A 116,017-nucleotide genomic window follows, 5' to 3' on the forward strand; every position below is an offset into this window, starting at 1 on the left:
TTCTACGGAGTCTCTGTAGGTGGAGGTTAGGAACAGGAAGGGGGTCAATAACTTTACTGGGTGTTTTTTATAGGCCGCCTAATAGTAAAAGGGATATTGAGGAGCAGATAGGGAAACAGATCCTGGAAAGGTGTAATGATTATAGAGTTGTTGTGATGGGAGATTTTGTTATCAATTGGCATCTCCTTAGAGCAAAGGGTTTACATGGAGTGGAGTTTGTTAGGTGTATTCAGGAAGTTTCTTGATGCAATATGTAGATAAGCCTACAAGAGGAGAGGCTGTACTTGATTTGGTATTGGGAAATTAATCTAGTCAGGTGTCAGATTTCTCAGTGGGAGAGCATTTTGGAGATAGTGATCATAATTCTATCTCCTTTACAATAGCATTGTAGAGAGATAGCAACAGACAAGTTAGAAAAGCATTTAATTGGAATAAGGGGAATTATGAGGCTATCAGACAGGAAATTGGAAGCTTAAATTTGAAACAGATGTTCTCAGGGAAAAGTACAGAAGAAATGTGGCAAATGTTCAAAGGATATTTATATGGAGTTCTGCATAGGTATGTTCCAATGAGACAGGAAAGTTATGTTAGGGTACAGGAACTGTGGTGTACAAAGGCTGTAATAAATCTAGTCAAGAAGAAAAGCTTACAAAAGGCTTAGAGAGCTAGGTAATGTTAGAAATCTAGAAGATTATAAGGCTAATAGGAAGGAGATTAAGAAGAAAATTAGGAGAGCCAGAAGTGGCCATGAGAAGGCCATAGGAGGTAAGATCAAGGAAAACCCCAGCGCATTCTACAAGTACATGAAGAGCAAGAGGATAAAACGTGAAAGAATAGGACCAATCAAGTGTGACAGTGGGAAAGTGTGTATGAAACCGGAGGAAGTAGCAGAGGTACTTAATGAATACTTTACTTCAGTATTCACTATGGAAAAGGATCTTGGTGATTGCAGTGATGACTTGCAGCAGACTAAAAAGCTTGAGCATGTAGATATTAAGAAAGAGGATGTGCTGGAGCTTTTGGAAAGCATCAAGTTGGATAAGTCACTGGGACCAGACGAAATGTACCCCAGGCTACTGTGGAAGGTGAGGGAGGAGATTGCTGAGCCTCTGGCAATGATCTTTGCATCATCAGTGGGGAGGGAAGAGGTTCCGGAGGATTGGAGGGTTGTGGATGTTGTTCCTTTATTCAAGAAAGGAAGTAGAGATAGCCCAGGAAATTATAGACCAGTGAGTCTTACTTCAGTGGTTGGTAAGTTGATGGAGAAGTTCCTGAGAGGCAGGATTTATGAACATTTGGAGAGGTATAATATGATTATGAATAGTCAGCATGGCTTTGTCAAGTGCAGGTCATGCCTTACAAGCCTGATTGAATTTTTTGAGGATGTGACTAAACACATTGATGAAGGTAGAGTAGTAGATGTAATTTATATGGATTTCAGCAAGGCATTTGATAAGGTACCCCATGCAAGGCTTGAGAAAGAAAGGATGCATAGGATCCAAGGGGACCTTGTTTTCTGGATTCAGAATGGCTTGACCATGGAAGGCAGAGTGGTTGTAGATGGGTCATATTCTGCATGGAGGCCAGTGACCAGTGGTGTGCCTCAGAGATCTGTTCTGGGACCCTAACTCTTCATGATTTTTATGAATGACCTGGATGAGGAAGTGGAGAGATGGGTTAGAAAGTTTGCCGATGACACAAAGGTTGGAGGTGTTGTGGATAGTGTGGAGGACTGTCAGAGGTTACAGCGGGACATTGATAGGATGCAAAACTGGGCTGAGAAGTGGCAGATGGAGTTCAACCCAAATAAATTTGAAGTGGTTCATTTTGGTAGGTCAAATATGATGCAGAATATAGTATTAATGGTAACACTCTTGGCAGTGTGGAGGATCAGAGGGATCTTGGGGTCTGAGTCCATAGGACATTCAATGCAGCTGTGCAGGTTGACTCTGTGGTTAAGAAGGCGTACGGTGCATCGGCCTTCATCAATTGTGGGATTGAATTTAGGAGCCGAGAGGTAATGTTGCAGCTATATAGGACCCTGGTCAGACCCCACTTGGAGTACTGTGCTCAGTTCTGGTCGCCTCACTACAGGAAGGATGTGGAAGCCATAGAAAGGGTGCAGAGGAGATTCACAAGGATGTTGCCTGGATTGGGGAGCATGCCTTATGAGAATAGGTTGAGTGAACTCGGCCTTTTCTCCTTGGAGCAACAGAGGACGAGGGGTGACCTGGTAGAGGTGTAGAAGATGATGAGAGGTATTGATCGTGTGGATAGTCAGAGGCTTTTTCCCAGGACTGAAATGGTTGCCACAAGAGATTTAAGGTGCTGGGGAATAGGTACAGAGGAGATGTCGGGGTAAGTTTTTTACTCAGAGAGTGGTGAGTGCGTGGAATGGGATGCTGGCAATGGTGGTGGAGGCAGATATGATAGGATCTTTTAAGAGATTTTTGGATAGGTACATGGAGCTTAGAAAAATAGAGGGCTATGGGTAAGCCTAGTAATTTGTAGGTAGGGACATGTTCGGCTCAACTTTGTGGGCCGAAGGGTCTGTATTGTGCTGTAGGCTTTCTATATTTCTGTTACTTGCCGAAACTATTTCTCCATAAGACCTCTCTACTTAAATTGGCCAAACTATGCACACTGACATATGCCTTTGTCAATAATTCTGCCATTTTATTCAGTTACTGCAACCATACAAAACTTGGTAATTCAACAAATTTTCTAACTCACCCATTTTCTGTATTTTCACCTACCTGGATCTCTTTCGCAATGCTAACACAGGACATTTTCAAATATATACAGAGTTGGTTCAGTTAGGAGTTTATGTTGTAGCTGAATTTGTTTGGCACAGCATTGTGGGCTGATAGGCTGAGCTCTGCTTTATTGTTGGGATAACGGAGACATGGCTGCAAGGGGATCAGGCCTGGGAATTGAGTGTACCAGGGTATACGTGCTATCGTAGAGACAGAAATATGGGAAGAGGGGGTGGGGTGGCCCTGTTGGTGAGGAATGAGATTCAGTCCTTAGCAAGGGGTGACTTAGGAACAGGGGAAGTAGAGTCTGTGTGGATTGAGCCGAGGAACAGTAAGGGTAAAAAGACCCTAATGGGTGTTGTGTACAGGCCCCCAAACAGTAGCGTGGATATTGGGTACAAGTTGATTAGGGAGTTAACATTGGCATGTGCTAAAGGTAATGCAGTCGTTCTGGGAGATTTCAACATGCAGGTGAACTGGGAGAATCAGGTAGGTGCTGGACCCCAGGATAGGGAGTTTGTGGAGTGTCTAAGGGACGTATTTTTGGAACAGCTTGTGCTTGAGCCAACCAGGAACGAGGCTATTTTGGACTTGGTGATGTGTAATGAACAGGAATTGATAAGTGATCCTGAAGTAAAGGAGCCATTAGGAAGTAGTGATCATAACATGATAAGTTTTTATCTACAATTTGAGAGGGATAAGGGCAGATCAGAGGTGTCAGTGTTGCAATTAAATAAAGGAGACTACGGAGCCATGAGGGAAGAGCTGGCCAAAGTTAAATGGGCGGATGCCCTGGCAGGAAAGACAGTGGATCAGCAGTGGCAGATATTCTTGGGGATAATACAAAGGATGCAAAAGCAGTTCATTCCAATGAGAAGGAAGGATTCAAAGAGGGGGAAGGGGCCACAGTGGTTGACAAAGGAAGTCAGAGATTGTATAGCATTAAAGAAAAAGAAGTATGACAGGGCTAAGATGAGTGGGAATACAGATGATTGGGAAAGTTTTAAGGAACAGCAGATCTTAACTAAAAAAGCAATATGGAGAGAAAAAATCAGGTATGAGCTCAGTCTAGCCAGGAATATAAAAGGGGATAGCAAAAGCTTTTTTAGCTATGTGAAGAGAAAGAAGATAGTTAAGAACAATGTTGGCCCCTTGAAGAATGAATTGGGAGAAATTGTTATGGGAAACAGGGAAATGGCAACAGAATTTAATGCGTACTTTAGATCTGTCTTCACCAGGGAGGACACAAGCAATCTCCCAGATGTATGGATGGGCCAGGGTCATAAGATATCAGAGGAATTGAAACAGATTGACATTAGGAAAGAAACTGTGATGAGTAGACTGATAGGACTGAAGGCTAATAAATCCCCGGGTCCAGATGGTCTGCATCCGAGGGTTCTAAAAGAGGTGGCTCAGGAAATTGCGGATGCATTGGTAATCACTTTCCAATGTTCCTTAGATTCAGGATCAGTTCCTGAAGACTGGAGAGTGGCTAATGTTATCCCACTTTTCAAGAAGGGAGGGAAGGAGAAAACAGAGAACTATCGCCCTGTTAGCCTAACGTCAATCGTGGGGAAGATGCTTGAGTCCATTATTAAGGACGAAATAATGGCACATCTAGATGGCAGAAATAGGATTAGGCCGAGCCAGCATGGATTTACCAAGGGCAAATCATGCTTGACTAATCTGTTGGAGTTTTTTGAGGGTGTAACAAGGATGTTAGACGAGGGTAAGCCAGTGGATGTAGTGTACCTAGATTTTCAGAAGGCATTCGATAAGGTGCCACATAGGAGATTGGTGAGTAAAATCAGAGCTCATGGTATTGGGGGCAGGGTTTCAACATGGATAGAAAACTGGTTGGCAGATAGAAAGCAAAGGGTAGCAGTGAATGGGTGTTTCTCGGACTGGCTGGAGGTGACTAGTGGGGTACCACAGGGCTCTGTATTGGGACCACAGCTCTTTACGATTTATGTCAACAATTTAGATGAGGGCATTGAAAACTGTATCAGCAAGTTTGCTGACGATACTAAACTGGGTGGCAGTGTGACATGCGAAGAGGACATTAGGAGAATACAGGGAGACTTGGATAGGCTGGGTGAGTGGGCTGATACTTGGCAGATGTCATTCAATGTGAATAAATGTGAAGTTATCCACTTTGGAAGCAGGAACAAGAGGGCAGAGTATTGTCTGAACGGTGTAGAGTTAGGTAAGGGAGAAATGCAAAGAGACCTAGGAGTCCTAGTTCATCAGTCAATGAAGGTGAATGAGCAAGTGCAACAGGCAGTGAAGAGGGCAAATGGAATGTTGGCCTTTATTACAAGGGGAATTGAGTACAAGAGCAAGGATGTCCTTTTGCATTTGCACAGGGCCCTGGTGAGACCACACCTGGAATATTGTGTACAGTTTTGGTCTCCAGGTTTAAGGAAGGACATTCTGGCAATTGAGGAAGTGCAGTATAGATTCACCAGGTTGATTCCTGGGATGGCAGGGCTGTATTACGCAGAGAGATTGGGCTTGTTCCCACTGGAATTGAGGAGATTGAGAGGGGATCTGACTGAAACGTTTAAGATAATTAAAGGATTTGATAGGATTGAGGCAGGAAATATGTTCCAAATGTTGGGAGAGTCCAGTACCGGAGGGCATGGATTGAGAATAAGAGGTCAGTTATTTAAAACAGAGTTGAGGAAAAACTTCTTCTCCCAAAGAGTTGTGGAGGTGTGGAATGCACTGCCTCGGAAGACGGTGGAGGCCAGTTCTCTGGATGCTTTCAAGAAGGAGCTAGATAGATATCTGATGGATAGGGGAATCAAGGGATATGGGGACAAGGCAGGGACTGGATATTGATAGTGAATGATCAGCCATGATCTCAGAATGGCGGTGCAGACTCGAGGGGCCGAATGGTCTACTTCTGCACCTATTGTCTATTAGTCTATTGTCTATTATTTTTTCCTCTTGTGGAAAGATCAGGAATTTGGGAGTAAATGGTGAAAGGTTTCACAAAATGCTGGAGGAACAGCATGCTTATTCCCCGCTATTTGACTTGTTGAGTTCCTTCAGCATTTTGTGTGTCGCTCAAGATTTCCGTCATTAGCAGAATCCGTGTGTAAAAGTCAGGAGGTGCCTATTTGTGATACAGGTGCATCATTTATCCCGCCTTCGATTTCCCTTTTCAAAAGGTGTAGCAACCAAACTTTAAAAATTTAAGCCAGGAGTGGATAGATTATTGGGAGTGAATTTTACTGAGAGGTTAATGGGAGCAGGACAAGATACAGAATAGAGTATTTTGCACATTCTCTCAAACAGAATTATGAATGGGAGCAAGCCGAAGTAAGTGCGCATGTGCGGCTGTCGCGACACGTGACGGGACGTCAGATCCGCTGCAGCGCCGGGCCGCTGTCGAGTTTGGGCCGTTGCGCTGCCCGTGGTCTGGTAATCTCAGCGCCCGAGCCCCGGAGCCGCGCTCGCTGCCTGCCTGTGAGTCTGTGCGGTACGGGGCGGGGCAGGGCTGATGTGGGGGGTGTCGGCGCCGAGATGGGGATGTTCGGGAAGGGCTGACTGGTAGTGCTGGGTCAGGCTCTGCGGAACGGTGGGTAGGGAAGGGGAAAGGACTGTAAAGTTGGCCGAGACACACGTGAATACGGAGGGAGGAAGGGAGTTAGTGACGTTGGGGTAGGTGGAGGAGAAGGGTTGGAAAGTTTTGACGTTGGGAGGGTCGTGTTGGAGTTAGGGTGGGCAGAGGGAGAGTTGTGTGTGTCTCTAGTGGTTGCCAGAGGGGTTGTGGGACCTGCGATTTGGGACATAGGTGGTTGTGAAGGGAGACTTGAGGGAGAAGGTCCCTGGGAATCGAGGGGAGGGCGTTGAGGAGTGGGATGGGTGTGGTGTGCATGAAGAAAAAGAGTGGCAGTGTGGCTAGTGAGGACAGGAAAGGAACTTGTAGGAGGTGATGGAATATCTATGGAAGCTGAATGGTTTGGGGATTGTGGTGGTGAAAGTGGGGAGAAAATTAGGGATGATGGAGTGCAGTTTATGGCCGGAATGAGCAAGTAAGGCAAAGTGAGAATTAAATGAGGTAGTGAAGGGCTTGAGGAATGATACAGAGGAGGGAGTGGAAAGGGAGGAGGTAAGCAGGAATTATGTGGTTATGTATAGAGAGCAAAGTTTGAATCAAGAATTGACCCTGGTCATTCTTGAAGCCAAAGTCTAACTATGCAGAGCTGGGACTTTTCTCTTTGGAGTGTAGAAGAATGAGAGGGGACTTGATAGAGGTCTACAAGATTATGAGAAGCATAGCTAGGGTGGATAGTCAGTACTTGTTTCCCAGGGCATCAATAGCAGATGCCAGAGGGCATATGTACAAAATTAAGGGAAGGAAGTTTAGGGGAGACATCAGGGGTAAGTTTTTTACACAAAGGGTTGTGAGTGCCTGGAATGACTTGCCAGGGATGGTGGTGGAGGCTAAAACGTTTGGGGTATTTAAGAACCTCTTGGACAGGCACATGGATGAAAGAAAAATAGAGGGTTATGGGGTAGTGTGGGTTTAGTACTTTTTTTAAAAGGATTATATGGGTCAGCACAACATGGAGGGCTGAAGGGCCTGTACTGTGCTGTAGAGTTCTATGGTTCTTTGCCTGCCTATTTTTCAGGTTGTTGAGGAGCAGAGCGGAACCACGCTGCCTGGTAGCTGTGTCCTGAGGAAGGGAAATGGCGATGAGACAAACTCCTCTCACCTGCAGTGGTCACACGAGGCCTGTGGTCGATTTGGCTTTCAGTGGGATTACGCCTTATGGCTTCTTTCTAATCAGCGCCTGCAAAGGTATGAATTGGGTAGATTTTCACGGTTCTGCTACTGAGGTAGCATTGAGTGTTGTTAACTAAGTTTGTATTTACCATACCACATTGAGTGTTTGTGGGGTGCAAACATCTGCGTTCAGGCATTGTTGAAGTGGCCAGCTGGCTCATTTTCAAATTTCACCTTGTTGTAGCCACTTCATTTTGAAAGGGTTGGTTAGAGCAAGGCCCAACCAGAGAGTCTGGAGTTCAAACTATTGATGTTCTCATTTTGTTTTGCTTTAACTATTAATATTTTAATGGAGTGGAGACAAGACAGAATTTTTTGCAGTGAGTTCTTTTGCTATTTAATGTCCAGCATAACTTCAGGTAATGAAGGAGTACACATTTACAAGAAGGTATAGACAGAATTAAGTATTGGCTGATGAGAGAATGATTATTCCCAACAATGAGAACCTAAGCACTACTCAAACACCTCCATCTTGAGGATCACCAGTACTGATCTTTAATTGAATGGCATGTAAAAACTGGCTTCAGGAGCTGGCCAGGGATGGATATTTTGCTTTGAGCTTTTATTTCCCAAAGGGCAGCATTAATATGGCGCTACAGGATTGCTCACCACTTGCTTTTGGGCGAGTTCCAAATGTACTCAGGCTTTTTAGGGTTATGGATTCTGCTTGACTCACTCCTACAATCACCCTAAATGTACGCTCCCTCCATCATTGGCATACACTAGCTTCAATTTTGGACACCTGTAGCTGAGTTGCAGTAACTGCCTACGGCTTCAGTCCCCAATGTGTCCTACCCTTGCGACTTCCATTATTTGTAAAGTGTACTGCAATCAAATCTTTCTGCTGATTTTTGTAACATTTTTTTGCTGCTTCATGTCAGCGTTGAAGAGCAATACAGCATGAATGCAGGCTCTTTGGTTTGAGACCGTGCAGACTCTGTTGTCCCAATTTTCTGTTTGCCCCATATCACTCCAGGTCCCTTCCCTACATGTAGATAACTAAGTGCTGCTTAGATGGTACTTGTACCTCCTGCTTCTCCTGGTAGCTCATTCCATGAACTCAGTTCCCACTGCATGGGAAATGTTGCCCCTTATGTCCCTTTTAAAGACCCCCCCCCCTAAATCTATGCCCCTAATTTAGGACTCCCTACCCTGGGTAAAAGGCTGTTAACTATCCACCTTATCTGCCTTGCAAAATTTCATTTAAACACTTCTATGAAGTAAACCCTCATTTTCCTATCTTCTAATGAATAAAGATCTCGCTTGGCCAATTATTCCCTATACCTCTTTTTCAGGCAATATCCTTATATTTCTCTGTTCTGTTTTTAATCACATCTTTCCTGGAACATAATCTCCTAAATCTTATACTTATGCCCTTTTTTTTTAAAGCTTGTTCTCTCTGCTCTTTCCTATTTCCACATTGTTCTTAATATCCTCTCTTTATTTTCTCATCTTTGGCAAACTTTAGCTATTACTTGATTCACTAACTTTTTTTTGTCCAAACATTTGATGATTTTGCCTTACTGTGTTCCGCTTGCTACATTTTGTTCAATGGCTTGATGCACTTTGGGAGCGCTACAGTAAAGCCACTACATAAATACAAAAAGTGGAATTAATTTTTTCATTAAAATTCATTGTAACTTTTGGTGTTTGTGCAGATGGCAAGCCTATGATGCGCCAGGGTGACACGGGGGACTGGATTGGGACGTTTCTGGGTCACAAAGGTGCTGTCTGGGGAGCCACGTTGAATAAAGAGGCCAATAGAGCAGCAACTGCAGCCGCGGATTTTTCGGCGTGAGTAGTGGTATTCTATGTGATCGGTGTCAATAACTTGTACAAAGCCAATTAATAACTATTACAAATGCTTATACAGGGAAAAGATTTGTGAGAGAATATTACGGCTTTCCTTTCCATTTGCTGAAGTCTTGCAGCTTGTCTGTGACAAGTAATTTGATTTGCTTCTATTGGAAAGGCAATAGAATATTGGCTAGAGATGTGAAGCATAGCTTCTGACTTGGGTCATTTGCCTGGTCAATCCCAGTCAGCTCTGTTTTTTTTCCTCATCTCTTTTTCTGCCTTGTGTATGTTAAGAGGTGTGAGAACTTTTATCTGGGGCATCTCTAATATTATGCATTAAAAAGTTACACAAATTAATAAGGGTATATATGTAAACTTGAAATGTGAGTTGATGAGTCTCACGATACTTCTGTGCCTCATAGAGGCGATTTCCCTTTCTAGCCATTTTTAAAGGTTTAGCAGGCTGTATGAAGAATGTAATAATCAGATTTGTCTTAAACTTGAAATTGAATATTTGTTTAAAACCTTTTTACACTTGTATTTTTTCGTGCATTGCATTATTTTCACATGGCTTGTTTTTTCCCTCAGCAAAGTATGGGATGCCGTGACGGGTGATGAAATGGTCACCTTAGCCCACAAGCATATTGTCAAAACTGTTGACTTTACTCAGGTAAAATCTTGTTTTAATAATGGCAATGTTTCTGCACATAATATTTGCAACAAAAGTAACTTGTTATTTTTTTAACAGGATAGTAACAACTTACTTACAGGTGGTCAAGACAAAGTTTTGCGTATTTATGATTTGAACAAAGTTGATTCAGGTAAGGCGCATTGCTGTACAAAGGATTTCCTGTCTCAAGCATGTAGTTTTATTTTAAACAACCTCAGTTTGCTGCTGAAGGGATTGCATGAATTGTGACTGTACAATATTTTAGTGTTTGGGTTACAAAAGATTAACTGCTCTACAGTAAGATGTTTAAAATGGTAGTTAGGAAATGTCCACACTAATGGAAGAACAGTACACCTTGACAGGTTTTAGCAGCTGGTGTGTGTTCATAATTCATGGTAAACTTGTACATTATTAGGAAGTTGCCAGTTAATAAATGCTTTGTAACCTTTATCCACCTAGAATATGAAGAAAGAATAAAAGCCACTTGCACTTCTATATAATGTTTTTCATGAGCTAGTGCCTCAAAAGACTTTGAAGCTGCTGGAATTCCTTTGAAGGGTATTCAGTGCTGTAATGAGGGAGAAGCTGCTATTGATGTACGAACAAGAATCCATGAACAACTGACCTGTGTGCTTCTGAGCTTTTTTGGAAAATTGGCTGGGGAAGTCATTTGATGGGATGTGAACATGTTAAGTGACCAAAGTGGGAGGGGAGTCGTGTGTCAAAAGGTGTAGTGATACATCCAAGTAGAATTGCGAGCAATTACTGTATGATAGTGCAAGAATAAAGGACTTCAAAATTGGAGTAAGAATGTCAACAGTGAGAATGGTGTGTGGAAGTAATAGGTGGATTTGTAATTAATATATAATATAAGAATTGTGCTAATGAAAATTGTGTTACAGTTTCAGAAAAATATCTGTAGTCACTTTTTAAATATTTGTTTGTCATTCATTCATGATAATATAATTTTGAGCATTCTTTTTGTAACAGAGCCTGTGGAGATCAGTGGCCATAGTTCTGGTATTAAGAAGGCACTGTGGTGTAATGGAGATAAACAGATCATTTCAGCAGCTGATGACAAAACAGTAAGGTGAGAATTTTTAATATATGATCAAGTTTGGAATAACAACAATGTTCATTTAAGTGTCCATCTGGTATGCAAACTTGAGTGTTTTTTAAGAGGTGAACCCTCAGAAGGCAATGGGCCCTGCCGGGCCCCATCTCATAGGACTCTGAAAACCTCTGTTTGAACTGGTGTTCAAAGACATTTTCAATCTCTCATTGCTGCAATTGGAAGTTCTCACCTGCTTCAAAAGGGCAACAATCATACCAGTGCCCAAGAAGAGCAGGATGAGCTCTTATCAACTTTTGCCCAGTAGCACTGACATCTCTGGTGATGAAATGATTTGAGAAGTTACTTATTGCTAGAATTAACACCTGTCTCAGGAAGGACCTGGACCCACTGTAATTTGCCTATCGCTACAATAGGTCTGCAGTGGAAGTGATCTCATTGGCTCCTCGTGGCTTTGGATCACCTGGACAATACTAATACGCATGTCTGGATGCTGTTTATTAACTACTGTCCATAGCTTAAAACAATTGTTGAAAAGGATTCAAAATACATTTATTATCGATGTATGTATGCAATTTACAACCCTGAGATTCATCACCACAGACTGCCACAAAACAGAGAAAACAACAGAACAAGAGAAACATCAACCCCAGATAAAACAAATTGCGCAAATGGAACAAGAATATCAACCCCCATGTGCAAAAATAAATCATGCAAATGGCAACAATAAAGAGTGAGCAAAAACACAGAAAATGAAACACAAAATTGAAGAATCCATGTTCAGTTCATTAGTCCAATCCACAAACCACTGGCCCAGAACTTTGGTACCATCCTCGAAGGAGAGTGGGACTATTTGAATGCAGAGTAGTAAGTGAGAAGAGTGTCTCATGCAGACACCTTCGTCTGGCAGCAGCAGCAGCAAGTGAGAGGCTGGCAGACAGTGCTGAACACTTGCCTTCCGCACTTGCCTTGATGTTTTCTTACTCAATGCTTTAATCAGCAAGAGATGTAGTTGATCATGGGCTTGCACCCCTGCAGTTTTAATCAAAAAGCTCCAAAATCTGTTGTACCTCCCTCTGCAAATGGATCCTCGATTTCCGCTCTGGAAGACCGTAATCTGTGCGCATTGGAAGTAACATCTCCACCTTGCTGACACCCAAGATTGGCGCATCTTAAAGTTGTGTACATAGGCCACTGCTCTACCCTCTTTACACCCATGACTGTGAGGCCAGGCACAGCTCATATGCCATCTATAAATTTGCTGATGACACAAATACTGTTAGCAGAATTTCAGATGGTGATGAGAAGGTATACAGAAGCGAGATCTATCAGCTAGAGTGTTGTCACAGCAACAACCTTCCACTCAACATCAGTAAGACCAAAGAACTGATTGTGGACTTCAGAAAGGGTGAGATGAGGGAACACACACCAGTCTTCATGGGGAGATGAGACGTGGAATAAGTGAGCAATTCTCTGAGAATCTGTCCTGGGCCCAACGTATCAATGCAGCTACAAAGAAGTCTAGACGTGGTATGGCACCAAAGATGCTCACAAATTTCTGTAGATATATAATGGAGAGCATTCTAATTGGCTGCATATCTATCCAGTGGGGGGGGGGGGGGGCGACTACAAGATCAAAAAATGTTTTAGACTTAGGACTACTTCAAGGAGCAATGCCTCAAAAAGACAGAATCCATCACACAGGACACGTCTGCTTCTCATTGCTATCATCAGGAGGTACAGGAGCCTGAAGGCACAAACTCAACGAATCAGGAACAGCTTTTTTTCCTCCTCTGCCGGCTGATTCATTAATGGACATTGAAGCCATGGACATGACCCAACTACTTTTTTTTGCACTACTTTAATGTATATATTGTAATTCAGTTTTATTATGTATTGCAATATATTGCTCCCACTAAAACAACAAATGTCATAACATTTTGGTGATATTAAACCTTGTTCTGATTATTATGTTTGCAGAAAATTTGTCATTTTGAGGCTCGAGCATTGACATACTCAAATTTGTAGAGATGATTTCTCAAAAATGATTGCGAAGATGTGTCCCATTTCAAAATGTTTTGGGAATTGAGCAAATGAGGTGATTAAAAAATATTCTTTGAACTAAATGGAAATTCCAGCTCTAACACAGGACCTATGACTCCCATTAAGACATATTATTGTAATTTTGTCAGTAGATGAGCCAGCTATAGCAAGCAAGTTTTCATGAAGTTTTGTTGATCTGCACACTTCTTCCATTTTGATTGGGCTCCATCTCTGTTGCCCTTCTGCTGTTTGTGTATTGTCTTTGCATTCTGACTATTTCAGGATTTGGTTCATGTGAATTAAGCTAAATTTGGAAAAGACCTTGGTAAAGTAAATGGCAGATGGGGAACATGTTAGTTGTTGGTATGGATGAAAGCAGGAGAAACGTCTGAGGCTGTGAGGGGAAGAAAAAGAAGAAATGTGCAACCAAAATAAGATCTGGATCAAGGCAGGTTTAATATAAGCTCAGGACCTGGACCTGGACCTGGACCTGAGGTGGTGGGTCAGAGTTCGCACCTTAGGTTGATTGTTTTTTTTAAAAAATTCCACAGTTGGAGAACTGTTTTCATCAAATAGATATTATTTGCTAGAATGTAAAGCAATGAAATGTATATTATCTAATGTGAAACTTTATTTTGCTGTTATAGGCTCTGGGACAGAACTAGTATGACTGAAGTGAATACGCTTAATGTAGCTTCATCTGTAAGCAGTGTAGAATACATACCTGATGGGGAGATCCTGGTTTTAACCTATGGAAAAACAGTTGCTTTTCACAATGCACTCAGGCAAGTTAAATTTTATAACATTTGTTATTTCTTAGCAACTTAAATATGCCATTTGTGTAGTTCAATCAGTAAACTTTGAGTTAAACTTACTAAATTTGGGATGAAATGTAACAACTTCATAACATGGAAGGTAAATCATGTTTGATAAATTTGTTCGTTCTTTGAGGATGTCACAGGGAGAACTGACAGTAGTATATTTATATTTCCAGAAGGCATTTTACAAGGTGGCCCACAGGAGGCTGGTACATGAATTAGAGGCCTATGGTAATAGATGGATTAAATGTGGCTGCCTCATAGCAAATAGAGCTGAAAGTAAATGTATGTCACCATATACAACACAGAGATTAGTTTTCTTGTGGGCATTCTCAAAAATCTATAGAATAATAACCATAACAATCAATGAAAGACTGCCCACCAACCAGGGTGTTTCATGGATGTGGGGCTGAAGGGCCTGCATTTCTTTAGTGTATCCAGCCATCTGAGCTGTCCTCTCTTTCCTTCGCATTGCAAACGTCCTTGCTTCATTAGTCGGTTACTGTATTCAGTCCGTAATAATGTGTCAGCATAGCCTTCACAGGGGCATTAATAAATTGCAGGAACAAGTTCATTGCAGGTTGATATCAGGAACAAGGAGGTGGCTTCAAATACAATCGCCACATTTAGATGGACACTTAAATAGATATGTTACAGGTGGATAGAGACCTGGAACGTAGAACCGTGCTGCATGGGAACAGGCTCTGCAGCCGGGATTCTGCTGTCCAAGATGACAAATTAACCTAACTGTGAATACGAAAAGAAGAACTAATAATAAATAAATAAGCAATAAATATTGAGATCATGAGATGAGTTCTTGAAGCTGAGTCCATTGGTTGTGGGAACATTTCTATGATGGGGCAAGTGAAATTGAGTGAAATTATCCTGTTTGGTTCAAGAGCCTGATGGTTGAAGGGTAGTAACTGTTCCTGAAGCTCTTGTACCTTCTTCCTGATGGGCAGCAGCAGGAAGTGTGCATGTCCTGGGTGGTGGGGATGCTTGATCATGGATGCTGCTTACCTGCGACAGCATTTCATGTAGATCTGCTCAATGGTTCAGAGGGTTTTAACACTGATGGACTGAGGTAGATCCACTACTTGTAGGATTTTCTGTTCATGGGCATGGATGTTTCCATACCAGGTTGTAATGCAGCTAGTCATTATACTCCACTACACATCTATAAAAGTTGGAATAAATTTTCAGAGTTGGAATAAATGACTCATTTACAGGCTGGGTCTTTGTTACTCAGTGCTAAAAAATTGCTACCCTGGATTCAGTATGGCAGTAAATTGAACTGTAGTGTTGGGGTCCAAAAGGCTTTATTTTAAATAACTAGCTTACTTCTGTTTTTTTTTGCTTTGAATTTTCCTTAGAAATTATGGAAATTGGCTTATCCTCAAGAGTGAAAATGCAGAAGCCCCAAAACTTATTCGTTTTTACTCTTTTAGATGCTATTTGTAGTCCAGTGCCAACTTCCTGACATTTCCCAGCAGTTACTTTGGGAAAGATGTCTTTGCTTGGATGGGAATCTTTGTAACTATTTGTTTCAGTAGTGAGGAAGTGCTATGGTGGAGGAAGGGTGGAGGGGGAGGTAAATAGGAGGTTATGGATTCTCTTTGAATTAATTGACTTATGTTTTAATATTCAGCAACCATTTGTGTATCTGATACATTATGGACAATTTATTTTGGCTGTGTCAGATCAGGTCAGAACCAGTTACAGGATTTAAGTTGCTGCCTGAAGATTGCCAGTTTATGATCTTATGGGGTATTTAGAAGTGCTTGTACAATACTTTGGGACATTATGATTATTGGTCTCTGATCACCATTTTCCCCACTCCCACCGTCCTCGCTGCAAATTTCCATAGGCCATATGTTGTGATGTAAAATAACTGGTTCTGGTCTCAACAGTAGGGGCCTGGACACACAGTTTTAATAATAAGGAATTTATTTACAAGGGGAAGTCAGGTCAACACAAGCAACTACAATATTTTAACAAAAAACGCTTAGGCTTAACGTGTGGGGAAGGTCGGGTCGGCTGTACAATACACAGAAAGCAGTATGGGGACAGGGTATGGTTACACAAACAAAGAACAAGGGAAAAGCACTACGACAGCTATCCCCCTTGACCTTGGATAGCTGCGGCTCCCTTACCAGGACAAATGATAGACCTTCCCAAGCATAAATCAATGCACTTACCTTCAATGAGGTGGTCTGTAAGAGAGAGTGAGCCAGGGGCAAGTCTCACCTTTTATAGCATGGGGCTGGGCGCGATAATCCAATTAAGGTGACCAATAATTTGGGTGTGCATTGATTAGTTGGGAGGGACCAAATGTTGATTGGCGTGTGGTGTCCTCCAACCAGCCAGGTGGCAGTGCGTCTGTCACGTGGCTGGTATCTCTGGATACACCATAAGAACAGGTGGTGACATTTTTGGGTGCAGGCTACTGGGGTATAAGCAGGCATGGTTAGCAATGTAGTTGTGCACTCACCCTAACAATATTTTCACACGTACAATCAAAGCTTGGTGAATTACATTCCATTTGCATTTGGTCTCAAGATCTGGGTGCATTGTGATATTTGGTGCTTTTTTTTTGTTTTACAGTCTAGAGTTGATCAAATCTTTTGATGCACCGGCTTCAATCAACTCTGCTTCTCTTCATCCTGAAAAAGAAGTTTTTGTTGCAGGAGGTGATGACTTCAAATTGTACAAATTTGACTACAATACAGGCGAGGATTTGGGTAAGTCTTCATATCTTAAGTTATTTCCTTTAACAATAAATTTTACTTGAAATGGCACCTTGCCATTTTAGAGCAGAAGTGACTTTTGCCTGTTAGATGCAGCCAAATGGCAGTTCTACAATCTAGAATTTCTTTATGGAAGTTTGGATTTCTGCCCCTTGTCAACATTTTGAATGATCTGATGGCACTGTTTGAGTCTTGAATTGTTTAACTGGGATTTCCATTCCATTTTCTGATTTACATCCAAAACTAGTAACGATTCTCAGATGGGAACGATTGGTTTCCAGACTGTTTATTGGTCTTCGTGTGTGATACCGAATTGTATTCTTGAGTGAATAGATCAATCTTGGCAAGGAGTTGTATAAGCTGTCTGTTTTCATGTGCTTTGAAGTGGAATTCATAATTTTAATTATGATGCATGTTATTAAGCATTGTACAATTTTCAGACTGGGCTGGGCTGTAGTATGTTTCATTGAGTAGGCTGGTAACAATGGCCAATCACTGCACATAGCAAGTTATTTCTTTGTATCAGCACAAGTATTGAGGTCAGTTCTAAGGAAGTCACACTTCAGCCGCGATAAATCCATGATATTTTGGATTGAGATCATATTGTTACAGGACATGACAAAAAATATAATTTGCTCCATAATTGTGTAGATCAGGGTTTCCTAAACTTAGTTATGCCATGGACCCCTACCATTAATTGAGGGGTCTGAATCCCTGGCTAAGGTGGAAGGTCCTTGTAATGCCTTTTGGGTTTTTTTTTGAGAGGATCTCTAGCTAAGGAAATAAATTAACGGTGCCTGATTGGCACCTGGTGTAAGAAATACCCCTGAAATGAGTTGTGTAATTGAAGTTACTTAGGTATCTGTTGACAGTGATGGTGAGTATTGATCATGCACATTGGGGAAGTTGTTGCACCAATTAGTATTGGAATTTTACAGTTAAAAAATACCTGATAACCTAAACAATTTTAAATTCTACCACTAAGAATGAAGACAGTATATTGTAATTTTATACTGATAGCTGAAAACTTTGTACAGTATACTGGAGTATCTTTGAAAGCTTCCCCTTGGTAATTCCTTCAAATTTTCTAGATGTTACTCTATTTGAAGATAGTATTTGCCGCTTATTAAAGTACATTTGAATAAGTGGCAAATTAGTAATGAGTAAGAGTCGACTGGCAGCTAAGAAGTAGGAAATGGCACGTTGTGAATGTCTGAATAAATTGTCTGTTAACTTCTGTACATTGAAGTTCCTGTCTTGCTTATTATTGGAATTGCCCATGGTTTTGCTGTTCAGACGTGTTGGTTGAGACGAGAAAAATTCCACCAGTGTGTTCTGATGCTACTGTTTAGCACAGTCTGTGAAGAAAGCCCTGTTGCCTACAATTTCAATGTTCTAGACTTGCAATGCACTTGAGTCACGGGTTTTAATATCTTAGATTTAGCAATACCTGATATACTATCTATATTGCCTTTATATGAACAAATGTTAAATCAAATTACAGGGAAGTTCCACCATGTGAATATATTAGTTATTAAATTGGTTCTATTTCTTTGCAGTGGTCACCATGTTTGTTTTCTTTAACAGAGTCATACAAAGGCCATTTTGGTCCAGTTCATTGTGTACGATTTAGCCCAGATGGAGAGTTGTATGCCAGTGGTTCTGAGGATGGAACGCTTCGTCTCTGGCAGACAACTGTTGGCAAAACCTATGGATTATGGAAATGTGTACTCCCTGGTAGGTACATACTGGCATTTAGGTGCCTTTTTCTGCAAATGCATCTTAAATCTGTAGCTTTGTGATCCCTAGTTATATGCAATGACTTAATTTTTTTTGACAGAATTGTTATAGGTAAACTCTCAGATGTATTTGACGTGTACATTTTTCAGACAGCTGAAATACTTGAAATTAATCATTGTGAATTGCATACATTTCACTTATGCATATTTTTAATTACAGAGGAGCTTGGCTCTGAAAACTCTGATTCTATATATGGCACACCGCCAGAGGTAAAAGCATGAACTGTTAACTAGAAAGAAACCACCAAGCAGGATGTGGAGAAGAAGAGCACGCCTTCCAGTGTATGGTTTTGGCAAATGCGGACAACTGGATGGAATCATATCAATAACTCAAATGTCTGAAGACTACTCTAGTTAATAGTCTAAAAGACGAGTACTTAGTGTCTACAAGTAGTAGACCCGTCCATATTCAGTACAAGTGCTTTGCATCTTAGTGTTTAATTGAACCTGCTCAGCAGCACCTGTACATAAAGTATCAGCAAAGGTCTTTTCACAAAGTGCTGGAGTTGTAACATCATGGATTCAAACATTTCCTTTAAGAATGCAATTTTTTCGTATACAAGTTCTGTGCTAATATTTGGTTTACAAATTAAAGCTATTCAATTTGTCATTCTTTCATTTTAAGTGGTCTGCAATTTGTCATCATTTTCAGCAATTTGTTTGAATGTCTTGAGCAGTCTTAAACTGACCCTTGCATATTATCATACAAAGCATCCTTACAATTATTTTATACTCAAGAAGTACTTGCATCCAATTAATAGTTTGTTCTGGAACTGAAAACATACATTCAGGAGTAGTGATGTTGAGTTCTTATGAAAAGGTCCTTGTGTCTGCTTTGTCCTCTCAAACCAGGGACATTAATCATTTGCAGAAATTGCACAAGTTCCTTGGGTGGTTTAGGAATTGAATTTGGTTTTACACCTTGTGTACTGCAGTGCGTATAGGCAATGTTGTATTGTTCCAGAAGTCAGCTTGTTTACATAATTAAATTCATATCTGACTGCTGTCAGTCTAAGCCTGTGAACCTGTAAATCTTCAGGCTTTTTGACCATTACTGAAACTCCTGTCCTGGCTTCTAATGTGGTAGTGACCTCTCATTTTGACACTGGTGCCTGACCCATGTCTTTGTGTCCAAAGTTACACATTGAATCCATGATCATCAAGAGCTTTCAGATTTTTGCTGCTGGCCCAGGGATCGAAGACATTTTCCCCCTCAAAGCCAGGACCTTTCAGCTTTGTGTGAAGAGAATGGGCCTTATGAATTGGTCAGTGTTACTGATCAGCTTAATTCCCAAGGCATTCCCCCTGTGTCTCCAGTTTTCATTATTGAGTTCTGCTTTTAAGAAAATGGTTTGATAAATCAGTGGGTCAAGATATGAAATCTAATTTTGCCTTGACAGTGTACACATGAATGAAAAACTGGACTTATAAGCCATTCATTTTCTCATTTGTGAAGGCTGCTTCATAACCTACACATAGTATGCTGCAGATGCTGTGGTCAAATCAACATATACAGACAAGCTGGAAGAACTCAGCAGGTAAGGCAGCATTTGTTAAAATGAGCAGTCAACCTTTCGGGCTGAGACCCTTCATCAGGACTGAAGAAGGAGGGGCAGGGGCCCTATAAAGAAGGTGGGGGGGAGGGTGGAAAACCAATCAGAGGAAAGATCAAGGGGTGGGGGAGGGGATAGGCAGGAAAAGTGAAGAAGGAATGTAAGGGGAAAGCACTATGGGTTGTAGAAGAAGACAGAATCATGAGAGGCGATAGCTAGAAGAGACAGAGTGAAAGTGGGATGGGGGAGGGAATTACCGGAAGTTGGAGAATTCGATGTTCATACCAAGGGACTGGGGACTACCCAGACGGTATATGAAGTGTTGCTCCTCCAACCTGAGTTTGGTCTTATCATGACAGTAGAGGAGGCCATGTATGGACACATCCGAATGGGAATGTGAAGCAGAGTTGAAGTGGGTGGCAACCGGGAGATTCGGTCTGTTGTGGCAGACGGAGTGGAGGTGCTTGATGAAGTGGTCCCCAATCTGCATTGGGTCTCGCCGATGTAGAGCAGGCCACACCGGGAGCACTGGATGCAATAGATTACCCCAACAGGCTCACAAGTGAAGTGTTGCCTCACCTGGAAGGAGTGTTTGGGGCCCTGAATGGTGGTAAGAGAGGAGGTGTAGGGACAGGTGTAGCACTTACGCTTACAGGGATAAGTACCAGGTGGGAGATCTGTGGGGAGGGACAATGTGGACTAAGCAGTTGCGGAGGGAACGATCCCTGCGAAAAGCAGAGAGGGGTACAGAGGGAAAGATGTCCTTAGTGGTGGGGTCTTGTTGAAGGTGGCGGAAGTTGCGGAGGATAATATACTGGATCCGGAGGCTGGTGGGGTGGTAGGTGAGGACAAGGGGAACACGGTCCCTGTTGTGCTGAAGGGAGGATGGGGTGAGGGCTGAAGTGCGGGAAATGGAGGAGATGCGGGCAAGGGTATCATTGATGACGGCAGAAGGGAAACCACGTTTCTTAAAGAAAAGATATTTGGGATGTCCTGGAACGGAAGGCCTCATCCTGGGAACAGGTGCGGCGGAGATGGAGGAACTGGGAATGGGGAATAGCATTTTTACATTTGGCAGGGTGTGAAGAGGTATAATCAAGGTAGTTATGGGAGTCAGTGGATTTATAGAAGATATCAGTGGACACTCATCTTCAGAGATGGAGACTCTGCTTCATAACCTGAACTATCTAATCAAATTGCTAGTTATTAGCATCTGCCAATGAAACTTGTATGTAAGCCAAGCCTTCCTTGTCATAATTATCACTATAATTAGTGATAATTATGGAACCAATTACAATTCTTTCCCCCTTCTCCCTCTCTTTCTCCCCCCCCCCCCCCACCATTCATTCTGTCTTAAGAGAGCAAAGTGGACCCACCATTTCTGAGGATCTGGCCTGGATCCAGCATATACTGTTGAAAAGAAGGCATGCATGACAGTAGTAATATTTCATTTGGGGTTTAAGGAGATTTTGCAAATTTCTACGTGTACTGTGGAGAGCATTCTAACTAGTTGCATCACTGTCTGGTATGGAGGGGAAAAAGCTGCAGTAAGTTGTAAACTCAGCCAGCTTCATCATGGACAATAGTCTCCCCAACATCCTAGACATTTACAAAAGGCAATGCCTCAGGAAGGTGGCATTCATCAGTAAGGACCCCCATTGTCCAGGACATGCTGCCTTGTTGGAGGAGGAGGTGGTACAGGAACCTTAAGACATGCACTCGAACGTTTCAAGAACAGCTTCTTCCCCTCTGCCATCCGATTTCTGCGTGGTCAATGAACACTACCTCACTTAATTTTTCCTCTTTTTGTACTAAATTTATATATTGTAAGCTATAGTTTTGTTTTTAAATTATGTTTTGTGATGTACTGCTGCTGTGAAACAATACATTTCATGACATATGCCAATGATATTAAACCTGAAGCACAGGAGCAATTGGGGGGGGGGGGAGGGAGGAACTTTCCTGCAGCATTATGGGTACATAGAATGTGAGCAGCAGTTACAATCAGAATCAGGTTTACTATCACCGGCATGCGACGTGAAATTTGTTAACTTAGCAGCAGCAGTTCAATGCAATACATAATCTAGCAGAGAAAAAAAAAAATAATAAATAAAACAATAATAATAATAAATAAACAAGTAAATCAATTACATATTAAATAGATTTTTTTAAAAGTTCAAAAACAGAAATAATGTATATTAGGAAAAAAAGTGAGGTAATGTCCAAAGATTCAAAATCCATTTAGGAATCAGATGACAGAGGGGAAGAAGCTGTATCTGAATCACTGAGTGTGTGCCTTCAGGCTTCTGTATCTCCTACCTGATGGTAACAGTGAGAAAAGGGCATGCCCTGGGTGCTGGAGGTCCTTAATAATGGACACTGCCTTTCTGAGACACCGCTCCTTGAAGATGTCCTGGGTACTTTGTAGGCGAGTGCCCAAGATGGAGCAGACTAGATTTACAACCATCTGCAGCTTTTGGTCCTGTGCAGTAGATATATACCAGACATGGTATATATAGTATACCAGACATGATGTAGCTTGTCAGGATGCTCTCCATGGTACAACTACAGAAATTTTTGAGAGTATTTGTTGATATGCCAAATCTCTTCAAACTCCTAATAAAGTATAGCTGCTGTCTTGTCTTCTTCATAACTGCATCGATATGTTGGCACCAGGTTAGATCCTCAGAGATGTTGACACCGAGGTACTTGAAACTGTTCTCTCTCACATCCGATCCCTCTATGACGATTGGTATGTGTTCCTTTGTCTTACCCTTCCTGAAGTCCACAATCAGCTCTTTTGTTTTTCTGATGTTGAGTGCCAGGTTGTTGCTGCAGCACCACTCCACTAGTTGGCATATCTCACTCCTGTATGCCCTCTCATCTCCACTTGAGATTCTACCAACAATGGTTGTATCATCAGCAATTTAATAGATGGTATTTGAGCTATGCCTAGCCACACAGTCATGTGTATATAGAGAGTAGAGCAGTGGGCTAAGCACACACCCCTGAGGTGCACCAGTGTTGAGTGTCAGCAAGGAGGATGTGTTATCACCAATCCGCACAGACTGTTTAGGTTAGGAAGTCGAAGATCCAATTGCAGAGGGAGGTACAGAGGCCTAGGTTCTGCAGCTGATCAATCAGGATTGTGGGAATGATGGTATTACATGCTAACCTACAGTCGATGAACAGCATCCTGATGTAGGTGTTTGTGTTGTCCAGGTGGTCTAAAGGCGTGTGGAGAGCCATTGAGATTGCATCTGCTGTTGACCTATTGTGGCGATAGGCAAATTGCAATGGGTCCAGGTCCTTGCTCAGGCAGAAGTTCAGTCTAGTCATGACCAACCTCTCAAAGCATTTCATCATTGTTGATGTGAGTGCTACTGGGCGATAGTCATTAAGGCAGACCACATTATTCTTCTTTGGCACTAGTATAATTGTTGCCTTTTTGAAGCAAGTGGGAACTTCTGCCTGTAGCAGTGAGAGGTTGAAAATGTCCTTGAATACTCCCGCTAGTTGGTTGGCACGGGTTTTTAGAGGCTTACTGGGGACCTTCCGCCTTGCAAGGTTTCACTCTCTTTGAAGCCTCTGAGACAGAGATCACAGGGTCATCAGGTGCAACAGGAATCTTCACAGCTGTAGATATGTTCTTCCTTTCAAAGCAGGCATAGAAGGTGTTGAGTTCTTCTGGTCGTGAAGCATCACTGCCACTCAAGCTATTAGGTTTCACTTTGTAGGAAGTAATGTCTTGCAGACCCTGCCAGAGTTGCCATGCATCTGATGCCACCTCCTACCTCGTTCGAAATTGTCTCTTTGCCCTTGAAATTGCCCTTCACAAATCATACCTGGTTTTCTGATACAGGCCTGGGTTGCCAGACTTGAATGTCACAGATCTAGCCTTCAGCAGACGACATACCTCCTGGTTCATCCATGGTTTTGGTTTGGGAATGTACAGTAAGTCTTTGTGGGCACACACTCATCCACACAGGTTTTAATTAAGTCGGTAACAACTGCAGCATGCTCATCTAGGTTCGAAGATGAATCCTTGAATACAGTCCAATCCACAGATTCAAAGCAGTCCTGTCGTCGCTCCTGTGCTTCCCTTGTCCAAACCTTCTTGGCCCTCACTGCTGGTGCTGCAGTCTTCAGTCTCTGCCTATACTCAGGGAATCGAAGTACAGTTGGTGATCAGACTTCATAAAGTGAGGGTGTGGAGTATCACAGTAGCAATTCCTGGTAGTGGTGTAGCAATGGTCCAGTGTGGTGTTAACTCTGGTATTGCAAGCGATCTGTTTATGGTAGTTGCTTGGCCATTTCCACTTTGGTGTGCTGGCTGATCACCTTGTGCCTGCCTCTGTCTTCTGCGATCTACATCCAGATACCCTGCTTCATCCTATGACTGATCAATATTGTGCTTTCTAACAGTAGTTTACCGGACGGTCAACCGGGCTACCACTTTTCAGGTCTGTTCTGCAATTAAACTGACAGTCAAGGGCATGGGTTGATAAACTGGTTTTGCGATTGGACAGGGCTGCTGAGATAACAGCAAACTCGCGGGGTGCTTCCTCTAGTCTGGCTGGGGCAAGAAAAAAACTGCTGTAAGAAGGAGTCGAACAGCATCTGACAAGGTGTCTGGTCGAGATCGCTCTATCCCAAATCCATTCGTGATTGGTTATGCTGGGGGAGAGTTGCGTTGATTAGCTGAGCTGGGCTTCGGAGCAGTTTGCTCTGATTGGGTGTTCCAGAAAGCCTATGGGCGATTAGTGAAGCGCCTGGCTAATGTGATTGGGCGTGTTGAGGAATGTTTACTCTGATTGGCTGTACGTGAGGCAGTTCGGGATGCTGTGATTGGGTGTGTTGCTGCGACTGGCTGTACGTGAGACAGTTAGGGATGCTGTGATTGGCGCGCCGCCACCTCTCTCAGTCGGTGGTAACGATAGGAGCTCGTTGCGCGTTTCTCAGTGGGGTCGGGCGTCATGGCAGCGAGGAACTACGGTACTCAGTTGGGTAAGGAACCCGGAGGGCGATGGTGTGGGTCGTGCGAGGTGCGGAGCGGAAACGGGCGCGGCACAGGCAACAGTTCGCTGAGCTCCAGTTCTGACAGGAGGCGGTGAGTGCGGTGGCTCTCCTGCCGCACAAGCATCGAGTGGAGAAGCCCATCAAAAGGGGTATCACGACGGGCATCGGAATGGGTTTAATGTTAACACATAGTGGAGGCACAGAAGGTGTTTGTTCCGCACACTGTTCACACAGATCAAATTATTTAAACAGTGATTTGAGCTAGCAGCAGGTAAATCAATAACAAAATGCAGAGTAAAGTGCATCAGATACAGAGTAAGTGCAGTGCAGGTAAACAAGTGAAGGATCAAATCGAGTGCGAGGTTAATATGTTTATATTTTTCTTTAGTGATCATATCAATCACTAACGTGAACGTTTCTGCACTGTTTCTACCTCTGTGTATATTAGTTTTCATATGTTTCTGGAACTTAAAAGTTGTGAGTACAGTACAATGGTGCTAGTTGGCCGGGGCGAGTAACTGCATTTAGTTCACACTGGCCAGTGGATGGTGTGCGGATGGTTTTGGGGAATGGATGGGGAACCACGGAAGTCGGCTTTCTTAATAGCTGTTAAAGTTGTTATCATCCAGGAAAGTAGGAAGTATTTTGTCACAGGATCACAAATCACTCGTTGTATCCACACATTTACATGCCAGCTTCAATAGAGTTAGGAATCAAGTGGTCCTGATTGAACCCAGGTTTAGCATTGGTGAGGAGCTTCTGCTTTTGAGTGAAAGAAGGGTGACTGGGCAGTTATTAGCCTGTGTGAACATGACCTTCTTAAACATCTTTCCACAATATCAAGTAGATGCCAGTGTTGTAAGTGAGCTGGAACAGCTTGGCTGGAGAACAATGCGCGGGTCTTGGCGGAGTTGGGGTTTATCTGGCCCATTTCCTTTATAGTACCTAGTTCTCAAAGGTGAATCAGATTGGCTGGAGACTGGTGTCTCTGATGAAGGGAATCTCAGGAGGAAGCCTTGTTGGATCTGTTTTCTAACATTGTTTAATGGACGTGGTTCTGAATGCTTCATTTCACTACACTTCCTGAGGAGATAGGCATGCAGGGCTTTTGTTCTCCACTCTAACAACTTTCTACAGGAACACCATTGAGTGTTTTCTCTCGCTTCTTCATTGTTGGCACAGAAGCTGCAAGACCCTTGAGAGGATAGTAAAAACTGCCGAGAGGATCACTGGGGTCTCCTTCCCCCATGTGTGTGACATTTACTGGGAATGTTATATACGAAGGACCTGAAGCATTGACGACGATCCCTACCACCCATCCCACAATCTCTTTGACTTACTACCGTTAGGGAGGAGCATCAGGATTGGGACTGGCAGACTGGGTAACAGCGTCTTCTCCATGGCTTTGAGACTAATGACCATGGAGGTCTCATCACTAGGACAGAGAGCTGTTTATTGTTTTGCTTCACACTTCACATGCATTTATTTGTGGTAATATTTTGTTTTATGTGTTGTGTGTGATATACATATGTATTGTAGATGTACTGTGGTCTAGAGGAATGTTATGTCAGATGACAGACAATAAACAAACTTCAGCACCATCTGGGATCTGTCATTGAGGAGGATGGGTTTGCTCTTGGCATCAGCAGAGCTTCAAGCCAGTCTGTTGTCTGTAATAGGAGCAGGAGAGGCCATCTGGTCCATTGTACCTGCTCTGCCATTCGATAAAATAATGGCTAGTCTGGCCATGGACTCAGTCTGCCTTTTCCCCATAACCCTTAATTACTCTGCCATGCAAAAATGTTTTCTATGTTTTAAGTATACTTAGTGAGTTAGCTTCTACTGCTTTCCTGAGTAGAGAATTCCACAGGTTCACTACTCTCTGGGTAAAGCAATTTCTCCTCATCTCTATCCTAAATATGTTCCCTGTAATTCTGAGGCTATGTCTCTCTGTTCTAGTCTCACCTACTGGATCAATGTACAAAAATTAAACAAGAGCATTTAATATCATGCACAAATTTCATCTACCAGCTGTCAGGTGGAAAGAAGCTCCATTTACAGTGCAAGTGCAAGATCAGAAAGAAAATCCACTTGTCACTTTCAGAATGTTCCAAGCTACTTTATAACTGCTGAGGAATTTTTAAAATATAGTCAGTGTTGTGGGAATATGTGCCAATCAAACTACAAAATACTGTACTACAAAGTCCGGTTTGTGTTTGTGTTGCTTGCTGGGTGATAAATATTGAGCTGGTTACTGAGAACTACTCTCTGCTTTAAGCAGTTACAAAATCTTTTATATCTACTTTGGCATTAAAACAGGCCCTTTGTTTTAATGTGGAATTTATCTGAAGTAATGCCAATGATGCACACTCCCTCAGCAATGATTACAATATCTGTCAACTCTAGAATTTTGTTCTAAATCTCTGGAGGAACAATAGCCATGATCATCAAAATGGAGCACTTTTAGGAATGCTAAGCAAAATCTGGACTCAAAGCAACCTGACAAGGGGATGATTTGGAGCAAACACTTAAAACCGACACTACCTCTTTGGGGCCTTAATGTAATTTGAGAACACACCTGATTAGCAAGGATTTAAAACAAGAAGTGCCACATTATTTACACCATAATTGCTCAGTAAAAGAAAGAAGACTTGAATTTGTGATGTACTTTCTCAAACTCAAGGCATCCCAAAGCACTGTCAATGCAGTAATGAAGGAAACTCAGTAACTTGTAAATTCATTTGCTCTAATGTTGATCAGCTAACAAGTTCAGGTCTTATTGCCAATCAGAAAAATATTAATCTGTAGATACTTTCTGGCAAAATTTTATACAAGTTTAATTTCCTTGCATCATCTAAACCAGCTCAGAGAACTATCTTGTATCATACCTGTTCAAAAATAAAGTGTATTTTGGGGAGCAGAAAAAATAGGAATCTTCTCATTTGCTTAACTGCAACACAAATGAATTTTTCTCCTCTCTGAAGCTTATTCTGGTCTGCTTACAGATTTTAATGAAACTTCATTTTGTGCAATATTTTCATGCTATTGAGAAAAAAATTGGTCTTTCAGCATCATAATAAAATATACCATAACTTAGAGCACATGATGAGTTGACATCAAACTTCAGTCTTTGTGTTTGATGCCAACTTAAGTAGGATTTTGAACTACACATGCGTATGGAAGGAAAAGAGAAGAATTTTTCTAGTTTCTTCTATAAGCCTGTTATAAAATACACATTTTCTAAGGTCATTATTTTTAACAAGGAGCTAATACAGAACTGCCACAGTTCTACTTTTCAACAACTTTGCAATTTCCCTCTTGTGTACAAAGGGGGTACTGCAACATTTCTGTTTCAGTCAAGGAGAAGTAAAGAGATTTAAAGAGATACTTGTGACATGTATATCGAAAAATACACTCAGTGGCCACTTATTATCAATCATGAAAAACTGGCACTCTAATTTCAGGTTCTTGGTTATTTCTGAACACAAAATTGCACACAACAAACCTGTTCTAAACACAGAGAAGATTTAAATACAATTACAGAATTTGAAAAATAAACTAATGAACTAAAATTAATTTTAATTGCTTCTTCAAATGTGAACTCAGTTTCCTCCTCATTAAGTCTTGTATTTAAAATTTCTGGTATCCCCGTTATTGAGATATTGTATCAGTATATTTTTCTCTCAGTAGGCTTGGCTAAGACAAGTGCAGTGAGGTCGAGATCGGTACCTCTCTAACTGAATGGTGGAGGAGGTTTTTATGGTTGAGGAACCTATTCCTATTGCATTTGTCCTATTGGTTGTACAGTCAGTGGCCACTGTATTAGATACCTACAGTACTTATTGAAGTGGCCGTTGAGTGTACGTTCAAGGTCTTCTGATGCAATACCTGATCCACTTCAAGGTTTAATGTGTTGTGCATTCAGAGATGCTCTTCTGCATGCCATTATGGGAGAGTTATTTGAGTTACTGTTACCTTCCTATCAGCTTGGCCATTCTCCTCTCACCTCTCTCATTAACAGGGCATTTTTGCTCACACTGCTGCTACTGTCTAGATGTTTTTTGTTTTTCTCACCATCCTCTGTAAACTGTAGAGACTGTTGTATCAAAATCCCAGGAGATCAGCAGTTTCTGAGATATACAATCTACCCTGTCTAGCAGGAACAATCATTCCATGGTCAAAGTCACTTAGATTCCATTTCTTCCCCATTCAGATGTTTGGTATGAACAACAACTGAACTTTTAGACTACATCTGCATGCTTTTATGCATCGAACTTCTCCCACATGATTGGCTGATTAGACATTTTTTATTAATGAGCAGGTGTACCTAATGAAGTGGCCATGTGTGTACAGTGAAATGTGTCATTTACATTAAACATGCAGGGTAGCCTGCAAATGTCACAAAGTTTCTGAAGCCACAGCTTACTAACCTTAGCCTTTGAAATGTGAGAGGAAACTGGAGCACTAGGAGGAAGCCCACGTGGTCATAGAGAGAACATGTGAACTCCTTATGGACACCAGCAGAGATCGAACCCTGATCTTACAGCTGGCACTCTAATAGTGTTATGCTAATAGCTTTGTTTAAAACAATATAGCAGGTTGCATAACATGTTAAAGAAAAAAAAACGTGCCCAATTCTGTTTTGGTGTTGCTTTAGGTTGGATGTGCAACATGCTGCAAAATGATTTTAATGTTGGTCTGGGAGATCTGCAACCATTTCTCTACTTTCTATCAGCATGTTGTATTTTTTTGACACATAGATTTTAACTTCACTCGTGTTGTGATATCATGATGAATATAATAGGAAAGTTAGATACTTGGAAATCCTTTGTTGGAATGACTTTCCTGCCTTTGATAGGTGGAGAGGAGTTAAATGAAAATCGCGTCATTCACGCATGGTCTACTACTTGTAGAATTTGTAGCAAACTCTTTCCAAACTGACTGAATGAGGGTCTGTGAATGACAAAGAGTTTGTGTAAGGAATATCCAGCTGTACAAAGCCACACTGCAATTTTTAAATCAAGGGTTGAGGAATGAACCTGCAATTTTAGTATTTATATCATTGGTTGCAGGTAATAAATAGATTGTATGTCTGGCTAATGCATTTGAAGTGAACTAATGTGGGAACCAAGTACCTAGGACAAATCAGCACAGAGTGAATCTTGTGAATTTTCATATACAATGGTACAATGGGTTGTTTCATGAGTTACAGGCTATTGATAGAATTTCGGTACATTGCTTTGCCAAGCTTCTGGAATCGTAAATACAGACTCCTAAAACACTTTGTCATGTGACAGGAGTGTTAGGTAGGCTAGAGTAAGTTTTGCCAAGCTTCTGGAATCGTAAATACAGTCTCCTAAAACACTTTGTCATGTGACAGGAGTGTTAGGTAGGCTAGAGTAAGTTTTGCCAAGCTTCTGGAATCGTAAATACAGTCTCCTAAAACACTTTGTCATGTGACAGGAGTGTTAGGTAGGCTAGAGTAAAAGATTCAAGGATCTGCTCAAAATATTCAAAATACATCTATTATCAAAGTATGTATACATTATACAACCTTGAGATTCATCTCCTAGCCACGAAACAAAGAAACCCAAAAGAATCCATATTAAAAAAGACTCTCGAATGCCTAAAGTGCAGAGAGAGAGAAAAAGCACATCATGCAAATGAAAAAAGAACCCCTAAAATATAAAAGAAGACAATGTGCAGAGAAGACAAAACCTGCAAACAAATGGTGTTCTGAACTGAAGTCCGCAAGAGAGTCCCAGAGCCAAGTAAAGCTCATGGAGCAGTAATCTGAACTGAACCAAACCAAGAGTTCCATCGAATTGGACTGCTCTGGTGCCTGGACCCTGCCACTTCGATTTGGCTCATACCTGAGCTTTCTGATTCGGCATGGCACTTAAGTCTCTATCCATTCATGGAGTTCAGTCAAATCAGTATTCTCTGGAGCCTTCCCTTAATAAAATGCAGGGTGATATTGAGAAGTTCAAGCCCATGCGTTGGGAACACAGAAGCTGGGAGGAGCACGCCACCTCACAGTTGTGCTACCTGCTCCATCTGTGAAATTAAGTGATTCCCATGCTCATCAGAACTCTCAAATAACAAGGAACTGCCTAAGGAGGCACAGTTTTAGTAAATAGAGTGGAAGTTTGATTCATTTTTCAATGCCAAAGTAAATTTATTATCAAACTAGCTGTATGTCCACACATACAACACCTAGATTCATTTTCTTTCATATTCATTTACAATATATTCAAGAAGCACCATAGAATCAGTGAAAAACTGCAACCATCTGGACAGACAACCAATGTGCAAAAAGCAACAAGCTGTGCAAATACAAAAATAAAGAAACAAAATAATGATAAATAATAAGCAATAAATATTGAGAACAGTAAATGAAGAGTCCATAGGTTATGGGAACAGTTCGGTGATGGGGCAGTGAGGTTATCCGCTCTGGTTCCAGAGCCTGGTGGTTGAGGATAATAACTGTTCCTGAATGTGATGGTGTGGGCCCTGAGGCTCCTGAACCACCTTCCTTGTGGCAGCAGCATATGTGGATGGTGGAGGGCCTTGATGACAGATGCTATTTTCCTGCGGCATTGCTCCGTGTAGATGTCCTCAGTGGTGGGGAGGGTTTTATCTGTGATGGACTGGGCTGTATCCACTACTTTTTGTAGGCTTTTCCTTTCAAGGGCATTGATGTTTCCATATTTAGCTGATATGCAACCCCAGTCATTATACACCCCACCAAACATCTACTGGAGTTTGCCAAAGATTTAGATAATACGTCAAACTTCTAAGCAAGAAGAGATGTTATTGTGCTTTATTTGTAATGACACTTACATGCTGGACCCAGGACAGATTCTTTGAAATTATAACACTGAGGAATTTAAAGTTGCTGACCCTCTCCATGTCAGATTCCCCCAATGAGAACTGGCTCGTGGACTTCCGGTTTCCTCCTCTTGAAGTCGACAATCAGCTCCTTGGTCTTGCTGACATTGAGTTAGAGGTTCTTATTGTGGCACTACTCAGCCAGATTTTCAGTCTCCGCCCTTTGATTTGCCCAGTGACAGTGGTGTCATCAGCAAACTGAAATATGGCATTCGAGCTGTATTTGCTCACAGTGGATGTAAGTGCTACTGGGCAATAGGTCACTGAGACAAGATATCATGCTCTTCTTAGTGTTACGAACCCCGTAACTGGGTCACTTACCAGCAAAGATAGGGAGGTCCATTGAAGTCTGATGGTACTATTTTAACAGTATTTATTGATAAAAATACACAAATTAATATCAATGCAAACATACAGATAATATGCATCGTCAATACTAAATCTAAAAGCGCGGGTATAATAATAATCAATAAGAAATAGCTCTATTGTTGTCTAGGGGATAATGTATGGTCCAATGGAAATATAAAAGTCACTGTTAGTTTGTTCAAGCTGTAGCGTTTTGGTTTGAGAGAAAGACGGGTTAAAACTTGCCCAGTCCTTTCATGATGTCAATCCTTAAGAGAGTCATTGGGAGTTGGTTTCCCCGTTGTTAGCTAAAAGCCGTTCTTCCGTGGTAAAGGACACCGGTTCCGGGGCAAATGGAACCGAACGCACGTGCCCTCCCCACCGGCTTCCGCTTTTACGGGATCACTAGTGTTTCTTCTGGTGCGTCTGAGGGGCTGTTCCCACAGACCCTCTTTTATCCTGACCCACATGGTCTCAGATGTCAATCAGGTTGAGATGATGCAATCTCTCCACCAACCTCCCCCTTGGTTCATTGCCTGGGGCTTCGATGCATCGTACAGGATGCAATACACAAGTCCTTCTCCAAGAGACAATAGCCGGTATCAATGGGTCCGCCTTCTTGGAGGCCAGGTCACATTCCAATCTTTGTGAATTCTGCATGTCTTTCTCTCATTTCCTGGGTCTCCTGAACGGACTCAATAGTGATCTTGCGATTCTCACAAAGGATGGGGCTACCCCGCACCCTTCGGCCCCTCAGAGCTGTTGTACATTCATAACACCCCCTTTCTTCAAAGCGTTTTCACCAGTGGTGAAAATGAAGTAGTACAGAGTCTTACAGGATTTTAGAATCTAACACAATACAAAAGCTTTTCCTTTTCACTACAGAGTAATACTGTTATACATTCAATTCAGCATCTAAACAGTTAACAATTACAGTGTCGCTTTAATATCTTAACATCTTGTACCTTACTAAAGTCTTGTAGCATCAGACTTCAATTTAATAACCACCTATTTTTATTTCTTTCCTTCAGCAAAAAAAACTAAAGGGTTGTGATCTTAGCTTGTGTGTATACTACAAAAGTTCATGCAAATACTAATCTTTCTGATGCTTTCAAACTTAACAGGCAGGCTTCCATGGGGTTGTCTTTATTATTCACATGCTTTGTCGAAATCTCGTAAAACCGGCATTTGCTATTTAAAAATGGCGTCCCCATTAACCCTCGCCTCTTTTCTGGTTAGTTCCCACGTGGGGAGCTTGGGTTCCCTGGCGAAATAGGCTTTCACCCGCTTCTTTCATAGGAGTTACTTTATCAACACTGTGTCCCAAACAGACCATCTTCTGAATTTCCACCCAATTCTTTAATTTTACGCAAGTTGCTAGCTTTCTCTTCGGGACCCTTCAGGCTATTAGCTTTCAGTTCGAACTCTTTGTTCAAGCAGCATTTCAAATTCTGCCTTTTCACACCACACTCTGGAATAACAATAGCATGGCCCCCCCCCCCCCCCCCCCCCGTCATCTTCCAACTCAATCTGTAGATGATCCGCAGGCTTTAAATTTTCTTCCTTCGATTTGGGAACTGCATATTTCCCGTTTCCTTCAATAATAATATTCATCTCCCCACTTTTGATCTCCGCATTAACTTTTAACACACCTTCGAGCACAAACACCTGGGAACTCTCACTTCCCACTATTACCAAGGTTAACCCTTTCTTCGCTGATCCAAGTCTATCTGACCCACAAGGACAGCCTTCCCTTTCAACTGAATCAAATACCTCAGACTTTTTCTGCGCTGCATTACTAGGTTCAGTACGACGTGCATCCACATCATGGACACAATCAAACGGGACATTTGCCTCTTTCAGGCTTTCAATACCCGTATCCGGTCCAAATTCTAAGTTCCCCTGATTCTCCCAGCTACTCTCTGGGCAACTCCCTTCCGGAGTAACCTCAACCCCGTGGGCTGAAACAACCTCATCTGCCAACCCAGCAGACTTCTTCAAGGTAAGGGCACCCTTTTCATCTAGGACTGCCCTCATTTCATTATCGGGAACACCTTTAGAATTTTCAACTTCTTCAAACAGTTCTGCCAAACCAGACAGATCATCCATGTCCAACCCTGGACCTTTTAACAGCTCTATCTGTTTCTCATCTTTATCTTCTGCCTCTAGAACTTTTCTCCTCGCTAAGGGCAGGTCTACCTCCTCTCCCTTACCCTCTTTCACTTTACTACTCTTTGTTTTACCACCCTCTAAACCCTCATGGTACAAGGTCGGTAAAAACGTCTCGGCCAAATCGAAACTGGCCGGATTTAAACTGCTCCCTTTCTCAGCTGCCTCTCCCGACATGCTGCGAGTGACCGCACATGCAGGATAGATCTTGGAATCTAGGGGCGGGACTGCAACACTCACCGGCCGGCTTGTCAGCGTCATTGCGGACCAAACCTTACCACCGGCTAAATCGTTACCAAGAAGGACGTCCGCGTCAGTTCTTGGGAATTCTGATCGCACCACTATTTCAACTGGTCCAGACACCAGCTCACAATCCATAATGACCCTATGTAAGGACACCATTTCCGTCCCTTTGCTTATTCCTTTCACAGTTACCATTCCCGTCTTGCGACCAAAATCTAGTACCTTACTGCTGATCAACGATAGCTCAGCCCCCGTATCTCTCCAGATCCGTACTGGAACTGGTGTGTTTCTCTCCCTCACAGTCACGGTTCCATTTAACATACTAGTCTCAGATCCTTCTCGTACTCTGTCTAACAGGGGCTCTCTTGTCAATTTACTGATTACCACGGCACATCCGATAGGGACTGCTGCTTTCCCTTTTCCTGTCTCTTTCCTCGGAGCAAAGCACCTAGATGCAATATGCCCCCATCTTTCCACAATTAAAACAGGTCAAACCCGGAAATCTCTGGCCGTCTGGCCTTTCCCCCTCAATCTTACCACTAGCTCCCGGCGGGATCTCTGCCTCAGCCGGTGGGTTTTCTCGATCGTTCCCACGATCTCTCTGGGAACTTTTATTCGGGGAAAACCTTGACTTGTGGGTTAGGGCATATTCATCTGCGAACCTAGCAAATTCTGAGATGGACTTATTCGGCTTCTCATTCAAATACATCCGGATATCCTCCGAAATACAACCTTTAAATTCCTCAATCAGAATTAACTCCCTGAGACGCCAATAATCCTCTTCCACTATCTCTGCTGTGCACCAACGGTCCAAGAGCACACCCTTCTCATAGGCAAACTCGGTATACGTCTGATTCCACCCTTTCTTTAAAGTTCTGAACTTTTGTCTATACGCTTCAGGTACTAACTCATAACTCCGGAGAATGGCCGCCTTTACTTTGTCATAACTCTTCTCCTCTTCCTCCTCCATGGACAACGCCGTATATGCCCACTGTGCCTTCCTTTTAACACACTTTGTAACAGCACCACCCACTGATCTCTGGGCCACTTCTGATTCACTGCCACCTTTTCAAAAAGCAAGAAATAACTATCAACATCCATTTCCTCGAACCTAGGTACTAACCTCAACTCTCGACTAACATTAAACCGCTCCTCTCGGTCTGACCCTTGATCTCTTCGCCCTTGCCTTAACTTCTCCATCTCCAAGTCATGTTTCCTTTGTTTCTCTGCCTCCCCATACTCTCTCTCCTCAGCTCTCTCTCTCTCTCTCTTTCTCGGCTGCTTCCAGCTGTTTTAACTGAATTTCGTGCTCTCTTTGTTTCTCAACTCTTTCCTGCTCCCGTTTCACCTCTAACTCCTTTAGCTGGAGTGCATGCTCCCTCTCTTTCTCGGCTCTTTCATTCTGCTTCTCAGCTGCTTCCAGCTGCTTTACCTTAATTGCATGTTCCAACCTTAATTTCTCGAACTCTAACTGAGCCGTCCCACTAACTAGTACCTTTTCAGGGATATTTTCCAACACTTCAGCTGCAAACACATTCTTCCCAATATAATACTGAGTTATTGCCCTTCGCACCTCCTGCTTTTTCATTGACAACCTCAGAGGTTTAACCCCTTCGCCAAATTTATCAAGTCTGATATGGTGGCCGCCTCTAGCACCTCCAGAGTCGGGTTTTCTATAAATTTACCCATGTCCATCTTTGCTGGTTTCTCATCTGGCTACCCGCGTAACCAGATCCAAGTTTGGACTTACAAGCCCGATTCACTGGCCCCCCAATTTGGTGTCAAATCCCGAGACGAGAACCCCAAGTTGTTATGAACCCCGTAACTGGGTCACTTACCAGCAAAGATAGGAGGTCCGTTGAAGTCTGATGGTACAATTTTAACAGTATTTATTGATAAAAATACACAAATTAATATCAATGCAAACATACAGATAATATACTTCATCAATACTAAATCTAAAAGCACGGGTATAATAATAATCAATAAGAAATAGCTCTATCGTTGTCTTGGGGATAATGTATGGTCCGATGGGAAATATAAAAGTCACTGTTAGTTTGTTCAAGCTGCAGCGTTTTGGTTTGAGAGAAAGACGGGTTAAAACTTGCCCAGTCCTTTTATGATGTCAATCCTTCGAGAGTCGTTGGGAGTTGGTTTCCCCTTTGTAGCTAAAAGCCATTCTTCCGTGGTAAAGGACACCGGTTCTGGGGCAAATGGAACCAAATGCACGTGCCCTCCCCACCGGCTTCCGCTTTTACGGGTTCGCTAGCGTTTCTTCTGGTGCGTCTGAGGGGCTGTTCCCACAGACCCTCTTTTATCCTGACCCACAGGGTCTCAGATGTCAATCAGGTTGAGATGATGCAATCTCTCCACCAACCTCCCCCTTGGTTCATTGCCTGTGGCTTCGATGCATCGTACAGGAAGCAATACACAAGTCCTTCTCCAAGAGACAATAGCCGGTATCAATGGGTCTGCCTTCTTGGAGGCCAGGTCACATTCCAATCTTTGTGAACTCTGCATGTCTTTCTCTCATTTCCTGGGTCTCCTGAACGGACTCAATAGTGATCTTGCGATTCTCACAAAGGAGGGGGGCTACCCCGCACCCTTCGGCCCCTCAGAGCTGTGGCACGTTCATAACATTAGGCACTGGTATAATTGGAGCCTGCCTGAAGCAAGTGGATACCTCTGACTGCTGAAGCAAAAGGTTAAGGATATTGGTTAACATCAGGCAGTTGATCAGTACAGATCTTTAGTACGTGGTCAAGTACTTGGTCTGGGCTGAATGCTTACCGTGGTTCACCCTCCGGAATTGTGTTACAAGGTCGTCGAGAGCTGTGGGAATTCATTAAGGTGCCTCCATGTTTTGACATTCAAAGTGAGCATAGAAGGCATTGTGCTCACTCATCTGAGAGTGAAGCCTTGTTTTCACCTGAGTGGCTTGGGTTCGCTATGTAGGAGGTGATAGTTGTGGAGCATTATTCAAGTTTGATCCGGAATTGCCACTTCGAACATGATGTGACTTTCTGGAGTTTGTAACTGGACATCTTGTGTTTAAGTTGGTCACCACACCTGAATGCCACTGATCTGGCCCTCAGTGAATCTCATGGTTCATCCAGGGCTTCAGGTTGGGGAAATCTCGGAATGACCTTGTGGGGTCACACTCGTCTGCAACTGTTTTTATAAAATCTGTGACAATGTTGTGTATTCATTCAGATCTTCTGAATCCTTGAACACTGCCCAGTCCACCGACTCAAAGCCGTTCCTCTGCCTCCTGTGACTACTCTTTGTTGTCCTTAATTCTGGAGCTTTGCTCCTTAGCCTCTGCCTGTATGCAGGTTAAGAGGACAGCCAAGTGATCAGATTTCCCAAAGTCGGCATTCCTAATCATAGTTTAGCAGTGGTCAAGAGTGTTGGGATCCCTGGTGCTGCAGGTAATATGTTGATGATAATTGGGTAGATATTTCTTCAAACAAGTCTGATTGAAGTCCCAGACAGTGATTTGAAAGGTATCAGGGTAGACTACTTTTTTGCAGATCATGGTACTCAATACTTCCAATGCCTTTGTAATACCTGCTTTGGCAGCATGTAAACTGTGGTCAGGATCACGGAGGAGAAATTCTTGGTAAGTAGAACGGTTGGCACTTAATCATCAGATGTACCACATTGAAGGAACACAAGTGCTGTTGTGCCTTCTTTGTGATGGCACTTACCTGCCGGTTCCGCTACAGACCCTCTGATATGATAATGCCAAGGAATTTAACATTACTACCCCTCTCCACCTCCATTCCCCTACTGGCTCATGGACCTCCGACTAATTCCTCCTGTCGTCAATAAATCGATGGCTTTTCAAGGATCTATTGGCATAAAGTAGTTTTTAAATCTGCAAGGGATCCTGTCATTGTCAAGCATCTTTTGTTTACCTCTTTTTACAAATTTCATAGCAGACTGGATTTCAGAATAGTTGTTTGACTTTAAATCTCACACTTTAAAACTACTGGATGCAAGTAGCAAAAGTATATTTGAAGTGATATTTGAAGTTTCAATCGATTTTTGGCTAATTTATCAAGATATGTCTAATGTGTTGCAGTATGCATTGCAACATGTGAATGGTATGTCAGTGAATGTAACATCTGGGAATTGTTGGATTGGCTGTAGAATTGTTACTTGTAGTTTAAATTTCTTGTGCTTGTTTATATTTTTATACAATCACCTATAAACATGTCACTGTTTAGTGAGGTTTTTCAATGGTTATAGTTGTCTCTGTATTTTTTTGGGAACAACTTGGTTTCAGTGGGAAGTGCTGGAATTTCAATGGAAGTTTACTGTATAAGAAGACCACAACACCTTTGTTCATCAACCCTTGACAAATTGTATTCTTTAAAGCTCTTTTTTTGAATTGTTAGCCGGGAGGGGTGGAGGGGAGGAAGATGTTGGGAATGACATGGCTTTCATGACCTGACTGTCTGACTGTCTTTTCAGACTTGGGCTGGATCTCCAGTGTTCGTGTGAATCAACCTGCTGTACTGAGACGTGCTGAACAAATTCAGACAAGGAGGTGTTTGTCCAAGGAGTGGCAAGTATGTACATAAGGACAATTTTCCTTGAAGGTTTTATTCCATAATTCCATCCATGCTCAACGGGAAGCTCCATGACCTGGCCTTGATCCTGCCTTGTGCAGCTGGACCCTGAACTTCCTGTCAGATCGCCGGCAGGTGGTAAGAGTGGGCTCCCTCACCTCCACCCCTCTGACTCTCAACACAGGAGCCCCTCAGGACCGTCTACTAAGTCCCTTCCTTTACTCCCTGTACACCCATGACTATGTTGCCACCCACAGCTCTAATCTGCTAATTAAATTTGCCGATGACACTACATTGTTTGGCCTAATCTCAAACAATAACAAGATCGCCTACAAGGAAGAAGTCATCTCTCTGACACAGTGGTGTCAAGAAAACAACCTCTCCCTCAATGCTGCAAAAACAAAGGAGCTGGTTGTCGACTAAAAGAGGAATGGAGATGGGCTAACCCCTTTTGACATCAATGGATCTGGGGTTGAGAGGGTAAACAGCTTTAAGTTCCTTGGCATCCACATCACCGAGGACTTCATGCGGTCTGTACACACCAGCTGTGTGATGAAAAAGGCACAACAGTGCCTCTTTCACCTCAGATGGTTGAGGAAGTTTGGTATGGGCTCCCAAATCCTAATAACTTTCTACAGGGGCACAATTGAGAGCATCCTGACTGGCTGCATCACTACCTGGTATGGGAACTGTACCTCCCTTAATCTCAGGATTCTGCGGAGAGTGGTGTGGACAGCCTAGCACCTCTGTAGTTGTGAATTTCCAATGATTCAGGACACTTACAAAGACAGGTGTGTAAAAAGGACCCAAAGGATCTTTGGGGACCTGAGTGACCCCATCCACAATCTATTCCAGCTCTTACCATCCGGGAAGTGGCACTGCAGCATAAAAGCCAGGGCCAACAGGCTCCAGGACAGCTTCTTCCACCAGGCCATCAGACTGATTAACTCACACTGATTTGAGTGTATTTCTATGTTATATTGACTGTTCTATTTATTATAAATTACTATGATTACACATTTATACGGCAATGTAATGTAAAGATTTTTACTTCTGATGTATGTGAAGGATGTAAGAAATAAGGTCAATTCAGTTCATGAAATTGAAGCCTGTGGGTGGTAAAGAGTCATTGGTTGTGTGGATGTGAAGTTAACTAAGAAATGAGAGATTAATTTGTTGGGAAATAATTGATTTTAATATTGGAAGGAACTGATATTATCCAGCAATCGTATTATTTAACACTAACCTCATCACAGGAGCATCTACAGTGACCAATTAACCTATTGACTGGTACCTCTTTGGATTGTGGGTGGAAACTGGAATTCACAGAGGAAACCCACAGCAATTCGTTGCAGCTTTGTTCGGACGACCTGTATGACCTAGAAACCAAGGAGATCAGGTGCATTGCAAATTCATCTTTGAGTTAGAGACCAACTTGGAAATGTATCTCTCTCCCTTCATTATTATTAAGGTGGAAACCTGGAACTATTCCTGCTCTGCTGCAACACCTCCTTAACAAATAGCAGTAGCAGAGTATCACATCTCAGAGATAGAACATCTGCCTCATACCTCCAGTGACCTGAATTTGATCCTGACTTCCAGAACTGCCTGTATGAACTTTGCATGTTCTCCCACCAGCTGCATGGGCTTCTTTTTGCACCTCAACAATATATGGGCTCATAGGTTCCTTCAAAGGCTTGCCCCAGATAATTGAGTCAAATGTTCTTGTACTCTTGTGATTCTGCTTCTAAACTTACATCTTGCTCCTCAAAAATAGTGATGAATCCTGTGATTTTCATTGCACCATCTTTTCTGTGTGGCAGGAGTATGAACTTATTACAGTTGGAGCTTGGTTTCTTGAAGTAAAAGTGGTTTTCCCATATAATTAAGTAGACTGCTTCAATTGACGTGGAACTTTAATTTGCATACATGCACACGCTTCTGTAAATAGGCCTTTATATTAACTCACACAAACTAACCTGTGCAAGTAGGCTTCTTCAGTGATGCAAGCAAAAAGGTCAATTGGATTGAATGGCTTCTAGGAAATAAGCTATTTAGGGACACTGAATTCACTTTTGAGGATTCTTGGACAATATTACAAAAATGTTCCTCTCACCCAGAATATAATAAATAGCCTGTCTGTCTTTGGGTAACAACAAAGGGAAAGAGAGAGATTTTTGAGGGGAGATTAAATTCTCAAAATAATTCTGCAGCTTCTGGCTGGTCTTTCCAGTGTAGTATACATCCATTCTTAATCTTAAAGAAAACAACCCTGAAATATTTTTCAATCCCATAATGTGAATTTTCAAAATTTGAAAATATGTGGTGTAAGCACAGGCCTTTTTACACGTTAAAGTAATAGTTAGGTTACTATCAGACAACCAGACATTAGATTTCATTGTGAACTGAAGATCTTTTTCTGCAGATGACTACTGTTTGTTTTGTGCTGTTACCATAAATTACAGGAATCACTTTAGTACAGCTTTTCTGAGGCTATGTGGAAAATTTTCACTAAATCATTGTATTGTGTTTGTTTCTAGCTTTAAGAAAGAGAAGCAGAAAAGAAGTTGTGTAATGGCAAAAAGAGATTGTAAAATTAAGATAAAATAAGATTAGCTTTATTTGTCACACGTACATCGAAACATACAATGAAATGTGTCATTTGCGCCATACAAATCAGCTAGATCTTTGGTGGGAGCTGCTTGCAAGGGTCACCATGCTCTGGCACCAACCTAGCATGTACACAACTCCTAACCCCAACTGTACATCTTGGAAAGTAAAGCAGATGTGGAACGATAACCAGCTTAGTGAATGCTGCTGAAAAATACTGACACTTTTCATCACAAAGTAAATGCACACACGTACTACAGTGTCCTACTGTGATATGTTTGTAATAAATCATAATTGAGAGTTGACCGTGATGCTCTGAGCTCTTACTGAACATCTGCAGTCAACGGCATGATGGTGAATATGTTTTACACAAGCAGTTCTGCTCGTGGTGGAAATGTGGAGGAACCTGCACAAAGTGTAGAAACTCAGCTGGTCAGGCAGCATGCGTGGAGAGTAATGATCAGTGGATGTTTCAGGCTGAGAAAGGAAGAGACCTTTCATCTGGACTCAGCTATCACCTGGTAGCTTGTGCTGCTTCCCCACTCCTACCTTTTTATTCTGGCTTCGACTTCTACCTTTCTAGGTAGGGCAGGCATGGGCAAACTACGGCCCGGGGGCCATATGCGGCCCGTTAAGCTTTTTAATCCAGCCCGCAGAACTTGATGAAATTATATTAATAAACCTTGTTAACGCTTTTTCCCCGCAATTCTGGCGTTTTCCCAATAGATGACGCACTCTATATACATTGACCTTTGTTGAGGTGCAGCATATTACTCCACATTTGTGCTTTACTCTTTGTTCGGCTCGACCTATTTGTGTGAACAGGCGTTCAGCGTCATGAACATCAACAAAGCCAGCCACAGATCCAAGTTAACTGACCAACACCTCAGATCAATCCTGAGAATCGCCACAACAAGACTAAATCCAGACTTTGATGCGCTGGCTAAAAAGAGAGACCAACAACATTGTTCCCACTGAAATTAAAAATAAGTTTCTTCGTTGTGTTATGTAAAAAATGCATTTGAAAATATTTTTTTCAATAAGCCTTACATGTTACATGTCATTTCTGTTAAGTGATGGACATGAGTAGTGCGCAGGTGCACGTACGTTCTCAAAATAAAAAATGCGTTCCAGATCAAATAACGTGCTCCGCATACTGGCGCGCTGTCACTGCTCTGTCCTTGTGCTGGTCGTTGTTGAGTTTTGGCACAGGGGGCAATTGAATAAGAAGGAGCAGGACAAGTAGACCTGCATCTCCTACCGTTTTTGAAATAAAGACAGTCAGGAGGAGAGTGATGATGATAATATCTTGAAGGATAACAGAATTTTCAGTGCTTTAAAATAATAACTGTTACTATTAAAAAAGCTGTATTCCTTTAATTTTCAGTGTTTTAAAAGTCATTTCAATAAATAGCTAAATACCATGGGACTTCAAAGACAGATATTTTGTTGTAATGCATTTGTTCATTTTCAATTGAAATTAAAGCACATGTTTTCTACATATCCCATGATATTTTATTTTCTCTTATGAGGTGTATTACCAAAACACTCCGTCCATCTGCTCCTGGTCCGGCCCCCCTGTCAAATTTTAGAACCCTTTGTGGCCCACAAGTCAAAAAGTTTGCCCACCCCTGAGGTAGGGTGTATATAAAAGTTGTACAGAAATTTTAATTAAAATGCTTTTTTTCCTTGCAGAGTTTGATCATACCAAAAACTTTTTAAGAGGGGGAACATTTGTGCACCCTTGCTTAAACATACTCTCGTAATAGTTTCTGTAAACAGTCGTGTGTTTGAAATTTTATTTATTTCTAATTTACAGTATGGAGCCTTTGCTGCTGTTTTATACATTAGGTATCTTCAGTCATTTTCTTCATTGTGTTCAACAGATGGATCAGATTGGATTGAATGACTTCCGAAAGCCAGACTAGCCAAAAGACCAGAGTTCAAAGCTTTGGATGCTTTTGGGAATACTTAATTACCACATACATTGTAGTGAGAAAATTGAAATGCTCAGTGTGTTGCAAGATGGTGGGGCTGCCTGCAGCCTATATAATAGAATATTTTTGTTTCCTTTCAACATCTCACGGTTTGCGAATTGGTGAATTGGATTGGGATCATCAAAATGTTCTCTCATCAATATTCAAACCAAATAGATATTTCTACGATCTGGTGATCTTTGTCAGAGAGGAGAGAGAAAAGCCCATATCCACATCTCATGCTGGATCGGGAGCAGAATGAGCAGGGCTGTGTGATGAGAGTTGACCTTGAGGATGTTCTGTGGGTTCTTACTGAATATCTACAGCAGTGTTTCCCAACCCTTTTTATGCCATGGACCCCTACCATTAACTGAGGGGTCCATGTACCCCATTTAGGAACCCCTGATCTACAGTCAACAACATGAGAGTGAAGATGTTTACACAAGAGATTTTGCAGATGCTGGCAATCTGGAGCAAAGCACACAAAATGGTAATTTTAACTAGCAGGAGCTAGAGTGCAGTGATCAGTGTGGTATTTCTGCCAGTCCAAGCTTTCAGTGCTGGTTATAAATGTGCGATCTCTATCTGGTGGCAGAAAATGGTATTGCAGTACTTTTCTCTCACACATGTCTTGTCATTGTCAACTCACTTCCTCTCTGCTATTTTGCAGGCTGCATGGCTCTTGAAGGCTGTAACCTGTATTGACCTTACCACCCTGTCTGGTGATGACACGCCTTCAAATGTCCAGAGGCTGTGCCATAAAGCTAAGCACCCCATCAAGGAGGACCTACTGAAGTGTTTGAACATGGATGATAAAGGTATGTAGAGGCATCCATCTTTAAGGACCCCCATCACTCAGAATGTGCCCTCTTCTCATTGCTACCATCCAGGAGGAAGTACAGGAGCCTGAAGACACACATTCAATGTTTTAGCAACAGCTTCTTCCTCTCTGCCAAATAATTTCTGAATGAACAATGGCCTACTTACTTTATTTTTTGCTCTTTTTGCACACTTATTTAATTTCTTATTTCTTATTATATTTTATATATTTTTTAATTAGGTATTGCAATATACTGCTGCTGCAAAATAACAAGTTTCACAACTGTGCCTGATTCTGATTCTGCACTGTAACAATGCAAAATGCTTTTGCTGGTGCTATTTAGAAGCCTTTGACCTTTTTGATTAAGACATTGTATGGGGATTATACACTGATATAGTATTCTCCTAGGCTTCTTTAAAGGGAACAAGTTTGTGTCTAGAGATATATCATAAGTGATCATAATCTGTTGTAGAGGTGAATCTCTTTTGTTACGTACCCCGTAACTAGGTGTCAGACCAGCAAAGATAGAAGTATCCGTTGGAGTCTGGTAGTACCAAAACTAAAGATGTTTATTAGTAAACTACACAATACAGTATCAAAAATGCAAAGATACATATGAAACAAGTCAGCAATAATAAACCTAAAAGTGTAAGAATAATAATAAGCAATAATAAACAAGCTCTATCGATGTCTAGGGGTAAATGAATTGTCATAGAAGAGTATAAAGTTCAGTTCAGTTCATGAGTGCTGAGGTAGTTATGGTTGTTGTGTTGTAATCATTGAAGAGAGAGAGAGAGAGATTAGGCAGTTGCAGCAAGCAAACCTTCTTTAGCCTGTCGTGTCGGTGTGGCCATTCAGTTATGACCCCTCTGTTCCTCAGATAGATCGTTCTTCCATGGTGGACTCGTCACTCTGGCATGAGTGGACACACACACAAGTCCCCACCGGCATTGCCATAACACTGTGAGCTTTATTGACCGATCGCCTGATTCGGTCTCCGAAGCCCCCACCTTTCTTGTGTGTCCACAACACTCTGTCAGTGTCCACTGGTGTGTTTGAAGGGTGTCTCTCCAGACCTGTCTTTTATCCCTACTCACGGGGTCTCAGCTATCCATCAACTCTGAGTGACCATGTCCATCAAATCAGGCCACTCCTGCTGTCTCCTGAGGAATGTTAATGAGCAAAGTAAAGTCCTTGTAGTGAAAGGTAAATGATCCAAGAAGAGTCAAAATACAATAAATCAACAGTCTCTCTCTCCCTCTTATCTGCAGCAGATGTTCTTTCTTGGGCGTCATCTCTCTCTCATTAGCAGCATAGCAACAGCAATAGTTCATTGTTCTCGGGGGGGGGGAATGGTTCACTCTGCACCCCATTTCTATCAGGTCTGTTCATCACTCATAACACTATGGAGGTCACAAGAGGGGGTGGTGAACCTTTTTAAGAGTGTGTGCCCTCCCAGGTGCCATGGTAATACTGCTTCTCTCATCACTTGGAACATTTTTGTTTCTTTGCTGGTGTTTCTGACATTCTGAACAATCCATGTACTAATTATGGATGGGGTTTAAAGAATCGAGGGGTGGCACTTAATGCCATATGCTAATAAATTATTTGTACATGTATTCTTGGGCACGCATACCCTAGGTTCGCCACCCCTGTGACTTAGATTTCCTGAAATTGCAGATATTTTAGCCTTTTGCAAAAGTTGTGTTTTCTAAATTACTGGACGTGATAGGGAATGCAATTTGTTTCTCCCATCTAACTTTCCCTGCAGCCTTTAAATAAACTCATAGACATGCGTCATTTGTAGAGTTAACAGTCAAATTTATGGTACTTCAAAATAAAATTTATTATCAGAGTACATACATGTCATCACATACAACCCTGAGATTCCTTTTCTATGGGCATACTTAGCAAATCTATAGAACAGTAACTGTAAACTGTCAACATCAGGAACTGTAAACAAACTGTGCAAATGCTGACATAAATAAATAGCGATAAATAACAAGCATGAATTGACAATATAACAGTCTCCTTAAATGAGTATAGTTATCCCCTTTGGTTCAAGAGCCTGATGGTTGAGGGGTAGTAACTGTTCTTGAACCTGGTGGTGTGAGTCATGAGGCACCTGTACCTTTTACCTGATGGCAGCAGTGAGAAAAGAGCATGGCCTGGGTGGTGAGGATCTTTGTTGATGAATGCTGCTTTTCTACAGCAACATTTCATGTAGTTGTGCTCAATAGTTGAGAGGGTTTTACCTGTGATGTACTGGGGTGAATCTTGCTTTTGTAGGATTTTCCGCTCAAAGGCATTGGTGTTCCCATACCAGGCAGTAATGCAGCCAGTCAACGTGCTTTCCACACACTTATTCAAGTTTGCCAAGGTTTTCAAAGATATGCCGAGCCTTCAGAGACTCCTGAGAAAGTAGAGGAGCTGTTGTGCTTTCTTCACAATATTTAAATGGTGGGTCTAGGGCAGGTCCTCTGAGATAATCATAACCAGGAATATAAAGTTACTCTCTCTTCCTCTGATCCTCCAAGAATTACTGGTTCATGGACCTCTGGTTTCCTTCTCCTGAAGTCTACAATCAGTTCCTTGGTCTTACTGACATTGAGTGAGAGGTTGTTGTTATTACACCACTCAGCCAAGTTTTCAATCTCCGTTGTGTATGCTGATTCATCACCCCCCCTTTGATACAACCCACAACAATGGTGTCATTAGCAAACCTGTATATGGTATTAGAGCTCTAGTTAGCCACACAGTCAGGCGAGTAGAGCAGGGGACTAACTACACATCCCTGTGATGCCCCTGTGCTGATGGAGGTTGTGGAAGAGATGTTTTTGCCAGTCCAGACTGACTGGGGTCTACAAATGAAGAAATCCAGGATCCAATTGCACAAGGGGCTATTGAGGCCCAGGTCTTGGAGTTTATTGATTAGTTTTGAAGGATGATGGTGTTAAATACCATGCTGTAATCGATAAAGAGCAGCCTGATTTATGCATCTTTGCCGCCAGTTGTTCCTTAGTTGTGTGAAGAGCCAACGAGCTAGGATCTGCTGTAGACCTATTGCTTCGGAAGCCAAATTGGAGTGGATCCAGGTCGCCATTCAGACAGGAACTGATGTGCTTGAACACCAGCCTCTCAGAACACTACATCACTGTGCCACTGGGCTATGGTCATTTAGACAAGTCACCACACCTTTCTTGGGCACCACTACAATAGAAGAAGCAGGCTGGTACCACACACTACCAAAGCGAGAGGTTAAAGATATCCGTGAATACATCAGTCAGTTGGTCAGCACAGGTCTTCAGTATTCGGCCAGGTACTCCGTCCAGACCGGATGCTTTCCTTGGATTCATTCTTTTGAAGGCAGCCCACACGTCGAAAGGGTTTACCTTTGCATTGACCCTTTCCTTTTTAAACCTGCTATCCATTTCTCAACTTTATGTCAAATAGTCGCATGACCATTTAATTTAAAAGTTTTAAGAGTATAAAAGGCAAAGTTCCTGTGTCATTATAGTCTCATAATTAATCGCAAAATCTTTTAATATGTTTATATCATACACAACTTGGTCTAATGAAGCTCATATAAATCTCCCTACCCCCTTTTTTAACAGTTCTGCCAATTCCAAATTAAATTCCACACCTTGAAGGAAGCTTTGAGCTTTGTGTTTGCAGCCTATAGTAGCCAAATCAAAAGTCAAGCTGAGATATTCTTGTTTATTCTGTATTCCACTACTGTCCTTAACCAGTTGCACTGGAGCAGTTCTGAAGTAGAACTGTGTGAACCTGGTGCTCAAGCTCTTTGTCTTCAAGGACTGTGTACAGTATTGGAAATCGATAATCTTGCTAACTGTGCAGACTTGCATAGTTGCAGTCCACGGAATTTAAACAGGATGAAAAGTTGAGCAAGAAATACTTGTGTATTGTTTGGATGAGGAGGGCTGGTATTTTGGGGTTTATGACCCACAGGGCAAAGTATTTGAGGCAAAGTAAAGTGGTATATTCACAGAGGACTTCTCATTTAACAGTAGTGATCACTGTAATATAGGCACAGTGAGGCACAGGTACACTGAGGGTAGAGTTTACTTTCAAGGAATAATTACTTGCCCATCTTTAACCAAACTATTTTTGGTTTGTAGGTATTACTACTGGTGCGGTTTGTGTTTACCCATCCAGGGTGGTTGATGCAGTACGAACTCTGAGGACCATACAGTGCAATATTCCTGTTGCCTCGGGTATGACATCAGGAATCTGGTTTGGATATTATGCCTTTATGTTCTGAAGTTAGCATCAAATTTCCTTATCCCGTTCCACATCCTGCTTCCAAACCTTGTCTCATCTTCCAGTGCAGCAACTTCACACTTTTCCCTGTCTTATTCCTAAACCCGTAATGTAGCCATCATTAACCCAGGACTTGATTTATTTAGGATTGTGCTGTCAGGTTCCCCCTACAATAATCTTCCTCAAGTAGTACGATACTGTTCATCCATTCATTATGTGCTGTGTCATATGACATGGTCTTTCCACGACCATGATTGTCCTTGGCAAATGTTTCAACAAAAACTGTTTGCCATTGCCTTCTCCTGGGCAGTGTTTTTATAAGACAGGTGATCCCAGTCATTATCTGTACTCTTCAGAGATTGCCTAGTGTCAGTGGTTGCATAACCAGGACTTGTTATATGTACTATTCAATCATCCACCACCTGCTCCCATGGCTTTGCACGATCCTGATAGGAGGGCTAAGCAGGTGCTACACCCTGCCAAGGGTGACCTGCAGGCTAGTGGAGGGAAAGGGTGCCTTACACCTCCTTTGGTAGAGGTGCATCTCCATCCTACCAGCCAATACTGTAAGCTATTTATAATACTGTTTACACTATACTGTAAGCTATTATGTCTTCCCCTCCAGTAAGTTCCTCCTTTATCGCACAAAGCTACTTCAGCTTTATCTATCCTGCAGAGTTAACTTCCAAACTTGCAGTATATTTCAAATCAGATCAAGGAAAGGCTTGGTTCCATTTCCTGCATGTATCCTTGCTGCTGCTCTGCCACTGGACCACTGCCCTCCTCTGCCATTAGGATTCTCTCAGCTGTGCTCCCACTCTGATGTTCTCTGCTCAATTCGTAATTAACCCTGGACCACTTTATATGTTATAATTGTTTTGTGAACTGAAGTATACTCTTCACCAAGGAGATGATGATGTAAACTTGTTCGTTCGTAATAACTGAAGCCAGGTTTTTCTGTACAACAGTGGCAACTGGCTTCCCTGCTGGCCAGACACCACTGTCTATACGCTTGCAGGAGATAACGATGGCTATTCAAGATGGTGCTACAGAGATTGACATCGTAATCAACAGAACTTTAGTGCTGAAAGGCCAATGGGAAGGTAAGGGCTGGTCATTTGCAAATAAGTAACAACTGATTTGAAAATGTTTTGTTTAAAAGGTTAGAATTTGTATTCCTGTGATTGTTGTCCAGATACTCTTCTGAGCTAGGCTTGTTAAAAAGGAAATAGTTTATTAGGTACATTATATCAAACATTGTCACTATTGAGAAGTAGTTATTGACTCTGTGGCATTCATTTTACATTTAAAAAATCATACTATGCCCACTAACAAAATGCCCTCTTTAATTCCACTGAAATGATCTAAATTAGAGTGTTGATCAGAACAGAGGAAGGCTAATTTCCCAGAAGTAAGAAAGAGAAGATATAAGTGTGAATTATCTTGGTTTAGTTTGAAAATTGTTTGCTGCCAACCTCTTTCAAGAAATGTAACCAGAATGGTGAGTCTGGAGTATTTATTTTCTCAAATTTGATGACCTTGAATTTGTAACCATGGTGCAGGTGGGCTGATTGGGAAATGTTACCACAATTAGCAAAGTAAGACATAGAAAGCTAGTAACTATTTTATATTCTCATCATATTTTGTAAACCATAGATTGAGTCAGTAAAGTTTTATTAGCAATAGCAACTTAAAACAAAATCAATTTAATAATTATAAATACTCCAACAAAATGATACTCCATGTTTTAAATTTTGTTTGATTTGGAGAAGTTGTTGGGTATTTGACCGATTATGTCAAATAACAAAGAAGTTACACTCTTGGTTTACCGAGCCTTAGCATTCTCAGATATTTTTGTAACAGAAAGTACAGTGTTAAGAAGTTAGAGTTTGATTAACACTCCACTGCCTTCTAAAACGTCTTCTTTGTTTGAAGCCAGTGTAACAGTTGGAGTTGTGATAAGCAGCATCACTGCATGCCCATGAACAACTCTATTTCAGAGAGGGACAGTCAGCACCTAATTGGACAATACAGGAATTATGCTGAAGTCTGCAGATAGGGGAGGTAATGATGCATTTGTCATAACATATCACAGAATGCAGACAGCATGTTGGTGATAGAAAATGTGTAGGAGTATTATTGAATACTATTCGATTATATTTGTACATTGCAATTTGCTATTTAATGTTTCTATAATGTTTTAGAATTGTACAAGGAAATTCAAGAATGCCGCAATGCTTGTGAAAAAGCACACATGAAAACCATACTAGGAACAGGAGAGCTGGGATCATTGACAAATGTATACAAAGCAAGTCTTGTGGCCATGATGGCAGGTAACATGGAATTTACTCTGTGAAATTATGCACACTATATGTTCATGTACAAAATTACTTTAGAGAAAATAAAAAAAACTATTCTTACTGGGAGGAGAATCAGTATTGGGAGAATCATCTGGTAGAACTCTTGCATATGAATATGTAGATGTTGACTTCAAATACACTGTGTGTGCAGGGGCATTTGATGTCAGTACAAAAGAGACTCATTTAGAGGGTGTACTATGTTCTCAACATTTTGGATGGGCGTTCAGATTAGGACAAGTCTGGTTAATTCTGCCCTGTGAATTTTATTGGAAATAAAAGAAGTATTTTCTCACTGCTTTGATCTACATTTTTCATCCAGCTGAAAGCAGCAATAACAGTTTGTGTTTTCTTGCTGTCTCCAAATTGCCTAGATATCATTGTTCATGTAGCGTTCAAAAAAATTTCAAACTAAAATAATACATTTAATTTGTTTTTTTAATGCAATTTTGTTACTTGGCAAAAGTTCTTTAAGCGTTCAGCATTTTTTTTAAAAAAGACAACTTTTAATATGCTGATGTGCTGTCACATATTAACAAAACAGGATGGCAACTGTAGTTGTTATTTGCATCAAGTTCCATGTCTGAATCTTTCAGTGAAAGAAAGTGCTTTTCTCTAGCAAGTGAGAGGAAATCATTTGGCTGGTCCCGCAACTCTGAGCAGCTTGCTTATTCTGCATTGCCAGAGGCTCGGGAGGATTTCTCAAGTCCTTGACATTTTGCACAGAAAGGTGTGATTTAAATTAAAAAGGAGTGATAGGAAAGTACAGAAATTTACATGAGCTTCTGGGTATAATGTTGTCATTAGAATGCTAGCTGAACCAGACAGTGAAGGCGAGGTCTAATATGTCTTGCCGTACAGGCATAGAATCTGAGCAGAGAAGTTAACTATTCAGATCATTGTGCCTCTTTGAAGTGGTATTCAATTCAACCCACTCCACCGCTGTTTCCTTTTAACCCAGCAATTTTTTCCCCTTTCCAACAATATATGTAATTACCTTGTGAAGGTTATTGTTAAATTTCCTTCCTTTACTGTTGTAGGGAGTGCTTTATAAATAGATTCTCCTCATCTGTCATCTTCTTTCACCATTTATCTTTATGTGGTGCCCTCTGATTACTGATTCTCTTCCCAGTGGGAATAGTTTCTTTTATTTTCTCTAAAGTAATTTTGAACACCTATTAAATCTTAGTGATATGCAGTGAGTTATCTGGATCTCCAGTTTGTAACGGAATGTTCAAAACACTGTAAAAGAGAATGTCCAAAACAGTGTGCCAGAGATAGTAGCAAAGGGGAGATAAGCCTGAGGAAAATTCAGCCAGTGCTCTATCGATATATCCTGGCATAATTTAGAAAGGTGTAGTAACTCACAGAGCACATAGAATAGAAAAGCAAGGTTCCATCAAAGAAGAGAAAATAAGAAGTGATTTGATGTAGAAATAGAATTTTTGAGCACAGTAGCAGCACACTTGGCCTGTGTAACTGTGCCAGTTCACTGAAGGAATTGTGAACTTTATATCTAGTTTCCCCTCTTCTTCCATATCAGTTTCTTTAGCTCTGTCTCTTTTGAATAACTATTGAGTGATATGCTTCCACTATTGTTCCCACCAACAGCAGGGAAATAGTGACCCCTGTTGAGCAATACAAAGAGTTGTTCCAAACTGCCTGTAATATTGACATCCTCTTTGTGCCTTTGGTGAGTTGAATATTTTGTGTCCTTTCCATCAAAGTGCCATGTGAATGTTACTCACCTTACTCTATTTATCTCTGTTTATCTGCTGCTGAAGCCACTATGAACACGTCTCCAGCAACAGCTGATGAAATAAGCTCTTACCCTAATCCAGATCTCTGCGCTACTGCCAGACTGATTGGGCTCTCTAGGGGCTCTTCAGTGCTGATTATGCTAATTTCCCGCATATTACGTTGAAACAAAAGTAAATTTGTGCTGATGCTGAAATTATGAAATGGCTGCAAAAAAATTGTGAATCCATCACCATCATGGGGAGAGGAAGAACTAGTGTTTTGGAGGTGTTTAAGCAGGGGCAGAGTCTGAAAGGAGTTGTGTGGGTATGTCAAGGATCTGCAATCTGAGATCTGCAGTGGATTAGAGAACAAAATTAATTTTTAAATCTGCTTGCTTGTTTTTTCACCACAAACCATCTTCGATGATAGATTCTTCAGCTGTCTCTTTCTTGGTGTCTCTGATTGCGTATCACTGAAGCATGCTGGTTCATTAGGGTGGCATATTAAGACATATAGTACTGTGCTAAAGTCATAGTTGTGTGTGTATGTATAGTTGTGTGTATATATATAGTTAGCGTGCCGAAGACTTGCACAGTACTGTGGCGATTTTATGTATTGCACTGTACTGCTGATGCAAGGAAAAAAACAAATTTTATGACATGTGAGTGATGAATCTGAGATGGGCCTTTGAAATAGTTTGGAATTAAAAGACCTTGCCTGGTGTCTCAAGGCTGGGAGTGTCTGCACCCGCTGCCACTCCTCTGCCCGTCCCACACCTCTCCTGCGGCATTCCACACTCATCATTTCCGACATCCTTTGCTCCCACCAGATTTAGAAATGTGCTCTCTGCTCCAAGTTGATAAATACAGTTCCGTGCTCCCTGGATTTTGTGCTTGGAAGTGGACAGTAAAATAAGGTTTTTTATTTTGCATTTGGACAGAGCAAGTATTTTACTATGGGGCTGCACAAGAATTAGAACATGCAATTCGAGGTAATGTACTTTTCCAGATTGAGAATTGTTTAATGGACATAAACTTACTGGAATAAGCTGATCACTTGTGGGTTGTGATGCTACGGCTGGTGGGGTACCACAGAGATTAGTGCTGGGGTCCCAGTTGTTCACAATCTATAGCAATGAGACCAGATGTAATGTGTCCAAGTTTGCTAATAGTTCACAACACCACCCTGAGGAGGATACCAAGGGCCTTCATAGGGATATAGAGAACGTGGTGGAAAGATGTGTAGTCAACTGTTTTATGGAAGGAAAGAAAGCAGTACATTTTAAAATGGCAATATGCTGGAAAGTGTTGACATTCACAGAGACCTGGGTGTACTTGAACATGAATAAGTGAAGTTACCATGAAGGTACATCAAGCGGAAGAGGAATGGTATTTTAGCCTACATTGCAGGAGGATTTGATTACAAGATGTGAAGAAGTCTTCCTCGAAGTTGCCAAAGCCTTTGAAGACGCCGGCTGATGATGCTGAGGATGTTCTGTGAGGCTGTGGTGGCCAGTGCTATCATGTTTGCTGTTGTGTGCTGGGGCAGCAGGCTGAGGGTAGCAGACACCAACAGAATCAACAAACTGATTAGTAAGGCCAGTGATGTTGTGGGGGTGGAACTGGACTCTCTGATGGTGGTGTCTGAAAAGAGGATGCTGTCCAAGTTGCATGCCATTTTGGACAATGACTCCCATCCACTCCATAATGTACTGTTTAGGCACAAGAGTACATTCAGCCAGAGACTCATTCCACCGAGATGTAACACTGAGCATCATAGGAAGTTATTCCTACCTGTGACCATCAAACTTTACAACTCCTCCCTTGGAGTGTCAGACACCCTGAGCCAATAGGCTGGTCCTGGACTTATTTCCACTTGGCATGATTAACTTATTATTATTTAATTATTTATGGTTTTATATTGCTATATTTCTTCACTATTCTTGGTTGGTGCGGTTGTAACGAAACCCAATTTCCCTCGGGATCAATAAAGTATGTCTGTCTGTCTGTCTGTCTGTCTTTGATTGTATAGGGCCTTTGTGATCTGACATTTGGAATGTTGTGCAATAGGTATTCTCTCTACCCAAAGGAGGATGTAGGTGATGGAGAAGTGTAAAGCAAGTTCACCTGATTGAAATCTAAAAAAGGGTAACTATAATAATAAGATGTGAAACGGGCTGGTCCAGTGCATTTTATGTTAGGTAATCAAGGGATGAGATTATCCTGGACAACAAAATCAACCTTCAATGTCTTGAACTAGATGTCACACAATCAAAAGAATGATTCAGCTATTTAGGATTAAGATGGAAGGATGATGAATATTTGGAATTGTCAACTCAAGATGGCTGGGGAGTATATTCAAGAAAAATTATGAGATTTTAGGAACATTGAACACTGGAAAAACTCAGCAAGTTGAACAGCATCTGTGGAGGCAAAGGGTGTAAGTCACCCCCAGTTCTGACAGCATTCAGACCGTGAATGATACTGTCTCTGGCTCTAATGACCCTGGGTGGCTCCAGACCATGGATCCCACTGCCACCAACCCTGGTTCCAAAGACCCTGAAAGCCCTCAGACTGTGAATTAAATGACCTCTAACTCCAGCACAGACCTCGGCCTCCACCACTCTCCATCCCTGGCTCTCTCAGAATCCCCCCATCATCTCTTGGGTCCTCAGAGTCTTCATTGTCCTTTCACTCCACCTTCCCTGAACACACTGACCCTCCTCTTCCCTTTGACGCCCCCAACTCTCCTCACCCCTCTGACCCCAGCACTAATCTCTGTTGTGTTTTCATCATTCCATTTGACCTTCCCCCTTTTAGGTGGAACGTTCTGTTCTCAGTAAGGGCCTTACCTTTGTTTCCCTTCGCCCACACCTCGGTAAATTCCATGCCCACCACAATGCCGATTTCTCCTATTGTCTCCATCTCCGAGCCCACTTCTTTGGCAAGAAGTCTCCACCCTGCACTGATGACCCTTTCACCAATATCCATCACTCCTCATCTTCTTGGACACCCACTCTGATTCTCTGCCTGCTCTGGATCTTTACATCTCTAAGTGCTGTCAAGACATCAACCAGCTTGACTTTAGCACTTCTGTCTCCTCCTCAAATGTTATTCCCTTTGAATGTACTACCTTCTACTTTCAACACACCAATCCCAACCTTAGCATCAAACCCTCCAGACAAAGGGAGTGCTGTTGCAGACGACCATTACCTTGCTGAGGTCAGGCAGCAACTCTTAGACACTTCTCTTACTTTCCTTTTGAAAAGGACCCCACTCTGGACCATTAGAAAATTGTCTCTATCACCATCACTAACCTAATCAACTCTACAGAACTCTCATCCACTGCCACCAAACTCAAAGGATACACCAAAGTTTCCTTACTTTGCACTGCTCGTTTTTTCCTCCTACCTAAGATCCACAGGCCTGACTGTCTGGGTGGGCCCATTGTCTCTGCCTGCTCCTGCCCTACTGAATTCTTGTCCGTATACCTCAACTCCATTCTATCCCAATTGGTTCAGCTCCTTCCCACCTACATCCGTGGTTCTTAACATGCTCTCAATCTCCTCACCAGCTTTTAATTCCCTCTCCCTGACTGCCTCATTTTCATCATCGGTGTTCAGTCCCTGTACACATCCGTCCCCCATTAGAAGGGCCTTAAAGCTCTCCACTTCTTTCTCAACAAAATATGAACCAGTTCCCCTACAACACTACCCTCCTTGGTCTGGCAGATCTGGTCTTCACCTTCAACAGTTTCTCCTTCTGATCCTCCCACTTACTCCAAACTCATGAGGTGGCCATGGGCACCTGCATGGGCCCCAGCTATGCTTGCTTTTTTGTAAAACAGTCCATGTTCCAAGCCTTCCCTGGTAATGTTCCTCAACTCTTCTAATGCTATATTGACAACTGTATCAGTGCTGCTTCATACACCTTTGTTATCTCGTCAATTACATCAACTTTGTCTTCAACTTCCACCCTGCCTTTAAATTGACTTGGTCTTTTTCTGACACCTCCCTCCCCTTTCTTGATCTCTGTGTCTCCATTTCTGGAGACAAACTGTCTACTGACATCTATTATAAACCTACAGATTCCTATAGCTAACTTGACTATACCTTTTCTCACCCTGTCTCCTATAAAAATGCTGTTCCCTTTTCTCAGTTCCTTTATCTTCACCACATCAGATGACATCAGAGATGTTCTTCTTTAAAGAATAGGATTTCCCTTTCTCCACCATTGATGTTGCCCTGCATCTCCTTCATTTTCTGGATATCCATGCTCACCCCATCTTCCTGCTGCCAAACAAGGGTAGAGTTCCTCGTGTCCTCAATTACCACTGCACACCCCTCCACATCCAACACGTCATTTTCCATAACTTTCGCAATCTTCAATGGGATCATACCACCAAACACACCTTCCCCTCACTCACTGCTTTCCACAGAGATCACTCCCTCCATGATTCGGTTGTCCATTCATCCCTTCCCACTAATCTTCCTGCTGGCACATATCCCTGGAAGGAATAGAAATGCTACACATGCCCATTCACCTCCTCCCTTACCTCCATTTAGGGTGAGGCAACTCTTCATTTCTGAGTCTTTTGGGGTCGTCTACTGTGTCCGGTGTTCCTGCTGCGGCCTCCTCTACATTGGTGAGACTCATGTAAATTGGGGAGGGGGGGGGGGGATGACTGTCAAGCACCACTGTGCCATCCGCTAAAAGCAGAATTTTCCAGGGGCCAGCCATTTTAATTCCGATTCCCATTCCCGTGAACCTAGCCCAGCACATCACACAAACCAATCTTCTATCCTTGAACTCACTTTACACTACATGCTGTCGGAGCAGTGTTGCCAGGATAATCAAGGATAAGTCCCACCCAGCCAACACACTTTTTGTCCCTCTTCCCTCTGGGAGAAGGTTCAGGAGCATGAAGATACATATGGCCAGATTTGGGAACAGCTTCTTTCCAACCGTGGTAAGACTGCTGAACAGATCCTGACCCGGATCTGGGCCATACCTTCCAAATATCCGGACCTGACTTGCACTACCGTACTTTCCCTTTTCTATTTTCTAATTATGATTTATAATTTAAATTTTTATTATTTTTACTTCGATTTGTACTTCAGGGAGCGGGAAGTGCAGAAACAAATATCACTGTGATGATTTACACTCTAGTATCAATTGTTTGGTGACAATAAAGTATTTGTATTTAGTACTTGTATTTGTTCCAACATGTCGGTCCATGGCCTCCTCTTTTGCCATGATGAGGCCAATCTCAGGGTTGAGGAGCAATACCTCATATTCTGTCTAGGTAGCCTCCAACCTGATGGCATGAACATCGATTTCTCCTTCCAGTGATCACCATTGCAATCGAGAAGGCCAAAGGCAAAACCGGTTGGTATGGAATCCCTAAACAAATATTAGGAGACCTCTGCTTTTGTAAAGAAATTCTGGCTTCTTCCCCTTTCTTTTGATCTGATGAAGGGTCTTGGCCTGAAATGTCACCTCTTTAGTCCTTTCCATAGGTGTGGAGTTCCTTCATCATTTTGTGTGTCAAGTAATTTTTGTGAGTTTAATGACTTTTCTTTCACTGGGAGGTTATTTTTGTAGCTTTTTGATGTAATTCTTAAACATGTTTCATTGAATATTTTGGAAGTTGTATGCTCACAAGCATTTAATGTCCCTGATCACGTTGATGGTTTGGTGCTGTCAGAGACAGAGCCTCATAGGGCATCACTGTAACAGGCAGCGCCCTGCTGGCTGCTCTCAATGAGATGGCTGCAAACTGACATAGGTAACCTGGTCCAGGGCCTTTACATTTCTTAAGGCACTCCTTTAGAAGACACAGCTCTTGGTTGTCTACTATGTATCAATTCTGTTCAGTGTGTTCTTGTGAAACACCTATACTGTTTTGTGATTCTATTGAATATTGTTGTGTTACTGTCTTGCTATTAGAAAATATTAACAGCAAAAGATACCTTTTTTTCTTTAAGGTACTTAAAATCTACCAGATACCTTTTTAGTGTGAATTGGTTATTAACTTGACAGTTATTCCATATTACAGTAGGTGGCACTGTTTCTTATAATGGCAGTAACTTGATCATATGAAAGTGCAGCATAATGAGCTGAAACCTTCAAAAAGAATACTGACTGAGGGATTTCAAAGATTCTGCACAACACCTATTTATTATTTAACCAGTTGACAGTGTTACCACTACTGCCTTTGTACCTTTATCCATACAGAGTCATGTTTTTGCTCCCAGCTCCCTTTAAGCTCTTGCATTTTGCAAGACCTTTGTCACTGCAACTGTTTCCGAAAGTACTGATGTTTTGAGATGGTCTAAGTTAAAGCTACATCCAGCTGCCAGCAGTAACATTTTTTTGTGGATCTGTTTGGTATTGGAATTGGTTTATTAGTGTCACCTGTTCCAACTTGTCTTGCACACTGTTCATACAGATCAACTCAGTACATAGTGAGATAGACAAGGTAAAACAGTAACAGAAAGCAGAATAAAGTAACAGCTGCAGAGAAAGTGCAATGTAGCTAAACAATAAAGTGCAAGATCATAACAAGGGAGATCATTAGGTCAAGAGCCATCTTATTGTGCAGGAGATCCTTTCAAGAGTCTGATAGAAGCTATCTTTAAGACTGGTAATAACTTGCTTTCATGTTTTTATATCTTATGCCCAATGGTAGAGAGGAGAAGAGAAAATGTCGGGACTGAGCAGGGTCTTTGATTATGCTGGCTGCTTTACTGAGGCAGCAAGTAGCGTAGACAGAGCCCATAGAAGGGTGGTTAGTTTCCGGATGTGCTGAGCTGTATCCACAACTCTTGGCAGTTTCTTGTGCCACATGCAGAGCAGTTGCCATATCAAACCATGATGTATCTGGACAGGACGCTTTCTGAACTGCATTGATAAGAATTGGTAGGGTTGATAGGGACATGCCAGATTTCTTTAACCTCCTAGGAAAGTAGTGATGTTAATTAGCTTTCTTGCCCCTGAAATTAATGTGGTTGGATCAGGACAGACTACTGATGATGTTCATTCCTTGGAACTTGAAGCTCTCAACCTCAACATCATTGATATAGACAGGAGCATGTGCACCACCCCTCTTCCTTTCTTTCTTTCTTTTTCAATCTTTTTATTAAGTTTCATATATATAAAAAAAAACATAACATAATACACCCCTCTTCCTGAAGTCAATGAGCAGCTCTTCTTGATAATGAGGGAAAGGTTATTGTCATAACACCATTTCTATCTCCTTCCCATACTCGGTTGAGATGTGGCCCACTGCATGGTACCATCTGCAGACGTAGATGGAGTTAGAGCAGAATCTAGCCAACCCTCATGAGTGTACAGGGAGTAGAGCTAATGTTGTCAAGTTGTACAAAGCACATAGATCGGAAATGCAGCAGATTTGGTATTAGTACTGTACGTGTGAATTGACATGGACTCCTTAGGTTGATCTATCAGAAAGAAAAATTCTTGCATTTGAGTGCAGAAATCAGATTGTGCTGCACTCTTTAAAGAAATTCAGGGAGATCTGGTTTTCTCAGTTCAGGATTTATCCTTCAATGTATATTTTTTGGGGTGTTGCTTTGTTCATGTTAGCAACAATATCTAACTTTATAGCCAGTGACTGTACATAAGCAGCAGTTTATGGTCTGTGAAATGCTTAGGGATTTTCTGAGGGCATGTAAATGCAAGATCCTCATTTCCAACAAAAGAAGTCACCCAATTACTTCCAAACAAGAAAGATCAAGCACCATTGTCTTCTGTTCTTGCTCTTGAAGGGCTCACTGTCATCCATAAATTTTCCAGCATCTATTCAGTCCTGTAGTATAGGCAGGATCTGAGTTTCCTATGGACTCTTGTCTGGTAATTTAATTTTACTTCATCACTTACACTTAAGTTTGTCTGGAGCCCGTTTACACTGTTTTCATGCCATCTGATGTGTTTTAATTTGTGTGTAAATTAAATTAATTCAAATAGAAATGATAAATTTGTTAAGAAAAATAAAATCGCATTCTAATCAGCCTAGAAATATCATTCCTAAATGGAGTGCTTACCTCAGAGAGGTAAGTATGGATGAAAGAAAAATGGAGGGCTATGTTGAAGGGAAGAGCTAGATTGACCTTTGAGTAGGTTAAAGGGTAGGCATGACATCATGGGCTGAAGGGCCTGTAGCATGCTGTATTGTTTTATAGATCTATTGTATATGTGCAATTTGAATCAAGCTAAAAGTTGATCTGACTGATTATAACATGAATGTTGTGTTGGTCTCCCAAGTTAATTTTGGGCCCTCCTTGTATATTAAACAAATGACAATGGTTACAGGCAAAATGCACATCTTCATGTTATGCACCAGATTCATTAATTTAATTTCTGATCTGTTATAAGCAACAAGAGGTCTCTTTCTGCACTACCTGGACTTCCTTAGTCCATTAATTCCAGGACCTTATTGTATTAAGTTCAAGTACATCTGACTGTACATATATATGTAGGCATCCATTAGTCTCGCAAGACCGGTTATTTGCACCTTGGAAAGTTTCCAGGGAACAGGCCTGGGCAGGGATGTATAGGAGACCAGCAGTTGCCTGTGCTGCAAGACTCCCATCTCCACGCCACCGATGTTGTCCAAGGGAAGGGCAAGGGCCGATGCAGCTTGGCAGCGGTGTCGTCACAGAGCAATGCGTGGTTAAGTGCCTTATACAACCAAACAAAACAACGTTCTTCTGGACCATGGAGTACATATATAACATGTATCACACAGAGCATATAAAACAAAATGCTAGCACAAATATGTTAAAATGCCATTCAAAGCATATGTAGTGATGTAGTGTGTGGCAAGACCTCAGTGATGGCTTACAGCCTGAGGGAAGAAGCTGTTAACCAGTTTGGTAGTCTTAGTCTTAAATTCCAAAATTCTTAAGATATTAGCTTGTCTCACAATTCCACCTGTACTGATAGTGGGTGGCATTTTGTTCTCTTCTACTAGGTCCCAAGATGATTCTGTTTCTAATACCTCTCCTTCACCACCCATGATCTCAATCACCCCCTCCCTTTCTAGCTGCACTCCCATTGCAGCATCACCAATAACCTATTTGTGTATTACCCTTCTTTGATTTGCAGTGACTGGGATAATGTAGAAAATAACTCAATATTTATATTCATGAATATAAAGCCTTTCTCTAACACTTGAGTGATTTGGAGCATTGATACTGACAGATAGAGATTGTGTGGTGGGCAGGAACAAGAATCAGAGTCAGAATCAGCTTTAATATCACTGGCATATATTGTGAAGTTAATTGTTTTGCTGCAGCAGTACTTGGAATACATAATAAAAACTAAATTATATATACACATATACATTAATTAAATAAGTAATGCAAAAAGAGAGGTAAAAATACTGTTCATGAGTTCATTGTCCATTCAGAAATCTGATGGTAGAGGGAAAGAAGCTGTCCTGAAATGTTGAGTGTGTGTCTTCAGGCTCCTGTGCCACCATCTTATTGAGAAGAGGGCATGTCCTGGATGATGGGGATCCTTGATGATGGATGCTGTGTTTTTGAGGCATCGGCTTTGAAGGTGTCCTCAAAGCTGGGGAAGCTAGTGCCCATGATAGAGTTGGCTGAGTTTACAACTTTCTGCAGCTTTTTCTGATCCTGTGCAGTGGCCCCTCCATACCAGACGGTGATCCAGCCAGTTAGAATGCTCTCCATGGTACGCCCGTGTCTTTGGTGACATGCAAGTCACCTAATGAAATATAGCTTCAGTAAAGCCTTCTTTGTGATTGTATTAATATGTTGGGCCCAGGATACATCTTCAGAGATGTTGGTACCCAAGAACATGAAACTGCTCACCCTTTCCACTGCTGATCCCTCAAAATGGCGAGAGGTGTGTCCCCCCCCCCCCCCCCCCCGACTTCCCCTTCCTGAAAGCCACAATCAATTGTTTGGATTTACTGATGTTGAGTGCATAGTTGTTGTTGAGACCCACTTGACCAGCTGACCTATCTCAGCCCTGTATGCCTTCTCATTACCATCTGATGTTCTGCCAACAATAGTTGTGTCATCAGCAAAGCATTTGAGCTGCCTAGTCATGAGTGTAGAGAGAGTAGAATGGTGGCTAAGTGCGTGTCCTTGATGTGTGCCATTGTTGATTATCAAGCAAGGAGGAGATGTTATTTTCAATCTGTGTGGAACTGTCATCTCCCAGTGAAGAAGTGACGGATTCAGTTGCAGAGAGAGGTACAGCAGCCCAGGTTTTGGAGCTTGTTGATTAGAACTGACGGTATGATTGTATTGAATGCTAAGCTGTAAGTAATAAAACAGCAGCCCAATTTAGCAATTTCTGTTGTCCAGGTGATCCAAGGTTGAGTGGAGAGAGAGTGAGATTACATTCACTGTAGACCTATTGTGGCGATAGGCAAATTGCAGCAGGTCCAGGTCCTTGCTTAGGCAAGAGTTGATTCTTGCCGAGACCAGCTTCTTAAAGCAGTCAAAATGCTGGAGGAAATCAGTAGGCCAGGCAGCATCTATGGAAAAAAGCATAGTCAACGTTTCGGGGCAAAACCCTTTGGCAGGACTGGAGGCAAAAAGCTGAGTAGATTTAAAAGGGGAGAGAGAAACACTAGGCGATATGTGAAACTTGGAGGGAGAGGGATGAGCAAAGAGCTAAGAAGTTGATTGGTGAAAGAGACAGATGGCGATGGAAGGAAGAAAAAGGGGGCAGTGGAGCACCAGAGGGAGGCGATGGGTGGGCAAGGAGATAACATGAGAGAGGGAAAAGGGGATGGGAAATGGTGAAGGGGGTGGAGGAGGCATTACTGGAAGTTTGAGAAATCGATATTCATGCCATCAGGTTGGAGGTGAATAGAAGGTGTACTTCCTCCAGCCTAAGTGTGGCCTTGTCATGACAGTGGAGGAGGCCATGGATGGACATATTAGAAAGGGGAATTAAAATAGGTGGCCACTGGGAGATCCAGATTGTTCTGGTGGACTGAGCATAGATGCTCGGTGAAGCGGTCTCCCAATCTATGTTGGGTCTCACTGATATACAGGAGACCACACCAGGAGCAACGAACCCAATATGTGACCACAACAGACTCACAGGTGAAGTGTCATCTCACCTGGAAAGAACTGTTTGGGGCCCTGAAAGGTAGTGAGGGAGATGTAGGGACAGCTTTTGTTCTGCAATCCTGCTGAAAGGTTTTAGCCTGAAAAGTTGACTGTGCTTTATTCCATAGGTGCTGCCTGGCCTGCTGAGTTCCTTCAGCATTTTGTGTGTATTACTTGGATTTCCGGTATTTGCATATTTTCTTTTGTTTTACATCACATCAGATGTGAGTGCCACTGGGCAATAGTGTTTGAGGCTGCTCACCCTGCTCTTCTTGGACAGTGGTATGTTTGTCACCATTTTGAAGCATATGCCAGCAGAATTTACTTAACCTGACTTTTAAGGTACAGAAGAACTTTTAGGCCAGATCTTTGATCTAAATTTTTGGGTTACGAGTCCATAAGACACTGGAGCATAATTAGGGCATTCTGCCCATTGAGTCTGCCCTGCCGTTCCATCATAGCTGATTTAATTTCCCTCTCAACCCCATTTTCCTGCCTTCTCCCCATAACCTTTGATGTCCTGACAAATCAAAAACCTATCAACCTCCACTTTAAATATACCCAATGACGTGGCCTCCACAGCTATTTGTGGTAATGAATTCCATAGATTCCTCACCCTCACTGTCACCCAAAAGACATTCCTTTTCATCTTTGTTCTAAATGGGCATACTCTATTCTGAGGCTGTGTTCTCTGTTCCTAGACTCCCTCACTTTAGGAAGCATCCGTTCCACACCGACTCTTTCTAGGTCTTTCAATATTGAATAGGCTTAAATGAAATTTCTCCTCATTCTTGTAAATTCCGTTGAGAACAGGCCCAGAGCTATCATACAATCCTCATCCATTACCCCTTTAATTCCCAGGATCATTCACATGAACCTCCTCTGGACCCTATCCAATGACAGAACATCTTTCCTTCAATAAGGGGCCCAAAACTGCTGACAATACTCCATGTGCGGTCTGACCAATGCCTTACCAAGTCTCAACGTTACATCTTTGGTTTTATACTCTAGTCCACTCAAAATAAATCTAAATATTCCCAAATTTATGTTCTATCTCTTACAAAAAAATGCCTCGAACATGAAACTTGTATTTTGCAAGCAATAAGTAACTTGTGTCAATAGAATGACTACAGATTAGATTGTAGGCAAACCGAGTTTAATGTACTGCAGGTGATGTATGATTCTCTTACCCTTTAATGTTATTTACCCCCACCTCCTACCAAATAGCTAATATTTCCATCTGAATGGGAAGGGATTCCACAGGCTTTTCCCATTGCAGGTGGTTTTCCTTACACCAGCCCCATGAAATCCCAGTGGGTTTTCCCATAATCCATTTTTTGCAGTACGCTTGTACAGTTTGGTCCAGCCCAAATCCCTTTGTGATGGCAGTTTCCATAGATATTGCATTAGCCTTTATTCATTGGTTAGGACATTTAAGACACTTGGGTTCAAACTTACATTTAGACCTTCGTGGTCAAAAGTTAGTGAAATTTGTTTGAATGGCAGCTTGTATCTCTCAGTGTCCAGATCATACAGCTTTAACAGTAGACAGGTCATTCAATATATATTGAAAAAGTAAGATGCTATCTTGGTAAGGCCCTTCTCCTGGATTAAGGTCTGAAGGGAATTAAGAAAAAGAGAAACTGATGCAGGAGTAACACATCAAAAGTTGACCTGTTTTCTCAATGATCCGCTGATTACTTAAAAGCTTTCTGAAAAATAACAGCTACCACTATTTGCAATCTTTCCACTTGTTAGAGGCCAAAACTCCATCATATTTTTCCCAGAACCATTTTTTTTAACAGATTTCCATTGTAGTGCTTCTGTGGAATTAATCAAACTTGCCTTTGTGGAACTGTAAAAACACTTGTGTCATGGATTCTCCAGACAGCCATTCATGTTCACAATTGAAAGTTCACCAACCATGCATGCATAGCTTTTGGGGAGCTCACTCCTGAGTTACAGTATAGATGAGGCCAGTGTAGCTGTACAAGGGATGGTTCAGATTATGTTCACTTGCTTCGTCACATACATCTAATGGAGACACGAGCATAATTTCCACTTGTTTAATAAACTAAAGCTAACCTGTTTTGTACCAGAGTGCAATAATCTCTCATTTTGGCTTTATAATACTCTGTTAAATCACTAAGCTTTAATTGTCTCCTGAATTATCTTGTAATCAATTTTTACCTTTGGAGATTAATACCTATGATATTGAACTTGGTTCTGGCATCTTTGAATAATCTCCCCCTCCTAGTACCTCTTTCCCACCCACGCCTTGAGATTTTTGAATAGGATATTTCTCTACTCTCCAGCTGCATGAGAACAGAATCACATTTTTTAGAAATCAGTTATGAAAAGGAAAGCTAGTCCTCAAAGGGCTACAATATAATTTCTGTCATTTTATCATAATTGCAGATAAAGCTGATTATAACTAATTGCATACTGATCTACTTTGGAAATTAATTTAACACTTTCTTCCAAATAATGATTTTTTTTCATCTGTTCTTTTCTCGTTAAATATTCGTGACTTAGAATTTTAAAATTAGAGTAATAATTTGATACATTAATCTTCGGAGTCAGTAATTTTATATCACTCTTCACAGTCTTTGGGTTGCAAATGAATTGTATTTTAATTCTCAAAAATGTATTTAAAAAGCATTAGCCATTACGTGATAATTAAGAAAGATGAGTACAAAGGAAATAACACATAGAACATTTCTTTAATGAACTGAAAAATGTTAATCTTGTCCTGTTTAGTGATGAGGTGCAGAATTGCAGCTAAAACCCTTGGAGAATTGAAGCAAATGAATTTGGTAGTGGATGTAATTAAGACACATTGTGAAGCATTGAGAATAAGAATGTTATCTATCTATTTCATCAAAAGCTGATTATTAAATGTCAAAAGAAAAAGTCTGGTTATGGGCTGTATTAAACAATCTTAAGATAAATTTGCCTGTGCTAAAATGAAGTAAAATGCCTAGCTCAGGCCACACGAGACATCATCCCATAATTTTCAGTCTCAGATCTCTACAAAAATATCAATACTAATAGGAACTTGCACTTACAAATTGAAAAGTTGTTTGGATTCCATATAGGAAGATGCAATATACATGGTTGTAATACTATAAACATAAGAGATTCTGCAGATGCTAGAAAAGTATAGCACAGAAACAGGCCCTTTGGCCCATTTAAACTGTGCTGAACCATTTCAACTGCCTGGTCCTATCGACCTGCACCTGGGCCATGTACCTATCCAAGCTTCTCTTAAACATTGAAATTGAGCTTACATGCACCACTTGCAGTACCAGTTCATTCCACACTCTCACAGCCCTTTGAATGAGGAAGTTTCCCCTCATGTTCCCCTTAAACTTTTCACCTTTCACCCTTAACCCATGACATCTAGTTGTAGTCCCACCCACCCTCAGTGGAAAAAGCCTGTTTGCATTTACTCAATCTGTACCCCTCATAATTCTGTATACCTCTATCAAATCTCCCTTCAATCTTCTATATTCCAAGGAATAAAATCCTAAAATCTTGACCAACACACATAGAGTTCTGGAGAAACTCAGCAGGCCAGGTAGCATCTATGGAGAGGAAAAAACAGTTGAGGTGCTTCATCAGGACTGGAAAGAAAAGGGGAAGAGACCAGAATAAGATGATGGGGGAGTAGAAGGAGAACAAACTGGCTGGTGATAGGTGAAAACAAGTTAGGGTGAAGGTGAATGGGTGGGTAAAGAAAGTGAGAAGCTGGGAGGTGATAGGTGGAAGAGAAAAAGGGATGAAGAAGAAGGAATTTGATAGGAGAGGACAATCGACCATAGAAGAAAGGGATGGAGGAGGGGCAGCAAAGCAATATGATGGGCAGTTGAAGGAAAAAGAAGGGGTGAGAGGAGAACCAGAATGAGGAATGGGAAAAGAAAGAAGGTGGAGGGGGAATAAATTACAGGAAGTTGGAAAAGTCAATTTTCAAGCCAACAGGTTAAAAGCTATCCTGTCAAAATATGAGGTTTTGCTCCTCCGACCTGCATGTGGATTCATTACGACAGTCGAGGAGGCCAGGGAACGACACATAGGAATGGGAAGTCAAATTAAAATGGGTGCCCACCAGGAAATTCCTCCTAATATGGTGGATGGAGTGAATTTTCTTAACAAAGCAGTCACCCAATCTACATCGCGTCTCACCGAGGGCACCCAGGGAACACTAGATGTAGTAGATGACTGCTGTAATATCATGAGATTAGTTTGAGTACGGTATTCAATAATTCTTAAAAGGAGTTTTAAGATATATAAATAACTATCAATTTCTGTCTTGAATATGGCCAGCAATTGAACCTCCACAACTCCCTTGAATGGAGACTTGCAAAGGCTTGCTAATCTATTGGTGAGGAGATTTCATCCATCCCAGGTAGTCTGCCACTAATTTAGAGTGGTGAAATGTGGTTCTGCACACCTAAACCACCAAAAGTATTAGGTCCTGTACATCGACCCTGTAAAGCCCTTTAGAATTCTTGTACATTTCAGGAACACTGCTGGTATACGCACCTACACACAGATGCAATCCACTCCTGATCCCACGATGGGAAAAACTGAAAAATATCCCGAAGTATTTTCACATCATCATCCTTGGAATGGAGGAAGTGCTGTGAAGGCAAACCATGTGATGCTCTCCTCAAGCAAGTATTGGTTATATGCATGGAATACATCGAAGAGGCAGCCTTCTGTGGGCTTAGTAGGCTTGTTGAGATTTTCAGAATATCAAATGTCATGGCATTCAGTGTAAAAGGTGGATAATCCAATCCAGAGTGATCACTCGAGCTTGATCACCTCTTCACTTTCTCCTGTTATCTATTTGTGCATTTCTTCTTCCAAATACTAAACTCATTGAGTTATGTTCAAAGGCTTTTTCTTTCAAATTCTACTGAAGTCTGTCTATGGTCAAATCAAAGTCATTACTCTCACAATTTTATTCTCTGGAGATCACACCCAAAACTTAACAGCCTTACTTGGCAGCCATTGTGACCTAGCAGACTCCTATGGAGGGACAGTCTGTTGGATGGCATCCAATTGTATGAGACTTATGAAGACTATTTGGGAAATGCAAAGCCCCAGCACCGACAAATCTTATCTTCCAGGGGGCAGACATATGCTTTCCTTTGAACAGATGGCTTCTTGTGACCTTGGTTTTGCACACTAAAAACTGTCACTTTGCACTCCTTTCTGCCTGCTGAGTAAATGAGTTTCACTCTCTAGCAGGGGTCCAATAACATATTGCATTTTGAACTTGGAAATGGCCGTTTTAGGATCTTGTCCAAAATACTTTACAGAAATACTGTATGATGTCTCTAAAGATGGTGCATGGATTTTCCTTGCCCTATGTTTTGATCCAGTTGAAAAACTTCATGATGCTAATGCTTTTGCATTCTCTGAATCGACACATAACGCCAAATCCAAGGCACATGCTTACTTTGAAAATATAATTTTTCTCATTATTTGCTATACACATGAAGTTCAGTGCAGGGAATAAGATACCTGCATTGCTGCTTCATTCCAAAGTGAATCTTGTTAGGTCACTAAGTTATCTACAGTATATAGTGTGCTTTTACTCTGAATTATCAAGTATATGATTTATTAGAAGGTGGGCAAATTATACAATGCCTTGCAATTCATTGTCCTTCCTGCAAGTAAAAATAATGTTTTACATTGTACTTCCGTAAATCCTCAGGTCATCCCAGAGTGCTTCACACACATTCCATTAGTTAATCTAATGGTGGTGGGGAATTGGGGGGGGGGGGGGGTGGAATGCAAAGTCACAGGTATATGTGGCAGCAAATTTAAACACAGCAAATCCATAAACTGGACATTCTACCTGTCTGTACTAGTGTTGGAAGCTTCCAGCTCCTAGGAGTGAATGTGACTAATAGATTATCCTGCTCCAACCACATAGATGCCATTGTCATGAAAGTGAACCAGATCTCTACTTCCTGAGGAGGCTAATGAGATTTGGCATATCTCCTTTGACAGTCACCAATTTTTATTGATGCTCCATAGAAAGCATCCTATCCGGATGCATCTCGGCTTGGTATGGCAACTGTTCCGCTAAGGACTCTGTTTATACTTCTTGCTTGCTTTGTAAAGCAGCCAACATAATCAAAGACCCTACGCCCTTTGGACATTCACATTTCTCTCCTTTCCTATCAGATACCTCATAGCATGTACGACCAGGCATATGGACAGTTTTTGTCCTGCTAGTGTAAAACTATTAAATGTTACCCAAGTAAAATCAAATGGAATCTTGCTCACAATCTATCTTGTTATGTCCTTGCAACGTATCATTTACCTCCACTGTACTACCTGAATGCACTGATGTAACTGAAATGATTTGTATAAGTTGCATATAAAGTGAAGCTTTTCTTAGTTCTACGAACATGGGAGCAAAATTAGGTCACTTGGCCTTTTGAGTCTGCTCCACCATTTGATCATGGCTGATTTATTTTTACCCCCAACCCTATTCTCCTGCCTTCTCCCTGTAGCTTTTGACACCCTTACTAATCAAGAACCTATTAACCTCTGCTTTAATGACTTGGTCTCCACAGTCATCTGTGGCAACGAATTCCACAGATTCATCACCCCCTGGCTAAAGAAATTCCTTCTCATCTCTACTGTAAATGGAGATCCTTTTATTCTGAGGTTGTGCTCTTTGGTCCCAGAATCTCTCACTACTGAAAACATTCTGTCCATGGCCTTTCAATATTTGGTAGGCTTCAATGAGATTCTCCCTTCATCTTTCTAAACTGCAGTGAATACAGACTGAGAGACATCAAACCCTCCTCATGTATTAACCCTACAGTCCCCATGACATTCTCGTAAACCTCCTCTGGACCTTTTCCAGGGACAGTACATCATTCCTTAGATATGGGACCCCAGCTGCTTAAAATTATGAGAGTAATAAACCTATTTTAATATCTCTAAATGATATATCTTTAAAAAGGCAGATTTACTACACATAGGTAATAGGCAAGATAATTTGCTGAAGTCAGAGAGATAAACCTTCCTCTCAAGAGTTGCTGCTAACTGAATCACATAAATTTTCCTTGATTTAGTGGAGTGAGTTAGAGATAGTTCTTCGTGGACTTTATGCACCAGGTTTAAAAAGCGACTGGGGCCTTTCAGAACTTGTCTGCCAAGCGGGAGATTGCTGGGGTTATTACTAAATTAGCAAGGGATGATAAAAGAAACAAGTTGTAAGTGGAGAGCTATTGTTGGAGTGGCCCAGTGTTAGAGTGGTACATCTTGGTCTCAAAAGGCCTAGATGAGAACAGGTGGAAGCTAAGGGGGCTGAGTCATTTAGAATAATTTAGTTGTTTGTAGAACTTAAGCTTTAGAAGTTCAAGCCCAAGGTACAAAAATTATAGGCAGGAAGGAGTTGGAATGCTCCTCCTGGAAAATGTGGGATTGCAGACTTAAAGGTCTCCCTGATGACTACATCTGTAGCAAGTGCAGTCCTCAGTGAAGAGGTCAAGGAGCTGGAGCTGGATGTACTCAGGACTGTCCAAGAGGCTGAAAACCTCAGGCTTTGACTCAGGTGGTCGTACCCAGAGTGCAGGCTTCAGACAGTTGATGAATGGCCAACAGGAGAAATAAGGATCAGCAGTTAAAGCAGGGTTCCCCTGTGGCCATTCCCCTCAGCAACAAGTTTACCCCTTTGGATAGTGTTGGGGGGGGGGGGGGGGGGCGGAATGACCTATCTGGACACAGCAGCTGCAGCCAGGCCAGTTGGACGGTGGCCAGCTTGAGGATCAGCAGGGAAGGGTAAAGTCAGGTAGAGTGATAGTGATAGGAGACTCGAGACTTAGGGGAATAGACAAGAGATTCTGTGGCCATGAATGAGACAGTAGGATGGTGTGTTGCCTCCCAGGTGCTTGGTCCCAGGATGTCTCTCAGAGTGGCTGAAGAATATTCTCAAGAGGAAGGGTGAGCAGCCAGAGGCCATGGTGCAAAATTGGCATCCATGACATTGGTGGAAAGGGGGAAGAGGTCCTGTGCAGTGAGTATAGGGAATGAAGGACGAGGCTGAAGAGCAGGACCTCCAAGGTAGTGTGTCTGGATTACTCCCAGTGCCACATGCTAGTCAGGGCAGCAACAGGATGATAGTACAGATGAATGACTGGCTGAGGAACTGGTTCAGTGGATCGTTGGGATCTCTTCTAGGGAAGTTATGACCTGTACAAAGGAAGGTTTACACCTGAACCTGAGGTGAAAGAATCTCCCTGCAGGCAGGTCTGTTAGAGTTGTTGGGAAGGGTTTAGACTCATTTGACAGGGGTATTGGAACTGTAGTGATAGGGCTCAGGATACTTGGCATACAAGTAGATGTAGTGTATAATGAGACTGGGGAAGGACCAGCAGATGATAGAGCATAATCGCAGTCAATGGAATGAGCTGAAATGTAACATGGAAGCAAAACTGAAAAGGGGATAAATACAGAACTGAAGGTTTTATATTTCAATGCATATAGTATATGGAATATGGTAGATGATCTTGTAGTGCAGTTAGGGTTTGACAGGTATGATGTTATAGGCATCAGTGAGGTGTGCCTGAAAGAAGATCATAGTTGAGAGCTTAACATAGAAACATAGAAAATAGGTGTAGGAGTAGGCCATTCGGCCCTTCGAGCCTGCACCGCCATTCAGTATGATCATGGCTGATCATCCAACTCAGAACCCTGTACCTGCTTTCTCTCCATACCCCCGATCCCTTTAGCCACAAGGGCCATATCTAACTTCCTCTTAAATATAACCAATGAGCCGGCCTCAACTGTTTCCTGTGGCAGAGAATTCCACAGATTCACCACTCTCTGTGTGAAGAAGTTTTTCCTCATCTCTGTCCTAAAAGGCTTCCCCTTTATTCTTAAACTGTGACCCCTCGTTCTGGACTCCCCCAACATCGGAAACAATCTTCCTGCATATAGCCTGTCCAATCCCTTTAGAATTTTATACGTTTCAATAAGATCCCTCCTCAGTCTTCTAAATTCCAGTGAGTATAAGCCTAGTCGATCCAGTCTTTCTTCATATGAAAATCCTGCCATCCCAGGAATCAATCTGGTGAACCTTCTTTGTACTCCCTCTATGGCAAGAATGTCTTTCCTCAAATTAGGGGACCAAAACTGCACACAATACTCTAGGTGCGATCTCACCAAGACCTTGTACAACTGCAGTAGAACCTCCCTGCTCCTGTACTGAAATCCTTTTGCTATGAATGCCAACATACCATTTGCCTTTTTCACTGACAGCTGTACCTGCATGCCCACCTTCAATGACTGGTGTACAATGACACTCAGGTCTCGTTGCATCTCCCCTTTTCCTACTCGGCCACCATTCAGATAATAACCTGTTTTCCTGTTCTTGCAACCAAAGTGGATAACCTCACATTTATCCACATTAAATTGCATCTGCCATGAATTTGCCCACTCACCTAACCTATCCAAGTCACCCTGCATCCTCTTAGCATCCTCCTCACAGCTAACACCGCCGCCCAGCTTCGTGTCATCTGCATTTAATGCTGCATTTAATTCCCTCGTCTAAATCATTAATATATATTGTAAACAACTGGGGTCCCAGCACTGAGCCTTGCAGTACCTCACTGGTCACTGCCTGCCATTCTGAAAAGGTCCCATTTACTCCCACTCTTTGCTTCCTGTTTGCCAACCAATTCTCTGTCCACATCAGTACCATACCCCCAATACCGTGTGCTTTAAGTTTGCAGACTAATCTCCTGTGTGGGACCTTGTCAAAAGCCTTTTGAAAATCTAAATATACCACATCCACTGGCTCTCCTCTATCCACTCTACTAGTTACATCTTCAAAAAATTCTATAAGATTCATCAGAAATGATTTCCCTTTCACAAATCCATGCTGACTTTGTCCGATGATTTCACCTCTTTCCAAATGTGCTGTTATCACATCTTTGATAACCGACTCTAGCATTTTCCCGACCACCGATGTCAGACTAACCAGTCTATAATTCCCCGGTTTTTCTCTCCCTCCTTTTTTAAAAAGTGGGGTTACATTAGCCACCCTCCAATCCTTAGAAACTAATCCAGAATCTAAGGAGTTTTGAAAAATTATCACTAATGCATCCACTATTTCTTGGGCTACTTCCTTAAGCACTCTGGGATGCAGACCATCTGGCCCTGGGGATTTATCTGCCTTTAATCCCTTCAATTTACCTAACACCACTTCCCTACTAACATGTATTTCCCTCAGTTCCTCCATCTCACTAGACCTTCTGTCCCCTACTATTTCTGGAAGATTATTTGTGTCCTCCTTAGTGAAGACAGAACCAAAGTAGTTATTCAATTGGTCTGCCATGTCCTTATTCCCTATGATCAATTAACCTGTTTCTGACTGTAAGGGACCTACATTTGTCTTGATCAATCTTTTTCTTTTCACATATCTATAAAAGCTTTTACAGTCAGTTTTTATGTTTCCTGCCACCTTTCCTAATTAAGCCCTTTGTCCTCCTCTGAATTTCTCCCAGTCTTCAGGTGTGCTGCTTTTTCTGGCTAATTTATATGTTTCTTCTTTGGACTTGATACGATCCCTAATTTCCCTTGTCAGCCACAGGTGCACTATCTTCCCTGGTTTATTCTTTTGCCAAACTGGGATGAACAATTGTTGTAGTTCATCCATGCGATCTTTAAATGCTTGCCATTGCATATCCACCGTCAACCCTTTAAGTATCATTTGCCAGTCTATCTTAGCTAATTCACGTCTCATACCTTCAAAGTTATCCTTCTTTAAGTTCAGAACCTTTGTTTCTGAATTAATTATGTCACTCTCCATCTTAATGAAAAATTCCACCATATTATGGTCACTCTTACCCAAGGGGCCTTGGATGACAAGATTGCTAACTATCCCTTCCTCATTGCTCAATACCCAATCTAGAATGGCCTGCTCTTTAGTTGGTTCCTCGACATGTTGGTTCAGAAAACCATCCTGCATACTTTCCAAAAAATCCTCTTCCTCAGCACCCTTACCAATTTGGTTCACCCAATCTAAATGTTGATTGAAGTCACCCATTATAACTACTGTTCCTTTATTGCACGCATTTCTAATTTCCTGTTTAATGCCATCCCCAACCTCACTACTACTGTTAGGTGGCCTGTACACAACTCCCACCAGCGTTTTCTGCCCCTTAGTATTATGCAGCTCTACCCATATCGATTCCACATCCTCCAGGCTAATGTCCTTCCTTTCTGTTGCGTTAATCTCCTCTCTAACCAGCAATGCTACCATGCCTCCTTTTCTTTCCTGTCTATCCCTCCTGAATATTGAATATCCCTGGATGTTGAGCTCCCATCCTTGGTCACCCTGGAGCCATGTCTCTGTGATCCCAACTATATCATATTCATTAATAACTATCTGCACATTCAATTCATGCACCTTGTTACGAATGCTCCTCGCAGTGACACACAAAACCTTCAGGCTTGTTTTTATAACCCTCTTAGCCCTTATACAATTATGTTGAAAAGTGGCCCTTTTTGGTTTTTGCTCTGGATTTGTCTGCCTGCCACTTTTACTTTTCACCTTACTACTTTTTGCTTCTACCCTCATTTTACACCCCTCTGTCTCTCTCACTTGTTCCCATCCCCCTGCCACATTAGTTTAAATACTCCTGAACAGCAGTAGCAAACGCTCCCCCTAGGCCATTGGTTCCAGTCCAGCCCAGGTGCAGACTGTCCTGTTTATACCGGTCCCACCTCCCCCAGAACTGGTTCCAATGCCCCAGAAATTTGAATCCCTCCCCCTTGCACCATTTTTCAAGCCATGTATTCATCTGAAATATCCTCCTATTTCTACTCTGACTAGCACATGTCACTGGTAGTAATCCAGAGATTATTACCTTTGTGGTCCTACTTTTTAGTTTATCTCCTAACTCCCTAAATTCACCTTGTAGGACCTCATCCCGTTTTGTACCTATATCATTGGTACCTATGTGTACCAGGACCACTGGCTGTTCACCCTCCCACTCCATCTGAGGATACATGTTGATTGGAAGGACAGGTAAAGGGGTGGGATGCTCTTTTGTTTAAAAAAAAATCAAATCCGTAGAAAAAGGTGACATAGGATCAGAAGATGTAAAATCCTTGTGGGTAGAGTTAAGGAACTGCAAGATTATAAAGAACCTGATACAGGCCTCCAAACAGTTGCTAGCATGTGAGTTACAATTTCAACGGGAGATAGAAAAGGCATGTAAAAAGGGGAATTTCAGTATGCAGGTAGATTGGGAAAATCAGATTAGTGCTGGATCCCAATAGAGGGCATTTGTAGACTGCCAATGAGATGGCTTTTTAGAGCAGCTTGTGGTTCAGCCCACAAGTGATAAGGCAATTCTGTATTGAGTGTTGTGCAATGAGCCAGATTTGATTAGGGAGCTTAAGGTAAAGGAACCCTTAGGAGGTAGTGATAATAATATGATAGAATTCACCCTGCAGTTTGAGAAGGAGAAGATACTGTCAGATGTATCATTGTTACAGTGGAATAAAGGAGATTACAGAGGCATGAGAGAGGAGCTGACAAAATTTAATTGGAAGGGAACACTAGCAAGGTATCAGAAATGACAGCAGAACAGAATAGCTGGAGTTTCTGGGGGCAGTTTGGAAGGCACAAGATAGATACATCCCAGAGATGAAGAAATCTTTCAAAAGGAGGATGAGGCAGCTGTGGATGACAAGAGAAGTCAAAGACAGCATTAAAGGAAAAGAAAGGCCATATAATATAGCAAGAATTAGTGGAAAGTTAGAGAATTGGGAAGCTTTTAAAAACCAACAAAAGAATTTAAAAAGCCATCAGGAGAAAAAAAGATTAAATATCAAGGTGTAAGCTAGCCAATAATATAAAAGAGGGTACCAAAATTTTCAGAAAAAATGAATAAAAGTGAGGCAAGAGTCTATATCGGACCACTGGAAAATGACGCTGGATAAGCAGTAATGGGGGACAAGGAAATGACAGACGAACTTCTTCACTGTCAAAGACACTAGCAATATGGAAGTTCAAGAGTATTGGGGGGAATAAGTGAGTCTAGTTGCTATTACTAAGGAGCAAATGTTTGGGAAGCTGAAAGCTCTGAAGGTGGACCAGATCGATGACACCCCAGGGTTTTGAAAGAAGTAGCTGAAGAGATTATGGAGGCATTAGTAATAACCTTTCATGAATCACTAGGTTCTGTAATGGTTCTAAATGACTGGAAAGTTGCAATGTCACTCCACTCTTTAAGAAGTGAGGGAGGCAGAAGTACGGAAATTATAGGCCACTTGCCCTGGCTTCGGTGGTTGGGAAGATGTTGGAGCCCATTATTAATAATGAGATTTTGGGGTACTTGGAGGCACATGATAAAATAGGCCAAAGTCAGCATGGTTTCTTTAAGGAGAAATCTTGACTGACAGACCTGTTGGAATTCTTTGAGGAAACAGCAAGCAGGATAGACAAAGGAGAGTCTGTGAGTGTTGTTTACTTGGATTTTCAGAAGACCTTTGACAAAGTGCTGCACATGAGGCTGTCTAACAAGATAAGAATCCATGGTGTTACAGAAAGATACTAGCATGGATAGAAGATTGGCTGACTGGCAGGAGGCAAAGAGTTGGAATAAAGAGGGCCTTTTCTAATTGGCTGCCATTGACTAGTCGTGTTCCGCAGGACCGCTTGTTTTCATGTTTCAGGACAATGATTTGGATGAAGAAATTTATGGCTTTGTGGCTAAGTTTGCAGATGATATAGAGATAAATGGAGGGGCTGGTGGTGTTGAGAAAACAGACTCAACAGAGTCCTTTTGCAGACTCAAGGACTTGGGCAGTTTGGGAGAATGGGCAAAGATGTGGCAGATGGAATATAGTGTAGGAAAGTAAGTAAGAATAAAGATGTAGTCTATTTCCTAAACCAGGAGAAAGTTGAAAGGGACTTAAGAGTCCTTGTGCAGTATTCCCTAAAGTTAACTTGAAGGTTGAGTCAGTGATAAGGAAGGCAAAGTGCAATGTTAACATTCATTTTGAGAGGACTAAAATATAAGAGCAAGAATGTAATGCTGAAGCTTTATAAGGTATTGGTCACACCACACTTGGAGTATTGTGAGCAGTGTTGGGCCACATATCTAAGAAAAGATGTGCTGACATTGGAGAGGGTCCAGAGGAAGTGCATTATTCCAGGAATGAATGGGTTAAGGTATGATGATTGTTTGATGGCTCTAAGTCTTTACTCATGGTAGTTTAGAAGAAAGAGGTGGGATCTTATTGAAACCTGTTGAATATTGCTGTCCTAGATAGAGTAGATGTAGAGAAGATGTTAAATATAGTGGGGGAGTTTAGGACTAGAGGACACTGCATTAGAATAAAGGGACATCCATTTAGAACAGAGATGAGGAGGAACTTCTTCAGCCATAGGGTAGTGAATCTGTGGAATTCATTGTCACAGACAGTTGTGGAGCCCAAGTCATTGAGTATATTTAAAGCAGAGGCTGATAGGTTCTTGATTAGTCAGGGAGTCAAAGGTTACAGGGAGAAGGCAGGAGAATGGGGTTAAGGGGGATATTAAATCAGGCACAGTGGAATGGCGGAGAAGACTCGACGAGCCGAATGACCTAATTTTGTTCTTTTGTCTTGTGGTCTTATTTCTTCCTCCCCATCTTCTAACTTCTTTTGATCTTTTCCTTATTGAATCTATAACTGTACTTACAGTTCATTAATTACATTTCTGTTCAGTATTATCCTCTTATTGTCACTGTAATGGAATTCTTGTAGAAAGTCAGCATTTTACCAATGCCATCTATTATTATTCAGAAGTAACATTGAGTTGAGAAACATATTCTATAGCTATGCACAATTGGACCCACAATATTTTTATTCAAAAATATGCAGTATATTGAAAACATGTTTCTTTACTAACTTCATAGGCCATTTTAATTGATCATATTTCCCTTTTTATTTTAAGGTTCTGATTTTATAAAGACTTCTACAGGAAAAGAAGGGGTAAATGCCACATTCCCTGTTGCCCTGGTGATGGTGAGGGCCATCAAAGATTATTACAGGAAGACGGGCTATAAGGTACAGCAGCAAAAGGGGAAATATTTGCAACTGCAAATTCATATATAACTTGTTCAGAATAATTCTATGTATATTTTTTTGGAAAATTGCTTGTTCACTTCAGAGGAAAGCTGATTCTAATGAACAATAGCTAAGAAGTTCCTAAGTTCCATGAGAAAGAAATTAGAAAGGTATCTTGCTGCAGCCTAGTTGGTTGAAGACTGGGGATCTTTGTGGGCTGTATGAGTTGGGGATTGACTGCCAGAAATTTGACTTCTTGTGGATTAGAGTGGTGGGGTTGAGGGCCCCAGTTGGGGTAATAGTGTGATGAGAGCCTGGCAGGGTTATAATAGAGATTGAGGCTTTGGCAAGCGTCTGAAGGAGAAACTGATATTTATGCAATCGGGTTGGAGGGTACCCAGACAGAATATAAGATGTTGCTCCTCCACCCTAAGGGGTGGCTTCATCTTGGTACGAAAGGAATCCATGGACCGACATCTGATAGTCTACACACACAAAATGCTGGTGGAACGCAGCAGGCCAGGCAGCATCTATAGGGAGAAGCACTGTCGATGTTTCGGGCCGAGACCCTTCGTCAGGACTAACTGAAAGGAAAGATGGTAGGAGATTTGAAAGTAGGAGGGGGACATGCGAAATGGTAGGAGAAGACCAGAGAGGGTGGGGTGGAGCTGAGAGCCGGAAAAGTGATTGCAAAAGGGATATAGAGCTGGAGAAGGGAAAGGATCATGGGATGGGAGCCCAGGGAGAAAGAATGGGGGAGGGGAGCACCAGAGGGAGATGGAGAACAGGCAGAGTGATGGGCAGAGACAGAGATAAAAAGGAGGGGGACAAAAACTAATATATCAGGGATGGGGTAAGGAGGGGAGGAGGGGCATTAACGGAAGTTAAGAGAAGTCAATGTTCATGCCATCAGGTTGGAGGCTACCCAGCTGGTACATAAGGTGTTGTTCCTCCAATCTGAGTGTGGCTTCATCTTGACAGTAGAAGAGGCCATGGATAGACATATCAAAATAGGAATGGGACGTGGAATTAAAATGTGTGGCCACTGGGAGATCCTGCTTTCTCTGGCGGACAGAGCATAGGTGGCCTCCTTCATCTCCCTCTGGTGCTCCCCTCCCCCTTTCTTTCTTCCTAGGCCTCCTGTCCCATGATCCTTTCCTTTCTCCAGCTCTGTATCCCTTTTGCCAATCACCTTTCCGGCTCTCAGCTTCACCCCACCCCCTCTGGTCTTCTCCTATCATTTTGCATTTCCCCTCCCCCTCCTACTTTCAAACCTCTTACTATCTTTCCTTTCAGTTAGTCCTGACGAAGGGTCTCGGCCCGAAACGTCGACAGTGTTTCTCCCTATAGATGCTGCCTGGCCCGCTGCGTTCCACCAGCATTTTGTGTGTGTTGCTTGAATTTCCAGCATCTGCAGATTTCCTCGTGTTTACCTTATAATCTGTCTGGGTACTCTCCAACCTGATGACATGAATATCAATTTCTCCTTCCAGTAAACAAATTTCCTATCTGCCCCCCACACCCCCATTCCCCAATCTGATCTTTTAGTTCTTCACACTGCCTATTACTTCCACCTGGGTGCCCTCCTCCTTCCCTTTTTCCTATGGTCCAATCTCCGCTCCTATCAAGATTCCTGCTTCTCCAGCCCATGAGCTGTCCCACCCACCTGACTTCACCTCTCACCTTCCAGCTAGCCTCTTTCCCCTCCCCCACCTTTCTATTCTGGCATCTTCCCCTTTCCTTTTCAGTCCTGAAGAACAGGCTCAGCCTGAAATGTCAACTATCTATTCATGTCCATAGATGCTGCCTGATCTGCTGAGTTTATCCAGCAATTTGTATGCATTGCTTTGGATTTCCAGCATCTGCAGACCTACTCATTTTTAAAATTAATGTTTTTTCTTGTGAATACTACTTGTGTGTCATGTGCCAGTGACACTGCTGCAAGTAAGTTTTCCACTGCATCTGTGCTAACATGTACTTGTGCATATGACAATAAACTTGACTTTGATGAAACCTCCCTTTTCTATAAATACAACCATTTTATAACAAAGACCAACACATTGTTTGCCTTGTTGGACCTGCCCGTTAGTTTTTGTGATCCATGCACTGGAACACTGAGGTAGCTCAGAAACTCACTCATTTACAAACTTTTTTTGTGTTTACAATTCTAGATGTTGTAGACTTTCAACAATTTAAGCTTTCTTTTTGTGACCTGAGTCTGCTTACAGTTTTTCTGTTGGATTATAACTGCTAGAAGTGATTCAACATGACAATTTTATAAATACAATTTGGATTCACTTGTAGAACTCAAGACTTCTCATGCTGACAGCTATACCACAACTTGTAAGCAAAGAGTTAGATGGCGAACCTGGGGTATGTTGTAAAATATGCTACAAACTCCAGTTAAGATGGTGCCATCGAAAGCATGCGGCAGCTCACTGCCAGTTTAAAAAGTTAAGAAATCTCACTAGAAGCACCTTTCCTGAGGTAAATTGTGTTATATTATCACCGCAAACAGTGAGGGGGATGATCTTGGATGGTGTATTGCAGAATCATTGCAGATGAGCTCCGATGCCCGCACAGCTGGTTCTGGTGTGAGGTTGGATCTCTCTGGGTGCCGAGCTGATTTGAAGAGCTTGAGAGCTGCTTTGGGCTGGGTGGTGAAATCTGGGCCTGGAGTGTTTCACTGGGTGGCGTGGTCCAGGCCTTTCACAGCGGCCGAGTCCGCGTGTGAGGTACGATCCACTGTTTAGACTATTTAAACGCCAGCCCAGCTTGGAGGCAAGAGACTATTTTGCTTGCTCTCTGCGATGTTCACTCCTCTCTACAGGATTCCGGAGCTTTTTGCTGTTCCGTTGTTTGGTCGATTTAAGCGCTGGCTCAGATATACTGAAAAGACAAGATGTTGGATCAGAGGCGAGAGCTGATTTTGCTCATTCTCCACAATAATCACTCTTCTCTCCATGGTGCTGAGGGTATGAACTACACTGCCTGCTGTGCTCCATGCCCACTAATATGAAGAGCTGACAAGTGAGGCTTTGGGCCTACTCCAGTCTGCTCATGGTTTGGATTTGAGGACTCAGTTTGGTTCATAATGTTGTTATTTGTTTCAGTTGTTTGCATGAGTTGTGTATTTTATTCTTTCTTCTGTGCATCGGGTGTTAGTCTTATATTTTTTTCTTGGTTTCTTGCTTTATGGCTACCTGCAAGCAAACACATCTCTAGGTTATATAATTTATACATTCTTTGATAATAAATGCACTTTGAATCTTTAAATTAAGGAAGGTAGAGGGTTAAATGAATGTGATGGATCAGGACTATATTGGAGCACAAATTTTTCCAGTGTGATCTCACTGAACGGCAGAACAGATTCAATGGACAACACCATTTTGAAATCAGTGTTTTAAAGGGAATCCTATGTACGAGCTGACTAGCTGATGTAGTTTCCTGAGAATTGTATTTTGCTTTGCAGGTTGGATTTAAGCCAGCAGGGGGTATTCGCACAGCGAAGGATGCTCTGTCTTGGCTGATACTGATCAAAGAAGAGCTGGGAGACTGCTGGCTAAATCCGAATCTCTTCCGATTGGGTGCCAGTTCTTTACTGACTGACATTGAAAGACAGGTTAGGATTTCAGCAGCAACTTATCTTTCGGTTACATAATGCTGGTTATGTTTGGCAATTTCTTATACCTGCTGAGAATGTGTATTAAATGCTTAATCATGTACATCTTTTGCTTTTAGATATGCTGAAATGTGTTTAATTTTTTTTCTTCAGATCTATCATCATGTAACAGGAAGGTATGCAGCAGCTCATGAATTGCCAATGGCTTAAAAGAACGTGTATTACTGCCTGTCAGAAAATAGCCCTGGATTCTCATTCCTAAATCATTCCTTCGTTTCTGATTTTTTTTCTTTTTCCAGAGTTTTGCAAACACTTCTGTTGCAATTTTTAAAAAGCATCATTTTTGCTGTTCTTCATGCCAATTTTTCACATGACGTGTTCTGAACAAATTGCCTGCTGTGCTAACTTGTATATATTTTAAGGTACTTTGGTCAAGTGAGATTTAAGAAATTCATTTTGATCATTTATACTGAGAGTTTTCTGGGCCATTTAATTATTAAGATAGTGAAGGGTTTGTCCTTTAAGAGCTGTATGTGGCAGATCATTCTGTGAAATAGTTTTATTTTATCACCACTATAAAATACACACTATAGTGATCAATGCATTTGAGGTCCTTCCTGTCAGAAGACTGGGTTAGTGAAGTGCACTGTGAATTCTGATCCCACTTCTGTCAATGGAGGTCCGCTGCTGGAATTACAGGATCACAGAATCTGCCTATGTGTCGGTCCTTTGCTCAATTTGGAGGTAAACTTACCAAATAAGTACAGCTTCATTTAAGCACCTCTGTTAGGAGACATCCTGAGCCCTCAGTCAGTCTTCTGCACTGTAGATCATGTTAACCTAAGTAACTAATATAAGCAAATGTTAATAATTTTTTCATGTTTAATAAAAATGAATATGTATAAATATATATGTATTCAATTGTTTCTTTGTTAATTTCTCATTTTAATCACAGATATTGAACTGGTTAATTTCAGTGGTATCAAAATGAATTTTATTGAGCCAAATTTGTCCAGACATCAGGGAGGCAGTTACTATGTGAGGCATCAAGGAGTCTTTGCAAAATTGAAACTGGCATGAATTGGAGAAAAAATTTCACTTGCTGGAGTCATGGCATAATGAAAGAAAGAAATGGTGTAGTTCTTACAGCTGAACTCAGTTCAGCCCAGAACATCAGTGCATTTTCTGAGATCCATAGACTCAACGACATTCATCCAATGTGAGAATGTGAGCTGATGAAGGATCATCCTCTGTAACTATTAGTGGGATTCTACCACCAAACACATGCCCCCCCCCCCTCCCACCACCCAGAAGGGATTTTCCCTGTGACTCCCTGGCCCGTTCATCCTTGTTCACTCACTGTTCCCCATCTCTGGGCACCTTCCCATGTAACCACAGAAGCGACACCTATCCTTTTACCTCATCCTTCCTGTCACCCCAGGACCAAAGAGTCCTGCAGGTGAGCAGTTTAGTCACTGCATTTAGTGCTCATGTATTTGGTCTCCTCTACATCGGAGAACCAAAAGCGGTTGAAGTGACTGTTTTACATTGTACTTCCATTCTCTCTGTAAAGCTCTAACCCTGACCTCTCAATTATTCATCATTTTCATTCTACGCCCCCGACCCTCAAGGAATTGCACCTCATCCCATACCTGGATGTGTTGCAGGCTGAAAATTTAATAGTGAATTTACCCATTTCTGTATTGATCCTTTTTTTCCCTCCCTCGCCTATTTTAACTTGTTTTTTTAAAAGAATTAAATTGTTTTTTAAAGGAATTATTATTATGACAATTTTGGCCTGAGTTCTATCACAGGCATTCCCATTGTTCTCTCTGCAACAGTTTTTCAGTTCAGATGAAGGGTCCTTGACCTGAAACATCTGCTCTAGCGTAGTGTTCAGTGCAACTGTTCAGCAGCCAGCTGTAAGGTCGGTGTTTGATTCCCGCCGCTGTACGCAGTTCATACTTTCTCCCTGTGACCGCATGGGTTTCCTCTGAGTGCTCCAGTTTCCTCCCACATTGCAAAGCTGTAAGGGTCAGTAAGTTGTGGGCATGCTATGTTGGCTGCCTATCACAATCTTTGCTGATTTGATTTGATGCAAAAGCAATTTGCTGTATATTTCAATGTACATGTCATAAATAATGTTAATCTTTATCTTCATGGCTGGAAGCTTGACCTAAGTGTTTCCAGTATTTCGCTCTGGTTAGTGGACATCCAGCTTCACTTAAAGATTGACACAATCCAGATGGCGCAAACCACTAGACTGCCATTTGATACGTCCCCCAGAATATACATTACCACCATCCTTGTGGCTACAGTGTGAATCGTTGTAAAGTGCACTGTGCCAACTCATTGAAGTTGTTTCAACAGAAGCACACAGAGCTGTGACCTCTTCTGAGGTTCAAAGGCGCAGGAACTAAAACAAGGTTATTGAATCGTAAAGTATGTAAACAGACCTTTTGGTCCATCGTATCCATTCTGATATCAGTACCCGTTTGTACTGATCCCATTTCTCAGCACTTGGTCTGTATTATAACTGTGAACAAAGTCACTGAGAGACACTGAAGCTGGTGGATGATGTAGAAGTCTTTATTCAGCAAAACAAGCAGCAGGCATCATTCACGAGACACTCTTAGGACACCCATCCAACCCAATGTTACATGACATCTTTATATGTTAAAGATCAAAGGCAACTCGAGGACAATTCTATAGTTACAATATATCCCCAATGTTTCCTTTGAATCGTAGATCATTTTTAAACACCTCCAACACTCCAGGCATGCAAAATGAATGTTAATCCCCATCATTTCTCTAGTCATATGCACATGCAGACATTTCAGGTGATCCACCCCATCTGTAATGGAAGACCACTGTCCAGAGCTGCATTTTAAATTCAATCTGCAATCCGCATTCCAAACTGATGACTGATTGGTATTGAAATTAATATTTGCTATATATGCCCTAACTGTCCACAGCTTTCTAATGCCATGAGAACAAAAGAAACAGGAGCAGGAGTAGGTACCTGGCCCGTCGACCCTGCTCTGCCATTCATGACTGATCTAGCCATGGACTCATCTCCACCTACCTGCCTTTTCCACATAACCCTTAATTGCCCTACTATGCAAAAGTCTATCCAACTTTGTCTTAAATATATTTACTGAGGTAGCCTCTGCTTCTTCATTGGGGAGAGAATGCCACCAATTCATCTCCCTCTGGAGAAAGCAGTTCCTCCTCATCTCCGTCCTAAATCTACTCTACTGAATCTTGAAGCTATGTCCACTAGCTCTAGTCTCATCTATCAGTGGAAACAACTTTCCTGTCTTTATCTTATCTATCCCTTTCATAATTTTATGGTTCTATAAGATCTCCTCTCATTCTTCTGTTTTCCAGGCGACTCAATCTCTCCTCATAGTCTAACCTCCTTCGTCTCTGGAATCAACCTGGTGAACCTCCTTTGTACTGCCTCCAAAGCCAGTATATCCTTCCTCAAATAAGGAGACCAGAACTGCACACAAGTGCAGCCTCTCCAGTACCCTGTACAATTGCAGCATAACATCCCTGCTCTTAAATTCAACACCTCTGGCAATGAAGGCTAATGTCCCATTTGCCTTTTTGATAGACTGCTGAACCTGCAAACCAACCTTTTGTAATTCATGCACAGGCACTCCCAAGTCCCTCTGCACAGCAGCATCCTGCAATTTTTTTTACCATTTAAATAATAATCTGCTCTTCCATTTTTCCTTTAAAGTGGATGATCTCACATTTACCAACATTGTATTCCATCTGCCAGATCCTTGCCCACTCATTTAACCTATTTATATCTCTCTGCAGACTCCCCATATCTTATGCACAATGTGCTTTTCCACTCAATTTAGCATCATCAGCAAACTTCAGATACACTACAGTCAGTCCCCTCTTCCAGATCGTTAATGTACAAAATTTGTATATCGTTGCGGGCCCAGCACCGACCCCTGCGGCACACCGCTCACTGCAGATTGCCAACCGGAGTAACACCCATGTATTTCAACTCTTAGCTTTCTATTAGTTAAGCAATTCTCTATCCATGCTAATGCAGCACCTTATCGAACATCTAATGGAAATCCAAGTAAATAATGTCAATCTTTTCCCCTCGATCCACTGCACTCCTTTTATCCTCAAAGAACTCCAGTAAGTTTGTTAAACAGGACTTGCCTTTGCTGAATATGTGCTGTGTCTGCCTGATGGATCCATTTTTTTTCCAAATGACAGCTTCAAGCATTTTCCCCAACCACAGATGTTAAGCTAACTGGCCTATAGTTATCTCTGTTTTGCCTGCATCCTTTTTTGAACAGTGGCATGACAGTCGGTGTCTTCCAATCTTCTGGGACCTGCCCAGAGTCCAGAGAATTTTGGTAGATTATTACCAATGTCTCTACTATAACTTCTGCCTTTTCTTTCAGTACCCTGGGAAGCATTCCATCAGGACCAGAGACTTGTCTATCTTCAGGCCCACAAGTTTGCTCGGCACTACCTCTTTAGTGATAGCTAATGTATCAAGGTACTCCCCTCCCATCGCATCCATAACATCTCTCTTTGGCATGTTAGATGTGTCCTCCACTGTGAAGACTGTTACAAAATAATCATTTAAAGCCTCTGTCATTTCTTTGTTACACAACACCAATTCCCACTTCTCATCCTCCAACGGACCTATGTTCACTTTGGCCACCCTTTTCTGCTTTATATAATTTAAAAATCTTTATTATCCGTTTTTATATGTTGTGCTAATTTATTTTCATAATCTATTTTTCCTTTCTTTATGCTCACTTAGTGGTTCTTTGACGCTTTTTAAGGTTTTCCCAATCTTCCAGTTTCCCACGACTCTTGACACCATGGTTTTTCAGGTAATCATCCAGATGCTTTAATATTGTGAGAGCACTTGCCATCACTACCCACTCAAGCAGAGACTTCTAGATTCCAACTATTTTCTAAGACAGATTCAGATCTTTCTCAGGTTGTCTCTAAACCCCTAGCCCTTACCCTAAACCCTCTCTGGTTTTAGATATCAATGCTACAGGAAGAATTCTATTTACCATAGTCATACCCCTAAAGACAAACCTGACTAATCCAATCTCTCCTTGTAAATGAATCACTTCATCCCAGGAAATATACCTGGTGAATCTCCTCAGCTCCTTCTCCAGTCCAATAACATCCTTTTTTTCGAGTTTATAGGTAAACACTGCTAAGACAGGTTAAGAAAAGGTTAAGAGACCTGGAATCTGACAGAACAAATGGTCGAGCATAGGTATATTCTGAATGTCTCTGACTGGAAGTTAAACGATAGTTGTTGGCTTTTCACCCCACCAGGGAAATTAAAATCATTTTATTTGCACTGGAGCAATCTGCAGTAACAATATCATCTCATCTGGATACAAAGTACAAAATACAGAGTATATTTGTTATCGAAGTATACAACTTTGAGATTTGTCTTCTTGCAGACAGCCACAAAACAAAGAAACACTGTGGAACCTGTTTAAAGAAAGACCTCTCACAACAAGATCATCAGGCATGCAAAAAAACAAATCAAGCAGCCAGCAAAGAGTGAACAAATAACACACAAAATATCTCACTGGAGAGCCCACAGCCACAAGGTATGGATGAAATCCATGTGATGTCATTCCTCAAGCAATCTTCTTCGAATGTTACAGGAAAAGCAAGACTGTGGGGCTCCAGAACTCATATCAATTAACCAGTAAAGGTAATCCTACACTAACAGGGAGAATGTCCAGATTCTAGACAGACAGCACCCTAGGTCAGGAGTGAACCTGCGTCCCTGGGACTGTGTGTCAGTGGCTCTCCTAGCTGCTCATTCCACGTAACTATACTTACACTTGTTCAACCTCAGGGACATTGTCAATTGGAGCTATTTTCTTTTGGCTGTGGGTTATAGTTGTTACAAATGGAATGAAAATTGATTAATTGGGAACTCATAAGCCTCTTTGCCAAAGACCCTTTTTGGTCATAAGCATGACTCATTCATGCATAAGCTGCCTGATGCTTGTTGAATGGTAGCTGTCTGGGCACACAAAATATGAAACCACAGTTTCAGTTCTGCTCTGATGTTCTCGGGATTTTTTTTTGTTTTGCAACATAACTTTTGTGCAGTGAAAGATATAAGTCAGCTGCTGTCCGTTTCAGCCAAGTTGTGGTATCGACCAACCTAGCTCTCGGCCTCAGAGAATAAAACCTCCTGCAGATGTGGCAACCAAGTTCATGTAAAGCCTATCGTAGTCAGAAATCCTGTACTTCTGCAAAAGTTATCCAAATGACTCAGGGAGACTGAGGAAAGATAAATTCACAATGCCTTCTAGCTTATCCCAAATTTCACCAATTAAATAAAAAATACTTAAGGAGTACGTCTATGTCTGGCTTAGAGTCTGGGCTTCGTATGGACCGTTCTTCATGTAAAAAGTTACAAAATTAAACTGTACCCATGGTATTGAGAAAGCATTAATGGCTTGGCAAGGAATAAGGAAGGTCCCCCAACAAATTCAAATGGTGGAAGATGATTGAAAGTCTGGGGGATTGTGGTCTATGGGAATCCTACAGAGGAGTAGCTGAGGCCTGGGGTAGATCAGCCATGATTTTATTTTAGGGCATGGTGGCCTAATCCATTTTTCTGTATTCTTATAGGATTATGCATCAGTTGCCCATTTAATGCCAGCAAGAACACTGAACATGGATTACGTGGTTACATTCATTTGAGCACAATAAGGCACCTTCTGCAATTGTGATTTTGTTCTTAAAATGTTAACCCCAAGAAGAGGGCAAGGAAAGTAGTACTGTAGCTGTAAACAAATATTACAAATTGTATGCCTGTTACTGGAACTACTCCTCTTCTCACTGGTGTTTCCACCCCAGAACTAATTGCCTGTGGAGACCTCTCCAGCTTCACTTTTTGGGGCTTAAACTCCAGTGCTTTGAAACTAAAACAACTTGCTTGGAGTAAGGCAACCAGAAGTGTCAACAGGCTGGACATCTCAGTCAGTAGTGGTATTCTGCCAAACTGCCTGCTCATTGGGAAACACGTGGAAAGAATAGATTTCATTACTTCAAGTCATGTGAAGTGCCATGTACCATTCAGCTAGGTCTTCTAATATACAATAACAAACCACAACAAATTTAGAGTGGATCAAATTATATGTGCCTTTATTACTTGCAAGGGAAGGTCTATCTAGATACATTAAGTTGGTAGGTAGCTTCAATCTTACAGCTCAGGACAAAACATTTTTATACTTTTACAAAGGTCAGTAATTCATCAATTTCATGTCTTTGAGGTTGTTCCATCCCATAATGGCATTCCTTCCTTACCTGTATCTGTGGCATCTGTCTCTTAATCAGTCAATTTATCTTTTGAAGCTTATGCCCCTCATTTCAGCTGTATCCTGTTTACTTCGGTTAGCACATCCCTGCTATAAAACACACACAGACTTCTTGTAAGCCTCCCATCCAAACCAACTAGCAAAGTACCCTGGGATCCATTTTGTCACATTACCATTTACAAAAGTTGTAAGTTCATAAAGACTTGAGGCTTGCAGATATATTTCCACATTAACATCTCTGAGAACATATTAATTTCTAATAAAGTGCCTGTGGTCTATTTTAGAGCCATTAACATTGGATTGTAGAATGACATACAATTTATAAATGTAACAGGATGGAACAGGGACTCTTATAACGGATGAAGCAGGCTCACGGGCGACTATGGATGAAACCGGCTGACAGCAGCGGGTCCTGTAGTCAATACTGAAGATTGAAGCCGAAAGGTTGATTGGAAGTCCGGACTTTGAGCCTGATGGCTGAAGCCCTGCATCTGCAAGTTTGTGAGTCTGCTGGAGGCTGACGGCCCGGAGGTGGACTGTTCGGAGCTGGAGGATTGCGTGTGTGTGTGTGTGTGTGTGTGTGAGGGAGAAAGGGGGCTTGCTTTGCCATGGTTACGTTGTTATTTCTTGCACTGTTCAGCTGAACGTTGTGGAAATAAATGCTATGTGGGCGCTGGAATGTGTTGTGTCACTTGCCGGCTGCCCCCAGCACATCCTTAGGTTGCTTTGATTGTTAATGCAAACAATGTATTTCACTGTATGTTTTCATTAAATCTGAATCTGAATATGATCTGAATTAAAATAGGTGCCTATATGTAAACTGACTTCTGATGATTGATAATCTGTTGTGATCTGCATAAGAAATTATGTAGTGGGGAGGAGCAGCTTAATTCCTTGTGATTTAACTGAAAACCTTCCAATGCAAAAAACTAGAGTTTTATCTTTCATTAATCAATTGTGTGACAGGCTCATTAGAGATCATTTTTTTAAACTGCGGGTCAGGTGGTCAGGTAGTGTCTGTGTGAAGAGAAATAGTTAACATTTCATATTGGAGGCATCAGAACTGGGAGGGAGAAAGATTTTTTAAAAATGAGTTTCACTGATTAGAATGATGTGTGTGGCTTTATTGGAAGTTTTTGCTGAATCTCTTTTGTTGCCTGCTCAAAGTCGAATTAATCCAATCACCAGCCTTGGAAAGTGAAACTGAATTCAAGTTAAGATGGCACAGCCGAATGTGTCTGACAGCTTTCTGGTAGTCAAAAAGCAAAGAAATCTGAACGAAAGAATCACTAAAAATATAGTTTCTGAGGTAAATTGTGTTAAATTATCGTTGCAAGCAGTGAGGGGGCAAGCAACGGTGAGGTGACTTCTGGGGATGAGCCAAGACAGTATGTTGCAGAATCATTGTAGATGGAGTTCTGATGCCCATACACCTGGTCCAGGTGCAAGGTTGCATCATTCTGGTCTGCGAGATGAGAAGTTTTTGGGACTCAGGCAAAGAAGATTTGGTGCCGATACAACTGGCTCGAAAGCGAGATTGGATCGTACTAGGCATTGAGCTGATTTAAAGAGCTTGAAAGAGTGGCTTTGGGATGGCGACGAAATCTGGGTCCAGTGCAAATCACTGGGAAGCGTGGTCTAGGCCCGGAGCTTTTCGCAGCAGCAGAGCCCGGGTCCCAGTGCGAGGTATGATATGTTGTTTAGACAATTTAAACGCTGGCCCAGATCAGAGGCAAGAGTCAATTTCGCTTACTCTCTGCAATCTTTACTCTTCTCTCCAGGGTGCTTTTCCATTGTTTGGTCAACTTAAACGCCAGCCCAGATAGACTGAAAAGGCAGGGTGTCAGCCAGGACGAGAGCCAATGTCGCTTGTTTTCTGTGATGGTCAACTCCATTGCATTGAGGCTATGAAGACTGCCCTGGCTGCTGTGCTCCATGCCCGCTAATACAATGAACTGATAAGTGAGGCTTTTGGCCTACTCTGGGGTTCGGATCTGAGGACTCAGTTTTGGTTCAGAATGCTGTTCAATTTTTTGCACGATTTGTATTTTTTTCTTTCGCTTGTGCTTTGAGTGCTGGTCTTTTAATCTTTTTGTCCTTTAGTTGAGTTCTTTCAAGTTTCTGGCTTTCTGGTTACATTTGATCAAGCAAATCTCAAGGTTGTATAATTTATACATCCTTCAATAAGAAATGTACTTGGATCTTGAACCTTGAATTTACAACAATCGGGATCTTCCACAACTAAAGTCTGCTACAGATGCTGTTTGACTGAGTAAAGTGTACATATCTACCTTGATAAAAGTGGCAAATTTGTGGGATTATTCATAACAGCAGATGGTGCTGAACTGGTGAACTATCCCATTCTCCATTCTCACATAAAAGTGTGTATGGGCTGAATTACCTGACATTGTGTCGGCAGTAAACAGAACAACGTTCAGCCCTTGGGCTCCAGTGTTTTGAAGTGCGATTTGGATTCCTGGAGAAGCCAAATATTGCGCATTCATTTTATTTTTCCTGGATGTGCTTCTGGCCCTGTCAAGTAAGCATCTGGAGTCATGGCAAGGGACAACAGTGGCTGTGCATCATCAGGGTCCATCTTTGAGATGTTTCTTGGCTCTTCCCCATCCTGGGTTAGCAGAACGGGGCGGGGGGGGGGGGGCAGGGTAATGTAGACACTTCATTGAACTATTCAGCTGAAATGACCTGACAGGAGGTGTAGCAGACCAGATCATGTTAGACAGCCGCCCATTTGAGAACCCTGAAGCGAGCTCCTGCCGAGCTGTACTGCGGGTGTGAATGAAGCCATCTGCTTTTGAATTTGCATTACCCATGCTGGTGACAGGTCGACCCATCCTCCATACTAGTTCAGAGCCTAACTCTTGTGAGCACAGTAACCTTGGAGGGTTCTATTTAAAATGTGAGAAAATTGGAGTGAAATTGAGCTGGATGTTTCATAGAAGTCATTAGATGATTTCCTGAAAGGATAGAAGAACTGATTTGTATGATGGTCTGTTTACTTCAATCTGCCGATAAGATTACAAACAGCGTAGAGAAAAAGTAGTAAATAGCTTAAATAAATCCTCTAGTGGAGCACTAACATAAAACAACTATACTTTCAGCTTCGGTTGAAATTCAGGAGTTATCGTGGGAGTTCCTTCTCTTACTAGGCCAGCGATGTCACTTCTGCCACTGGCTTCTCAGTGTCAGGTTGTTTATTGTGGGATTTAAACTTCTATTGCCATGTTCATTTAAAGTGCCAGAATAATCTTCAGCAAAGTATTCATAATGAGTTTACTCTCATGGGGTCGAAGATGCAGGCTACTTGTACTGTCCATTTTACTTGTCAGAGAAATTGAACAGTGAAGGAGGCTATTCAGCCCACTGAGTGCATGTTAGACTTATTTTTTTCAAATTAGAGCTGTGTACTGATTAATCCTGAGTTAATGTCCTCTTAATATCAACCACTGGAAACAATCACAAGTCTTTCATAGTTTTGAAATGCTTACATGGATTAGCACTTTAATCTTTATCCCAGTGGAAGTTGCTCCATTTTTCAAGGTTTTCTCCATAATTGCAACATTTCATTTCTGATATTGTTCCCATGAATCTTTATTCTTCCAAAAGCTTATAGCTGGGACCCAGAACTGTAGACTATAATCCAAGAGAGCTCTAGTTTATTGTATAAATTAATAACACTTCTTTTCTACATATTCAATGCCATTACATTATCTCACCTTCCATATAATAAAAAGCTTTTTTTTCTTCTGGCTGTTTCAATTATAATAACAAATGTTGTCTTAATCTCAGTCTTCTTTGCTCCAGTCTGTTAATTCTACATCTATTAACTTCTAATATATTGACTAAGAGTTTTAAAAATATAGAGTGATTTCATATTGCTAGATATTTATAGCTTTTATAGCTAGCTATCTCAGAAGAATGGGTATCCTTCTTGAGAAACAATAGGGCACCGGAATCACAGGAAAAGGCTCTTTAGTGCATCTAGTCCATGCGGAACCATTTAAACTGCCTAGACCCATTGACCCATGGTCACTCAGTTTTTGAGGACAGCCTGCTCTAGGCAGATTAACCACTGTGCCATATTCTTTCCGTTTCTTGATGATTGATTTAACTGTATTCTGAGGGATGTTCAGTGATTTGGGAATTTTCTTGTATCTTGTGTTTTTCAATAGTCTTCTTGCGGAGTTGCTTGGAGTCTTCACAGTGTAGTTTTTGCCAGGACACTGACTCACCAGCAGTTGGACCTTCCAGATACAGGTGTATTTTACTACAATCAATTGAAACACCTTGACTGCATATAGGTCTCCAAAAACAGATCTCCATTTAACTAATTATGTGACTTCTAAAATCAAATGGCTGCACCAGTGATCATAAAACATAGACCATAAGACATAGGAGCAGAATTAGGCCATTTGGCCCATCAAGTTTGCTGCGCCATTCCATCACAGTTGACCCTTTTCTCCCCTTCGCAGCCCCACTCACCGGCTTTTTCTCCATAACCTTTGATGCCTTGCCCAATCAAGAACCTATCAAGCTCCTCCTTAAATTCACCCAGCAACTTGGACTCCACAGCTGCCTGTGGTAATAAATTCATAAATTCCACAAATTCACCAGCCTCTCGTTAAAGAGATTTCTCACATAACTGTTTTAAATAGATGCTCCATTTGCATGCCTGTGATGATTTGGTGTGTCATATTAAAGCGGGAGTGAGTACTTATGCAGTCAAATATTTTGTGGTTGACATCTGTAATTAATTTAGATCACTTTGTAGAGATCTGTTTTCACTTTGACACAAAAGAGTCTTTTTCTGTTGATCAGTGTAAAAAAAAAGCCAAATTAAATACACTGTTACTCAATGTTGTAAAACAATAAAACTTGAAAACTTCTGGGCCAGGGGCAGGGGGGAATACTATTTATAGGCACTGTCAGTTGGCTTTGACTTCCCTTGTTAGCCATTGTTGTGTCATCTTCCCTTTAGAATACTTCTTCCTCTTTGAGATGTACATATCCTGTGCCTGCCAAATTGCTTCAAGAAAGTCCAGCCATTGCTGCTCTGCCATCATCCCTGCCGGTGTTCTTCTCCAATCAATTCTGGCCAACTCCTCTCTCATGCCGCTGTAAATCCCTTTACTCCACTGTAATACTGATACGTCTGGCTTTAGCTTCTCCTCAGATATCAGGGTGAAGTTGAGCATATTATGATCACTTTCTCCTAAGGTTTCTTTTACCTTGAGTTCTCTAATTAATTTCACAACACCCAATCCAGAATAGCTGATCCCCGAGAGGCCTTAAACACGAGCTGCTCTAAAAAGCCATCTCAGAGGCATTCTAGAAACTCCCCATCTTGGAATCTCACACCAACCTGATTTTCCCAATCTACTTGCATATTGAAATACCCCATGACTATTGTACCATTGCCCTTTTGGTATACATTTTCTTTCTCCTATTGTAATTTGTAGACCACAACCTTTCTACTATTTGGGGGTCTGTATACAACTCCCATCAGGATCTTTTTACCTTTGCAGTTCCTTGGCTTTATTCACAGTGATTCAATATCCTCTGACCCTATGTCACTCCTTTCTAATGATTTAATTTCATTTTTTACCTGCAGAGCCACACCACCTCCTTTGCCTTCCTGCTGGTGCTTTCGATACAATGTGTATCCTTGGACATTAAGCTCCAGAGGTAATCTTCTTTCAGCCATGAATAAGTGGTCCCTACAATATGCATGCCATTCTGCAACTGTGCTGCAAGTTCATCGATCTCATTCCATATACTGTACATTCAAAAATAACCCCTTTATTCCTGCATTCACCCTGTTCAATTTTGTCTGCCTTTTACACTGCAACTCATCCTGTTGACTGCAATTATGCCCTATCATCAGCCTCTCCTTGCTAGGAGTCTCACTATACATTGCCTGTTTGTAAAACAACTATTTCATCTTCAGCACTACCACTTTCAAATTAGTTTAAACCCACCCAAACAACTCTAACCAACCTACCCACAAGGATATTGAGCCCACTCGGGATCAGGTGTAGCCTATCCTTTTTATATAGGTCCTACCTTCCCCAGAAGAGATCCCATTGATCCGTAAATCTAAACCCCTGTCTCCTGCACCGGTTTCACCTGCCAAATCATCCTATTCTCACCCTCACTGGCAGCGATCCACAGATTACTACCCTGGAGATCCTGTTTCTCAGCTTTCTACCAAGCTGCCTAAAATCTCTCTTCAGACCTCTTCACCTTGTCTACCTATCTCATTGATGCCAATATGACATAGTCGTAGCCTCAGTCTGGCTTAATGGAAAAGCCTACTTGCATTTACCCTATCTATGACCCTCACCGTTTGTGAAATTTGTGGTAACCCAGACCATTTGATGTTTTTGAATGAACAGAAAGCAAAATAAGAAAAGCTTTTACCCTTTTTCTCATTACTTCCCCCATATAATTAACTGCAGAACTCTTCTAAATGAGGCTCTGTAACGTAACATTAAGATTGTGCAAGGTACACCAGCAATAATCTTTTCTGTAGATTATTCGAAATGACCTTTAGTTTTCAACAAAACAACTTAAAGTTAGCTTAGTTAATTTAAGGAAACTTCCAAATCATACTTGACAGTAAGTATATATTTTCTGCTTGCATAAGTGTCTACATCAACTGAAAAGCTACACTTCCAAATACTAAATAAACTGAATAAAATTATTCATTAGCTGTGTAAAATTAATCTATCATAGAAAACTGATACTCTAAATTCAGGTTCTTAGCTATGGCTGAACACAAAATAGCACACGACAAAACTGTTCTAAATACAGAGAAGATGCAAAACAAGACAATGTAATTTGAATTATAAAATAACGAGATAAAATTCATTAATTCTAATTACTTCATGAAATGTAAACCCCAGTTTCCCTCTCATTTAATACTGCATGATCTGTGGAGTGGTTCCAATATTCGTAAATTTTATTTTAAATTTCTGGTATCTGCATTATTTAGGTGTTGTATTAGTATATTCTTCTGTAGGTAACGGCAAGTAAGTTCAGTGAGATAGAGATCAGTTTGCATCTTAACTGAATGGTGGAGCAGGTTTTTATGGCTGAGGATATTACTCTTGTTCAATTTGTCCTTTCATCAATAATTCGTCATAGACACGAAACCATGATTTTTTAATAGGTTGTAATTTTAAAACCATTAACCAGTAATGAATTTTACAGAATATTCTTGCACTGAACAAATAAAATAGTGGAAGCTATACATATACTCAATGGCCACATTATTAGGTACACCTGTACACCTGCTCATTAATGCAAATATCTAATCAGCCAATCATGTGGCAGCAACTGGCAGCATTAAAGCATGCAGCCATGGTCAAGAGGATCATTTGTTCAGTCCAAACATCAGAATAGGGAAGAAGTGTGGTCTAAGTGACTTTGACTGTGGAATAATTGTTGGTGCTAGATGGGGTGGTTTGAGTATCTCAGAATCTGCTGACCTCCTGGGATTTGCATGCACAACATCCTCTACAGTTTACAGAGAATGTTGTGGAAAACAAACAAACAAAAAATAACCAGTGAGCTGATGTTCTGTGGGCAAAAACACTTTGTTGAGAGGTTAGAGAAAGGCCAGACTGCTTCAAGCTGACAGTAACTCAAATAACCATGCATTACATCAGCGGTGGGCAGAAGAACATCTCTGAATACACATCGTGCCAGACCTTGAAGTGGATGGGCTGCTGCAGCAGAAGACCACGAACATACACCTAGCGACCACTACTAGGGACTTGCTGCACATATTGAAGTGGCCACTGAGTGCATATAAAAAAGAAACTACTGAAAATATGCTGGAGCAACAGCTTTTTCTTTCACGCTGATGAACCTGCTGACCATTTCAGCATTTTCTATTTTCCTTTCTAGTTAAGTTACCAATTATTAGGATTAGGCTTTGTGAATATTGGCAGCGCACAGAAATTCTAATTTTTTTTAGGATATCAGCATAAAATGTCAAATAACTTGTGGCACAGTAGCATAATGGTTAACACAATGTTTTACAAAGTTCAAAGCATATTTATTACCAATGTACAAATATGTCACCATTCATTTTCTTGTGGGTATGCCCAGTAAATCCAAGAAACAATGGAAGACTGCACCCAACAGGATGGACGAGCAACCATTGCGCAAAAGACAATAAACTGTACAAGTGCAAAGGAACAAAAAGAAATAATAAAAAAAGCAATAAATATAATGAACATGAGATGAAGAGTCCTTGATAATGACTCCATAGGTTATGGGAACAATTCAGTGAAGGGGCAAGAGTCTGATGGCTGAGAAGTAATAAATTGGTGGTATGGGTCTTGAGGCAACCTGTACCTTCTTCCTGATGGCAGCAGTGAGGAAAGAACCTGCTGGTGAGGTCCTTGATGATGGATCCTACTTTCCTGCAACAGCGCTCTGTGTAGTTGTGTTCAAAGGTGGGGAAGGCTTTATCCCATGATGGACTGGGCTGCATCCACTACTTGTTGTAGGATTTTCCGTTCCAGGACTTTGGTGTTTCCAACAATGCAACCAGTGCCAGTGACCCAGGTTGAATTCCCTGCATTGCCTATAAGGAGTTTGCAGATTCTCCCCGTTACCATGTGGGTTTCTTCTGGGTGCTCCAGTTTTCTCCCACATTTGGTTAGTAGATCAATTGGTCATATAGGTGTAATCAGTGCCAGGAGCCCATTGGGCTGGAAAGGCCTGTTACTGTGCTGAATCTTTAAATTAAAAAATTACATTACCTCTCAGTGTTAAACTCCATTCTTAACTAATTTCATATTTTGTATAACTTGGTATAACAAATTAAACAAATTAAATTTCCATTCAAAAAATTGGATTTGAAACACAGCCTGAACAAAAATTTGATGCAGGGGGTCTTCCGATATCATTTTTTGTTATTAATCTACATCGTACTTGAGGTTCATAATATGTTGAAATGAAAGTATTGCCAGTAAATGGGACATGAGGCAGCAACACCATTTACTGATTTGGCATTACCACAATAAGAAACAAGTAATGTCAATAAAGTCAGCACAACTTTGGTACTAACAATGCAGGGATCTGAGCTTGATGTTGATAACCTGCATAAAATTTCTTAAGAGATATGGGGAAGATAACAATCTCCCTTATAAGTCAAGTCACCATTTAACTACATTCATACATATAAAGAATATAATGTATATAGAAACAAGATGTTTCTTCGAACCAAAGTGTAACGTAACACACAATAATTTAAGAAGGTAAGGATAAAATCTACAGATGAATCACACATTAAAAAACAAACTAAAATGCATTCCTATTAAATATTGTAAGGTGCAGAACAGATTAACCAGTGACACTTTGAATGTGATGCAGCCAGGAGTTCAGAAGCCTAATGGCCTGGGGCAGGGGTCAGCAACCTTTACCACTGAAAGAGCCACTTGGACCCGTTTCCCACAGAAAAGAAAACACTGGGAGCCGCAAAACCCGTTTGACATTTAAAATGAAATAACACTGCATACAACGTTTTGTTTTGCCTTTATGCTATGTATAAACAAACTATAATGTGTTGCATTTATGAAATTGATGAACTCCTGCAGAGAAAACGAAATTACATTTCTGCATGCAACAAAAACATGTTGACCTCCGAAAAAAAGACGTTGGGTTGAAGGTTACTTTTAAGTAAAATACTCAACGTCTATTTGAGTCCTTCTTGTATTTATGAAAAACGCCAAACTTAAATTTGCCGCCAGCAGCAAACCAAAAATAACGTCAGCCAGCTGTCAACCTGAAAAATAAAAGGACTATTTCACTGAACAATGAAAGCATATGAATATACGTAAAATAATAGGCAATTAAAATATTTATCATCCTTGTTCAGGTTGACTCACACCTGACAATGCAGTCGTATTCAGTAGGGATGGATCGATGCTTAGGGGAGTGACCAGGAAGGATAATGTGTTTTTTTCCTCTCTGAACTCACAGAAGCGTTTCCCAAACGATGTTTGCATTGCGATGATTGCCCAATGTAAATACTCCGAATTTATCATGTCGTGACCTTTTTTGAACTCTCTCAAATTGGGGAAGTGAGACAATGTGCCTTTCTGTAAATCTCTGGCAAGCAACGTCAACTTGCGCTCGAATGCCAAAACATCCTCCAACATGTGCAGGGCTGTACGTCCTTACCCCGTTGAAGAGCTGTGTTCAGCGTGTTCAGGTGCGCTGTTATGTCTACCATGAAGTGTAGCTTTTCCAGCCACTCTGGCTGTTCCAGCTCAGGAAAGGTGAGCCCTTTGCTGCCCAGGAAAGTTTTCACTTCTTCCAGACACGTGACAAAGCGTTTCAGCACCTCCCCTCTGGACAGCCAGCGATAAAAACACGTTGTAGCGGTTGCTACACGCAGTCAGTAAACTGCAGTCAAAGATAGCTTTATTCGAACTAAACAGCCTTGCTTTTAAGCCTCCCTCAACCCGCCCCCCATGGGCGCGGATGCTGCAAAAGACACGTACTCACAAACCCCCGTAGGCTATCTCCCTTAGCCTGAACGCTGGCTAATTGTGAGCCGGTTCGGATGTGTCAGGAAATGGGTCGCCACAAAGTCTTATTTAGATTGTACAAGATCACCATAATCTTCAAATTTAGATTTACATTTCAAAAACTAACAAACTAACATAAAATACATTTTAATTAAATACTGACCATGTAGCGGTGTGCTACACGCAGCGCTAAAATTACGACACGGAGTCGGTAACTGCAGTCGAAGGAAAAAACTTTATTCGAAATCTTCAGCCTCACTTTTAAGCCTCCCTCAACCTGCCCCCCATGGCGCAGAGGCTCCAAAGCTCTGTGCTCGCAAACCCCCGTAGGCTATCTAATTGTGAGTCGGTTCGGATGTGCCAGGAAAAGGGTCGCCACAACTAATTATTTCCCAAAGCAACAGGGAGCCGCAGCACAGACGTAAAAGAGCCACATGCGGCTCCGGAGCCGCGGGTTGCCGACCCCCGGCCTGGGGTAAGAAACTGTTTCTTATCTAGCTGTTCTTGGTTTTGTGCATCTTAGTCTCCTGCTTGATGGCAGAAAGTCAAAGAGGATGCTGGATGGATGGGTGGGATCCTTAATAGTACTAAGGGACCTGTGTACATACTGCTTCTGATAAATGTCTCCAATGGATGGTAGGGAGACCCCTATGATCCTCTCAGCTATTCGCATAGTCCTTTGTAGGGACATCAGGTCTGATGCTTAACTGCTCCCATACCAGATGAGGATGCAACTTGTCAGGACAGTGTCAATGGTGCTCCTGTAAAATGCAGTTAAATGGGGGAGTGGGCGACTTGCTTGCCTCAAACATCTTAGGAAGTGGAGGCCAGCTGAAATAAGAAATGGGGAGCTTTTGAACAAGAGTGAGTTCTGAGGAAGCTTACATTATTACAATGTCATGAGGGTGTTTGAATCCACATCAGCATTTTTAAAGTGGATTATTAGTTTCACTCCAGCATTCATATTCCCAGCCTGCACAAATACAACATTTCAAAGAATTCTTTCAAGAAATTCAAACAGTTCAAATGGCATTACACATATGTGTATTCTTGAATGTTTGAAATCATGCAGTGTAACCTGAGATGAGGTTCTATGTTCTGATGAAAAATTCAATGCAAATTCACATTCATCGCAGTGTACTTGTGTGGGCATTGTTTTTATAGAGGTTGTTACTTTTGCGTTTACAAAACATCCCTGGTTTTGAACACCTAACTAATGGACAGCCCTACGTACTAACAACCACACCTAATTTCAAAAGTCTGACAAATATATATACATTTGTTCTACAGGCAGCAGAAATACACCCAGTGGCCACTTTATTAGATACACCTGTAAACCTACACATCAATGTAAATATCTAATCTGCCTATCATGTGACAGTAATTCATTGCATAAAATTATGCAGTAATGTTCAGACCAAACATCAGAATGGGCAAGAAATGTGATCTAAGTGACTTTGACAGTGGAATGATTGTTGGTGCCAGATGGGGTGGTTTGAGTATTTCATAAACTGCTGATTTAGATTTTCACACACAACAGTCTCTAGAGTTAACAGAGAATAGTGTGAAAAACAAAAACAAAAATTGAGTAAATGACAGTTCTGTGGGCAAAAACAGCTTGTTAATGAGAGAGGTCAGGGGAGAATGGCCAGACTGCTTCAAGCTGACAGGAAGGCAACAGTAACTGAAATAATCATGCATCACAACAACAGTGTGTGGAAGAGCATTTCTGAATGCACAACATGTTGAACATTGAAGTGGGTGGCCTACAGCAGCAGAATACCACATTGGGTTCCACTATTGTGCAGTTTTCTGTAGTACACTGAGTGTAGTTTTCTTTGGGCAATGGAGGAATGAAAATGATTGATAATGGCACAATTCAAGTCTTGTGATTCTTTATTGAACTCTGTAATGCATAATTTTTTAACAGCATTTTGCTGTTACCTGCTTCCTAAAAGCAAAAGAAAGATATGCGATGGCAATGCAACTAGGTGAAAGAAAACCATCAGAACTTAAGTTAAAATGGATCTAAGGGTGGCATGGTAGCTTAGTGTTCAGCACAATGTTTTACAGTACCAACGACCCGTGTTCAATTCCTACTGCTGCCTGTAAGGAGTTTGTACGTTCTCTCCATAACCCCATGGGTTCACTCTGCCACAATCCAAAGATGTACAGGTTGGTAGGTTAATTGGTCATTGTCCCGTGATTGGCCTAGGATTAAATTAGGGGAACGGCTTACTCCACGCTGTATGTCAATGAGTAATAAATACATTAATATAGTTCAGTGATCTGAAAACGGGAATACCATTGAAAATCGTCAAAGCATTGAGTTTCTCTTGGTAAAAAGACAAAGCACATTTTTCTGCAGTTAAATGATTGGCTCTGATGTTGGCTGCTGTCACTACGAAGCAGCGAAGAGGTTTGATAATTGAGATGGAAGAACTATTGATGATTTAGCCTGAACATCAAAATCAATGCCGAATACTCATTAGCCTGATGATTATTCAAGAAAAAGCAGAGTCTATTCAGCATTTGAAGACAAAAACATGTTAATGAAAATTAAGACATTGTTGCAAATACAGACTGGTATAACAGATTTCAAACAAGGGCTAATTGGATAACACTTAAGTATAAAGGGAACCAGAATGTGCTGCCCATGCTGCAGTAATCGTGTCTCCTGATGCTTTAGCTCAGATAATTGAAGGGAGGGATTGTTGGATCAGGCTTTATAACTATTTTCCTTGTAGATTAACTTTCTTATGCTTGTTTATATTTTTATATAATTACCTACTGTGTATATATGTGGAATTGTTTAGTGTGTTTTATAGTGATTGCAGTTGTGGGTATCACATTGCTTGAACAGGGGCTGCCTGATCTTTATTAACTCTTATCTACAAAATTTGAATAGTATTTTATTGCTGTAAACAAATTGGGATAGGAAGGCTAACCCATGTGGTGTCAGTCTGTTCTCTTTCCCACCTTTGCCTTCTGGCACTACTAGACTTTGCTTTCATTACTCTCCTTCCCCCATCCCCTTGTTCTCTTACCATTTAATAAACAATCGTAAGCAACAAGTTTTATGCCTGATATTTGATCTTTTTCTTGGTTACCAGTCTGAGAATCCTAAAGCACTTAAAAGAAATAGGAAAGCTTCTCTTCTGGTCATCTGGAAAATAGCTTGGTTAACACTGGATTTTTTAAAATACTGGCTTATGAACTATTTTGTTGTTGAGGTGGAGGCATATTGTGCTTCCAAGAATTTGCCATTTGAGATTTTATTGGTTTTCAATAGTATCTCCAGGCGTTCTGCAATTTTGGATGATTTTCATCCAAAAGTCAAGGTAGTGTATTTGCTACTGAACACAACCATGGTTCTCCAGCCAATGGATCAATGTATATTTATATCTTTTGGAGTGTATTAGCTCTGTAAGTCATCTTCTCAAGCAATTGAAGTATCCAATGCAGCAGAAAGCAAGACCTTAAAGGAATTTTGCAATTTATACAATATTTACGATGCAGTAAAAAATAATGCAGATACTTGACTGGAGGTTAAGTAAACAAGTATGATGATGTATGGAAAAAAATTTGCCCTAACTTTGTTGATAACTTCCAGGGTTTATCTGAGATGATAGAAGCTGTTAAGGAGAAGGTGGTGCTTGAGATTAATGAGGACAATATCACTAACTTGATTGGATTTTATGCTGAAGACTAGAGCATTGAAGACCTTATGGCATTGGAATAAAAGCTATTAGACGAGGAAAAAGCAATGAGAAGTTGAGACCCTAGAAGCCAAATAGATATTTGCTACAAAAGGATTGGCAGCAACTTTGAAGAAATCTGAAGGTGGTTTTGGCACTATTAGAAGAGTGAGATCTTAACTGGGCAAGATATACCATGACTTGTAAGGGTATTCAATGCTACAAAAACATTTTAGAAGAAAAAAAGGCAGCTATTCATTTTTTTCAATATGGTTTTCAAAAGTTTGAAAGGAAATCGGAACCAGTCACCTCTATCTCATCAGCATTTCTAAATTCAGTTGCATCTCACTCAATACTGTAGAGATATGATTATCATATCAAATGATTTTGCAACTGTATAGATTTATTACGAACAATATCTATTGACATCTGTAAAACTGGAATCTTATTCATAAGCCAGGGATAGGTTTGAAATTTAATAAAATACATGTGACCGGGATGCTGTGCAAAATATTACTTGCATATCAGTCATTGAGCTTTGTTGATTAGAATCTACCTTGTGTTTTTGCAACATCCTTCACATGAATATTTCTTTTTGTGTCTTCCAGATACATGAGGTACATGTTCTATGCTTTATAGAGTTTGGAAAGAATATTTTAAGTGTGGATACAAAAATATCTGGAGTTGTCAAAAAATATATGAGACATAGAAACATTAATCTCTCTGATCTGTAAAAGGATAAAGCTGAAAATCACAAGCAAGTATCATGAAATTTGTTGTTTTATGGCAGCAGTACATTGCAATACGTAATAATAATAAAAACTAAAAAATACAAAAATAAGCGTATATTAAAAAATTAAATATGTAGTGCAAAAAGAGGTAGTATTTGTGGGTTCATTGTTCATTCAGAAATCCGAAGGTAGAAGGGAAAATCTGTTGCTGAAACATTGGGTGTGTGTCTTCGGGGTCCCGTATCTCCTCAATAGGAGCAATGAGAAACTACCCTGCACATGGAATGAGGGTGAAAATACCAACGTCCGATTAGATTTTCTTTGCTGGCATTACTTATACTTGAAAGGCTAATGAATGCTTTGAAGGAATCAAACATGAAAGTATAGTCACTGCCATTTAGGAGAAAAGGAGAATTCGATGTAAAAGTATAAAAAGTAGACCCAGTGAGAAATAAATACCCAGCTTGTTGTAGAATTACAGAGAGATACTGCAGTGAATCAGGCCCTTTGGTGACCAAATCCATGCCAATCGTCACTCACACATTGACACTAATCATATTAGGGATGTAGTAGACTTAAAGCGGATTGAAAAACTTGAGCATATAGTCATTAAGAAAGAGGATGTGCTGGAGCTTTTGGAAAGCATCAAGTTGGATAAGTCTCCGAGACCAGACGAGATGCAACCCCAGTCTACTGTGGCAGGCGAGGGATGAAACTGCTGAGCCTCTGGCGATGATCTTTGCATCTTCAACTGGGACGGGAAAGGTTCCGGAGGGTTCAGGCTTGCAGATGTTGTTCCATTATTCAAGAAAGGGAGTAGAGATAGCCTGGAAATTATAGACCAGTGAGTCTTACTTCAGAGTTTGATAAGTTGATGGAAAAGATCCTGACAGGCAAGATTTATGAACATTTGGAGAGGCATAATATGATTAGGAATAGTCAGCATGGCTTTGTGAAAGCCAGGTCATGCCTTACGAGCCTCATTGAATTTTTTGAGGATGTGACTAAACAAGTTGATGAAGGTAGAGCAGTAGATGTAGTGTATATGGATTTCAGCAAGACATTTGATAAGGTACCATATTCAAGGCTTTTTGAGAAAGTAAGGAGGCATGGGATCCAAGGGGACATTGCTTTGTGGATCCAAAATTGGCTTGCCCACAGAAAGCAAAGAGTGGTTGTACATAGGTCATTTTCTGCATGGAGGTTGGTAACCGGTGTGCTTTAGTAATCCATTCTGGGACCCCTTCTCTTCGTTATTTTTATAAATGACCTGGATGAGGAAGTGGCGGGCTGTCAGAGGATACAGCAGGACATTGATAGGATGCAAAACTAGGCTGAGAAGTGGAAGATGGAGTTCAACTCAGGTACGTGTGAGGTGGTTCATTTTGGAAGGTCAAATATGATGGCAAAATATAGTATTAATGGTAAGGCTCTTGACAGTGTGGAGGATCAGGGGAATCTTGGAGTCCGAGTCCATAGGACACTCAAAACTGCTACGCAGGTTGACTCTGTGGTTAAGAAGGCATATGGTGCATTGGGCTTCATCAACTGTGGGATTAAGTTTAAGAGCCAAGAGGTAATGCTACAGCTATATAGGACCCTGGTCAGACCCTACTTGGAGTATTGTGCTCAGTTCTGGTCACCTTACTACAGGAAGGATGTGGAAACTATAGAAAGGGTATAGAGGAGATTTACAAGGATGTGCCTGGATTGGGGAGCATGCCTTATAAGAATAGGTTGAGTGAACTCAACCTTTTCTCCTTGGAGCATCAGAGGATGAGGGGTGACCTGATTGAGGTGTATAACATGATGAGAGGCACTGATTGTGTGGATAGTCAGAGGCCTTTTCCCAGGGCTGAAATGGCTAACACTAGAAGGCACAGTTTTAAGGTACTTGGAATTAGGTACAGAGGAGATATCAGGGTTAATTTTTTTTAAACAAAGATTGGTGAGTGTGTGGAGTGGGCTGCCGGCGATGGTGGTGGAGGCAGATACAAAAGGGTGTTTTAAGAGATTCCTGGATAGGTACATGGAACTTAGAAAAATAGCGGGCTATGGGTAACCCTAGGTAATTTCTCAGGTAATAACCCTAGGTAATCTGTGTTTGGCACAGCATTTTGGGCTGAAGGGCCTTATTGTGCTGTAGGTTTTCTATATATTCATTTTATTTTAAAAAAAATTCCCCACATTCTTATCAATTCCCTCATTACACTCCCATTTACCAACAACCTGACAGCAATCTGCAGTGGTCAAGTGACCTATGCACCTTGGAATGTGGGAGGAAATTGTGTCGTCACAGATAGAAAATGCAAACCTCGCACAGAGATTACTGAAGGTCAGGATTGAGCCTGGGCCACTGGTACTGTGAGCCAGCAGCTCTACCCATTGTGCCACTGTTCAAAATCACCACAGTGAAGTTTCATCCTTCTTGAGTGAGCATTAAGGCAGAACCATGGAAACCAAAACTCTCATTGTAACAGAACTAGCCTGATTTTGGTAGTCCTTGGAATAAATGGAAGTAAAATCCTGCAAGCTCTGTAAGAGGGGATCTAATACTTTCTGCTTGACATTCTATTTTTTGCCTTCTACACATATTTCTTTTCCAGTAAAGGGGAAATCCATTCTCTGCTTGTTCCTCACATCAATGGTACAGGTGGAAAATTCCGCAGGCACTTATTTTACAGGGGTAATTCTGGAGAAGGGAAAGAGGTTTGGTGCCAACCACATCTAATCAGCCCTTATATCAGGAACACATATACAGTATATCCCAAAACAATTCATTGATTTTTCCATGAGTTTTTTTTATGCCAGGTGCTGAAATTCTTTGCAGTGGTTGGTTTGGGCACATGGGTTACAGAGGGTGAAATACATTCTGAGTATTTGGTATAATGAAAAAAATTGTCTATAGAGGTTGCGCATGAATCTTTCCCGAGTGTGCACCAAGCTCTGTAAAACAGAAAAGAAGTAAGAAGAGAAAAAAGACTGCAGATCAAATCAGAATCAGGTTTATTACCACAGTCTTATATGACAGCAGTACAGTGCAAAGACATAAAAACATTATAAATTATAAAATAAGTAACTAGTGCAAAAAAAGGAATAATGAGGTAGTGTTCATAAACTGATTGAAAATCTGCTGGTCGAGGGGAAGAAGCTGTTCCTGTATTGTTGAATGTGGATCTTCAGCCTCCTGCACCTCCTCCCTGATAGGTATTAACTACAAGGGGGTATGTCCTGGATGGCGAGGGTTCTTAATGATGAATGCTGCCTTCTTGAGGCACCACTTCTTGAAGACTTTGTCGAAGGTGGGGAGGGCTGTGCTTGTGATGGAGCTGGCTAAGGCTCCGTCCACACTACCATATAACAATCACAGCACGAAAACTGGCCATCTCGGTCCTCCTAGTCTGTGCCGAACTCTTAATCTCACCTAGTCCCACCTACCCGCACTCAGCCCATAACCCTCCACTCCTTTCCTGTCCATATACCTATCCAATTTTACCTTAAATGACACAACTGAACTGGCCTCTACTACTTCTACAGGAAGCTCATTCCACACAGCTATCACTCTCTGAGTAAAGAAATACCCCCTCGTGTTTCCCTTAAACTTTTGCCCCCTAACTCTCAAATCATGTCCTCTCGTTTGAATCTCCCCTACTCTCAATGGAAACAGCCTATTCACGTCAACTCTATCTATCCCTCTCAAAATTTTAAATACCTCGATCAAATCCCCCCTCAACCTTCTACGCTCCAATGAATAGAGACCTAACTTGTTCAACCTTTCTCTGTAACTTAAGTGCTGAAACCCAGGTAACATCCTAGTAAATCGCCTCTTCACTCTCTCTAATTTATTGATATCTTTCCTGTAATTCGGTGACCAGAACTGTACACAATATTCCAAATTTGGCTTTACCAATGCCTTGTACAATTTTAACATTACATCCCAACTTCTGTACTCAATGCTCTGATTTATAAAGGCCAGCGTTCCAAAAGCCTTCTTCACCACCCTATCTACATGAGATTCCACCTTCAGGGAACTATACACTGTTATTCCTAGATCTCTCTGTTCCACTGCATTCCTCAATGCCCTACCATTTACCCTGTATGTTCGATTTGGATTATCCCTGCCAACATGTAGAACCCCACACTTCTCAGCATTAAACTCCATCTGCCAATGTTCAGCCCATTCTTCTAACCAGCATAAATCTCCCTGCAAGCTTTGAAAACCCACCTCATTATCCACAACACCTCCTACCTTAGTATCATCGGCATACTTACTAATCCAATTTACCACCCCATCATCCAGATCATTTATGTATATTACAAACAACATTGGGCCCAAAACAGATCCCTGAGGCACCCCGCTAGTCACCGGCCTCCATCCCGATACACAATTATCCACCACTACTCTCTGGCATCTCCCATCTAGCCACTGATGAATCAATTTTATTACTCCAGCATTAATACCTAATGACTGAACCTTCCTAACTAACCTTCCATGTGGAACTTTGTCAAAGGCCTTGCTGAAGTCCATATAGACTACATCCACTGCCTTACCCTCGTCAACATTCCTCGTAACTTCTTCAAAAAATTCAATAAGGTTTGTCAACCATGACCTTCCACACACAAATCCATGCTGGCTACTCCTAATCAGATCCTGTCTATCCAGATAATTATAAATACTATCTCTAAGAATACTTTCCATTAATTTACCCACCATTGATGCCAAACTGACAGGTCTATAATTGCTAGGCTTACTTCTAGAACCCTTTTTAAACAATGGAACCACATGAGCAATACGCCAATCCTCCGGCACAATCCCCGTTTCTAATGACATCTGAAAGATCTCCGTCAGAGCTCCTGCTATCTCTACACAAACTTCCCTCAAGGTCCTGGGGAATATCCTGTCAGGACCCGGAGATTTATCCACTTTTAAATTTCTTAAAAGCGCCAGTACTTCCACCTCTTTAATTGTCATAGGTTCCATAACTTCCTTACTTGTTTCCCACACCTTACACAATTCAATATCCTTCTCCTTAGTGAATACCGAAGAGAAGAAATCGTTCAAAATCTCTCCCATCTCCCTCGGCTCCACACGTAGCTGTCCACCCTGATTCTCTAAGGGACCAATTTTATCCCTCACTATCCTCTTGCTTTTACACCGGATAAATCTGTAACTGAAGCTTTTTCTCTTCGCTTTTACCCTCCACCAACACTAAAATGGCATTTTCATCCCCTGAAACTGGAGCTTTTCAGAAATGCTTTCCAGGGTGGGTATTTTTGAAAACGCTGCTCGAGCAGATCAGTGCGGACGGGGTAACCGGAGAAATCTGAAAACGCTGTCAGACGGCAGCGCGACATTTCATTGTTTTCTTGAACGCAACCTAACAATTTCAGAACAGACGGCAACGAGACTGAAACCAGAGGAGTTAGAAATGTATTCACCAAATACTTTGACCCATAACTTTCTGAATAAATAAACATACTCACTTTGCCTTGTTTTCTGTCCTTGCTCGTATGAAGGTGGTTTACTCATTTATGCGAGTACTTCTCTGACAATAGATGTGTAACAGCCTAATGTAACATTGTATGAAAATACAAGATAACACTGATGCAGACATGTTTTATACATTTAACAAGGGGCTTTATTAATGCAACAGAGTTCATCAGTTTTTCAATGTTCGTCATCAGCCGGGTCATACTGTCTGTGAACTCCCTGTTGGTTGCCTCCATACACTTCAGTATTTGTTTTTCTTTTACTTTTAAGTTCTCCTGCGTGAGAGCCAACAGTTGCCCGTAACTGAACAAATGCGCAGCAAGTCTTTCACAGCCAGATTCAACACCAAACATGTCACTTGTTTTCTGTAGATGTGTCCTGCGCATGTCCAGTAGGAGGAGATTCGCCCAAATACCTGTTTCAATGTGGACAAAGATATTCTGAAAAACGCATCGTTTTTACACGAAACCAGCATTTTCAAAATTATCTGGTCTAGTGTGGGTGTAGCCTAAGTTTACAACCCTCTGTAGCCTCTTATGATCCTGTGCTGGAGGACCAAAATTGAACCAGAAAATGCTGGGCGATCAACCAGAAATGTTACCCTAATTATTTTTCATGACGTTGCCAGATCTGCTAAAGTTGAAGCTCATTGTCGAGTTAATTATATCCAGCATAGTAGTGACAATTTGAATATTTAGAAAACAATTATGTCTCGCATGCAACATGGGAAGTTCATCTCCTCTCATCCACACCTCTGCTGTCCTTATCCTAATGATGCATTAAGTCCAGTTGTTGTTCAGATCAAACATCAGAATGGGGAAGGAATGTGATCTGACCATTGGTGCCCTATGGCTGAGTACTTCAGAAACTGTTGATCTTCTGGGATTTGCACACACCAACAGTCTCTTACAGAGGACAGTGCGAAAAACAAAAAACATTCAGTGAGTGGCAGTTCTGAGGGTGAAAAACACCTTGTTAATGAGAGAAATCAGAGAATAATGGCCAGACTGGTTCAAGCTGACAGGAAGGTGAGGGTTACTCAAATAACCACGCATTACACAACCACACGGTGTGCAGAAGAACATCTCCGAATGCACAAAACGTTGAATCTTGAAGTGGATGGACTACACCAGCAGAAGATCAGAGCAGACACTCAATGGTCACTGAGTTTATTAGCTGTCAGATAGCTAAAAAAATAACTACACCAAGGAAACATCAAGTCATAATCTTTGAATAAAAGCTTTTAAATCTCTATCACAGCTTCCTCAAGAAACTTTTACTTCAACAAATTGAACAACAGCAAAATGATTCTATCCTGAAGAATCAATTAGCATTAGAAGCTCTTCAGCTCTGCCGTGTTGCTGCATTTCACGGCTCATAGTTACCAGTCAAAGTATCCATTCACAAATACAACCAATACCTCACTTAGAACCGTAACTCACTCACAGGCATAAAAGGCAAATACAATGTTGGCAGTCATTTCAACAGCAGATTTAGATTCAACTTTATTTACCACCTGTACATCAAAACATCTGTTGAAATGCGTTGCTTAACAACCAACATACGCAAGGGTGTGCTGGGTGCAGCCTGCAAGTCTGTATAAAGGACTAAAACATAAAGGAAGGATATACTGCTGAGGCTCTCTGAGACATTGTTCAGACTGTAATTGGAATACGGCAAGCAATTTTGGGCCCCGTATCTAGGAAGGACATGCTGGCCCTGGAAAGGATCCAGAGGAGCATTAAAAAAAATCCCAGGAACAAGAGGCTTAACATATAAGAACATTTGATATCTCTGGGTGTATACCAGAACGCATTTAAAAGGATGTGAGGAGCTCTCATTGAAATCTAACAGGTACTGAACGGCTTGGAGAGAGTAGATACAGAGAGAGTCTATGATCCAAAGGAACTGCTTCAGATTAGAATCAGAATCTATATATATCTAGAAGAGATTAAAAATAATAAATAAATAAGCAAATCTATTACAGTATATGTATATTGACTAGATTAAAATTGGGCAAAAACAGAAATAATATATATTTAAAAAGTGAGGTAGTGTTCACAGGTTCAATGTCGATTCAGGAATCAGATGGCAGAGGGGAAGAAGCTGTTCCTGAATCGCTGAGTGTGAGCCTTCAGGCTTCTATACCTCCTACCTGATGGTAACAATGAGAAAAGGGCATGCCCTGGGTGCTGGGGGTCCTTAATGATGGACGCTGCCTTTCTGAGACACCGCTCCTCGAAGATGTCCTGGGTACTTTGTAGGCTAGTGCCCAAGATGGAGATGACTAAATTTACAACCTTCTGTAGCTTCTTCTGGTCCTGTGCATTGGCCACCACCCACCCCCAACCCTAAACCAGACAGTGAGATGCAGCCTGTCAGAATGCTCTCCACAGTACATCTATGGAAGTTTTTGAGTGTTTTTGTTGACATGCCAGATCTCTTCAAACTCCTAATGAAGTATAGTCACTGTCTTGCCTTCTTTATAGCTGCATCGATATGTTGGAACCAGGTTTGGTCCTCAAGAGATCTTGACACCCAGGAACTTGAAACTGCTCACACTCTCCATTTCTGATCCCTCTGTGAGGATTGGTATGTGTTCCTTCATCTTACCCTTCCTGAAGTTCACAGTCAGCTCTTTCGTCTTACTGATGTTGAGTGCCAAGTTATTGCTGCGACACCACTCCACTAGTTGGTATATCTCGCTCCTGTACGCCCTCTCGTCACAACCTGAGATTCTACCAACAATGACTGTACCATCAGCAAATTTCTAAATGGTATTTGAGCTATGCCTATCCACACAGTCATGGGTATAGAGAGAGTAGAGCAGTGGGCTAAGCACACACCCCTGAGGTGCACCAGTATTGATAATCACAATCAGATTATCACCAATCTGCACAGATAGCGGTCTCCTGGTTAGGAAGTCAAGGATCCAATTGCAGAGGGAGGTACAGATGCCCAGGTTTAGAATAAACGGTATTATTCCTCAAAGGAGAAATTCCTTCAGCCAGAGGGCAGTGAATCTGTGAAATTCATTACCAGAGAGCTGTGGAGTCCAAGTTGTTTGGTGTATTAAAGGCAAATATTGATAAATCTTGAGTGGTAAAGAGTTTAGGGTTACGGGAGAAGCCAAAAGAATGAAGTTAAAATAAAATTAACCAGCATTGAATAGCAGAGCAGACGTGGGCTAAATGGCCTAAGTCTGTTCTTATATGGGGGGTTGGGGGGAGTGATTGATAAGTTCGTGGCCTAAGTTAGATAGCTCATTTATTTTTCAACGTAGTCCCCTTCTACATTTACACAGTTAGTCCAGTGGTCGTGGGACATACAGATCTTGGACCTCCAGAAAATGTCCATAACATGGGTGATTGATAAGTTTGTGGCCTTGTTTAGAAGGAGATGAGTTATACAACACTGGTTACGTGCACATGCAGAAAGTTTGAAGTTAATAATTCATCTCCTTCTACCTTAGGCCACAATTTTATCAATTACCCCGATGTTATTAACAAACTTTATGCATAATCACTCAAAGAGTTGAACTGCATGTGCATGTAACAAGAGCTGTATAACTCATCTCCTACTTTAGGCCACAAGCTTGTCAATCACCCCTGCTGCAGACCATTTTATGGAGGTCCAAGACACCAGCTTCTATAAAGAAGGGATCCGTATGCTCCACGACTGCAGGACTAAGTGCATAAACGTAGGAGGTGACTATGTTGAAAAATAAATGTGCTAGGTTTCTAAAATGGACGGCTTCCTTAGGCCACGAACTTATCAATCACCCCTCATATATCTTTATATTTTTTGCCTTATAAAGGTATAATATATCTTTTGTATTCATAGTTTTCCATTTAGTTCTAGTCATGGCATAAGAACAAGAAATAATAACAAAATTATAATAATAATAATAATAACTGCTATCATACTGAAGTCATAACACAACAGTATTAAACAATTATGCCTACACAGGAATATTGATGTAGATCTCCAAAAAGCCACAAAACTAATCACCACTAGAATTGTCTGAAAGTAACTAGCAATTCAGAAAGTAAGCAGCAATTGATATCTGAGATGTCAGCAATCACGGTCATGGTGTGACAAAGGGAAAACTGTCGACAAAATTTACTTCAAGGCTTATGAAAATCAGATGAACTGAGCTCAACAGTAAAAATATAACAAGGGCAATAAACATTTTTGCTATACCCATATTAACATATTCTTTTGGTGTAATACCTTGGTCTGAAACCAATATGGAAAATTCATGAAGAAGAATAAGAACTGAAATGGCAAATTCTAGAAAACACTATGTATACTCAAACACACTTAGATAGCACTACCAAGGACATTAGAATAAAAAGGAATAACAGACATAAAAAATTTACACAACAGTCAGATAAAACTTCTGAGGATATACTTTCATCAACGAAAACAGGTTTCAGTACTCCACGTGAGCATATGTAATTCTGATGAGAAACGCACACCACTAAACTTAACCAAAAGCACAGACTGGAAACATGAAGAAATTTTCACTATTGAAGAAGAAGTTAACCAATGGAAGAGCATGACCCTCCATGGAAGACATCCCCACGATCTGAGTTGACAAGGAAGCATCAAAGGCCTGGCTCAGAGTTGGAGACCTCTTTCCAGAAACTGATCATCCTTGTGGGTTAATACAGGACTAGGTGGCTAACACAAAAAGTTAACAAAAATACACAATAGAAGACCAATAAGTTAGAGACCACAAATGTAGAAAACAATCCAACACATTACAGGATCCTGCAGCAGTTTAACTCAATCTGATTACATACACAGGCACAATCAAGTAGCAAACATCATTCACCAAACTCATGCTTTAAAATATAAACTCATAGAAGACATCATACTTTACTATAAATACAAGTCTGATCCAGATTTAGAGTCAAAGTCAACAAATTATATTACAACTGATCCTTTAATACAGATAGGGCAATCCATGACAACCATCCAGGTATAATATTTCAGGATAAATAAGCAAGAACTACTTACTAAATAGATATAGCCATTCCAAATGCAGATATAACACAGAAATCAACAAATGGACAAGAGCAGAAATGTGCTAAATTAAAAGAGGAAATTGAAAGACTATGGAATATGAACAGGGTATACATTGTCAGGAATACAGGGTGGCAACTTCAGCACCACTCACTTTGAACTTGTTCTCAAAGTTCAAAGTAAAATTATTATCAAAGTAGATATAAGTCACAATTTACGACCCTGAGA

At 41.4% G+C, this 116,017-nt stretch overlaps 2 protein-coding genes and 1 long non-coding RNA gene across 4 annotated transcripts; all 3 read left to right on the forward strand.

The window, feature by feature from the left end:
- The first annotated feature begins 6,172 nt into the window (after window positions 1-6,172).
- On the forward strand, window positions 6,173-19,124 carry strap (serine/threonine kinase receptor associated protein). Its single transcript, XM_059987606.1, has 10 exons — window positions 6,173-6,230; window positions 7,400-7,569; window positions 9,213-9,348; window positions 9,940-10,021; window positions 10,100-10,172; window positions 11,012-11,111; window positions 13,784-13,921; window positions 16,559-16,695; window positions 18,289-18,438; window positions 18,661-19,124. Exons 2-10 carry the CDS (start codon window positions 7,458-7,460, stop codon window positions 18,720-18,722), a joined length of 990 nt encoding a protein of 329 aa, XP_059843589.1. The 5' UTR covers window positions 6,173-6,230; window positions 7,400-7,457; the 3' UTR covers window positions 18,723-19,124.
- A 5,800-nt stretch (window positions 19,125-24,924) lies between these two features.
- dera (deoxyribose-phosphate aldolase (putative)) lies at window positions 24,925-83,823 on the forward strand. The gene is made up of 9 exons (XM_059987607.1): window positions 24,925-25,060; window positions 39,200-39,297; window positions 44,554-44,701; window positions 48,843-48,938; window positions 49,953-50,087; window positions 51,189-51,317; window positions 79,181-79,293; window positions 82,766-82,915; window positions 83,069-83,823. Exons 1-9 carry the CDS (start codon window positions 25,030-25,032, stop codon window positions 83,123-83,125), a joined length of 957 nt encoding a protein of 318 aa, XP_059843590.1. The 5' UTR covers window positions 24,925-25,029; the 3' UTR covers window positions 83,126-83,823.
- A 2,409-nt stretch (window positions 83,824-86,232) lies between these two features.
- Window positions 86,233-91,097, forward strand: LOC132403492 (uncharacterized). Of its 2 annotated transcripts, XR_009515274.1 has the most exons (3): window positions 86,233-87,452; window positions 88,390-88,542; window positions 89,585-91,097. It is a non-coding gene; the product is annotated as an uncharacterized LOC132403492 (long non-coding RNA). The 2 variants fall into 2 exon arrangements; XR_009515273.1 differs by having other exon boundaries at window positions 86,233-88,542.
- The last annotated feature ends 24,920 nt before the right edge of the window (window positions 91,098-116,017 follow it).

This window comes from Hypanus sabinus, chromosome 13, assembly GCF_030144855.1.
Source record: "Hypanus sabinus isolate sHypSab1 chromosome 13, sHypSab1.hap1, whole genome shotgun sequence".
In the NCBI taxonomy this organism is placed as follows: Eukaryota; Metazoa; Chordata; class Chondrichthyes; order Myliobatiformes; family Dasyatidae; genus Hypanus; species Hypanus sabinus.

What these genes read in the sequence shown, in the direction of transcription:
- strap (XM_059987606.1), top strand. Translation starts at nt 7,458, where the DNA reads ATGGCGATGAGACAAACTCCTCTCACCTGCAGTGGTCACACGAGGCCT. An exon ending in TTTGAACAAAGTTGATTCAG is followed by an intron (nt 10,173 to 11,011) that starts GTAAGGCGCATT and finishes TTTTTGTAACAG; the next exon opens with AGCCTGTGGAGATCAGTGGC. An exon ending in GCTTTTCACAATGCACTCAG is followed by an intron (nt 13,922 to 16,558) that starts GCAAGTTAAATT and finishes TTTGTTTTACAG; the next exon opens with TCTAGAGTTGATCAAATCTT.
- dera (XM_059987607.1), top strand. Translation starts at nt 25,030, where the DNA reads ATGGCAGCGAGGAACTACGGTACTCAGTTGG. An exon ending in TTTGAACATGGATGATAAAG is followed by an intron (nt 44,702 to 48,842) that starts GTATGTAGAGGC and finishes TTTGGTTTGTAG; the next exon opens with GTATTACTACTGGTGCGGTT. An exon ending in TCTTGTGGCCATGATGGCAG is followed by an intron (nt 51,318 to 79,180) that starts GTAACATGGAAT and finishes TTTTATTTTAAG; the next exon opens with GTTCTGATTTTATAAAGACT.